The following is a 118,429-nucleotide window of genomic DNA, read 5'->3' on the forward strand; positions in this document are numbered from 1 at the left end:
CTTTGGCATTGACATTGGCCTCAGTTTAGAGTGGTGCAAACAGACAGGTTGTTGACTAATCCAGTGCAGGCACAGACACGCTGATCATAAATAAAGAACTGATCAATGTTCTGCTGTTTGCACAAGCCCAACAGTGTTTACCAAGACACCTTCAAACACAACCCTCCCTGCTCGCATGCACCTGCAGGGGTCCATGACTTGAGACAATGGCGTAATTTAGCTTTTAAAATATACTTGCTTAGCTGTCATTTTAATGTAATCAGAAATACATTTGTAAATGGAGTATTTATTATGCTGTATTTAGAGATTATTAAGCATTTATGTTTTTATTGTAACTACGTCTTATAGTTCATATTAAATTTTTAACAATTCAAATATACTGTAATGAAGTTGAGCTACATTCAAAACTATGAATGTTCACAAATCAGTCTCCACATCAGTCTGCAGAACAAAGGCTATTTGTTTCCAAAATGTCTATATCGCAGTAAAAAAAGCACCAGGATTTTTCTGCACATCTCTCAGAATTTGTTTTTAAAGTCAACACAAAACGTTGCACTTTATTAAAATTGGGAAAACTAACAAGATCTGATCATCTCTAAAGTTTGTGAGGGAAGACTTTATTTTCCTATGGACAAGAGAAACAAAAGTTTTTACCTTATTACCTTGAATACTTATGAAATATACAAAATGACAATAAATTCCTTTTTACTCCTTTATCTTTACAAAGCTTCCTGTCTGTTTCAACTGCGCTTTGATGGCCCAACCACAGCAAATAGTTTATGATAATAGCTCTGAACCAATAAATATAGCTTCCCCCTAGAAATGCACTGTTATTTCAGCAGAACTAATTGGTTTCTTGTAATTATTAGCAATTATCAAGCTCAGCGAGTATCATGATTCCACATCATCTGCAAGTTTCAAAGAGCAATGCCCTTCACATCGTTGGTTCAAACGTAATATACCATAAAACACTGGGCCTTTCCACACATCTTGACCCTCTATTCTTACAGTCCTGCTTTCTGATGTATATAGTGGGGTGGGGGTGAGCGCCATGGAGACAGCCTGGCATCCTGGGACTGGGGTATGCCGCCTGCCACCAGGTCCATTTCACTCTAAGCGTCTGTCAGTCAAAACGGTCGGAGAACTTCCCTTTGAAGCTCTGTGAACTCTCTGGAGTGTTTCTTTGCCCCAGTCTCAGCCTCCGCCACCTATTCCCTGACCCATATAGGCTCCACACCTCTCCTTATTCTCCCCCTGCTGCCCATTCATTCCCCTCGTGACATCCACTTGAAATCCGCTCTCCTCTGTCCCCAAAAACTTATCCCCTCATCCCCCCTTATCTTTGTCTCAAGCTTTGCAATCCAAAAATTGAACTTCGAGAAAAAGGGGCTGAACTGAAAGAGCTTAGTTTTACTTTTGCAAACCAAATAAGGTTTAAAATGGTAAGGCGTCATGAGGGAGTAACTCTCAAGCCTTGAGACAGACACGCAGGGTGATTCCCTACAGTTCGCTTGGTTCTGTCATTACTGACACTCACAGTTCTGACGTATTTTCCTTTTCAAAAAAAAAAAAAAAACTAGAAGAGAAGATATATGAAGCTGCATTTAATACTGGCACATGCTTCTTGATAAAAGCTGATGAAGACACACATTTCATATGGCTCAGGTGGCAGCAACCAAAACTGCAGCAGATGTTGGTGTGTATCAATTAGGATGTTGTTGGTTTTATAAACACGTATCACGAAAATGATAAATTTGACTTATCAGCAGCACTTTTTTTTCCAGTAGATGTATGATCCTCGAGTGTCAGAGGAGCGTGCTAAGTGCTGATGTTTAAGAAAACGGTTTGAAGGTGTATGTATCAAAGACTGCAGTTCTCATGCTGGAGCATTACACTTGCTGATGGCTTGTTTAAGAAGTGATGAAATGCGTATTAGATTTGTTGTGACTCAAACAGCTGTGTTCACACCTCACCCTAGCTTGTTAGTGTCACCAGTGAATTTCAGGCAACTGATCATTGATGTCTTGGTTACTTACAGTAGCAATATTAGGCTCAATTAAATTACTTCACAAAGCAATCAGTCTGATATTCTTTCAGAATAAATATGAAGGACAACTGCTTTGCTTTTCCAGAGAGTAGTCTTTGTTGTTTAAGAGTCATCAAGAGGTTTCTGTATTTTTTACCGGGTTATAATTTATACACAACAAACACAAAGTTTAAATAATACATCAATTGAAAATTAAATATTGATAAAAGCTGTTTATTAAAACCAAGAATTACATTTATATCCAGTAAAACAATATCTATCAACTACAGTTTAATTAAAAAGAAACAAACAAAAATAACACTAAAATAATTAAACCACACAAAAACTGAAGGAAGACTAGGAGATTTTCAAAACTATCTAGCACAAACTTTACACAGAATAGAAGAAATATGATAGATTTGTCCAACTTTGCTTAAATCTAGTTTATGTAATCATTTACATATAGGAGAGCACACTTGATCATTTTGTTGAGAAAGCGTTTTCTGGCCAGCCATCAGAGAGTGATGAAGTATAATTTTCTCTTATTTTTCTTTTGATTTAACCTAGTCAAGTGATTGTGGTTGACCAAATGGTGCAGACTTGGAGGCACTCAGCAGTTACAAGTTACAATTTTAACTCTTGGTTGATCCATTTATTTCAATGGTGTTTCCTTAAAGCATGTTACACCATATTACGCTATTTCAAATGTACACACACAAAAATAAAATTTAAAATAACCACTAATTGTGGATTATTTCAAACTTTGCTGATTTTCCTAAGTAAGAATATTCATAAAAGAAAACGTTAGCATGTATCATACACAAGCAAACAAGGTCATATATGGACTCCTAGTATTTATATAACCTTGGGACATCAGCTGCATGGTTAGGAATTTACTTTTGCTGGTCTACGAGTAATCTGGAAAAAAGGATCCTCACATCCGAGAAGGCCGCCCTCTCATCACCACACTAAAGAAAAAATAATGTGTGTGTACTTACAATGCACGTGTTCATACAAGATCGGTCTTTAAAGTATAATGCATCACTTCTAAAGGAATTAATTAAAAAATGGGAAGACTGATGGCTGAATCCTTGGCCTGTTGAATATGATGTCTGGTTTAAACAGAATTCCGGTTAGGTAAAGATAAAAGAGAAAGACTTAACCTTTTTTATTCTAAGAAAAGCCTTGAGACTTGTTCATTAAGACAGAGCACAGTTGACAGTTATAACCAACCAGCGTAACAACTGCCCCTCTGTTCCTGGAAACCCAATGGTAAATCAAATCTTTAAGGAACATTTGATTTCATTTACAGCAAGCCTTAGCACAACTTTAAAATGTTATTTGTGATGTCATCCAATCAATTTTCAGGGCTAAATGTGGCCATTAGAAAAATGAAAATGATCCCTCAAATGGTTGACTCCATGGTGGTAAGTCATCTGAAACATGCAGGAAGGTATTGTGCACCTGACCCTGGGAGCTGATTCCACTTGATGGCTTTTCTCGAGCTCGTGCCTTTGAGGTGTCGCTCCGCTTTTCAGACACGTGGCTGGTAGGGCCGCTCATGGCCACAAGGCCCGCTACTTTGAATAACGGCAGGTTACGACATAATCATCCTCAGCAAGAAGAAGATTCACTTTGACCTCATCACCTTTCTCTCCTCATTCGCAAGCCCTCAGAGAGAGAGAGAGAGAGTCAGAGGCACAGCAAGAGAGAAAGAAAGAGGATGAGAGGAAAGATAGAGCAAATTACAGTGTGAACCCAGAGGCCAAAATGAGACAGAGGGAGCGATTGAGGGTGAGGGTAGTTAGTCCTTGCCTTTGATGCTTAACTCTCGTCGACAGTGCAAAGACTGAGAATCAGAGAGATGTGCAGCGAAAAGCCTCTCTGTGGGTTGCCACACTACAACCCCCAAGGCTGCACAATCATTCTCACATGTTAATGGGCTGCCATTTGGCTCCTAAATCAACTAGGGGCTGGAGACTGAAGTGAGGCAAGCATAAGATAAATATCAAATTCATTATAGGAAGCCAGTGGAGAAAACATTAAAAAATTACAACTATAAAACTTTCATATAATAAACAGACATTTTCATCAGGCAACATCCGTCCATTGTAGCCACATGAACTGTGAAAGCTCCAATGAAATCACACAAATAGGCACGCATGTGGCATAAAGGGGTACACATGAGGGAGGGCCACTGCAATTGATGAAGAAAAATTCTTCTCATGCACCTCGTCCCAGTTTTAGCCTTCAAATTCTGTCTCATGCTCTATCTCACTCTCTCTTCCTCTCTATTACTCTCTGGTCCACTAACCCAGTTTAAAAGCAAGTGGCCAGACACCTCCTCCTGCAGTTTGTCTGGGACAGTAGACAGGCCTTATACTAGGAATATGCTCTAATGAGTACACTCCAGCTGTATACATGTCATGTTTGTGAATGTACTAGTCATTGATTGAAACATTTGTATCTTTACAAGTAGTATTATAAAAAAGAAAAAACATTTTCCTTGAGAAGTTTACATACTCTCATGATGGACATATAAATAACTAATAATAGGATCTAACTGATAATTTTTAGTTATTGTTCTTAAAAGTGCAACAATTATTGTAATCCTTAAGAGATTTTAAAAACAAGATGTTTTTTGCAAGAGTTTAAATATGGAGTGAATTTCTGTGACCTACACAGGATGTACCGTATACCGGCTCAAATATTATCCAAACACATCCACTAATATTTGGACACTATAAGTGTCCCTAAGCAAGTTGGAGTGAGGCCATATGATTTTTGCATCCATGGACGAGTCTGTTTCATAACCACTCTTCCTATCAGAAATTTATTGGAAATCTGCAACAAATCAAAACTCATACACTTATTTTTTTTTTATCACAAACTTTATATTTTGTATGTTAAAGAGAATAATTTAAACATTTGAATTCCAAGACTAATCATGCCCATAGCGATCACAGAAAAACTCCCAAACATAACTGTAAATTTATTTCCATGTGGTATCATTTAAATATTTTGTTTTAGAAAAATCCCCACATCTAAACTGTTTTTGTGTTAACTGCTCTCTAAATGCTGTCAACTACTAAGTGCTGCTTAACAAACCTAATGAGGTTTGCATCCACGAGACATCCGAGTTGTAAATGATTTGAACATAATTGCTTGACTTGCAAATTGTAAAGAAGTATTAAAATGTGGCTGGTCAAATGAGCCTTTAGCCATTCACAGAGAGTAGCACTTGTTTTTCCCATGAATATATACCAGCTAAGCAGCACTTAGGATTCAATAGACTTTCTAGTTCTCAGCAAGCTAGTCGGCTAACCTGAAGCACAAAAGCTTTATATGCTTTAGTTGCAGAAGTTAAATTCATTATTGCACAATTGTAGGTCACATATTTAGTGATATACAAACACAGTCACCTATGCAAACATGTGGTTAGCCACTGATGAGGAACAATTTTTTAGTTAATTGATTTTTATCCACTTATTAATTTCCTCAGGCTTCCTTATCGCTCCCTCTCTCTGGCCTCATCAGCAGTCTGTCAATAGGCTTGGAGCTGCGCTCAATCTTTTATCGCCTCAGTAACGCCTCAATCAAATCCCAATCAGTCACTCATGCCGCCGATCAGCACCCAGCTCTGGCTGAGCTCTAACACAAACACAGATGCAAATGATGGATGAAGAATGTAAATGCAAAACACATTTTGGCCTCATACACTTTTGCTATTACTGAGCTCCCACAGGCCGATCAATAAGACTAGAGATCATACACTCATTAGTCTTAATTACAGTAAATAGATTAATTATATTTAACAGAGTGAAGAAAAATAATGGGTTAAACGAGAATAAAAGGAATACGTTTATATACTATAAAAAGTTTATTTACATATATATTTTAAAAATACATCCGTATTTTAGTCTAAAACAAAGCTCAAAAGTGTGAAAAATAGCTTATCCATGGCTGGAGGGTGCCTGCCTGCGTAGGTATTTAAGACACTTTTTCTTCATATGACATGATAAGGTATCATGAGTTTGATCATCGTCATGTTTTATTCAAATGCTCCTTTTTAATCTTCTTCAGTGCAACAGGATCCATTTAGTATAATTTAAAAGGTCAATCAATACATTTTTGCTCCACACTGACACATTTAAAATGTCCTACACATGAAACACGTAGATCACTTAATGTCATGTGGTGTCTGGATGCTCATTAACTTGCTACAGCATGAAAAAGTTTTGCTGAACTCCCCACATACCTGTACATTTAAAGTTCATAAAGTACAAGTCAGAGAGGGCATAATGACAATTCAGCTTTTTTTTTTTCGACAATGAATTTTTTTATCTTATATTACAAGGTTTCTACACCTCACACTTTGTGAACAAGTGAAAGAATCAAATATTGTGCCAGTTTAAACATTTTTAAATATACATTTGTATCCTACAACTTTCTAATCATATTTTTATTTTTTAATCTTCATGAATTGTTCCGTTCTCTCCAATTTCATTATGAAAAAAATAAATTTGGCCTGTAGACTTTGGCAGCATTCATCCCTCTCCCTTGCTTGTTCCCTCACACCTACCCTCCCTTCTTTGACTGGTCTTCCCCTCATTCTGAACATGTCCCACAGATCAGCCCCACCCATGTCCAGCTCGCAGCGCTCTCTGGCATCCACCAGCGCTGTTTTGTCATCATTATACCTCCCCTGCTTGCCCTGCTTTCCTTAATATATGTCACCTGCATGGGGTTTGCCACCACCAGCAGTGGATGGGTTAACTTTATTTTGTCCCGGACCTTATGGCACTGTGTGAATATGCAAGCATGCGATTGCACGAGCGTCCCTGCCCCGCTTTGTGTACATGTCCGCACAGGCATGTGTTCCTGTCCGTGTGTGCCTGTTTGTGTGTATATCCATGCAGGACATTGGACTATTCTGTGTGTGTGTGTGAGTATGTAAAGGAGAAATTTGCCTGTCCTTGCCTAAGTGAATGGCTAGGATTAAGCTGACAGCCCACCTTAGTGATGGCGAAATAATTGGTTGTTCAGCTCTGTCCTTGTCAGAGCGCTGACAGTTCTGCAGATGTCCTGTGCAGTTCTCCAAAGGTTAGGCTCAGCTGGGGCCGCCATTCATTAATCATTCCGCTCTGACAGTGCACCGAGCAGCCTGCAGCTGCCACCCCGTCCCCCTCAATTTCTGTCACCGCCTTGCACCACCACAGCCAGTACCCTCCACCACAACAATCCCCCTTCTAGGTCTCGCCTCCCCCAATCACCCCCCCCCCCCCCCCCCCCATGTGAGTGTGAGTGTGTGTTTGTGCTCTTCTTCGGACACACAAACAAGTACACTTAAACATAAATTTGCATGAGAACTCAGTGGATTTACACAAGCAACATCATGCCCTGTACATAAAAGGTTTGAACCGGACAAGGTGTATGGTAAGAATGTAAACAAAAACACAAGCTAACAAGGAAATCTCGCAGCCTGCTACTTTTTTATATGTAACGCTCAAAACCTATACCAGTAGTGACTAACTCTTGGGAGCTCAAAAATATTGTGCTTTGTAAATATAACACTGACATGACCCATCCCACTTATATCAAGGTATAAATCAAAATCTCCAGGTCTCCTAAACAAAGTTACTTTTTTATGAAACAGTTTAGCTCCAGCATTAAATGGATGGGCAACAGATGCCTTATAAATATGAATAAGGCCCATATGTTTTTACCAAATGTGTCAAACTATTCCATTCAAAACCCAAGATGAAAATTACTTTACAATCACAGTCTGTTTAAGGTGGGACTGACAGTCTAATATTACCCCAGCACCAACACCTCTGATCATGTGTGCAGTGCTGCTCTGACCCCTTTCCCTTGTTCACTGGCTAACGAGCCTCCTTCAACCTATTTTGTAACTCATTACAACTGTTCTCTTCCTTTACACTTTCGTAGGAGCATTTCTCTTTCCAGTAGAAAGACAAAAAATGTAAGAAGTTACAGAAAGTAGGATATGCGCAGTTTAACGCTGGGATACAAACTGCTCATTTGGGTTATGTTGGGAACCCATTTACTGGGTTGATTTCATAGAACACATTAAGCAGCCAGAACAGTTTAAATGGTTTTGTTTTTACAATGATTTATCTCTCTTTTCTGTTTTACCCTACAATGAGTGGTTGGTTGGGATAAGCAGAGGATGAATGAGTGTCGGTCTGTGGCAGCGTAAGCATCATCTTATACGTCATCCGCTTTTAGTTAATAGATCAGCAGCAGCAAGTTTTCTGGCTTCATTAATTATGGGCTGGCACCTGCACACTCAACTTTGCATATATTGAAAACAGCATCTTACGACATCAACCCTAACACTTTACAGTATCTACGTAGATGAAATCAGACTCAAATCCTGCACACTTGTTATGAAAGCAACACTGCTAATATTTATTCCACTGTGAAGCTCTTTGTTTATTTTCAGCCTAATTCTTCTAATTCTAAAGATAACAATAAAAGGTTAAATATACATATATAGGCAACAACCTAACATTTTTTGTATTTTATAAAGAAACAATTGGATTCTTGTTTATTTATAACACTGTTTTGAAATATTGCTTTTCTGTGCCGACTTAAAGTAATTAAAACAGTTCACTGATATTATGAGACTAAACTATTTTATTTCATCCTGTGGAATATATTCAAAGAACTATCGCCACAGATTAGTGGGTAGATTGCTTAAGAAAGAGAGAAACTTTTATATTTTGTGGACAATCTCATCTTTCACCAAAACAGTGAAGTTTTCAGTAAATACTGCATTTTAAACATCAGAGTTAATCACTGTAGTCTACTTTTTGTATGAGCCGTATATATTGGTGATATTTCAATTTTAAGATAGCCTTTATGACAAAACTACAAAATCTAATAATAAAATGTTTCAGTTTTGTGATTTTACAAACATAATAAAAGTTTTGTAAAACTGTGTGACTCATGAAACCTGAAAGGTTTAGTTGAGAGATAACCATGCAGTACAATTTGATAAAAAAAAACAACTATACATTTGTCCATTAGTTTAGCAGCCATATGAAGCAGAAGCAGATGCCATATTTAGCATCATTAACGGATAGTGGTTAGACAGTGGTATTCTCAAAGAACTTATGTTTTATTTTTTCTATCCCTCTTTCTTTTTTCTACCAGGCACCAAAATTATAGTGAGTGAGCTAAACAATTTGGAGACGGTGGAGTCAGGCAGCAACTCAAAAACAATTTTTCTTTCTAAGAAAAAAACCTTTTAAAATTCAAAATAAGTCACAAATAGAAAATTAAGAGCCTTCATCTTAAATAGTGTATCTTATATGAACAACATAGATATACTGGGCCAGGTTACCACATGGCTTAGTGGTAGAGCATGTGAATTAAATACGGACCACAGTGCTCTGCATAGTTGTCACTGGTTCAATTCCTGGTCCAGAACCATTTACTGCATACCTTGCCCTTCCTCTTGCCCAGCTGCTGTTGAATAAAGACCACTAGACCCATAAAACTCCCTAAAAAATGTACTTGGTCAAGCAAAGTCATATGCTGGCAGAAAATTGATGGTGCTTTGTGAGACACTTTGACAATAAATCTTGTGGCACTAATATTGCGACGTACACCCAGGTTGTTTTATAGTCTACAATGGCTATATATGTAGAATGAGGATCTCTTTTTATTCTCTCTAAACCATCTTCTCCCCCAAATTTCCCTAGAGTCACACTACTGCAGTGTGACAGTACTACCATTAAAAAAATTGTTTTTCATAATTTTGGCTCACATTTATTTTTGTACTTACAGCAGCTTTATGAAATCAAGTATATGAGCACAGCTATGGACATTAAGTGTAGGACTGAGTAGAAAAGAATTATGCAGAGGTTTTTGTTTTTCTTTTTTTTTTGCGCAGTAGAAGGTCAGATCAATAAATGAAAAAATGGGCACTTGCAGAATATGTTACAGCAGCTTTGCCTTTTTAATACCCACTTAGAAGTTAAAGCAACACTTTAAATGTCATAAAAATACTGTATCGTTAGACTCTTCTATGGCCTTTGAATATACACAAGTGAAAGTCCTTACACTCTAACCTTGAAATGGATGAATAGAAAAAGTTCTATGGGCCACTTATGCATCTTTGAAGATATGGTATACATATATTTTTGAAGTTTATGGGGAGTTAGATAGAAAGATATGGACTGTGAATGCACAAACGTCTGACCCAGGAAGTGCTTCTTATTTTTGAGAACAATGCTTTCTTCCTAAAGAATGTCCCTTGATTGAAATGATTACTGAAGTATCGGTGACCACTCCAACACTTAAAATACAAAGCCTCCTGTAGCTTAAAAGTACTGTATGTCTTCTTTTTACAATTAGCAGAAGAATTTTTATAAACCCATGTCAACTTCCCACCTACACCTGGGTTTTACGCTTTAAAAAAACTGTTTTGATCTCAAAGGGATGAAAAGCTAAGGACAAGACAGATGACATGTGCTTTTATTGAGCTCTTAAGAAATTCCTTCTCTCTTCATCAAAACAGGGTTTTGTATTTAACAAACTCAGCTCTATTTGTAAAGGCTGAAGGAAACAGTTGTGAAGACATAACAGTGCAATGTCACAAAGAAGGTCGCTGAGAGGAGAGTGCATAATTTTCATGGATATCCTCAAAAAATATATATTATATATATATATATATATATATATATATATACATATTATTTTTTCCCCCTTAATATGTGATGATGTTGGTTAAAGTATTGGCCTGCAGGAATAATGATGAATGAAGATTTATTGCATTAATATTCTATACATTATGACTCTGCCAATGGGTAATATTATGGCAATTACACTAATGAACTCTCAGCACACGGTGCCATGTTAACATCACAGCTTGAGGGAAGACATTCTTTAAGTGTTTCTTCTACCTAACCAAGTTTTTAAACAGCACACTTGTTCATATCAATCACTTCACAGCTGATATATATATTTATACACTAAAGAATTGCTACACAGGTGCAAGGACATCTAAAACTAGAAGACATATCACCTCTACCAATAATGGCCATGCAAAAATGATGGATTCTTCCTGAATTCAAAAGGAAATACTGTGCAGAATATCACTGATTTGCCCCTCAGAGGTTACCTATGTATTATAGCTGTATGTAGATGGTACACACCACTCCACCTTCTCCCCTTACTGACTATAGTATTAGAAAAGGAGCACAAAGGGGAGGCACATACAGTAGATGAGGTGCTCCAGTCACATGGTAAAGCCCATGGAGGATCTAATCAGCCTCTATGTAGATGTGTATGCTGAGTGAGTGATTGCCCATGGCTGGAAATTGGTGTAGAGGGTTTCACAGGGGAATTGGAGGGACGGGTTTCTTTCTCAGTCTCTCCTCACACCCCTCCCTCACTCTTTGTCATATAGGCACACAGCAGAAATATACACATTTATTTGAAAACACTACAGGAATACATCCGTGTACATGCACTCACATACACACACAGGTAGCTAGTCTCGTGCACAAATCTCCCTATATGCACATGCACACTGGGCTAGGATGATTAAGGTCCGATGCAGAAGAGACTCTGAGTGTTACTGTACAGTGGTTGCTTGTTTTCCCTGCTGAATACAAGCCACTGGCTCACTACTCTCTAACAGGAAGGAAACCAGCCATAACAAATGCAAAATCAGAGGTAATTACTTGTACTATAAGGCAAAAAATATTTCACAGTAGCAGGAATGACATTCCTTTCCTAGTTTTGGACTGTGCTACAGAGTCATTTTGCAAATGTTTTACATCTCTTCCACATTTCCATGTCTCTGTCATCTACTCCAGCTGTACTGGGGAATCAATCCTACTTCAGTATTGATCAGGTAACATTATAGGTATTGTAGAGATATCAATGTGATGATGAATGATTGATAATGCAACCACTGCAATCGATCAGTGCAATACTGCTGATAAGACTCTTGTTGAGCATCAATTTGCATTCACTACTCAGTTTGCAGGTTCATTGTCTGATATTTACCGAAACACAAATTCCAAATGTAAGATTTATCCTATTTAATGTTGCAAGTGTGTTTTACAGTATATCAACAATAACTAAAGGATTAAGTTTGTTTCTCACTTCATTTATAAAACTAGTGCCTTGAAAAAGTATTCATACACCATGACTTTTTAATGTTTGGTAAAGTTATAGCGACAAACTACAATGTTTTTTAATAGAATTTTATGTCATAGACTGACATCAAGGAAAAAATCTATGGCTTTCAGAATTTTCCAGAAATTTAAATTGGATCTGTATTTTATTGAAAAAGGAAGCTTACATTTCTCTAATATCATGTCTTATCATTTTACGTCTCAGTGAGTTGGGACAGGTGGAGTGTTTAGATTTTTTTCGTACCCTTTTTGGGGCCTGTGTTGCATCTTCAATTTTCCCTGCTGCATATTCTGTCCCTCTAGCCCTCTCCCAACACCACCACCCCCTAACCCACATTTTTGATCAATAGCCAGCCATATGAAACCAGTCTTATAAAGGTGATCTCACCACCAAGGTTACTGTCACCTGGATGCCACATCTGGAGGCTACCACCTTCCAATTAGCACTCCCGAGAGAGCCAGTGAGAAAAAAAAAACAGAGTGGATATGGCAACGGCAAATAGAAGCAACAGTCCAAGGATCTTTCTTTATAGGTTTCAAATCTGCATGGCAATTTTGGAGACTGGATGGAATTCTTGATTACTCCTCCTCCTTTGTATAGGTGCTCCTTCAACCAGCCCCACCCTTCTCCAACCCTCCTCCTGCAGGTTTATGTCTCTTCAGTTAGCTTTTGTCACAGATCATGCAGCCGGCTTATAAACTATGCCTTGATTACTGACTGTGCAGCAATAAGGCTTGATCTGAAGGACAGGGGAGACTTATCCCTGAAGTGTTTTCTTGTGGGCTAGACTGGATTTCGGAGCTCAGAATATGAATGTATTTATTTGTTGATTGGTAGGATTGGAGATGGTTTATCAGCACATTTGAGCAATATCTGCAGTATCTGAGCACAAATAGACGAGAGAGAGAATTGGGCAATTACTGTAAATGAGCTTTGGGAATGCATTGAGACAGCATTCACAATATACCTCGTCTAATACATAATACATAGTCAAAAGTTAGGGTACTCAGAATCATTTTATCTGAATTTGCAGGACATGCACTGTATGAAAGTAGATGGCTGAGAGGATATATTAAAACTCATTAGTTTATTATTATTTACAACTGTTTCATTTTAGACTCTTGGTGATTATAATTAAGAGCCAAATAAACCATCATCCCAAACTATTCTCTGCCCAAAGGCTCCAGAACAATCATTCCCTCTTTCACTCACATCACAACAAATGGCCAAAAGACAACCACATCACACAAATATGATACTTATCCAAAACTGAGCAATAAAAAAACCCCAGATACATTCATTCAACGCCTCAATATTTGCATATAAACACTAAACAAGGCAGTTTTCCTTCAGTTTGTGAGAATATTTGGTTTTCAAGACTCTCCAGCACCACCACAAAATACAGTGTTTAAAGCCTGAGGTACAAATAGGCTACTTCACCTCTAAGGTTAGACTGAAACAAAGATTGGAGTCTTTATAGCAAATTCAGGCTTAAAGGAGTCTGTATTTTACTTAACTGGGAAAAAAAAAGCTTTTTTAAAAAGTACAAATAAATCATGTTGTTTAACCCTCTAATTTTGCGTTGAGAAACAAAGATTCACACTTTATGAACTTGGATAATACACTATGGAATCAGTAGATTGAATTATTGCATCTTTTGACATGTCTTACTTTAAACCAGTGTTGTTTAAAGAGCTTTGATTCAGTTCACTCTTTCAGGAATTCTTACTCTAAATTACTACCTTAATGTGGTACCTGCAAATAAGTAATTTTATACCAGTGTACATAACAACTGCCAATCACATATATTTTGTGTGTAGGTGTTTACTTTAGCTCTGAAGGATTATAGATTAATATATGACCAAACATTATGCATATTGTAATGCATATTATTTCCTCAAAACCATGTATTACAACCTGTTTTAATTTATTTAGTTTCAGATCCCATTTTGAGTCAACTGACAATTATGAAATATAAAAGATTAGGATCCTTAATGAGATGACAATGATTCTACGTGACCTGCTATTATTTATGAGAGTCATAACCACATTTCCATGAGGTAAAATCTAGGGGTGGAATACGGAAAATTACGGTACTTAGAATTATTGGTTATTAACAAGGATATAAGGAGTCAAAAGGTTGGATTTTCCAAACAGATCAAGGTGTTTTAATATCAATGAGTTGCAGCTGAATTTGTCGCTGGTCATTTCGTCTATACAAATAATTATTTATTTATTCTGTTTATCTTGAACCCTTCTTTGGTGGTATGAAATGTTGCCATCTACTTTGGGACATTTTGTACTGACCATGCATTATTTGTACCTGCCAGGTGGGGCACATCTTCTTGACAACTAACGATTTAAAGTCATTTAACATTTTGCAGATATCTTGCAGTAAAAAAATAGATTTTATTAAAATAGTTATTGCAAATAAGTAATAATATGATTGGGGGAAAGATATGTCTCATTTTATCAAAGTGAGATGCCTTAAACTGGGATCAAAATAATAAAAATAAAAAAATGGAAAAGTGTGATGCAATGTTATGAGACAATGACAAAAAATTCAGGTAAGTTACATGTGAGATTTGAGCAATTTCTAACTGTTTTTCTCCATAATTTATTACAATACCTACCTGCTATAATTCATAAACTCCTATTTAATATTTAAACTACATGGGTACAAAAAGGTCTATTAATAGCCATTAGAATGGGAAGGGTATTATAGTAAATGTGTATGCAAGCAATTATGGTACAAACTGAAATATGAAATGGTAAAGAGCTAAAATGACCAGCATCCATTTTGAACAGAGTCAGACAACAGGATCAAGGCCTTGATATGCAGAGAGAAGAAGCAAACAAAGCTCTTCTGCTGCTTCACACCCACCTCCTGTTGACAACTGCTCCCTCCTTTTCTTCCTCAGTGTTTGTGAGTGTCTGTGTCTGCATGTTCCAGTTCCTTTTTCACATCCGTTGCTTGCTCAGTCAACAAGCCCCATGGCTGCCCACGATTGGTTGCTAATTGCTGCTGACATTGTTTGGTCTCTCACTGCTTAGTTTAGGACAAACCCCTCATTCATGTGCTGCGGACAGCTCGTTAGGGCTGACCTCCACCTTCCACATCTCCCACCCTGTCTCTCGGTCTCTCTGTCTCTCTCTCTCCCTCTTTCACTGACCTTAATTAACTGGTAAGGCACTGCTGGGAAATTTGCACACAAAGGCCTGGTATCTAGCCTGTTAGCCTCCCACTACTAAAACTCCCCTCTCCCACCTCCTCCAAATTCACATCTTCAGCCTACTACCTTCTTCCCTTGCCTGAGCAGAGGTCATTGTACAGTCACAGAAAACAAAGATAAAATGATTCAGAATACAAACACATTCACCATTTGTGCAGTTGTTTCCATGCGTGCTGCCAGCCGCTTCTGTTTCTTGCCGTCCCTTATGTAGCCTTTCTTTCTGTTTCTGTTCTGTATTAATAGTGTACCTCATTAGAAAGCTTGTTTGGACGTAGTACACTAGTGATACATTCTTTCAAGTCGTCCCTGCCTGTTTGCTTTCTGTTCCCCATTTAGTTTTATTGCTATTATTCTTTCTCCATCTTGCCTATTCGTCATGCCCTCAGCTCCACAAACTCCCCCCTTTGCCTTTCAGGAAGCTTCAGCTGTTTTTGTGGTCTCCGTGGAGTGCTCCCAAAGAGTAGTTAGTATCATAAGTAGACTTTCAGACATCAGCTGTGTAGAGAAAAAAGTCACTTCCCTCACTTCTTAATGTTGGTACATTATAAGAAGCACCAACAGACAGATATCATTTGTTTTCAAATTGACTATTGCAACTGACCAAAAATAACCAAAATCTGTGGATGTAGAAAATGGCTTATCAGTTAAAGACCAGGATTCTTTGCTAATGTTGGAAATATGACACTGACTAATTGCTCTCATTTATTTCCAAGCTCTCATGAAATAAAAAATGAAATAGTGGAATTGCTTCCTTCATTCCTAAAGAGTTTGGTAGGTTTTGCAAACGACTTTACATTAGGAATGTTACAGTTTTTCCTTTACTGACGCATGTGCAGCAGTGTAGTCCAAGTGATTCTCTGTTTTTGTAATCTGTACACTGGCTTGTAAGGGTGATCAGATTTACTTGCTACTTCATTTACTACACACAATTGACTAGTGGCAGGCAATTTTCAACTCTTACTCTGTTGATTTGTTAGTTCATTCTCTGGGGTATACATTACCACCTAAGCTTTACAGGTAGCACATTTAAAAACAATTAGAATTAGAATTTAAATTTGTTTTTGATGTAAGATAATTATGTAAAGATGAAAATTATACAACACAGTTCTATTTTCAGGCATCTACTCTAGTGAAACAAATAGACAAGTGTCAAAAACTATGGCTGTACTACCTTTTAAGAAGGACATCTACTTTTTTTCTAGGTCACAATATGTGGAGCATTTTCAACAGATGGGATGGAGAGTACTCCCCAGGCAAACAGAAGTTAGGTTTTCCTTTCTGATGCTCTTCAATGTTCACCCTCTTCACTCCATATATAGTGTGAACAGTCAGAGTTTCTGTATACTTCGTGTGAACAATTTAAAAAATCCCAATTCTGGTTAAAATAAACTGGAAATGAAGAAGACAGGTAGCAGAAGTAACAGCTAAAATGGGAAGCAATAGTGAGGAAATTAACATGTATGAACAAAAGAAATGTGGATCCTGTTGTTGCGTCTTCTGAAATCTTACAGCTCAGGGATTCATGCCTGTCTTTTCAACACATTACGGGCCTTTGGGCAGAAAATGACAAAATATTTTGGGTGAAAAAGGTCCCCATGGGAGATGTCTGGTGCACTTCGTAACCATGCAGTTCCAATAGCAGCACAGTCAAAAGAGAGGTAACTTCACAGAACTCGCATGCACACATACTCGGGGAAAAGAAATGGAGTGGTTGGTTGTGGAATACATCAGAACATGTGTATAAGAGACAGTAACATATAAAAACACAGTTAAAGGTGGAGTGTGCAAGTGTAGCGGGGGTCCTTTATAATGGAGAGGCTACACCTGTTTACACTTCTTGCCCCTAGCATTCTTCAGCGGGCCCCTTTAGAGGGCCTTGTTGCCAACAGGCAGCTAACTGATATTAGTCTTTGCCTTTTGCAGGCCTACATTAAGTATTTATTGAAGAACCTGTTTTTATCCTTTTTTCTCTCTTCCTTTACTTCCAAAAAGTTTAGCCATTTTTATTGTCTAAAAAGATGCATGAGGAAATGTAATTGATGTGGTGATGAAAAAAGAAAGACAGCTGCCATCATCTAAAAAAATGATGAATCAGGATTTATAATTGACATGGGGATGGAATAGAAAGAGAAAACGGTTAGAAGAGATATCCTTTGCTTAAATAAGGAGGTAAAATTGACTGGGCGAGTGTCCTTTAGAACTCCACCTTGACCTTGAAGGAGGACCAGGAGGAGGTCCCACTTCTTTTACAGATTGACAACAGAAGGTTAAGTGAGGCTGTCATGGCCGCACATTTCCACACACATTCACACGCACACAAACACAATGTAAGTGTGCACACGCCCTAAACATGCTGCTAAGAGGCTCCTTTTGTGAAACTCTCTGACAATATTATGTTTGGACAAGAAGAACATTAATTTGCCTCCTTTGAAGGAAAGTGCACTTCTCTACCATCTTAAGCCCACTTGAGCGGGAACTGGAGTGGAGTCCCACCATCACAGTGCTTCCCGCCACCCAACCATTCATTGTCTCTGGTCTTTCCCAAAATGAGGTCATCTAAGCCCAAGCTTATTCTAAAAGAAGGAGGGGTTCCATGGTACATACAAGCATTTGGTTTGGCAGATATACTAAGAGCCAGTTCTTGACTGCCCTTTCTTATATTGTTACTGGTGGGAAAATGCTAACAACTAAGTTATAATTAATCCAAGACTGACGTACAATAATAAAAGGCCTATATACAAGGGTTTATGATCAAGTAGCAATCCATGCAATGGTGTAGTTCCTCCCACAAGCTTGATGCCCTGCACATAGGGCATCAAGCGGCCAACGATGCACCAAAACGTTAGGCAAGTGAAAATTCATTAAAATTATAGGAATCATAATATATTAATCATAAAAGTATGAAAAGCATGTTAATAGATTAAACATAAAAATAAAATTTTTGCTTCAGAAAATGATGGATATTGTCCCCAGTTCGCCCCATGCTGATTGATGATGCCTCAGTCTCAGAGCAGGAGCATCTGATGCAGCACACAGACCTGAGTAGATATCTGAAGTTTGACAGGCGTCTGGTGGAGCAAACGTTGTCAGAATTGAGCGCATGCCAGAACACCATTTAGAAAGCGTGTATGAGATTTAAAGGAGCATGTCTGAAATTATTGTATGTTCATAAAGATATGTGAGCTCAGATCAGCTTCACTGTACGATCAAGTTGGTGGCATACATAACGCAACCAAAGGGGGAAAGAAACAGGATGAAGTTTCAATTTTTTTTACAGCTGGATACAACTGCAGCGAAGGATAATTTTAAATGAATCAACACTTAGTTCTTTGAACAAATGAAAAGCATGTAAAGTAATAAAAATACAAAATCAGTAAAGACATTAGAAACTATACCATGTCCAGCAATTCACACACTTCATAGGGTATGGTTTTGTTGAGGAGATAACATAACAAAATGGTAAATGGACTGAACTTATATAGCGCTTTTCCAGTCATTTTTGACCACTCAAAGCGCTTCACACTAGAGTCACATTCACCCAGTCGCACTCACAAACACGCACACATTTATACACCGATACGCAGATCGGTAGGCAATTTGGGGTTAAGTGCCTTGCCCAGAGGCACATCGACATGTGGCAGGAGGAAGCTGGAATCGAACCTACAACCTTCCGATCGCAAGACGACTACTCTACCAAAGAGCCACAGTCGCCCCCAGAGCCACAGTCGCCCCCAGAGCCACAGTCGCCCCCAATGTGACATAAAGCTCAAAAAGTCAATCGTACATAACACCCTGCCTTTAAGTAAAGTTTTACAAAATATTGAAATGTCCTATTTTAACCTCTCTTTAATTAGCATTAGCCTGGCTAATAAGAATTTAATCAATTTGTCTTTTTACAAATGCAAAAACTCTATAATGGTATAAAAGTAAATAATAATAATAACATCAATAACAGGATCTGAGGACAGAAAGAACACTGCAACAAAAGTAAAGAAAATGTAGCACAGGTTTTATTTTTAATGTGTTTTAGGTAGCCTTTAAAGTTAATTGCCAAATTTAAACTGTGACCTGCTGCCGTTTGCCTCCCTTGAACTGACAACTCTTGTTAGACCTTAGAAATACATAAACTCAAACTAAGAAGTACAAGAGCCCTGGTCATAATCACACCACCTTGCACTGCCTTCTCTTTGTCAGTCGCCATGTACCAACATTAAATTTTAAGTGTGAATGTGATTATATGGAGGTATTCATTTTTAATGGGCTTTGCCTCTATGTGTTTTAGCATGCAGGAAGGCCCAGCAAAGGGCTGAGTCAGACCCTTTTTCTGCTGATGGCGCATATATTTCGCATATATACATGAACTGCTTATTCCTCCTTCTCATAGGGCTCCACTAGTCTTCCCGCTCCTCCTTCTTGCCTTCATCTCCATCCCTTTATCATTCCATTGGTAGAAGATGAGCCAAGGGGACTGAGGGTGAGGCAGTGCCCTCTGAGGTCCAACTATCCTATAAGGCTGTGTGAAGATTTCATGTGTTTAAGGCAGAATGTGCCTGCTGTCCTCTGCAAAAAATCAACAAGGAAGAAAGTCCTTACAATTTATGTCTTTCATCCAATTAGGCCAAAACCATTAGTTTAAATGTAGGAAATATCAGGTCATGTGTGAAAATATAGTAGGGGTATACAAATACCATACAACAAACTTGTGAGACATATTTCAAGAAATGATTTACACAATATCCCTGTAGCTCAAAGAATAGACTTTAAAATACTGTTGTTAGTTTATAAATCACTGAACGGCTCAGCACCACAATACATTAAAGATCTGCTGTTGTTGTATGAACCTTCCAGACCTCTCAGGTCTTCCGGTTCTGGTCTGCATCCCCAGAACCAGAACCAAACGAGGAGAAGCAGCTTTCAGCATCTATGCACCACAAATTTGGAACAAACTTCCAGAAAACTGTAAAACAGCTGAAACACTGACTTCTTTTAAATCTCAACTAAAAACCCACCTGTTTAGAATTGTATTTGAAATGTAATCAATTATGGAACTTGACTTAATGCTTTGTTTTGATTATTGATTCTATATTGCATTGTGTTTCTGTGTTTGTAATGATGTAAAGCACTTTGAAATGTCTTGCTGCTGAAATGTGCTATACAAATAAAATTTGATTGATTGATTTGATTGATTGATTGAATATTTTGGGAAAAGTACACATTTTTATTCATAATTAATAGTTAACGATTAATCGATTATCTACTGTGTTTATAATAACAGGAATCAGGTTAAAATATACCAGTCCAGGTTTGACCAGTTCATATATGAAATGACTGATTGAGGAGACACTCACTCTGGTGCAAGCTGTATGTTACATTTAAAATGAATCCAAACTGTGATTTCATTAAATACTTGTAAGTCATGTGTCTAACAACCATTCAGAAGTATTATCGTTCAGTATTGGATGAACTTTACGACAGCACAAGAATCTGAGAAAAATTCAGACCTAGGCATTTATTTCCATAGCTTGATTAACTAAGTGAATTATATAGGCTTATGTTTCAAATAATTAACTATGGTACTTTTCCTCTAATGTAAAAAGGAGGTTAAAATGTTGAATATTACATTAATAAAATGAACATTTTGATCTAAAAATGTGATCTTAATGAAAAGTACACTTCTCTCTACTTAAAGGTTATTATATTTCAAAAGTACCTGACACATATACCCCATTAGAAAACAAAATAAGTTCAAACTGTATGTCGATGCAAATTCTTCTGTTTTTTTTATCTGGAGTCATGTAGACAGAACCACAGTTTAACTAATGTTTACTTCTCCTAAATTATTTTTGCTTTTTGAATCCGAAAATACTTTACCTTAATCTGCCCTTGACCCAATCTATAAAATAAGAGACGATTGTTGATTTGATAAGCAATATTATATCCTTCATATGAAGTAACCAGCCGGACTATAAAAATGGGTTACCTATACTCCTACACAGACTTAATAATGCCTGTAGGAAAAGGTAAAAAAAAAAAAGAAAAAGAAATAAAGAAAAGGTTTCACATGAATCACTGAGAGAGCGATAAGGCCTTGAAATTAAAACAGATATACAGCGAGTCCGGTATGGAAATCAATAACATATTATTAACTGAGGGGCCACCCGAAGAGACAGGTGAGGCTTAAATGCATATATATTCTTAATAACAATATTGAGATATAATATAAATAAAAGGAAAAGGGGGAGTAAATACCATGCTGGCTTTTATTAGCTGCCAGTCTCACTGCCAATATGTGCTGTGACTCTGATGTCCAAAACGGCAACTGTCCAATGCTGGGTGAAATTAGAGAGACTGACAGGCAATAAGAAACAGGCCAAGTTAAAGTGATTCCTGCACTCATGCACCCAGAGCTCTTTAAATATTAGAGCAAGAGCGACGCACAGTCGGAAGGGCGAGGGTTGGGGGTGAGATGGAGCAGAGGCAACTACCGATAAAGTCTTATTAAAGCCATGTTCATATTTTTGTCCCCCTCCCTTTTCACTTCTTCTGTGCCCCCAGATTCTGATAAGCCTTGACAATGACATTGGCATAGCAAGGACATACAAACAGCTCAGTGTCACTCGGATTCTCTTTGTGTGCTGTGTACACAGCATATGCTTGGCTGGCCTGGTTTTACAAGAACAATTCACTGACACTTGGTTAGAGGATAAGTGAGAATAAAACGAACTCCATAAATTATGAGAGTCATAGCTGTATGAGCACATAAAACCAAATGACTGTTGGCAGAAGAAGATTATGATAATTTGTTGTAGAAATAATGTTAAAATAATCTCCTATTCCAGCCATTTAAATAAAAGAGGAAGTGATTTGAAGTCATTTTCTTTATATTTCTTGTTCACATATTTTTCCCACTGATGGTCTTTGTTAGTTTTCTTCCTTTTCCTTCTTGACTTTTAGCAAACAAGGCCACACAGAGCGCAATGGTAAGCCTTTTCTTATTGAAAAGACAAAATCCACTCCACACCCAGATGCAGTTTGACTGCGTCTCTCTCTGTGCCACACAGTTTGTTTTCAAATGAATAGCTGAAGAAACTCTTTGGCCTTTTTGCCCCATACATGTATACCAGTGTCCTGGTAAAACCCCCGCCCCCACCATTACCAGCACCACACACACACATGCTCAGCTACAAATACTATAGTTCCCAGTAGGTCCGTCATTTCTATTCTGTCTTTCACTATCGTGCTCCTTCTGCATTTCTGGCTGGCTCTTTGAACCAAGCATGGGGTCTGGTGGCATTGTATGGCTTGCCTTTTTCCTTCCCAAGTTTTGTCTGTGTGTTCTTCAGGCCCATTGAGGACTCCACGGCCCTTTCCCAGCATACAGCTCCTTTGTAGCCTCCAGAAAGGCCTTCATCTTGGACTCGTTTTCCTCAAGACCCCACAATCACCCCACCACCAGATTCTCTTTTTTTCCCTTCTCCCCCCTTCGGAAAAAAACAGGAAGTGAATGCAGATGTCGGAAGCACCTGAGCTCATTGCTCATTCTCTCTGTCTCTTGTTCTCTAGCCCCACTTTTCTTTTGCTCTTTTTTTCTCCTTCAGACCCCCATGGCTGGAGAACTTGCTGCATCACACATTGAACACATTGACATACTGAACCTCACAGTAGAGGCTGTCCATCACAATAGCAGCATGCTTGTTTGTTGTCTCTCTCTATTGCCTTGCTGTCTAAACCTGTGGTTGTCTTTGATGCTACAGCATGCAGGCAGGTAAACGGTCTGTGTCTCCTGTCTGTGTCTGCAAGCCAAGATGGGTAAATATGGTATTTGCTCTTGTGGATGGAAAAAAATATTATCTGACAATAAGGCACTTTTGTTAGAGTGCCTTATAAAAGTATTCGCAACTCTTCAACTTTTCCAAATTTTGTTGTCAATATATTTTATATATTCTGAAATCCCTAAATAAAATGCAATTAGATGCTTTAAGCATTCTCAAAATGTGTTAACAGAGTCAATATATGTGTCATTTGATACAACTGTTCTGTAAGCCCCTCAGAGGTTTGTTAGAACATTAGAGAACAGCATGATGAAAATAAAGAAACACGACATACAGATCAGGAACAAAGTTGTAGAGAAACAATTTCTCAAGCTCTGAACATCTAACAGAGTATTGTTCAATCTGTCATTAAATGTTAAATGGACTCTACCTGTACAGCCCTTTATCTAGTCCAGAGGACTCCAAGCGCTTTCCACAACAGTCAGTCAATCAACCTATTCAGACACACACTCGCACACAGATGGTGGTAAGTCACATTGTAGCCACAGCTGCCTTGGGGCAGACTGACAGAAGCCAGGCTGCCATTCAATAGATGTCACAGGGTGCTCTGACTACCACCAACAGGCAAGGAGGGTGAAGTGTCTTGCTCAAAGACACAATAATGGAGACAAACTGTTTAATCCAGAAACCCAACCCCAAACCAACCTCCTGAATAACTGTTGCCCCATTTGTTGACAATGTGATATTCTTTCCATTAAGAAATAGAAAAGAATATGAACCATCAGCAAACTTACCAAGATCTAAATGATGCACATATGACAAAGAGGGTTGCTAACAATTGAGGAGATTTAAAGATCCACACCTCAGGTGGAAGACTCCTGTGATATGATAATTATAAGCTGTGCACTCCATAAATTTTGCCTTTATGGCAAATAAGAAAGAAGAATACAAATGTTTCAAAATTAAATGAATAAGTACTGTCTGGAGATGTATGTAGAGTATGGTAGGATATTAAGCAAACAAGCAGAATGCTCACTGGTCAGATGAGACCAAAATTTGACTCTTTGACCAACATGCAAGGTAGTCTGTGTTGTGTAAAGCTAACTGTGTAAAGAATATATGACTGGAGAATCTCTTTGTGTGGATGCTTTTGAAGGAAAACTAGCTCATAAGAAGATAGACAGAGAATGTATATATGCATGCATGATTTTTAAAATATGATTTGCTTTGTTTTGAGTGCATTACAAAATATCTCAATAAGCTATATTAACGTTTATGTTTGTAACTCAACATCATGTGAAAAAGTGTGTCTACTTCACAAAATATGGCATGCTCTTGAATGAGATATGGGACAGTAACCACGGTGCCCCGGGGATCAAAGTTAAAAGAGCAGGCGGCTTGGTGGTGACACATGATGGTTGTCTGGCTGCAGTCACAGTGTGTACTGCCCAGCCAGGGCACGGGAAGAGATGCTGGCACCAGCTAGCAGCAACTGGTAGAGTTGGCACAGAGGACACATAGCATTCTTTCACATAGCATTGTGGCATTCAGATACAGTTTTTTTTCCCCTTTTTTTGGCAAGAGCCCTAGTTGCGCTTCTGTTGTTGTTTCAGGCAGTCCCCAGCTCCCTGAACTGCAAATGAGTCCAACATTTTGGTAGCCTACCGTTCAACAAGGTGTTGCCATGACGTCTAATGGCAGGGAGAATACAGAGGGTCAACAAGACTTTTGTGTTACAGAGCTTTAATTGAAGGGCAAAGTCAACCGAAATTCACTGCTAATTGTCCACCTCCCTCAGTCCCAAAGAGAATGGCAGCATTTAAATTGTGTGCTTGCCCTCAGAGAAAAAAAAAGCAAGATCAGTCAATCAACCCCGATCTGCTGCTGTGGAATACCCAGAAAGACAAACTGCAAATGCAGTGTGGGAAACCTGTCCACACATTCAGTGCTTTTCTAATAATGCAGAAAGGAAAACTTATTTATATGATGCTTGAAATGTGGAACAGAAATGTAGAATGTAGAATAGAATAATTGCATGCTTTAACCTCTTTTCAACTCCAGCATTGTCCCGTGAGGGAATGTTGCTGCTGTAACTGCAAGCAATGTGCCTGCAAAAGGTAGTGATAGTGGGAGTTCTGCAGAATGTCAAGGATGGGTGTGAGGAGGAAGATAGAAGGTAGATGGACAGAAGGGAAGAGAGATTGTGCATACCTGTAAGTGTGTGTCAGAGGTAGAAAGGGAGTGAAAATAAATGAAGAGGAAGAACACGTATGAGTGTTTATGTGTAAGCATATGTGTGTTCACTGCTACAGAGATGGATCACCGGCGCTTGTATCTTCTCCGCGGCCATGCCTAGTAGCACGTCAGCGGCAGCCTCCATTTACATTAGGGAGATTTAAGCTGTCTCAGGCAATGGTGACAAGTCAAGGTGTTTCACTTTAATTACACTGGGCAAGGTCACCCCCTCGCTAGCTCGCCTTCATACAGTAGGAGGAGGGAGGGCAACTGCGAAGAGGTGATGGGGGTATTTACAATCTCTTTTAGCTACCTCTTTAATCCATTGGAAAGCAAAAAAGGAAAAAAGAAAAATATATACATCCTGAAGGTAAAACACAAGAACTCATGTTTGTACACTGTATTTTTTTTATGTTTTTATATATCCCATGCAGAATTCAAGAAAACACAAACACACATTCCCTGACAAACCAGTTTGTTCCAAATAATCCCTAGTGACAAAATAAACGCCACTGAGTATGAGGTTATAGCCTTAATGGGCCATACACCATTGAGGTGACATAGTGTATTACACACCCTTAATGTGACACCTATTGCCTACTGCACTTTCAGGCAGGTCTCCCTTCCTCTTTTTTCCTGAGGCCATGGTGTTTTACAGTGGAAATGACTGACTGGGGTTTCACACAGCGTCTGCCTGGTGGGAATGTATGCTGACTTGAGAGTGTCAAAGAAACTCTGTGCGAGTGTTAAGGAGTCAAAGGGACATATAAAAAGGATGTCATCTTACCTAGCCTTTAGCTAAGTCCTTGTTTGGATATGTCCTCATAACTATTTTTACCTGATACCGATCTAAATCCTTTAGCAAAAATGCAGAGTCCAAGTCCAATACTTAGTGAAAGTTCATAGATACAATCCAATTTATGTAATTGGAATTTTTAATAGCTTTAAAATGCAGTAACATAACACTACATCAACATTAAGAGTAAACCTTTAACGTCGCATCTGGTTGGTAATGAAAAATAGCAACAGAAAAGATTTTTATTTTTATTTTTCCCCAAATAAATGTAATTTAATCCCAAAACAAAGATGTAAAGTATTTCTATTTTTGATGTAAAACTTTGAGTAAAAACAACTGTCATTTTCACAACCAACAGAACAAACTTTTGAAAATAACAGCAGCAACAAAGTAATAAGTAATTATTACTAAGTAATAGTCTATTACTTAGACCATATAGTCTAAGTAATGTGTAATTACTTAGACTTACATATTAAGTTTATGTAAGACTTACATATTAAGTCTAAGTAATTGAACTTAATTACTTAGTTTAATTACTAACTAATTAAGTAATTAAACTAAGTCTATTAGTCTAATTACTTAGACTATTACTTAGTCTATTACTTAGACCATACAGTATAGTGGTGGTTGATTTAAAAAGACTCGAACCATCTTTGTCAATCACAAATTGTTTTCTTGCAAAAGTAACTACAACAATGCACCTTGGCAGGGTTAAAATATGTATAAAATGCAATTCTGGGCATTATGGTATGATTAAAAGATTCTCAGAACAGCAAGTCACAGAAGCAAATAAAAACATTTTTGAGGGGATACCAGTCATTAGCCTAATCAAGTCCCTGAAGCAGAAACGGTTTCATGGACAGTAACATATTATGTTCCGACAATGTGACACCTAAAACTAGGATTGTAATTTGTTTTCCAAGCTGTATCTGCCTCGACGCATACAGCTGCAGTCACCAGTGTGCTCATAACTTACTAATGATGTTAATATTTTTGCCCAAAGCAACTTTGTAAAGTGGGAAGGCAATGCTTTCTTTTGATATGACTCATTGACAATTTCAGTGCAGTTCCTGTTAGTCGTGTTTAGACAAAACCTACAGAAATCTTCTGTCATATAAAATATTTTTAATGCTAGTTTTGAAGGTTGTAAAATTTGCAACTGTCACCCAAGGAGCAAATCAGGTCAGGAACCAACCAACCAGAACCAACACCTGTATGACCGTCATTGTCAAAGGTGAAAAACACTGAGAAACTCAGATTCGGTCAGGTCAGCAAAAAAAATGCCCAAAACAAAATACAAGTTGCAAGCCATGCATATGGATTTTTCGAAAAATAGTCCAAACAAAATGCATCCGCAAAGATAGCTAGGGGAATGAGACCAAAAAAAAAAAAAATCACAGACATAACCTAAGTCAGGAAATCCAAATCCGTTTAGAAATATTTTCATTGAGATCCACTTGTTGGGATTAGATCAGTTCATCCCTATCTGTGTCCTGCTTTTGAAGTTGTTTCAGGTTTTACTAAATACCAAGATCAAATCAGTTCAATAAAAAATCACAGCTAAAGTCATCTCAGGACAACTTTATTGGAAAGAAACCAACAAATAGCCTTAAGGCAACTTCTGGAGAATGTTTAGACTGATGTCATAGATTTTGTGAAATGTGAAAAAAAATGTTTAATGAAATCAGGAAAGTTATAATCTTTATGAAAAATAAAAAATAAAAAAATCTAACTCTGCACCACACTCTTGTATGTTAAGAGTTTAGGTGCAGACGTGTAAATAAAAATGTGAAACTTACAAGGCTAAAGTGCAGCTGAATTATTATTTACATTATTTCATTTTTGCTGTCTGTATGCAATCAGGCAAAATGCTTTAAAGGTAAAGCATTGCATATTGGAGGGTAGTTCTGTCTTAATGCACTTGTACTGAACCTTTTCAAAACAAACAAAAGAACACATTGACGAGTGGATTTTAATATAGAGGGGGAAAAAATAAGCCTAATCTTATTTTAGAAACCCTCTATACGGCCAGACATGCTCTTAAACCTCTAATCATTTGTGTGCCAAGTGTTTGCTGCACAGATTTGATGTCAGGCTGTCAGTTAAAAGCAATCTTACCTTTCTTATCAGCATCACAGCTTTACCCGTGAAAACTGCAGTCATTTATAAAATAAAAAAAAATAGAAAGAGCAAGAGGGTGGGAGTGAATGAGAGAGATGGGAAAAAATAGAGGAAAAGAAAAAAAAAGAAGGAAGTGCCTTCGGGGGAAGTTATTAAAGAAGGTGCAAGCTGGCTGGCTTGGCAGCAGTTCAAAGGGGTGGATCCCCCTTGCCGCCCTGCACCCAAATGGCAGTTGCTGGCACCACTGCTAAACACACAATGCCTTGTGGCAAAACTGTGTCTTTCATTGACAGATGAGTGGGGAAAGGCAAGGAAAAGAGAGAGGGAGGAGGGAAGACAAAATGCTGCCATTCTATTCGTTTTTTTTCCTCTTTTGAAAAAAAAAAACTAACCTGAGAGAGGTGTGATCCCCCTAACCAGTTGTGAATAGCTCCTCTCATACACAGAAGGACACACAAAGGAAATATGTTTTTTGTCAGCAGTGGGAATGAGAACAGGAAGTGATGATGAGTTATGAGTGATTGTCATAAGTAAATTAAAACAATGAAATGCCAAAAGCTATACCATAGACTTTAAATGCATCAAAATGAAAGTGTTAAATGACACTGAAGTGAATTTTTTAATTTACATTTATACACTGAATACATATTAAAAAGCTTCGCACCAATTTGATTTTTCTGCTTCTGCCAGCTTGATACCATTCCTCCCTCAAATGCACAAGGTTAACATATTTTATTGAATACAAGCTGCTGAGCTCCAGTTGAAGCTCCTGTTCGATACTTCCTATTAATAAATGGATTTCAGGGGATTTATTTAATTCACTGAAATGTTGAACAAGCATTAAAGTACACCAGGCAGTTCAGCTAACTGTACATCAGTAACACATGGTTATGATTTCATTATTTTTTGGAACTGACATGATAGTTTTCAAAGAACTGTAGTGATCATCTGCTATGATCACAAAATGCTACAAGTATCACATGGAGGCATTAACAAATATACAAAAACATAAATATGTGTGGCCTGCACACACCATTAGATCAGTTTTAAATTGGATTTATGCATGCATATATTAAACAGAAAATTTGTCTTAGCACTGACCTTGCATAGCTCAAGGAAAGCCATGAAGTGTATCTGAAAATTTTTATTTTTGCAGCATTCATTATACAGTATGTTAATGCTTGATGTCACATTGGATTATTGTGAACTCTGTCAAAACATGTCAATGCATATATTGCAGATATTGTATCCCAACATTTTTCTTGATTAAGTTTTCTTGCAAAAAGTACAAATTGTGGGTGACCAGCCTAGGTATGCTAGTTGTTAGCATATCCAAAGCTAACGCCAACCTATCCAAACTAACAGACAGCAAAGGGAGTAGTGTGACCAGCCAAGGCAAGCTAGTCATCAGCCTCTCCAAAGTGAGTACTCTCCCTTCTCATTTGCTAAGACCAGCCTCTCAATTCCCGGTGCCGGCCTATCAATAATCAGATCAGTAGCTGGCTTCTGAATGGATATAGCCTCTTATAGCAAGGAGGTAGGCATCCCTGGGTGTGCAATAGTCTTAATTGTGGCACTAACACTACATCATACTTATCCACAATCAGACAAAAATTTATATGCAGAGTCAGCTAACAATAAGCTCTAGGAAAGCATTGAAGATTAACTTGTTCTTGATGCCACTAAGGATTAGTTGCAACTTTATCATGTGATATCTTGTCATATATTTTCTTCCTGCAGAAATGTCACCTCTCACCACAGGAGGCCATCTCAGTGGAACCAGTGATGCAAATGCAGTGTCTCTGAATCCAGATCAAATGGGTTGCATGCTCAAGTCATATTAGAAGTAATAAACAACTTTTAGTGTCAAAGATGTTTTAAAATTGACAGCAACCCAAATCAAATGAATGGGTTATATGGCCTGAAAAAGATAAAATTGTTATGTTAATTGTGTTGTGATGCAATAGTGTTTCATTGGTGCATCTTGTAGCAAAGCATCCACAATTTTAATCTCAATTGAAAATGTGCAACTATAAAAAGAGCATGCAGAATATGACTGTAGGATACAATAATTATTTGAGAATATTACTGAGCCTCCCAAGGTAACGTATCGCAAGTGAGATGTTTGTTAATTGTAGTGTTAGATCTTGTGAGTTGTGAATCAACAGAACTCCATTATACAAGCCCTGGTTTGCTTTAGAATTAGCTCTAAAATCTGGAGGGACTGGCATTCCTGCCTACATATGTAAAAAACAAAAAATATGTGATGTAACCATTTCATTCAGAATCATGATTGTTTTTCCTTCTTTTATATTTTTACCTCTACTATGGAGCAGGATTCTGCATCAATTCAAAACATTAAAAGGTTTGAATTAAACCAAATTGATTCAAAGGTGTTACTTTGCATTTGCATACTACCTTCTCAAAAAACTGGAGCCTTCAGCCACAAATGTTTGCCTTCATGTACTCAAAGGCATGTCTGCCTATGCCGCTGAAGGTTTCCTGTTCAAATCATGTCTTGGTACGCAAACAGTAGCGTTGTTGTTGAGTTTCAAGTGATTTCCTGGCCTCACAAAGGTACAATTTATATCATAGTTGAGACTGTGTTAAATATTGTACGATAGATTTTTCTTGATCTCAAATATGTCTATTCAAATACTGTGGGTTGGTGCTACCAAAATTGTTGAGATTAGGTTACTATAATATCCAATACATAGCCATTTGATATTTATTTTCATCATGATGGTGAGGTGGATGAAATATTAATTGTTTTAATATTCTATTATAACTTTTTAGATGGAACAACTTATAAAAAACTCAATAAAATCCTACAGTGATTTATTGTAGTCAACATTTCTGGACAGCAGCTTAGTCCTAATTTGTGAAACTGAACTAGGTCAGATAATGGCACACCAATTGTGACGTGCGTAGAGTGAGAGTGTCTGGGTATTCTCTTTCTGTCTGTGTGAAACAGAGACAGTTGTCAAGCCGTGACCAACTCAGTCACGCTGCTGCTACACTGCAAACAATGACCTGAATATAATGACAGATGACACATAGGGAGTGTAGATGCAGCACAGGACAGAGCTCAAAACCCCATCTGTTACTCTAACATATTGGTGAGAGGTAGGTAGCCTTCTTACAAAAAAAAGAAATACCAAATTGTTTAATACTTTTAGACTTAAGTGTGTTGTACTGATTTTTTTTTTTTTTGGTTTTAGCACTTAGTATGAGTTTGGTTTATCATTATTTGCTATTCTATTCATTGACCATATTTTCTGCGTGTTTTTGCCATGATTACACACTGTTGCCTGTAGACTTTTGTAACTTTGCGTCTTATTGTAAGTGAAATCTGTTTGATGGGAGTGGGGAGGGTGAAAGGCCAAAATCAGACATCCAAAAAAAGCTTAATTACAAATGACACTTATTGTATATATATAAAATAAAACAACACTATTAGCAATCGTGAACTAAACAGATTTTGATTTTGTGATGATCTTGTTTTGAAACTGAAACTATCAAATGCAATTGTATGTTACAATTACTATTTCTTGCTCATCAATATCTGTGCACATGCTTCCTGCTGCATATTATTATTATATTGACGATTTATTGTTTTGTCTCTGCTCTCTTTTCAAAAGATGCAGGCTGTGGGTGTAAAAGGTTACAAAGATGTAAGGACAAAGAATGAAATTAAAGTTGATGCAAGTGAAAATATTATTGCAAACTTACAAAACATACCTGTTTTACATACCTGTTGCTGAGGGTCTCCGTGTGTGCACATATGTTTTTTATTTGTAGTACATACTTTTAAAGGTCTGTCATGAGTGAGCAGTTTTGGCCAAATTGGCTGAGATAAGTAGCTTTTTATAGTGAACACATCTGCTAGAGTTGGCAGCTGAGAGGGAGGGCCATGGTGGCTCTTTTAAATTTATTTTCTACAACACTTTCACAATTAAAGGCCCTTTTTACACATAGCACTCTGCTAATAACATAATGGCGAGTAAAATGTCATTGAGTGGTGTAATGTACCTAAATCCTTCACCCGCATTTTTAATGCTTTCATAATTGGAGTGTACTTTGGAACATAGTGGCACACAGGAAGCAGCATTGGAAAGGCAAAAAAGAAATGACTTGCAAAGATGTCTGCGATGGAAATAATAACTAGCCTTAGTGCTAATGCAGGGCTCTTTGCAAAAGGGGAGGAAAAAAACATGCTGCTAATTGAGTTTGCCTGAAAAAAGACATTTAAAACTCATCATTTCATTTTACAGTCCTTTCTGTGGCATATTGTGTTCAGAAAGAGGAAGAAGAACACTAGTGGTGTTTCACATCCATTTGGAGGTTAATGGTCAAGTTTCAGGCTTTTAAATGTGATAAAAACTACACTGAAAGCATTTACTTTAATTAATTGCAAAGTGTGGATTTTTTTCCCAGTACATGTGAACTTTTGCCATTTAAAACTTTTCTACAGAAATCACTGCACTTATGCATGATAAATAACAATTTTAGTACTGTTTTGCTTGTAGTAAGGGTAATATGAACATTCTCTCAAAACACCGTGCAGGACTTTTTTCATTTTTATTTTGAATAACAGTTAAACTAAACTACTACATGCTAAAAGTTTTGCATCTGAAATCCTTTTTTCTCACTTTCTTTTCTCTTTGCTCTTTCCTAAAAAAAAGTATGGAATGGACTGCCTCTGATTTGTGACTTCATCCTGACACTATACATTATTTTCTATCACAATGACCCCTGGCCCTGTCTAAACACAGGCCTTAATGACTCATGGTTTCTGGGCACACTCCTTGGTTATAGGGATCCTAAGGCAGTAGACAGGGCAAGGAGAGGACACTAGACCACAGGATTGAATGGACTCCACACAGACATTAGCACCGTTGCTTCTGGGTTCCATTGCATCAACGTCAGATGGTAAAAACATGTCCTCCATCTTACAAACCACACCCTAAGGGGTGACAAAAGCACCTGCGGACCCCTTATCTATCAAAAGATAATGACCTAAGTGAAATCAGTCTTTCTCTGAAAGCACTCAGCTGTTGTGCTGCAGCAAGATGTGGCAAGTGGTACAAATTAGCCAAGACCTCGTTACTCCAAGATAAGCCATTGTCCTCGAGCACTGCTACATCCTTTGTTCTGCTACCAGCTTTTTTCCACAAAAAAAAAAAAAAAACTGCAGGTCTACAGCAAAAATGCATCTTCAGTAAAATGAAATGCCGAAAAGGGAGCTTGAGGTGAGGGAGCATGGAAATCATTTACAGAAGCATGATAAAATGTATGTCTGTCTGTTCCTTGAAGCAACAAACAACTTAACAGGTGCCTGAAGTAAAGGAGTTGTCCGACAATAGTAAAAGCTTTCTTGATCGTTTAACCTGTACATCCCATCAATCAGCAGGGGGATGAAGACATGCATGCATGTCTTTAGAGAAATGACACAGTGAAACACAAAATATATCACACAAATGGTTAATAGCTTGGAGAAAACGGGGATGTTAGAAAATAAATGGATAAGCCAGATTAGATGTACTAAAACATACTGTGAACAGAGAAGTGCTTAAAGAACATATGTTATAATTATTAGTTGCACTTGGTTTCCATGTTTTCTCTAATGATATTCATTTACATGTACAGAAATAAAAATGGACGGAAGAGCAGAGAATACAGCTAAAGGTTGCTAAAGAGAGAGACCTCACATATGTAATACTAAACCTGGGCATCCATGCATAACTCAGTAGCCAACCACTAGCAATATCTTCATCGAGGAATGCTAACTCATAAGATGAATTTCCTTCTTATCCATTAAGAAGGAAAAAGTCAGAAGAAATGTCAGAGCAGGAGCTTGGAGACCTAACAAACTGGATCCCTATTTAAGAAATGAAAAGCTCTTTGAAGTCTGGCTTTTTTATTACAGTGAAAATCGACTACATGCAAATATTTTACTTGTACGGGGTTTAAATGCACAACAGTTATATATATATATATATATATATATATATATAAGTATTCTAAGAACATCTGTCATGATATTCTAAACTCTATAAATCTATCTTACTACTGAAATGTGACTTTATTTGATTGTTATACTTAGTAGTTTCAAGAAAAGTAAGATACTTCTTTACAATCCATTCATATGTGGTTGTGTTGCTGGAACAAAACTATCACAGTAATTTATTTGATTTATTTGTGCAGTCTGCTGTCATCAGAAGTTGCTTTGTGCTGACAGAGCACAGAAACAAATATTTAAAAATATAAATGTATTCTTTGTTGAAAAACATTCACAGCAATCTCAGTTGTTTGTTTGCTTTTTCTCAATTTACAACTATAGATAGTTTCACTATGCGGTTCCACGCAACACATTAACATCCCTGCATAGTTGTGCCTTTTCATTTAAGAAGGGTATGGATCCAAAGGCACTTCTTGTTTAAGTGTGTTATTTTTATCTGGTTTAAAAATAATTAGAAATGTGAACTGTGATTAACTTGTGCTCCAGATTTTTAGATTTTCTTTCACATATATTTTCTCATTAAGTCATAATTTTATGCATGTGAATCATTTAAAACCAACCTCTGCAATAAAACTAGTAAAGCATAATAAACCATTGACAGCACTACATTGTGTTGTAATGTTCTGCTTTACATCTAAATCGTGGGTGATCTATATTTACTCAAAGTAGCACAAGGACCCTGGGGTTAATTGCAATTGATGGGAGGGGAGTGAGGGGGAAATGGGTGGATCACAAAGGTTGTGACAGGTGAAACTGATGGCCTAGAGAATTGCCCAGAAACTCACCAGCTGGAGGTGGACCAAGTGCCAACTGCCCATCTAGAGTGTCAGCTTGCTCCAACATGCCAGTTGAGATCTGCGAGGGCTCAGCTCATGACCAGTGTAATGCCACTGGGTATTAAATGTCAAATCACAGAAATGCATTCACTCATGAATAAGGCAAGGCATAAATCTGTTAAATCCATTAAATCTACTCGAAAGGAACTAAAAGTTGCTTACAACTAAGGAAGAAATTACAAAAGGTTTCCTTCCTCTGTTTAAAAAAGCAGGTAAGCTGTTTTTTCACAATTTTAAAAAATATATTTTTTTTGAAATTGAGTTAAGACTTTCATGGAGAATCCAGAGGGGTTTTTTGATATGGGTTGCATTTACTCAATGCAAAAAGGATTACGCAAAATGTCCACTGTGAGCCTGTAACTACTTTGTACCAAGGTATGAAGAATACCATCTCTCAACAAAGAACATATAACATATAACCCTCGAAGAAGATGACCTACAGCAGCAGAAGACCACGCTCAGTTGCAGTACAATCAGCTAAGAGCAAGAAAATCATGATTAACACAGTCACAGATAAGTAAATATTCCCTGGTGTAATTAGTTTTGATTTCAGCTGAACATTCATATGGTAAGGTCAGAATTTCTCATAAAAAGCATAAAAACATTGGTCCATCCTGCCTCTTGTAAACAGTGGTGGTGGTATTTTCTTAGTGAACAATACCAACCAAGTATTGTTCACCTACTTGACCCTACCTGAGTATTGAGGTACCATACCTCATTATGCTTACCAAATCCATTCTTTTATGATCACAGTGTACATGCCTTTTGAAAGCTACTCCAGAAGGATAGCTTTCCTGTTTGATCTTTGTGCCATCTCACAAGGATTAATATATTTCCACAGTTTTTTTTTGTTTTTTGTTTTAACATGACAATATTCTCACTTTGTTCCAGCAGATTCCAGCCAGTCAAACTACATGAACATCATGCCAACGTATTACAAAATCTCAAGAATATTTTTGTTGAACTTGTGACATGAAGCATTAAGGCAGCTTTGAAGGGATAAGGAGTGTGAAGTCAAATCAGAAAGAAGAAAAATAAAAAAATAAAAAAAAGTCGTGCGTTCCCACACGGACCTAAAAGCGGGACGGACAAGGAAAAAAAAAAGAGAAGACGGAAGTTAAAGCCGTCAAACAAAGAGGACAGGAGTTTGGGACCTTTTGAATCACAGATCCTAGTCAACCTGTGTACAACTGGATGATCTTTTAGATGAGCAGAGAGGCAGCCGGTAAGACATAAACTGTGTTGTTATGAGATCGGACCGCAAAGTTGTCTACAATCCAGTTTGGCCGATCGGATCATTAGTGACAGCTGAACTGAGGTGGTGGATTGCAGCGGCGACGCTTGCCGTTCATTGACTGATGGACTTTTATGATTGAATTGATTATTGCATTGATGAAATGGATTTGGGTAACAAGTTCAATTGTTAATTCATTTATCATCAACTTCAAAGAATAATTTAAAGCTAAATTTATGATAAATATTTATTATTAATGTTGAGAAGCAGATGTTTGTATGCTAAGAAATGTATGTGTATGAAATGTAAATATTAACTTGAAATGCACTTTAAAGTTAAGTTAAAGTTAACATAAGTTTAGTTACTTGTGTATTTAATTTTGATTATTTTGTATATTTAATTTGTGATGGGTTGCTTGGTATTATTTATATAATTTGCAACTAAGTGAAATTAATTTATACAGATTAGTAATTATTATTTTTTGGATTTGTTTAAAGGTTTTTACCTGCATCCTCTGGATCAATGGTGAACATGTCCATACACTGAAATAAATGGAAGTAAAAGCAAGGAAAACTGTTTGGTCCTTCGAGTAAAATCCCTGTCATTAAGAATCTGCATGGGGTCATCCATCCCTTTTCAAGTGGGGAAATTGTACAGTTTAAAAAAGAACTTGACAAGGAGGTTCAACCTAGCATCAGCAATTTGGACCTGATAAAGTGGATGGTGGATGTAGCTACTAGTAATACCATGATTGCTTGTTCAGAGAGCAGGCTTGTTATCTGAAGACAAGCTTCTCGCCTTGTTATGTAACTGCAGCAGCTAAGCTGTTAAAAGTATTAAGAATCAAGTACCAATTATAATCCGTTACTGGATTTCACTTATTTCCAAAAGTAATAAAACATCCAGGCTAAAACCATATGGTTAATTCTAATTAGATGGTGGAAATGTCAGCCTCAGTACTAGTCAGTTTTATACACTGGTTAAGGACCTGTAGAGACACTTTGCACAGACTGACACTGACATACACTGGCAGAGTTTCCAAGTGAACCTCAGCTACATGTGGAAAAGGCAGACAGATCAAGAATGTCGTGATGAGATGGAGGGGAGCAGTGGAAAAACACGCCGAAAAAGAGAAGGGTAAATTCATAGACTTGTCAGTCATGGCAATGAACGCTGACAAGCTAACTCCGTGGATAATGTTTCTGTCACAGAGCCCTCTAATCACAGTGTTCTTAGTCAAAACCAATCCTCTCACATCAGAACACTTGCAAAGTGCATCAATATTTACAACAAACAGCTAAAAAAGACATACAAAGAGGCTGTCGAGACAAGCAGACCCACTCACGTCCCTGCCATTGTCACCCGCTGTTAGAGGAAAATCGAGAGGAACAGACAAAAACAGAGGAGAGTTGAGAGTTGTCTCTAAAAGGAAGGAAAGGAAAAGAACACAGGAAAAAGATGGCAGTCTTAAACACACCCGAGCAGGTAGTGCCTGTCAGAACACATTGCCATCCTCTAATTGGGTCATTTTTGATACCCACTTGCAGTCCGTGCCAGCGTATTGATGGGGAGGTGTCGAGATGCCAAGAGCCTGCTAGGCCTCACTGGCACAGAATCAAAGCAGGCACAAACGCTGCCCGCAGACAATTTGGCAAGCCAGAGCACATGCAGGGGTGAGAACATCCAAACATGGCCCCATAGCTCCCGCCTGTACCACCGGGGCGTAATTGGTACATGGGCATTCCAGAGCGTTTTCAAAGGAGGGAACTTAATCCACATGTGTACTATGAAATTGGCCATTTTGTACCCAGCTTCCCCCTGCTCTCTCCTCCTCTTACATTCCCCCAGTTTGAAACCCTGTAACTGATTTTGCTCTGTGAACGTTTCATATCGCTCCCATCCTTTCCGTCAACACATCAATTGCATGTCTGTCTTCCTCCATGAAAATTGCCCCGGGTTTGACCACAGCAGCTTGGGCTGTGAGGGCGGACAAGGATGCCTAATCTGCACTCTTGACAAGATTTCAATCGTCTAAGTTTGTTTGTGACTGCAGTCAGGCAGGCATGTGTGTGTGCTGGTATGTTCCTCTCCAATGTAAATATGCAGATCTGGAGAGCCTTACACAAATTTGATTTGTTCATATTGAGCTCGCATATAAAGCTCTGGAGTCAGGTTTAAGGGTGTGGGATGTGGACTGATGCTTACAGATGTGGATGAGCCAAACCAAGAACATCCCACTCCTCTTCTTAGACACACAATTTTGACATCTGAATACTCAAACAGTTACATCGTTTCGCGTGTAGTGTGAATTCCTATATTGAAGAACAGTGTGTCATCCTCACTGCCTTTGTGTGGCGGAGTGTGCCTCCGAGCCAGCCTGGCACTGACTGGCACATGGAGTAAACTGACTCCAGCTGCTTTCTGACCAAGGGGAACTTGTTTAATTAAGCACGCTCCGGTTCCAATGAAAAGGTTGGTCTCGCCCCCAGCTGTTGACCAGTCTGCGGCACCCCGGGGCCCTGATGGCAGCGGGCGTATCGGCCGTGGTCCGGTCCGATCCGTGTTTCCCAGACAAAGATGGACTCCGCCTGTCATGCCAGGATGTATCACGCCTGAGTCCTCCCTCATAAATTAAACATGAGATCTGGAGGAGTTCTTTTAAAAAAGGAAAAAAGACCCAGAGGATGTTTCTCTGCTTAAATTCACCCACGCTGTTTTTCTTTCCTTCTTCTTTTTTTTATGACTCGGACTCAGACAAGGAAAAAAGGAGGAATGGGTAGAAGGTATAAACAGGTGCAGAGGTGAATTAGAAAACAGTGCCCTTCATGACTTTCTCAAGAGTGTTTGTGAATACTTGTGTGTGGGTAATCCATGGTGGCCTGAAAAAGCATTTCAAAGAGCTTTCTGATCTGATGTTTGGCCCTTTCCATGTGCTTATGGGGACATACTCATATGTAAGAAATAGACTTGGCTTTAAAGCATTACTCATCATCATCTGTTTTAAGCTTATAATTTAGCTGCAAGTGAAATAGATTTACCTTGAAAGCAGGTGTTTTGTTTTGCTAATCACAGATGATTCTGTGCTACATAGTCACTGCAATATGATAACCCCTTTTTTCAAAAAACAAAGAAGAAATTACATGAATATTTCTTTTTTTATATAAATTTGAACATTTGCTCTTTGCTTGTGCTGTCCATGTCAGGTACTCTGGCTCCCTCCCACTGTCTAAAACGTCATACAAGTTGTTTTTTTATTTATTTAAAAAAAAAAAATTCTCTAAATATCGTTTTCATTTCAACCATGCTGTATCTCATTCTTTAAAAAGCATTTTGTGAATATATCAATTTGTTTGGTAACAAAACTGACTGTCACCATGTTGCTACTCATTTCTGGTGTATGTGGAAAGACACACACCAGACTTTCAGAGATACTCTGGAAACTGCATCAAATCTAGCCCATACTCCTAAAAATCTGTGGCTCCTCCAACTTAGCGTTGATCACGGAATTTGACTCAAATACACTTATGCTTATACTATGAGAATTACCCTTTCCTATTTCAGTGATTGTACATGTAAAAAAAACAATAGTATATTTGCTTTATGGGCAACTGATCAATCTTTATTTGACTTTATCAGCAATTGTGTCACCACTCTGAGACAATGTCATCCTGGGTGAGTAGCCATATTGCCCATATCAGAAAGTGCTACTTGCCCCTGTCAATGTTCAGACTTCTATCCAAGTCTGAATTTGTGCCAACATAAAAAAAATGTTCACAGAAACTTTCCAGTCAGTCTGACTTAGTTAGAAACTTTGCAAAGAAGAACGCAAAATTCTTGTGTACATCAGCTGGAATTGCACCAAAAGACTGTTCTACAAACCTTTGGCTCCATGCATCTTTCCAAAGGATATCTTTCTGCTGAAACAAAGGGTATATGTTTATCCTGGATTAAGCCAGATATCCATTTCCCCATCATCATCAGTGGCAAAAGAGTGGAAAACATGCATAGTTGACATCTCTTGAGTCGACATCAGATATGATGTAACCTGACAAAATGACAACAGTCAAGAAGTCACTTTAGAGGCTCCTCTACTTGGGATGCTTGAAGCGGGTGCATCTAAATGGCAAATGGCCTGTAGTTGCAATGTTTCTAGTCTAGATGACTCAAAAGTGCTATTACTGCATTTACTCATTTCCATTAACTGGTGGTAGTAAGCAACTAACATCGTAGTTGCAGTTGCCCTGGAGTAGTTTTGACAGAAGCGAGGCTGCTATGCACCAGCACCACTGGACCCCCTGACCATCACCAGCAGGCCATTCAAGGTGGCTGATGTGTCTTGCCCATGGACACCACTGAGACAGACAGAGTGGGGGTTTGATTTGGCAACCCACTTATTACAGGACTAACTCCTATTGCCATGGTCACAAAAAGCTGCTGGTAAGCTTCTATAAGTGAGCCACTGAGTCAGTGCTCACATACAGTATTGCAGGATAATACTTTGTCTGTACTGTAGAGAATAGAAAGAGTCTTCATTGTATTGTCTGGACAGCTGAGAGGATCATCAGTAATCAGCTCCCAACAATGGAAGACATTCACCTCCGTTTTACCAGGAGGGCCGTAGGTATCATTAGGGACAGCACATTGGACACACACTTTTCACACTCCTGGCCCTTGGAAGGTGTAAAGGACATTATATGCCTGAGCGTCCATGCTCAGGAAGCTTTTCTATCACAGAACTGTGTTTCCTCTTTACTCCACCATCCCTCACAATATTAACTTCTTACATACATGAACGACTTAGTTGTTTAAACTTATTTTTTTTGTTTATGTATTTATTCTCTGGCATCTGTAGTTACTCTGCATTCCAAGATACTCTGCAATGACAAAGTATCTTATCTTAACTAATGTATCAACACACAATAGATGTATTCCAATGATCAAATGACACAAAGGTGTATCTTTAAGCTTAAAAAAGCAAGATGTACTCTGCTATTGTTCATTATGTACTTTTACGGACGTAAAAATATGTGCATTGTGTTTGCGTACTTGTACCAGACAGGCAAAAGTCATGCAAACATCTTAATTGTTAATTATTATAATTGCCACTATGTTCTACTTAGTGTTAAATCTTTGCATTGATGATTACACTGTTCAAAGGTTTCCACCCTCTTCACCACCTTGCCTACATCACTTCAGTTTTATAGGAGAAAGTGATTTCTAAAGTGACAAACTGAAGAGTAATGTCACAACCTAGCCTCACCACAAGTCTTTCTACATCTAATAAGGGCTGCTGTGCCACTGTGACAGCATCTAGATGACAGGTCGTACTATCACCAAGAGCAATTGTCACCTTTACAAGTTGTCAAGCAGCTTGTGTCCTTGATGCAGTGATTATACATAGTGGGTGGGTTTTTATGTTACCACCTGCACCCTTCAACAAATCACATGTGAACATATGAAAGAATCAAAGCGCATCAACACCCACGAATGAATAAATGTTCTGAATCTGATTTCTATATATTAACTTTTTTATACATTCTCTAAGCTCCAACAAGACCACTTTTAATGAGTATTCCTTCAGAGTTGAACTGGTTTCTTCAGCTCATCTCTATCGCCCTCTTCATACCGCCCCTAACCCTCATCCCTGATCCTCCTGTTGTCCGTGGCAGGGTCCACGGGAGCCCCATTTGCCATGACATATGGTGAACAAGGCAGGCTCTGCGAGCGAGTGGCCCTGTCTGGAGCTGTGACTTAGTGTCATCGCTCAGTGCCTCTGGCAGCGCAGGGACAGAGGGATGAAGGGTCTGGGGAAAGAAAAAGAAGGGAGGAACAGGGATAGAGAAAGGGTGGGTGTTGGGGCACTGGGGGGAATTCAAGCTGGAGTTTTTGCCCTGGAGACACACTGGCAGTCCTAAGATTAGAGGGGTAATCAATCTCAGCGTGGAGCTGGCCAATCCCACCGCCCCACGGCCTGGCAACCTGGCCTCTGCAGGTGGGGGCAGGGCAGCGGGGAGCAAAGAAACCCTGACAAGGGGGACAGAGGGACAAGAATAAGAGAGATGAGGAGAAAGACTATGCTTTATTAAGAGTCATTTGTCCTTTAACAAGCCTTGGTGCTGGACAGGTGATGAAGCATAGCACCACAAACACATATGATTACTGTCATCGTTGTTTACTGGCTTAGCTGCCTCCATCACCTCACTAGAGAAAACTTGGTTTGGGTTCCTCTACCACATCATTGCCTGGAAGTGTGCAGGACTACTCTTGGTCACACAGTAATTAGGGATTTAATGACACCAAATTCAGTGTCTGAATCAGTCCAATTTGTCTTTATAAAAAGTTACATTGTCAAAAGTGCAACAATTATCCACCATGCTACTTCTACAGCTTAAAGTCCTTTTAAGTCAAAGTGCCTGAAAGACCTGAGTTTTTTTTTTTTTTTTGTCCTTTACGGTACAGCAGAAATTATTGCAGCACTGACCAATGCACAATGGGCATATTTAGTTGACAACAAATAGTAACTATACTATTACTAAATTATCCAATGTCCGCATTAGGTCATTAAACTAATACAGCCATTATGTTTAAAAAGTACTCCACAGATAATGTTGAACAGAATAACACTGCAATGACTTGCCATTAAATTTAACCAAAATGTGCTACCTTAGAATTTTTTTCAATAGGTTATCTGTTGTGAATAAAGGTTTGCAGGTCTTCAGAGCATAACTTTACCAAATGAATCATGGAGGGTTTAGTTTCATAATAACCTAAACCTTTATTTGGCATCAAAATATTTTCTAAAGAAGAAACAAGTTTGGATTAATGATAGGCATTCTATTGCTGTCAGGGGTGGAAAAACTAAGTTTTATGTTGTTTTGTTTCCACGTTGCCTATCCGTAGGAGACTCCAATACCTTATTAAATTGTTGCTGCAGGCATCTTAAAATTTCTAACTAGTATAAAAATATTAAAGAACAAAAAGTCTGTTAGCTTTTAATTCCAATTAAATATACCAGAATTTAAAGATAAACAATAAATAACTGAATTAACTTTAGACGTTGACTAGGTAGTAGATGCATATAACAATGCACAATTCTGACAGAGAAAATGACAAGCATAGCTGTTATTGTAGATTTAAGATTAGTCATAAGAAAAAGATTGGGAATATCTGACATAACATATATTTATTTGATAGCTCAGTTAATCGAGAATTTATTTGAGAGAGCATTCCAAAAATATGTAGTAGCTGCATAAATTACTGATTACCAAATACAATACCCCACTATACTCACTATCTGCAGAAAATTGGCATCCTCAAAATGTGCTTCAAATGTATAACTGAAGGAAGAAATGCAATGTTATGCAACAAGTAGGCTGCTAAATGTGTATTAAAGAGGTGAAAATGAAAGAACGTGATAAATAAATCCTCATGAGACCTACTTTAGATAAATGAAATAATTAAACTTAACTCCCCTGTGGTTTTACAGTTTTATTTCAGTTTAAAGAATATAATTATACATCCTTTTCTTTTGTTAAGCTTCCTATTTACTATTTGTTTTCTATTTTTCCAGATGTTTAATAAGTGCTGAGCTTTTCCCTTTGGGCAACAAGGTACTTCACATTAAGGTGTGACGTGCAATGAGAGGTTATTTGCAACATGTATCAGAAAGTATGAAGAATTACTGATCTTCTTTATCCAATGTACGCATTTATATACAACTGAGATGTAGCACTGAGGTAGGGAAGACTGTTTTAATTGGGCTGAGCGATCTGAGCAGAGTCCCATCTGTGGTGAGGTAGGGACTTAATTATAAGCAAACATGGCTTCCTATTGATACTCCACAAAACCTCAGTGAGGAAGAGGGTTTAGAATAATCTCGATGCCCTGCGGGTCATCGCACACTGTAAACAACATGGATTTATCCAAAAACACAACAGACAAGAAGAACATAACAAGTTGTATGAAATCAATACAAGCCAAAGCAAGAATCAAAGGTAAATCAGGATAAACTGGACTTTTTGTTGTTTGTTCAAATTTGGTGAAGCTAGATAAGAACGTCCAGAGAGGATGGCGAGAACAGGCTAATACCTAAACGAAGAGGTTGGAAACCTACATCCAAACACGGCCAATTCAGCTCCTTATGACCTCACACAGTGGACAAAGGGAAAGATTTGAGAAATACTTTATGGTACATCTCATGAGCCTGTAAAACCATTTTAAAGCAGAAACAAAAATAAGTACTAAGCCAATGGATTGGGGGAGAAAATTTGATGTGTTAGTGTGTTGTTCGCCTCCAGTTGTGGTCCACAACATCTAAGGCTAGCAGCTTGGCTCATCTGTGATCCATGCTCCCAGGCATCTGCATTAATTGAGCTTGTAATTGAATAGTTGTCTTCATTAGTTCCAGTCCCCTGCTTGCGAGTCTCACTTACGGATTACAGGAAAAGCATTTGTGGTAACATCCTCCAAGTAAGGTTTTATGAGACCATTCTAGCTCTTCTGTCTTTGATTTAGTGATGCTACCAAACTGATAAAAAAAAAATACAGTCAATTACTTTTGAACAAAGACATATAGTATGTTGTTTCAGCAATGTACTTGATCCCTTGAAAAAGTCTTTCCAGACCTTGAACTTTTTAAAATTCTTCCTATTATAACCACACACTTGACGACAGCTCCGTCTCAATCAGACCACATGTAAAGTGTTTATAGTCTTGTCAGTAATTCTCTATTATGTTTTAGGCTGAACTTTGACTTGGATTTTCTAACACATTAAGATGCTTTGAGATAAACCATTCCATAGAAGCTGTAGCTTTATGTTTAGTGCCACTGTCCTGTTGGAAGGCAAAACTTCACTAAGTTTGAGTCTTTTTTTTTAAGGTTTTATTGATTCTAGTGGTCTTTATTTAATAGTTAAATAAAGACTATTTAACAGTGAATTGACTGGAAAAGGGGTAACGAGAAAAGGGGGAAGACATGCGGCAAAGGTCACCAGGCTGGGAATCGAACCTGTGATAGCTTCATCGAGAACTAAGGTCTCCATATGTGGGTTGTGCTTAACCTCTATGCCACCACAGCACAAAGTTTGAGTCATTTTTAGCCAGAGCACCATATTCCACATGCTCTGTGGTTCCTTGACGAAACTGTCAGGATGAGTTAAGAGCCATGTTTTGGTAACTTTGAACGGGTGCTATTTTATGGTGGGGGATGAAAGCTGTTGTATGTGACTTTAATAAACAATATGTGTGTTAAGACTGTCACCATGTCTTGATAGTGTAATGTGACAGATATTCTATGAAAAAAAATCAACCAAATGCAGAAATACACAGCTTGGTCAGAAACAAACAATCAGAGCCAGGAGGAGAGTCTTAGTGCTGTCAATAATGCTCATGTATAGATATCACACCCTCCCCCTTGCTCTCAGCTAGTTTCCCACACTTGAGCATACCAAAAATATTCAAGCTAGTTATTTACTAATAAACCTCTGAGATCACATACATTTAGATGGTATTTAATTACTCATTAGGTTACTTCTGAGAATCATTGATTTTACTGTAATTTTGTTTAGAAGTGTTTAGAAAGTATGCATGGCATACTTTTACATTTGGGCTTTCAAAAAATGTTATTTTCCTTCTACTTCACAAATATGCTCTACTTCATGTTGATCTGTCACATAAATTGAATTGTGCAAAAATAAAATACATTGAGAATTGATAAGAGAAAATAAACAAATAAATAAATAAATAATAAAAAATAAGTAAAAATCAAGGGATGTGAACATTTTTTTCAAAACACAGACCTTCCAAGACACAGGCCTGCATAATGAAGCAACTTGTGCAAAGGAAACAATCAATTGAAGAAATGATGGCGCTGACAAAAAGCCATTACCAGCACAAAAGCTCTAAATGCCAACAAAACATTAATCCAGACATAAGACAAAATGGTATTAAGGTATACCAGACTTATAGAAAAACCATGCACTGTTTGACCGAAAGGGAAAAATAAATAAACAGCATGCACAGAGACATGCCCGACATCTGTACAATGGTGTGCTTGAAGTTATGCAGCATGGCTGAAAAGATAAAGGGAAATTAAAGGAAAGGTCTCTGACCCTCTCTGATCCAAGCTCTAAATGCTTTGCAATTTCTCACAGAAGAAGGAAATCCTCCTTCACAAATAAAGGACTCTGTCTGACCTCCTCCAAGAGCACAGCAAGTTTAAAGAGGTTGGCAAAAAAAACACTCAAAAAAGGAGAAATGGTAATTTGACTTTCCAGCAGACATTCGTAACCCCTTTATGGTGCATTTTAATAAATCTTTAGTAATTTGCATGTCTTCAGCTCAGCCAATTATTACGGCATGCGTCCGATTGACGCAACATCAAAAAAAAAGTCAACTACTGTCAAATCTAGAAAACAAAATGGAAACAAAAAACAAAGTAAGCAACACAAGTAGAACCGCTCTCTAAGAGAGATTTTAGGACATTTTATCCCTTCCTTCAAAGTATAAATTGATAATAATTATCTTTAAGTGCTCTTGGATTTGTAACAAAATCAAAAGCTCCCTTAAAAATATGAATTACTTAAAAGTGTGCCAAAGGTTATCTTCAGATATCAAGTAGTTTGTGTTGGTCTTGGAGAATCAAGGCACACTTTGAAAACTGTCCACAGTCTGCCATAGACAAATAACACGTCTTCCTTGGTGCAGCACCACCTTTCTCGTTTCACCAAAAACGGATTTATCAATTTCCTGGTCCCTAACAGTTTCACAAACTGAAAGTGACTGTGGCACCATGTAACAAACAATGCCTGAAAGCTTCAAAATTGATGTTATATGAATATTCAACATGAGAGCACCAGAAACTGATTTTCTCATTTTCACCTTCCAGCCTTTCCACCATTACAGCTTTTTCTCTAACTGCATAATTAATGTGTGAAAAGTAAAGTGTGAATTTGTTTGTGTTGTAATATAAAGAATGGTGGAAAAGTATAAAAAGAATACAATGCAATGTTTTTGTACTCTTGAGAAAAGTTGTTCACATGTGGTAAATAAAGTTAGACAAGTTTTAATTTTTTTAAGCAGTAACAATTTATTAGAAAAATGTGAAGCAATTCGAGAATCCATATTTAAATGTTTTATTCCACTCTGTATATCCAAATTACATCTCGGCTGTATGACTGCTGTACATGCAAGTCATGCAATAGAGTTTCACTATAAGAAGTCATTTTATCCTTTTACTTTTTTTAAACTTTGAATTTCAGACCATCCTATACTGCTTTTAAAGACAATACTGATAGCAAAACTGTTGAACATGAAATACACCTCTGGCTGTTTACCGACAGAATATTTAGAAGCCTTCTTTATTTTAGATTTGGAATCTGGAACTCTCCAGGTGTCGATCATGTCTGGCCTTGGTTGAATTTTCACAGCAGGTAACAACAGATAGAATATACAAATTAATGTATATCTATATTCTTATTCCAACAGAATTTCTACTTCTCATATTACAGAAATAAATCAAAACTTACATCCTGAATGTTTGGTAAAGCCCTGTTAGCTTAAAGCCAAACATTGTCTTTATCTCCTGTTTGTCAGGCTAAGCATGGATATTGGAGTATAGGCTCAGCAACAGACAGCCCCCACACACAGACATACACACTGTGTCCACCCACCAACATTACCTCCTCAGCTTGTTAATGGGGACAGCTAACACACAAATGCCCTTGCGGAAGAGAAAAATCTCCAACCCTTTGCTCAGAGTTGTTCCTCTGACATCAATCGTTGATCCGGCAATTTTTTCCACCTTTAAGGGGTTATTCGGCCCAGACACTGATGTGCTTTTAAAATGCATGTGTGCCATTTGCCTCCAAGTACACAATTGGGGGATACACACATAGGAGTGGAGAGAATGACTTGTGGTGGTAAAAGGTTTTGCAAGGTGCCGAGATACCCTTAGGTATAGATTTACTGGCCTGGAATCATGTGTCAAGATTTGATGTATTCAGAAGTTTTGCAGAAATTAATCTAGACAAAAAAGCAATTGTGATGCTATCAAATATGTGAGTTTGTGTGTTGATGTGGAAGGAGTTAGTATTCTGAGGGCAAGTCAGGGGGCCGGCAGGTAAGTAGGAGACAGAGGAGAGTAATCAGGCTGTCCGTAGCCCAGCGGCACAGAAACATGCACAGACACACACACACACACACAGACCTCGAGTCGTTCATTTTCCTAATGATCCACAGAGCAGCACGAAGCAGGCAGAGCGGCTTTGTTGACTGGGAGACCTCCGCCTTAACCCTCACTGAGAGCAGCATTACTAATGATACTGTCAGTCTCTCTCTGATGGGCACGTTGGACAAAATAAAAATCTTCACAAGCTTCAACACATATCTCTACTTTGACAATTAATTTATAGGTATCTATTTGAAATACACTTGTTTCATTGGCAAGGATATTTGAAATCAAAAATAAATTTGCACCATATTATCAATTTGCCTTCCTAAAACTGTTAAGAGATTTACAAAGAATAGAAAACAGCTCATATAGAATATCCTCTATGACTGCCATCAGATCTACTGAAAGTTCTGTAAATATCTTATGGAGTAGGAATTTAAAAAATAAATAAATAAAACCACTCACCCACCCAACGTTTAGGCAAATATCAGGACGGCCGTGGAGGCAAGGTGGCCCTGGGTGGCCATTAGGATGCAGTGTGCAGCGTTTCCATGCAGACACCATCTCCACATGGAAAGGTCACCTCCCTCCCTTCGCGGGTAAATACACAGACATATACAAATGTGGTTGCGTGCTAAAATGGCTCACCTTAAAAAGGCATTAGACTCTCTTTCCACTGAACTTTACATCTCCCCCTAACATTATCTTAACCAATGGCATTTCCACCTCCCCTTAAGTAGTGCACTGTTTCTAAACTACTATGTATCTGTAAAAATCTAGAATGTATTTTTCTTTAAAAAGGATCAAGCTCAATAACGGCTGATTTTATGATCGAACCACCTTGTGTCAAAATAGTTAGTGATGTGAATGAAAAATATGAATGGCATGTGTTTCTTATTCTACAAATTAATAGTATCAGAACCTTTACACTGTAGTTAGAAAATTTTTCTTTTTTGTGACAAATGGTCTATGTACTATTTTAAACCTAAGAACACACAGCAAGCTAACCTGTCCGTTGTTGTCATCATGAAGCTGCAGAGCAACGGGGAGTGACGCTGATTGACCAGCAGTTCATTCTGTTCGACTTGAGATGTGACTCAATCCTGCTCAGTGCACTTTTCTCCCCTTTTGAGTCTTTTGCGCTTTAGGTGCACTGTAAGGCCCTTAGCACCCAACCTGCCAACTAGGCCCTGCAAGCCTCTCTGCTGTCATATTACATCTAACCAAGAGACTAACCCATGCTGTCAGCACCCTGCGTCTACTACCAGCACACCTGAGCAGGGCCCCACCTTCCACTGCAGCCCCCAGCATTGCCAGGCCACCAGTTAACTCAGTCTGCTGTGCAGAGGTGGAAAGGGAGTCGGGTACTTCTGCAGGAATTCTTGCCTTAAAAAACGAGGAGAGAAGGGGAAAAAGAAAGGATTTACTTCTCTTTCTCTTCCACACTCCAGTGCCAGTAAAAAGTTTTGTTTACTCATCATAGGCATGAATGCAGTAATTTTGGGTCTTTAATCGTGTGTTTGTTCATTATTTTAGCAATATAAGTTTATTTCAAAAACTACAACAGACTGCAGAGGTTTGTGTTGAATTTGGATTTCATTTATTTCATTTATTTGGATACAGGAGCGGGCCAAGATTCCGACATTTCACTGACCTCAACCAAATTTAAAATATTTAAATTATGCTTAAAAGTCAGTCTAGTACCAGAAAATCATCCATCTTTTATACTCTATGCCCTTGAAGGGATTCAGAGGCACCAGTAAAGTAACCAATTAAAACAAACCAAATATCTGATAAATAAAATGAGATTGAATAAAGTCAGAATGTTTTTGATTGCTATGTAAAAAGTGTGTGATTTTGCTGTAAATTGTTCAGGGACACTGAATCATATATTAGACAGGATGTTTACATTTACTTGAATATTGCTAAATTATGGAAAATCCGTAATAAATGCCAACTTCTGCAATTTGATTCTTGTATTTTAAAATTATGAGTTGTTTTTTTATATCATTCCACACTAAAAAAATAAACATATATATAATTAAAGAATAAAAATTAATATGATATATTCATACCTATGATGCTTCTACATAAACTTTTCATCAGTAATATATGTCTCTCCCAATTTATTTTGCTTTTCTTGTATTTTGTATATATTCTTGTATGTACAAATGTGTAGTACAAATTCTAATTTTAAACAGTTTTCACTGTTTAGATTAACATACATTTTATCCTTCCTTTTGGCCAAAGTTGGTGTGTTTTTTTTGTCATCATCTTAGCCATTTTTCACTTTTAAGAAAGTTGCCGTCACCTTCAAAATCCCCTTTCAGTTTGTTTTTATCTTTTTACCCATTCTCTGTCCCTCCTTTTGTCTATTTTTGCCAATTTTCCATTTTTCCCCCTTTTGTTGTCTCTACTCTACTAACTCTCCTCGTCCCAAGGGATGGCCTTTTACCTCTGGCACCAGATCCCACAGGATGGATAGGAAAGAGGTCTTCCACCACTATGTTAGCTGCTCTGCAGTTAGCTTCATGAGCAATCCCGAGTCTTGTTCTTTTGGCACTTTCTCCCAAAGGAAATTCCCACCAGAGACAATGGGCAGCTTATCAGGGTAAACAACAGCCTCCTCTATGCCATCCTGCCACAAAGGCACCGTAGCAGAAAATAAAAGCAACAATGCACAAAGCAGAGTCAGAAGCATCCCATTCTGCGCTTTTAGACATTTAGAATCAATAGCAACACAATCACACTCACAATATGTAATTGTGGCTCCAGCTGCCTCTTTGATTTAGTCAAACAATTGCTTTAGTTTCTGGGAAAAATCAATAAGAACTAATTTTCAGTATCACCAAAAGAAAGAAAAAAGAAGTCTCATCAAGAAAATGCTATGAATTATGCCACCATTCGAACCCAAGTGCAGTGAAAAACGTGAGCCTGTCTGATGTCGTGATTATGTCAAATCGCTTAAGAGAGGAGGCTGATGTAAAAGGATGGTTTGGTCCTGAAATTCATATCCACTTACTGCCAGAGCAGGTCCGTATACCTCTCAAGTAATGGCTGTTTACAAGATAAAAGAAGAGGAAAAATAGCCACTTTTCCCTGCTCAGACATGAAATCCTCTTATGAAATTAGGTTGATAAAAGGGCCTTGTGACGTCGGCCATTTTTCCCCATGTCAAGAAAACCTTGCGTGTGAGCATTATTAATGGCATCCTTGTGGCATGTCATTTTTCTCCATCTCCAATGCATTTCTAACAACAGAAGAGGATCAGTGAGCTGGCTGCTCGCTTTGTCAGAGCAAACGGCAGATTCACCAAGCAGCGCTATCAACTTTCCTAAAGCAGGTACTGTACAACAGCTAGCCACAGAATCCCGTTTTCCTTGCTCACAGGAGCCAGGGGTTAATTTTTTGTTGGTTACCGGTAGCCCTCAGAGGGGGGAGGGTAGAAAAATGAATCTGGGCTGAAACAAATAGCAGCGTCGGGAGATACGTGTGGCCTTCAGTTAAACAGAGCCATAAATCAGGAGAGTGACACAAGCCAGAGAGGGAGGGAGAGAGGGAGAGGGAACCAAAAGTGAGACAACAACTGCATATCATTAGCCATGTTTATCCCCAACAACCAATATGCTTAGCCTCTGAATGATTTTCAGATTTCCTTAGTACTTTATATTTTAGCATTTCTCAATCGCGTAACATATTAGTTTATGTTTTACTCTCTTTAGATCTAATACAAATTTGGTATCTCCCCACTGATACTTATACACTGATACTCATTCTCTTTTAGGTGGGAGGTGCATCTCAACAAGTTAATTAAAAAGTTATTTTATTTTAATATTTCAATTCAAAGTAAAATTCATGTTATAGATGTTCCATTTCAAACACATATTTATTAAAAAAAATTATTTTTGTGCCACAATAATGAAAACCCAAACTTACAAACTACATACAATTTAAAAAATTATCATTTCCCTAATTAGGGAAAATTTATATTATGTTAATAATGTGCCCTACATAACCATAAGTGAAGCTGCAGTTATCCCCGTTTGTGTACATTTTCAACCAAAACTTTTTCTTCCACTTAACTTTACATTAATTTCCAAAATTAGCTGTAAGCTATAATTATCAAAGTGAAAATATAATGCATTAATGTAATGCATTAATACAAATTGATGTATTACATAGATTAATTTGTATTATAATTCATCTATGTAATAAAAGTTTTTTTAATTAAATTAGTGCAATAAATTAGCTTTAAAATACATTTTAGCAGTGTAAAACTATTTCCAGCACAATGAGTGACTAAGAATCCCAAATATGGTATACAAAAAAAGAAAAAATAAACAGAATCCACAAATCGAGTAACAGTTTTACAGCTTACAAAAAGCTGTAAAACTGTCCTCAGTATATGGAAGTGCACTGCTGATGATGTCTGGTAAACAATCTTTATTCATTGTGGAATAATCCAGTCCAGGTTTGACTATTACATTTGTTGCCATTTTTACCATATTTCTTTCTTTCTAAGTTGGTTCTAATCCCAAAAGAAAATGTTGACTTTTTGTTTTAATGTTTAAGGTTTCATAATCCCAAACTATGTCGTCGTAAAAATGTGTTTTATCTACAGATGACCAAATACTTACTATATTCATACACCAATTGGAAGCTGCAGTACATGTTAACTTCAGCTTTGTGCTCAAATGAAGTTTTACAGAGCTTGCAAAATGTTTATCTGTCATTCTATTCTTTTTTTCCAGCTTGAGTGATTTTGTAATCAGCTAGTACAACAATAGACTTTTGGTTAACTATCTCAACAAAGAAGAACAAACCTCAAGAACTACTTCATTTCTTACTCCAATATAAGAATCTCTAACATAGATACAACAAAGTGTCAAGTTCAAAGCTCTCACCTTTATATTGAATAATAGCTCACTTGACCGTAAATTCTGTAATTTGATATTTTAAATTTATGTGTCTGCAATATTTGTTAGCTTGGCCATTTTCCGTCCATCTACACACACACACAACAATTAACAAGATTCTGCAGAGCCTTAAAACTGAAGGGGGTGAACATGCATGTGGATTATTGTGAGCATCTTCCCGCAATGATGCTTTTAATGAAGTCCTGTGAGTTTCAACCTGCATGTGAGAAAGGCCCACACCGTGTAGCGCCCCAGTGCACTCGGCAACAAGGCGTGCCAAATTGCAAATGCAATCCGAGTCCATCTGTGAGCCCAGGTAGGGGCAGAATCTAGGAGATAACTTATGCACGGCAGTGCGTGTTCCAGCAGCAACCCGCCCTGTGTCCCTCATTTTGTCCTGACTTGTGAGGGATTACCGCAGTGTGGGCTTGTGCTGAGCTGCCAAATAGGAAGGGATAAGAGGAGGAGAGGAAGCTATACCAGGCTAAGCGTTTTTGTGTTTTACATACAGGTCAAGTCTTCAGGAAACCTGTAGCAGTTTGATTGGATCTTGGTGAGGGAAGCATTCATGTCGGTCATAAATTGCTATTAAAATCAGAAAATATAAGGTAAATAATAGGTTTATAGGAGAAACATTGCCAATCTTTTTTAAGATGGGAAAAAAAAAATCAAATGGGATAGTTACAGGTATTTCAATGTATGCCTAATAGTGCATTTTCAACAACAGCCCAACAGTGGAAAAAGGAGATTTAGCATCTTTGTGTGATACAGCAAGGCATGCAATTGCCTGCTGGGTTTCCACCGTTTAAGCACAAAGTATGTGCAAATTATTTCATTCACCTGTCACCAAAGAACAGCGGATGCCTGGCACTTTCGTAGAAAATTAAATTAAGTGCTCAGAAAATGTTAGAGGAAAACTTGGAGGATATAGAATGGATTTATGCCTTTAAATCTGATGGAGCTTGATACTAATGCGGTATAAATCCTTGCCTTTCATTACAGTATTATATGAAATGCATTGGAATGGAGCGATGGATCCTATTTGACATTCCGTTACCGGAGCAGTTGTGCACAGCTTCACACTTAAGCCCTTTAAAGCTAATACATAAATGTAGCAACACATATAGCAGCAGCGCTGAACAGCAAGGGGTTTTTTTTCGAGTTTTTTTCTTCTGACCAAATCAGCAAACATATGAAATAGAAAATATTTTTATAAAGGGTTTAATTACTCAGACACCTAACGATATTTTGTCTCTAAACAAAACAGCGCTCCTACTTGGCTCAGATATTATTCTTACAATAAACATTTATTTTTTGATGCTCTTCTTTTTAAACTACATATTAATGTTGCACATAGTAGTTAGAAAGAGCTAATTAAAGGCTAATGCCATGCATAAAGGTCTTATATGTGAAATCAAGATTAAAGAATGGATGCCACAATATATCTTTTTTTGAAAAATCAAGACAGGATTGATGATACTCTGATGAAATCAAACCATTAATATTTGACATATTTTATGAATTTAGTTAAATCACAAAACCTCAAAGATTAAATATTGTTGACAAGATGAGCACAGAAAACATTTTTAATTCATCATTTGTCATTGCTCTTGTAGAACTTGTAAAAATGGATTTTCCCAGAAAATAAAGTAAAATTAGAAATATTTTTGAACACATTTTTTTTTCATAGATATATATATATGTTTACAGGGTTTATTTGGATTAATAATATGAATGTAACCAAATAAGTATGTACATGCAAAGGAAAAAAACCCACAAATGAGTACTGTATATAAATTAGAGAATCTGCAGTATTTCAAAACATGGGGAAAAAAGCTAAAAATGGTACTGAATATGAGAAATCATCTGAAATTAGTATTTTAAAACAATCCTTGTTGTTTTCAGGCCAATTTAATGTGAAATGGTTTAGGAATTTAAAATAATAATGGAATAACGGAAACAAAAAGATCTTACAAAACCTTTGCAACCTAATTGTTTTAAAAAATACTGGTAACAATGGTAGTAGATGTATTTCTAAAAGTCTGATTGTTCAAGTGAGTCCTGCTGGGCTCAAAAAAAACAACATTATTTCCCCTTAAAGCAGCCAAAACCAGGTGCCCACCGCAAGAATTTTGACAGAGGAAACAGAATCTTAATAGTTTTCCTGGAGTCAAAGAACTTCAGAAAGACCTGAAATTAGTGACTCTTATGTTCTCTTATAAAGACAAATAATGTACTAATAACTAATTGTCCTCAGTATATGGAAGTGCACTGCTGATGAGGCAGCATAGTTAAGCTTGTTTACATTTTGAAACAGAACATTGGAACACACCAATGAAGTGCTAGGAAAGTATAATCTCAGATGAGGCCAACATTTAGCTTGTTGAACGTATTGCACTCACCAAGTTTGGAGAAGAAAAGGCAACTCCACATTGCCCCAAAAGCTTAGAGGCACTAACATTATGGTGTGCTGGCTTTTCATAATATTGTAAGATTTTATATAATTGAAAGGAAGGATGAATGAAGCAATGATCCCAAACCCAAGTTCAGTGATCTACAAATTGGTGTCAGTGAAAGAAAACCAAGCTACTTGAAATGCCCAGTCAATAATTTAAATTGAATCCAGTAGAACATCTGTGGACACAACTGAAGATCTGTATGCTCAGAACATGCCAAAAGAACCTTCAACTTTTGAAGACAGTGTGGAAGAACCAGTAAAAATCCCACCGGAGTTTTGTTTGCAACTTTTTTTTCCCCCAAAAAAAGGTTTTTAAGTTGTCAACAAAATCTTTGGAATAAAAATTTAATACATTCAACTAATTATACTTGGTATGCATTCCACTTTAATGCACAAAACTTACTAGCTACTAAAATTTAAAATGCAAAAATAAAAAAAAACACTGTAGATACTACAACTAGCAAAACAAATAAGTTTCTTACATTAAAAAGACGAGAAACTATTTTGCACATCTCATGTATCCAATGAAACTGGCTGATATCATTAGGCCATGCTGGTCTGCCTTTCTTCTGCAGGTGGTGGGCACAAGATGGGGTCCGTTTTGTCCCAAGTTGTTTGGTGTGTGTGTGTGCGTGTGTGGAGGGATGGAAGCAGGAGGCGCAGATGCATTGTGCCCTATGGCGTGGCTGTGGCGGCAGCACGTATGGGCTCATTGTGCTGCGATTATGTAGGATGAGCACGCCGCCTGCTAATCCGCCTGTGGGAGGGTGCATGCCTGTGAATTATTGCACTTTGGGAGAGGAAAAAAAATAAAACAAGGAAAAAGAGAGAGAGAGAGAGAAAACTGAAAGAGAGGAAAAGAGAGGCACGGAAAAATGAAGAAGAAGAAGAGGAGGAGGAGCGAGAGACAGAAAGAGAGAGAGAGAGAAGCCCCCTTGGCTGTGATTATGAAATGGTCTGTCACAGATTAAGGCTACAGGGATGCAGGCAGAGATGAGCCAGAGCCTCCCACAGACACACTGGCTAGTCAGGATGCATCACTGAGCCTACCTGAGGTTATACACGCCTCGCATCCATCGATGGATGCATGGGGCACTCACACATTCAGTGGGGGAGATGGTGGAGGGAAAAGGAAATAAGAGGGAGGGAGAGATTGAGAACGAGAGGAGAAAGCGTGAAAACAAACATGCTCCAAATAAGCTTGCAATTGAGAGAGAAGAGAGAAAAAAGAAAAAGACTACAAGAGAACTGGGCCCAAGGAAAAACACAAGAAAATAAAAGAAAAGAGGGAGCTTGGCAAGGATGGCAGCCACAAAAGACAGTGACTAAAATAAGACCTGTGTGGTTATTGTCTATTTGCGGGAGAGCTTTGCTGATAAAAAGCCCACACTGTTAATCTTTCTCCTGTTCAAGAAAACTGCATATTCTTTATAAATTTTTCCTAATGTCTTCAGGGAAACTAATACTCCATGTTCTCAAAAAGATGCGTCTTCTGCTCATCTGTTTAATTATGCGCTGCATGTTTATCCTAAGTATCTATAATTTTCACACCTGAGAGCTTTGGCAATGTGGAGTCTTCTAAGACTGGTCAGAAATAGTCAGCCCTTCACTTACTGATTGACAGCTACAGCCTGCACAGTTCTGTTCAATCACACGGTCCACTGTCAGGTTGATTTTTTCCCCCGCTGCTTCAAGTGAGAAAGAAAATGAATGGCTAAAGTTTGTTATAGCAAAAACATCTGTGTTTGATTGGTAGACTGCCTGTCTTTCTCAGGTCAGACCAAGCCAATCAGCTTAATTAGACCAATGGTATTTCCAGGTTTTGTCTCTACAATACTAAGATTTGTAGGCGAGGATTTAAGTTTTAGCAGTTGGCTCAAACAATTATTTGGCCTTGCAGGTTTGTGACATCGTAAATTGGAGAGTAGATATACATTTAAAAGGAACTGGCAAGAGTTTGAAAGTGTAGTTAGGTGTCCCCTTTTCATTAATAAATATAACTGATTGAGTAAGGGAATGCAATATTTTATGTCTGCTTTCTCTTCTTGATATAGCCAAATATCAGCCAGCCATATGATTTTATAGTTAAAGTACTTTGTAACTTGTATTGTACATTAGACTTCAAAAAACTCAGAAAATATTCCTTATTTCTACAATTACTGGGCTAAACATTAATAGATTTTAACTCTATTTCTAAGCAGTGGCTTTTAATTGTTTTTGAAATTAAACTCCTTCACCTTATTTGTGGATGCCCTTCTAGAAATAAACCGAATGTCTTTATGTTACCAATATTTGAAGCAATTATTAGATTTTTCCTTTTTGAGCTTCTTAAATATTTTTTTATATAATAAATACATAAAAGATGTGTTCATTCTAAAAAGAAATACTTAAAAGGATTCCGTATTTAAAATTAAAAAATAAGACAATACTGCAGCCAACCTGCTGGATATATATACTACTTCTTACCCATCAGACCACATTAAATGAGCAGGGATAACCCTTTTTAAGTGCTGAGTTATTACAACATCTTAGCTTGACATGACTGTGACAACTCAAGCTGATGCTAGATAATTGCTCTCATGCTCGCCATTTAATGAACATAATTACAATGTTTCTTCTGTGTTCACAATGTGATTAATTGTTATAACATTTTCTTTGTTGTGTTGCGACAAATTACTCTCTCATACCACCACTGCCATTTTCACATCAGGCAATCATAAAGCATGCAAGCAGGCACTCATAAAGACAGCTTAAAGCCACTCGAGAGACACATTGGGATTACTGGAAGGCGGAGGAAGTTAAGGACTTGCCAGTCAGTCAATTACGATCACCAGGGAAAGATTACTGAAGCCAACATTTCAAATGGATGGAAGTGGAGTGGGATCTCATGAGTGTTGAAAAGTTGTTTTCTTTAAGTGCACTTGGAGACAATGCCAAAGTGAGAGTCCAAATAACTGCAGATGTTTCATAAATCCTGGTAGTGCGCATCCTGCATCCTGTTTTTTGGGGCAATTAGCTTGGCTATATTTCACAGACAACCTAATTGAGACGCTGTCACCCACTTAAGCGAGGCTTGTCTTAAGAGCATTTGCTTAATAAGCCATGGCCTAATGCAATAAGGTGCCTATTCCCAATCAGCCATGACAAAGTCTAATTTATGCCAGGCCAAATGAGCAAGAGGAGAGAGTCACGGGACTGAGTAATGACTGTCACCACCAGAAAGGATGATTAAAAAAAAGAATGAGTCTGAGGCAAGGAAACCTGTCCTACCTAAAAACAGTTATTATTCCAGTGTAAGAATAATAAGAAGCAAGTTCAGTTTGGCCTCCTGTTGAGAGGGGTTCCTTTTCTGGCTTTGCACCCACATGCACATATAATCATGTATTTTAACGCACAAGCACAGTTTCATGTTCACACACAGTGTACAGTACACACAACCCGCAGCGCTTCTGCGTGATTGATTCAGCAGAGCATCAGATCGCTCACTGTGACAAATAGCTGGCTGACAGCCGAACACAAAAAAAGCCCACACCCTAACACCTAACCTGTGAGGAGGACTGGGGGCCAAGGGAGGGGGCTGACCTAGCAGCAGGCCGCCACAGCTGTCTCCATCAGACCACCTCTTCGCTCTCACCTCTTTCTGCCTCTGTCTGAATCAGTTATTCTTCCGGACTTCGTCCCCTCTGACTCATTTTAAGGTTGTCTTTCTTACTTTCTAGCTTTTTTTTCTCACCCCCCTCTGCTCTTTTCTTCTTCTGCGTCCTCATCAGTATCACTGTACGGTATTCCGTCCCTCCCACCTTCTCTCTTTTCCTTTGCGAGGAGTGATAGATTCCCCCTCAGTTCATTTATCCTGGAAGCGGAGGAGACGGCAGTGTGATGTGATCCATCTCGCCGGCGATGGAGGGAGCGCGGTGTCCCTGATCACAGGCCCTATCAATCTCACTCATAGGGGCCGGATCAGCGCTGCTGGCAAGACAGCAGACACATACAGGCCGTTTGAATGGCGAGGACTTCCTACTGTACCTTGTGCACTCACGCTCAGCTGGGATATAACTGCAGCTTAGGCAAAAGATGGTGCCATTTTTGAGCTCCAGAGAGAGAAACACTTAAGTTTTACCCACCCAGGGACATTTATATGACTGTAATAAAAAGTGAAAAAAAGCTAAATGCATTAGAATAATTTGCTGGAAAAGCAGAAACAGTGCTGTGAAAGTAACTTGTACTTCAAAATCTTTCCTGTGTTTTGTTTTGTAGTTGCTGTCAAGATGTTTAAGTTGCAGTTTCTACTACAACTAAAGATTTACAGTTTACTTCAGATGCTCTGAAGAAAAAAAATTGACTGGTGATCACATTTCGCTGATTTCATGCTTGACCTACTCTGATACTAGATCAACAAGTGAAAAGCTAAAAATCAAAGCAAAATGTCCCAGTCAGCAAAGATGTCACAACTACAGCATTCGGTGTGGAAGCTGTTATAATAGTTTAAGTGACTGGTTGAAAACATCCAGAAAAAAACAACAATATAAGAAGATTCTAGTAGAAAGCCATTCCTTACAAAGACATGCTGCTAAATTTGGAGCCAGGAACCAGATTTATCTTTTTATACACGAAAACGAGTAGAAACTAGCAAACATCTAAAGACGATGACCATCTGGCCATCAATGTACTTGGTGAAAAATTTGTAATAAAAAAAGTGTTTGATAAACAAGTCTAATCAAATATTTTTCTTATATAAAAGTGGTAGTGAGAATTTTATAAAAAGCTGAATAAAAATGGCTTGAACTGGGCCTCCTATCACCTGCATTTATATCTAGTAATACTAACTGCACTAATTGTGGTGGTAAAAGATGCTAAAGATGATGTAAAATGTCAACTTTGTAATACTTTTGTCTTTGATTCGAAACATTATTGAAATTCTGTTTCTCTGCAGATTTCTGTAACACTGACTGCTCTCCTACAAATGTCTAGTCCTTATATAAATTAGTACTGTTTGATTACAACGCTAAGCTACTTAAAGCTAATTTATTCTTAAAATATTTCACAATCAACACATGACATGAAACTAAAGCTTTTCTTTCTCCCTAATATTTCATTTTTCACAGTTGTTAATTATGTTGAAATATGTGATCTTTCAAATTTTAGGGTGCAAGAAAACTGTGAGCTATAGTTTCTCTTGTGAAGAAATTAAATACAATGTGCTGTTATCAATGTCTACTTCTCATAACCTGGAGAATTTTACTGTATTTACTTGAAAATATATAATTAAATCAAATGTGATTTGATATTCATAAAGTTTAAACAGTTCCTGCTTTAATTCTTGTATAACCACTGGATTTGTCTGAGCTGTGAACAATATTGACAACAACACGGTTGCCCTCTGAGTAGCAACAATTCAACACATCAGGCCACAATTTCCAATATATTTGCCATATGCTGTATCAAAACACATCAAACTCTCTTTGACACTCAAATACACAAAAATCACCCTCGCCCCATGACATAAACCACCCTTTACACACTCTGACACCCCTCAAAAAACACTTCCCTACTGACGTGTAACACTCTCATGCACTCATCCACAGACACTTCATAACCTGACATGCATCACCCTGACACGGACACGCATGCACACATGCACACGCATCAAAATCAGTGGGCTGTAAAGTGCTGTCCCTATCCACCCCAGACGGTGTCGACCAATCAAATTAGGCCTGATCAAAACATGCCATTCAAAGCCAGGGCTTGAGGGCTAGGAAAGGGGGCGGGGGTGGTCGGCGTTCAGGGGAGCGCAGCCGATGTGCTGACCTTGGGAGCAATTAGCATGACCAGAAAGAGTGAGAGACAGCGACTTTGAAAGAGAGAGAGAAAGAAAGGCGGTGTGGGAGGGTGTGCAGAATATGGAAAAAGGTGATGCAAAAGCAACCCCCTCTTCACTAGACCTGCAAATAGGGGATGGAGTCCTCTGAGGATCCACACAAGACACTGATCTCACAAACCCCCCTTCACCTCCTCCATGGTTTCTACCCTCTTCCTCTTGCACAGTTCTCCAATGTATGCCTTCATATTTATTTCTGCCTTTAATATTCTTTACTTCATTCCATTTATATAAACAACATACAATTTTAAAGTGACAACAAATGTCTACTTGTCATCTTGACCTCAATGCATTAGAAAAATGCATTGACCATTACATCTGCAGTTTACAAACCTGCAAAAAAGTCTTGAATTATCCCCCGTTTTTCTTACAGTGAGCCAGGCTTCTTTGTAATCTCTTAAGTTGGTTTTATGGAATATTGTTTCTGGCTTTCCAAAGGATTATCATAGTTTTTCATTAGACTACTTGTTTGGTTTTCAGTCTAATACCTGAAATATTTAAAATTTTAATGTGGCTTTTTTTTCCAGAGTAATACTTTGTTTTTGTTAGTTAATCTCAATTTTATCCTTTATTTTCACTGGCATGACTTTCAGATACGGTGACTCTGCTGCGAAGAGTTTTTAGACTTGCAGTAACTACATAATTTGTTTTCTCCACTTCTCCACTATCATCTTTAAAACAGTGTATGCTGTCATCAGGGACAAAACCTTAACAGAAAATGAGCTAACGTCGAAAGAAAACATTGAAATATCCTGACAAATCTTGGATAAATATTTATCAAGACCACCCAAAAAAATATAAGATTCAAAAACACAAGTAAACATTGCTTTAAAACTATTGGTCTTTACAGTAAATGTTTATTGCGTTTTACATTTCAATAAAAATATTTGCCATTGAATCAATATCCTAATTTGTACTACACACAACACTAAGCACAGATCTCATTTCTAGCAAAAACACTTCTGTCTTCATTCAAAGGCACAGCATTTGCTAGCATTTGCCAAGAGTGTTTACACAACTATGTATTCCTCCAGCGTAGCAACTGCACTCCTGACACTCCACCCGATTCCCTCCAGCGCTCTCCCGTCTACCTGGGAATCTAATTTCAATTGACTGCTAGACAGAAGAGGCTTGAGGTTAGAACCATACAGTAAAAGGCCTGGGCAGGGCTGCCTAAGAGGGGTGCACGGGTTCAAATTGTTTTCTATAAGTCACCTCTACGGGGGATTTGTGTTTATCCCTGGCCATTGATTTGTTGCCGGGGTCCAAGACTTGGGAGAGAAGGGGAAGTAAGGTGGACAAAACATAGGAATCAGAGAATGGGTTTTAATCCTGCTTCTCCTTGGGTTCCAAGAGCAAAACTTGAAATCTACATTTCAAAACAGTCAAAATAATTACCATTTGTGAGCCTTAAATCTATTTACATGCTTAATTTCTGTATTTCTGTCTGCGAGTGCAACTTTGACTATCAATTGCAAAAGGAATTCAAAGGACTGCCATACAATTTTAATTTAAGACATTAGGTTGAGACCTTTGAATGGCTGTTTTCATTGGAAACATACACAAATTATATACCTGTCTATCTACCTTTGGTAGGAGGCTCTTAAAGAGACAGAAGCCAATTTCAAGGCATAATATACAGTTGTTAAACAATGTCAAATTTCATTTAAGTTGTTTTTTTATTTATCCAGCATTTCCTAATAACTGAAGGTAACAGTTAAATCATTGTGCTATAAAATGGCACTACGTGTCTGGAAAATACACCACTTCCATCTAAAACCAGAATGCAATCTGATCTATTTTTTTCCCATCCATACTGTAAGTGTATTCCTACTGCTACCAAAATGAATGGCTAGTACAAATCTAGTGCTGTTATCTATAACATTTATTAATTGTTATTTGACTTTTCAAAATTCTGTAAAATTATGAACAATTTTGCATTAATTTTAAAATAAACGTGCAGAATGTTCAGAATAATATCAAAGAAAATGTTTACTGTTTTGAAACAAACTTTTCAAAACCTTCTGTACCTCAATATTGGTATTCAGCATGTACCTTCTTTCAACAAGACATCTAGCCACTTTATGACCAAACAGCCACATTAAGTTTTCTAAAAACAGCATTGCATAGAACTGTATTCATTGTACATTTTGTTTTCAGTATCAGGTAAAGGCCAAATGGCTTTCCACCCAGGGTGACATGATCTAGAGCGGTGGTCCCCAACCCCCGGGCCACGGACCGGTACCAGTCTGTGGACCAATTGGTACCGGACCACGCAAGAAAAAATTTAATACTTCCGTTTTATGTGTTGAGTCTGGAGGATCGTTTATTTTTAAAATCCTTTAACCGGATTCTGTCGGTTATGTCTTGTGCGCCAACATTGAGCCCACAAGCAGCAGAATGAGTTAGAAACAGCAGTAACAGCATCGGTATCGGTCGTCTCGACGCGCACCCCACATATGCAAAGTCTCGACTGGTCCGAGGTATAAAAAAGGTTGGGGACCACTGATCTAGAGTACCACAAGAAGTTGTGCGACTTATCTTTCCATGTACATTGATTTCTTTGGTATGTTTCTATAGCATATATTGTAAACTGGAAAGGCATACTGTGCTGCATGCAGTATTAACACTGTTAGCATATACTGCTGTACAATGTGAGAAACTTGAACCATTTAAGTTGGTGCCAGATTTGAAGGTCATAATTCAGTGCCAAAGAGCCAATTTTGTACTTTTAAAGGAGCACTTACTGCATTCGATGATCTCGAGTTCAAAATCGTACAAATTTAGAGCAATCAGATTTTTTCTTTACACTATGGGCTGATGTCCTTCATGTTTAAAATGTCTCTCTACTTGAACACGGCTGAAGCAATTAGCTCCTCAGGGTGACAACGTTTTTTAAGGAGCTTATCCCTCATTTCCATTGAGAGGTATGGCGTGGATCAGTGCTGTATTTTGTCTGTTTCCTTTGTACAAGTAACCCATACAACTGACATGTACCACACCATTCCTGGGCCGCCTTTAGTCCACAGGATAATGATACAGTTAGGACGGACCTACTGGGATCATACAACACAGTCCATCTATTGGGGGGAGAAAAACATCACTGTTTGTGATGAGCATACGAGTGCATCACATCTGTCGTCAGATTACTGTGACACCAGGTGAGGCATTTATTTGGGTTTAATCCTACCTGGCCAGTGAAAGTCTGATTTTTGGTGGTAACACTCTCCTAAATACTTTGGCCTATCAAATAGCATACCAAACCGCACAGACCCATGCAGAATCACTCAGTGGTGACAAACCGTTAATGAGCCACTCATTTGTTTCAGTTCAGATGAACTGGATAAACATGTAAAAGAAGCAGCAGACTGACGCTCAAAGGCAAAATTTTGCCCCCCCATCTATAAATTTCATCCATCCATCCATCCATTAATAAATATGTCTTGCCATCATTTTCATCTTATCTTTCTGTGTCATCTTTCAGTTTCTCCCGAGGTCTAAACCATTACGGCTGCTTCATTATGACATCATGTTTTCCATGTATTACGGTAAAAACCCTGGAATCCATCCCACCCTAGATTATTGTTTTCATCTTTTCTTTTTGTCTATTCTAGTTTTGTCTTCCTGCCACAATAGGATGAACCTGAATGGGGGAATGGAAAAGAAGAGGGGGGAAATTTCCGTTTCTCTCCATTGTTCTGCCAAGCTCTTGTCTTTCTCCTCCTCTTGTTCTCATCTCGTAATGCTGCTTATTGAAGCTCGCCCCATCGTTCTGATGTTTCAGTTTCACTTATTGGCTTAATTACAGCAGAGCGTCCTTAATGCAAATGATGAGAGACAAATGAAAAACAAATACAATCAAGACACTGTCTTATTAACCAGGTTGTCTGATCTAAATAAACACAGCCAAGCCAGGCTGGATGTTTGTTGTGTGCAGTGCAATGTGCTGATGGAGAAACTGTGACGAAAATGCAAACACAAGTCTACATATGCACACAGAGCAACACTGATTTGTGATGGGGTGATGGTAAAGAGGTGTGGAGCATTATCAGGTCAGTCAACAAGGCAAAGAGTAGAGGATGGAATCTGAAAATGAAAATAGCTCACTGGTCTTACAGTAAAACTACACATGGGGAAATGAATCCTTCAGATCCAATTAAAAGCCCTGACATTATGTTTGCAATTAGTTTAAGTGTTTGTTCTCACATTAAAAATATAATCAAAAATTAATTATACCAGCAGAAGCTTTGAACTTAAAAAGCATTAAAAAGGAGTCAGCCATATGCTTGTTGACTATCCTTTGCATGTTTCTACTGGTATTTTGATGATTTATCTTTTGATGATGATCATAGATAATTTTGGATTTTTAATCTATAAATCTGTACCTCATCAGTTATTTACAATTTTCCCTCCTTTATGTGGTGTTAGTTTTGTCAGTATTATCAGGATTTTACCTCTTTAATAATTACATCTAATTTCCAATTCTGCATCGATCATCAGTCTTTGAAATCTTTACTTTTTACATTTTCTATCCTTTTAATCTGTTTTTTGCCCCTTTAATTTGCCTGATGTAAATCACTTTCTGTTGCCTGAAAAGTTTTTTGTAAATAAAGATTAACTGAAAGAAATAGCTTGGATCCAAGGAAATATGTTAAAAGTGGAAAAAACAAAAAATTAAGCAAAGTAGTATTTAAAGTAGAAATAAGTAAATAAATCCTATTTGCAAAATATTTTTATCTCAGATGTTTTCTAAAACATTTTTTTAGTTTTTGAGTTCATACATCAAAAGACATTTTTTTAAAAAACTTTCTTTGCCAAAATCAACACTCCTGTCATGACTGTTTTTAAAAATCAACCTCAACTACTGGGAAGTTACAGTGGATCTATGGATGTATTTTGGTGCATGCTTGATCAGTCATGCATGTTGCAGATATCAACTAGTGTGTATTCATTTGTGTTTGTTTAGTGTAGAGAGCAACCCTCAGCCTGACAGTCATCTGGAGAGGCCTGCTTGCTGCAGCCATAAACAAGTCAGGTCCAAATTAGCTGCTTAGAAAACCCGTGGCCTTGAGTGCTGCTGTCCTACCCCCCAGCTACATTATTGAGCAATGCTAATGATCCAGGCTCTACTAATTTACTCTCTCTTCAACACACTTTCGTTGGCTCTTGGTTTAGATTTAGCCAGTCTGAAGTTGTGGGAGCTGTACCATTTTAGACTTTATCCCTTTAACCCCCCTTAAAGAAAAAAAAAAATAGCTCCCGAAAAACACACACCCACTGGGAGTGGGACTCTTCACTCTGACTCTTGCTGACTCTCTCTCAAGGTTTTGGTAAGCATTTCTGCTCCTCCAGGTTTTAATAAGCAGTGGAGCAGAGGGCTTGCCGGCATGTGTGTGTGTGTTGGCAGAGTGTGTACATGCATGGTTGTTTCTACATGTGCAAGTTTGAGCTGGTAACGAGACACACAGCCCCATCTACCAGTAGCGCTACCAGTGCCGCACCACTGTTTACTCTAGCAAATCCTGAACGAGGCCGCACTGCTCCAGAGAGAGCTTTGCTCCTGTTAATTGGTCATTAAAAGTAGTGGTTTGTGGGCCTCACTAAATCTTTAAACAGGCCATGAAATAATAAGAGGAGAGGTTTGTCACCGGTGTTAGCTCCCCAGAGCGAGCAGAGTAGCAGAGGGGAAGAAGAAAGGAGAACAGGACTCGGCTTTTGATCATTATCTGTGGAATTAGCATGACTGATAATAATTGCTCTGTTCATTTCAGACCTTGTAAATACATTGTGGATATGGGGCGGCACGTCGGCAGATGAAAGGAGGTTGGCATTGATGTGTGAGGGCGTAGAAAGAGGTGGGCTGGAGGGGAAGACTGTGGCAGTAATTATGATTAGTGAGAAAAATACAAAGTCTTGTTAGACACAGGTTGAGCCAGCAGTGGCTCAGTGTTCATTGCAGTGAACTTTGAGTGCTGCACATTACTGATATGAAATATGCCAGATTTAGCCATGCGAGCTCATTTATGTCTCAGGTTGACAGGTTGATCATTTAAAATAGAAACTATACACACAAAAAAAACATACACTAACTACAAAAACAACATAACACAAACCAGGGACTTTAATTTTAATCTTAATATACTGTGATATTATTTGAAAATATTACAGTAGTAAAGCTTTTTAAATATTCATCAAATCAGGCATTTTGTCTAGACTTATCACTGCTGAAGGAAGTTTCAGTATTCACAGACAAGCCAAATCTACCAAAAAGCTACTTAACACAAAAGATGGGAACTGGATCACAGTTCCACAATATTTTCTGATTTGCTTTTTTTTTTTTTTTTTTACAGAATGGCATGAGGAACAGGTACAAAGGAAAGAGCACAGCACAGCACACATCTGATTCTTACTTGACAGCAAAGCTGAGGCCTCCACAGTTGGACCTTCTCTGCCTGGTTGATACCTGAAATGACACACAGGCACATTGAGTTATCACTGCGTAGTAGACCGAGTCAAAAGTAGTGATTTTCTAGAATCAACTGAGGCTGAACGATTTCAGGAGAATGTACGGTAAAGTTGGTGAATGTTCCAATGATGATATGATTTGTAATATAAAAAGAATACAGGCCTAGCACAAATGTCATTCTTATATGGGTTTAATACAATCAGAAATTCAAAACAATGATTAGCATGGCCTTTATATAATTACCACATATGTATTAAAATCCAATCAGTTAGTTACAAATTTATTATGAAGAATAAAGCAACCCAATCCAACCTGACAAACTACATGTCCTAGTAAAACTACTACAGCAAAACCAAAAATAGTTTTTCCCCCTACCAACAGCCATAAAAACATATTATATGTATATAATACGTATTCCATTTAGATTAATCTTTTAATGATTATTGTGGTCATTAGCTTCAAATGATCCATCTCAAAATTTTCAGACATTCTCAACGTCTGAAAACGTTTCTAGTTCCATGTAGTCTTATCAGTCTAGAACTTTCTGAGCTAAACTTTACTTAAGTCTGTGAATCTAATTCATCATTTCCAGCTACTAAAACACTGAAAAACTGCAAATAATATGCAAACTTTTTAACAACACATCTTTGGGAAAAGAAAAAAGTAAAAAATAACCAGCACCCATTTGGTATCCTTGATGTTTTCAGTGTCCTAGTAGAACGTTTACGATGAGTGGCATCTCCGTGAAGAAGAGTGTTAGGAATGTTTTTAGATTTTAATGACTATATTAAATTTTTAATCACTTAATGATGTATTTTATTTTAATTTAAATTGTCAAATATTTATTTAATAACTTTAAGCAATAATAATTTATTCAGTTGTGGCCTTTTTGCTACATGACAAGGATATCTGCTGAGAAGAAAAAATCTGCCTAGTGACTACAGACTACAGAATATATGATTGGTTCATCATTTTCCTAATCCAAAATCAGCAGGAGTGGAAGTCAGATGGAAAACTCTGAATCAAGTTCATTTTATCCTTTTTAATATTGAAATGCTTTTTCTGATCATCTTATTTTGAATAATTTATGACATAATATGTTTGTTTGCTGTTGTTTATATTTAATTATTCATTTAATTTATTTCTTGGACCCTGAGGGGCTTCTCTGATGGCCTTGAGAACTGCCTCCAGATGAGTGTCTAGAGGGTTAAATGAAGTACATGACTTATCTTCTTCATTTGAAAAGAATGGTTGGTGACTTGAAGGGGCGATCTGACTTATCTGAGTAATAAAAAAGGAAATGTCTATGAGGTGGTTAAAAAGTGACTCACAGTTAGTCTGTATTGTATCTGAAAAGATTCAGTACCATAGAATTAGGAAAACTGCAAAATCACAAAATCGAAAGCAGCAAAATGCCTTGCCACTCACCCATTTGAACCTGGTGACTCGTGAAATATAACGGATTATGGTCCCGAATGGACATTAAAGGGGACCTATCATGCATCCTTTTAAACAAGTCAGGACAGGTGTAGGCTGTTCATTACAAAAACATGTTCATTACAAAATCACTCTCAGATAATGAGATTTCACCTGCTTAGTTCTGTCTATTTTGAGCTCCTTTTAGAATGAGCTGTTTTATGCAAATATAACTATTTAACCTATAAGAACATCTCAGAATTGATATATGCACATAGGGTTTTTATTTATTTAGTTTTTGTGCTGATGTTTCATGTGCTACTTGGATATATGTAATTTCCCTCCGGATAAATAAAGTGTCCCTTTATTTATCTATTTATGATCTACCTATGTAAAACCTGGTCACACCCAAACCTCAATGTGTATACACATGAAAATGGTTGCAAACTGATGTGCAAATGGACAACCATACATCTTCGACCTCGATTCAGACCCAGAAGCAGAAGATGGAGTCTTCTGCACAACCATCAAAGATGCAGAAGTAAGTTTCTAAATGATAAATAAGCAACAAAACACAGTGGTACAACCGGCTGACCAAACATCCTCATTTGTGGGCGGAGCTCCACTTAGGATAGCGAGGTAAGGAGCACTGCCCATTTACCGTGACAGACGTTTTTGAATCAGCTGGTATTCCAGCCACCAAAAAACATCAACTTATTGCCAGAAAAAGCCTGAATGTTTTTTTTTTTTTTTTTAGTCCGTGGACTGTTTCTAGAAACTGTAGAACAAAAAAATGGAAAGGGAATTATGCAAAACAGGTCCACTTTAAATTATAAGTGACCTTCTCTGAACAGGCACTATTTATTGTAGTGAAACTGGTATGTTATATACATTTATTACACAAAGAGGTAGAGGTGGAGTGTTCTCTGTATCTACCCCTGCAAGCTGTGGCTTAAAGTAAAGGAAAATCCAAAGTTCATAGACTCTCACCTAAACTCTTAAATAGGTTATCCATCATTTTCTCAAGGCTGCAGTTATCCATGTTAGTTTTGCATATTTTGTTCACAATTTTTCCTAGCATGTAACTTCCCACAAAGATACTTGAATAAACTAATCTGTGAAAAGCCAGCTTCTTTATCTATGACCTTTTGTGGCTCATCCTCTTTGTGGAGGGTGTCGAGTAAGCACTCTTTCCCATGTGTAAGTCATGGTACAATGAAATAAAAATTTGGCTTATTTATTTTTTAATTTAATAAAACCTGAATTTGGGGGTTTGGTAAGTCATAATCATCAATAATTCCAGAGAAACTGAGGAAAGTATCACTCTGTTTGTATAAATCTATATATCTAAGTTTAACTTTTCAGTGTTAAGTTCCTGAAATAATTGCTAATTCATTAAGATGCACTTGTAACCTCTTTCTTTAACTTGCACAATATTAAAATAACTTACAACCGTAGGATCCAGACAACAGGTGTCAAAGAACAGTTAAACACAGGACCTCACACAGACACACAATACACTGTGTATCATAACCTCGTAAGCCCTCTGAGAGTAATGATTCTGTTATACTTGCATGACTTCTCATATATTGATTTGTACCAGGAGGAGGCCCCTCCCAGGAGGGCCCCCGATTCCTCGGATCCCAGTCTCCCGCTCCTATTGTGTCTGAGTGTGCATGTGAGAAAAATATCAGCAGTCTACGTATGTGTGGGCAGACACTGTGTGAGTGGATGAAAATAAAAACCCCAGAAAGACCAAAAAGAAAAAGGGAAGGAATCTGAAGCCTCAAATTTAAACTTGCACACAAGCATGAGTTCTCACAGGCACATGCATCATGTGACCACGCACACCCTCATTGTTGGGGTATCAGTTTGAGCCGTCAATAATGGCGCAGTGGACTGTGAAGGGACAGGCATGACCCAGACTGCCCACGCTGCGAAGTGAATACATGCGTGTGGTGCCATACAACCACGCAAGTCCACCAAAAGACTCACACACAAGATTAAGAAAGCCTGATCGCTGACCTGCATGACCTTTCCCTCCTTCTGTCTGTGCGTGTGTGCCACATACCCCCTCTGCTGCTCCTGCTCCCCTCACTGGTCCACCCAGACCTCCCATTGTTTCCTCCTTCTCCTCCATTGTCTCAACTCAGAATAGAGGGATGAGCAGGCAGTAAAAGAAGGATGCGGATGCAGATAACCGGTTCTTCAAACAAGCTGTAAAAAAAAGAAAGAAATTAGTTTGCTGATGTGTTTTTTCTTTGCGAACACTTGCTAGAAGTTAGACTTTAAAATCCATTTGAAAGCCAAATTTCAATGCCCTTTTTTATTTTTTAATTGGAAACAACTTCGTACTTTAATTGGAATTAGCATAATTCTTTGCCTTTTTATTTAATGCACATAGACCTTGAGTGATTCTCGTTTTTTAAGCCATTCCCCTCTAACAAGTTCTGCATTTTTATCTGTGGAGAAAATTATGAAGAAGCAGGCAGCCTTCATCCATTTTCTCCCAAATCATAAAAATCTTCTTTCTTCTGTTTTCATAGCAGCAACTACAAAACCATGTTCTCTTCATGTCATCCATCATGTTTAGCTTCTCTTTTACTGCAATGTGCTGACAATACATCTCACTTACAAAGAAACAAGCCTTAAATTTGTCTTGTTCCTACTCTAACTTATATTTCTTAAGTGATATGAACACATGCAGGTAAAACATGCTTCTAACACAGAAGAAACATTTGACTTGTGAAGTAATATTTTGAAAATGGGCCTGTAAGTACACATGACAGCTAACTAGGTTTTGGCTGCCATCTTCAGGTTGTAGTGAGTATTATTCTGTGAGTCCATACATGTGATTTAAAAACCCCAAAGCTAAACATGCCGATTGTTCTTTCATGAAAATTAGACATCCCCACCCCTAATCTCTTTTAATTTTATTCAAGGATTTGTAGGAGCCATAACCCTAAGACTTACATTACACATAATCATTAAGTGTGGCACGTGTTTACATAAATCCACATCATCAGCTTGAATGTTGTTTTTTTTTTTTTTTTACAGATTTGCACACATGTTAATCGTTTCCCTCGAAAGCGTAAATGCCGAATGACTTGCCATGATAAAGCTCTGTTAAATGATGAAAGCAGAAAAATAACTGGTTTTACGGAAATAATCAGTCTGTTTTCAGGTGCAGCTCAGGCAAATGTAGCCAAGTTTACTGTTAGTATGATACCGAATGTGTTTTTTGTTGTTTTCTTTTTTAATGTGCAAATCTATCTCGAGGATTACATATAGAGAGAAAAGAAGTCTACTCCAAATCATGCTCTGAACCCTCGGGGAGTTGTGGTATTAAATAAGACCTACATTTGGAGCATTAGTGGAATTCAATATGTGCAATGTAATTATTCTGCTCAATAAGCCACTGGAGGAGGATATTCCATTTACTACAAGCTCTAAAGCAGGTACATTCAGGTGATGTTACATGTTCATGCAATATCAGCCAACTTGCTTTGAGTATAAAATGAGAAAAAAAATAAATGCATGCTTGTTAGTAAAAAAAACAAACATGTTTAAGCATATAGGTAATGTATTTTTGAGTTGTTGGTAAAAAAGAAAAAGGGATTGATTTGAGGGACTGCAAAATGATAGATTAGAGATTGAGCAATTTTTTTATTCCATCGCAGAGTCAATGTGAAATTTTTCAGAAATTCACTTTACTCAATCACCTGAGCCCTGTAGTAACATGGAAAAAATTCAAAGTTATTCCTAGAAATATTGATTTCCAGAGTCTTCCTAAGTTAAAATATTCTTATTTAGTTGTTGAAAAATTAAGGGAGAAAGAAAACAGTGCACTTTTGACCATCAGTCAATTTCTGCAAAGAAATGATTAAAATGATTTTATGTTTCATTTGTAATTGGGGAACTGTCCTCACTAGTTTATATGTATTTTCTTAAGCACGAGCCAAGAACGAGTAAAATTAGAAATACTGAATATTCTGAAGGCATCTCTTAATTATTTTTAATTCTGCATGTCAGTTAAAAGAATAGAATGCTGTAATCTCTCAGGTAATTTCATAGCAGTTTTTAAGATTTGACAAAATCTTAAAAGTTGAATATTTCATCATTTCCATTTATTTAAATGTAAAGATTTGCTCAACATCTTTGCTTTTAATCATTGGACAAAATAAATTTCCGATTTATTCGTATTATTTTTACACACACATCGGGCTTTACTTGGGCAATACGACTTGATGTTTTTCTTTGGGGTCTTAGCTCCCGATTTTAGGCTTTCAAAAAGTGCTGCACATAGAAGTAATAGTTTTGAATCCAAAAAAGATTAAGGAAATTTTAAGGTCATCCCGTAGTTATGCATCAAATCATTCTTGTCCTTGATCTGAAATGTTTATCAAACGCAAACTGTTCATCAAATTCAAACAATACATACACAGTATGTGAATCTGCATGTTGTTTGGTTAACACATTTATCCCCTAAAAAACTGTGAATGTTTTTTAGTTTTATATCATTACATAAATTGAAATAAAAACTTTGATTTTTAGTATTTAAACAGTCCATTACTGATCAGCGCTGATCAAAGGTTAATTGGCCGATTTCAACTTTTCATTGTTTAACTGATGGATCGCTGAATCCATATAAGTGGACTAATTAGCATGAGACACTGCTTTTGGTACCACCCTCTGTGTTGGTGCTAATCCAGTAATATTTAGATCTGAAAATGAAGCCAGAACAACATATGTCAAAGGATCAAAGCACAAACTCAGAGCTGTAGCCTAAATGCAGCATCATCAACCAAAAAACAGGAGTTTGAAAAGAGTGAGAGCAAGAGGGAGGGCTCATAGTGGGGTGGGGGGGTTGTGTGTGTTTCATGCTGTCCCAGTTGCCTAAAGTGATTCTCTCAATAATGTATTAGAGCTCTTGTTTATTATTTACTGTTTACACTGCTCAAGTCATGCTGCTTTTGTGGAGCGACACTCTCACCCACGCCGTCTGCGCAGAGCAGAGCAGGCGAAACAACAAGCAACAGCGCAGACAGACAAGCTGGTGCTGCCAAAGCAGGGCAGGCAGCCAACCAAACCGGGCAGCCGCCCGCTCTGCACCACGCTCACTTGATGCAGAGGCACTGGACTGAGAAATAAAGGACATCTCGGTTCACAGGAGCTGTTGTACATGCAACCTGAGGTTGTCAAAAAGAAAAACACGCACACATGCAGAAGGTTTAGAGCAGAAGGTACAGTGAGAGGGTTATGATAAGAAAACGTATGCAACTATCTAACTAGCACATCCCTGAATCCCGAGTGAAATAAAACAGTTCCACAATAAGAGCAACATTGGAGCTGCAGCAATTCATGGTATAGTCTAAATCTTAAAATTAATTTTAATCTTCAACCTTTTTAGAGATTTATGAATCAATGAAACAGGGATCAGAATTTACATTTCAAATTTTTTGTGACTGGCTTTGATCAGTAAAACACAAATCTGAATCAAGTTAAAATTTCAATGGCTTTGCCCATTTTTTGATGTTTCATTTAATGAATGAAAACTGGAAACTCCCAAGGACATTCAGTCTACAGTGCATCAACCAAAGGCATGGAAGTTGATGCACTGATGGGTTTTGTTTAATGTAAAGTTGATAGAGAAAGCAAAACAATTTTTGAAAAAATACAACTTTTAAAGCTTTTTTTACAGTTGTCTCATAACTTTTCTTATTTCGTATTATATACAAAATTCTACGTTTCTTGGCTTGTGTTGTTTGAGAAGCTGTATATTTTATTTGATTTGATTTTTAGTATTTGTAGGAAAACAAAGCTGTTGAGAAAATGTTTGTTTACCATCGGATTAGATTAAGAACTTTTGCTGATGTTAAGTGCATAAAATGAGATTATTCTTTGACTAGCCTTGTAGACACAAATTCGACTTGAAATACAACAGTATTATTAATTAACAGTAGTATTCCTTCTTTTTTTCATTTTTCTACTTCTTGTATGAGGGAGGAACCATACCAATATGAGTCTGCTAATTACAATTAAAGAAGTCTATCTCTGGTCAGACGATAATTATGTTGTCTAGTGCAGACATTAAAGTCAATCAGATCCCAGGCCGATTTCTCAGGAAAAAAAGGAGGTAGACATTTGTGCACACAACAAACACTCTCAGTACCCCCAAAACAAAAACAACCACACGCACTCTCTCACACACATACAGGCACCATTTTCAAAGTCATGAAACGAGGGGACTTCAAATGCAGCTATTTGTTTGGGGCCTGTTGTCGTGGGAATAGGCAGCGCGACTGTGCTGGTTCATTAGAATTCCTTTCAAGTTGTGGAGTGCGGCCTCCCTGTGTTCCTCTCCCCATATTCCCTGACCCTGACGCATCTCCGTGGGGCTGAGGTAGGGCGGGGCGCCTGGAGAGGAGGAGGAGGCAGGGCTTGGAAGTAAAGCACAGTACATTACGCTGTAAATACACACAAATAAAACACACTTCTGGATCCAAGAATACAGTGGGATTAGAAAGTAGACTGGTTCTCTACCAGGAACACACAGGGAAAAGTACTTGAAATAGATGTAAAGGCAGATAAACCCACTAAACTGCTGCTGCAGCACACATCCTTCAGCGCATTTAGGACTTATAAACAAACGCTACACCAACAAGACTACTCCTCCCAAAAAGTGTCACCTCACTGCATCACCCTCTCAGGGATTCAGAGGGAGGTTCACCTCAGCAGGCGGATCTCGACACTTGGTCACAGGAGAACCTGCGACGTTATGTTTTTGCCACCAGAGATGGTTGCAGGAAAACTATTTGTATGATGCACCTAGATCTTTCTGGCACACTAATAATTAGAACTGTCATCTCCTGCAAGAGCGTCTTAATGTGGAATGTTGAAATCTCCGATATTACACTTTACATTTTAAAGCATCTCTTTCGGATGATGCAAAAAGAAAAAAAAAGAGTGATATTAAAAATATAAGATTACCAGAAGGTCTATTAGGATTAGTACTTTATTATAAAAACAATTTTGAAAGAGCAAAATAAAGTAAAACTGATTCAATGAAATCTAGCAAATGTAAAATCAGAATCTGTTAAAAGTTTTTTCCAAAATAAGAGACAAAACAAAATTACAAATCACTTGATTTTTTCACTTAACCTATCCTGAGAAATGATCATCTGATCGAAAATTATTATTTTTTTAACCAGTGAATGTACCACACTTAAGCCGTAGTAGGATACAATAACTATACAAAACCCTTTCCTCTGGAAGTTGTCGTTGAAAGAAGACGACTTGGGTAGAGGAAATACAAAAGGTGTTGCAGGCTTTTAGAAAAGAAGTTAGAGTTTGTTTGTAGGTTGTTTCTTCAAGATGCTACTTTGAAGAAGAGAGTCTTCTTCAATACCAGGAATATCAGAAAATACCAGGAAGAAAAATTGCTGTGCTTTATCATGTTGAGCTTTTATTCGTCTATCATGGAAAATGTTGTATCTTGAAATATAATGTTAAATGCTTACTAAGACAATGCAGTCTTGGTTATGGTTATCAACCATGGTTATGGTTATGGTAACAAAATTAATCAGATCAGTAGTAATCTGATGGAAATCCTGCAATTGAAGGAAAAGGTTTATTAACTTTAAAGGGAAATAAATTCGCTTAAGCTTGCAGGTAACTAAATGAAGCAAACTAATTTGATAATAATATAAAATGTTCAAGATAGCTTAAAATGCCAACTCTGTAATCATTCAGTTTTGTTTGAAGGCATTAGTGAACTCTGCTTTGACTGCAGAGCTCTGTAATATCCAATGTATGAATACGCTTGTCATAAATTATTCATTATCTACATTCTGCAAATCTTTTTCAATAGTTTTTATTTATATTGTAAATATATTTTAGCTGTAATTGTAGATTTTCAGGGTTGTGGGCACCTGTTTAACTTTAGGCTGCTTTTCAAGAATAACTGTTTAATGTTATTAATAAAAGATTTTATCACCTAGACTGTTCCATTCTCATTAAGACAGTAGAAGAAACATTTTTGTTATTTGTGGTTATTAAATAGAAATCATGAGCAGTCAGAGCTTTACAAAATCCATGAGACAAAATACTCAAAGAAACTTTGATCAGGTCAACTCAAACAAATATCTAAGCTTGTCATCAAAACCATGCATGATAATGGCTAAGTGACAAGATTATTTTTTTTAATACAAAAACATTTACTTTAAAATTTGAAATTTTTTAAAGATTCATGACTTCATTCAAAAGGAAGACTTAATTCAATTTTGGCACCAGTATTCAATACATTTAAAATAATTTTAAATACTTTGTATACTTGTGTAAAATATATAAAAAAATAATGTTCTCTGAAAAGTCACCTGCACTGTCCAGTTTGGGCAAAGTAAAAATTATGTAAACTGTGGCCTTTTTTTTCCTTCATCTCAGATGGACTGAGGTCACTTTGGCAGTCTGGGCTCCCGGACAAGACCCCAGCGGGTGCCAGACTGCAGGGAGAGGGACGCAGAGCTGCTGCCCGTCACAGCCCACTGGTCGCCTGACGGGCCCCAAGGCCTGCCAGACTGACACTGGCCCTGGCCAGGCAGGAGGCAGAGTGGGCAAGGGAGGGGGGCCAAGGAAGAGGTGCATGGAGGTGGAGGTTGGCATAGCGGACAGTCTGAATCCAATGCATTTATCCATTTCATGTGGTCTCATAGCGGTGAAGGGATTGTGTTCATTACTGGTGTATGTGACTAAAAAGAACAGGAGTTACTCAGCACATGATAGACGGTAATACATAAAATAATCAGCAATACTATTTTTGTACCTTTTGTAGCTGAGTTGAAAAAACTGCCCGATAAAAGAAGACATGGGCTATCTGGGGAAAAATGAAAGAATGTGAAGAAAAAAAAGGATAAAAGAGAGAAAAACTAGTTGTGTGTCCCAGCATGTGTCTGAGGCTCTCATAGAAGAGGGAGGAGGGCAACACTCACAGAGTCACTCAGGCGTGTCCAGAGCATGAGCCAAGTAGCTCTACCATGTTCAAGTGTACACACATAAAAACACACTTCCAGCACTGTACTGGAAGTGCCCACCTGTACTGTCTCTACAGCACCTGACACACACACACACCCCTACAGATGCACACAACACACAAACTTTTTACCCTGTAAATTTGACATTCAGGCTGATTGAATATTTGCTTGAACTTTTTCGACAGTACATCTCTTAGAGTGTTTTTCTTAGAGATCTTTTCGGTATAACACAACCCTCACTAGGTTTAAAAACACACCAGCTTTGTGTGTTTACACCTGTCTCTAAAAGTGTCCCATCTTTGCAGGGCATGTTGCTTTTAATGTAGAAAAACTCAAGAACATCACAAAGCAGCAGATTCAACATGCAACGTGTGTGCATGCACGAGAGCAGCATAGTGCCGTTATGAAATGACAGCCTCAGTAAATTTCACTATATTTACTCAGTAATTTAAAATACCTTTGAGAAAGGTGTGCAGGTCTGCAACTCCTTGGCATCACAGAAATAAATAAATAATTTCTTGACGTGCTAATCTCATAATTCCCATCCTAAATTCCATCTTAAAATATATAATAAAACTTTAATTTAAACCATAAAAATATTTATCTTAGAATCCAGCAGATAACTTTTAGGTCTTTGATCAGCTTCATTCTTATAGGAAAAGAGCAAGTAGTCTGTTCTATGTGTTGCTTACAATAAGAGGTTTGTCCTATTTATATTTTACTTGATTTATTAGTTTCATGGCTTGCTTTATCAATCCTTACTTTAGTTGATCAACAGCATGAGTCAGACATTGGTCCATTAATATTAGAAGTTAGATTTTTTTCCAATCACTAAGTAAGCTGTCAGATTTGCCATGTTTATGCTAACAAAATATCAAAAATGTAAAGAAATTTGTTCTTAATCTGTATGTGGATAGTTTTGTGAATTTAAAACTGTGTAATTCTTGCTTTTGATAAGAAGTAACGTCACATCTACTATCCTGCTGCTATCATAATATAGTATATTAATTTGTGTTATAATATCAGTTGTGTCCTTCTGCAGTTTTATTGGTGCTCCTTAAACCCCAAACTATGACTGTCCATGCGTTTTTGTTCTGTTTTTTGCAAACAGCCACATTTATTTTTCCTCTGAATGGGAGAAAAGAAACACACTTTCAATAAGCTGATGAACTGTGCACAGCAACAAGTGAGAAAAGGGTAGCCACACTCATTGCTTGTTCCACACTTTCTCCAGCACATCATTAAAAGAACAAACAACGGTTTTAAAACAACTTTTAAAAACTTTGTTGTACCTTAATAACTATTTCAAGCCCGTGCCTTAAAGAGAGTAGATTGCATCTCGTCAAAGTACGATCCATGCTCCACAACAGTGTGAGGTGTAACTTTGCAATTAAATAGTAAATGAATCAATGTTTCTATATGTTTGTGTGTGAACGTGTGTGTTGGCGGGCCTCAGGGGCCCATTCTAATGAGCTATCTGTGTGCATTTCTAACAAGAGCTCGGTACAGCGCCCACGGCACTGTCATCCTGGGCCGCAGCTGACCTTGCTCTGCTGCTGAGGCTGTGTCGTTCACTATATTTATGGCGCCAACACCACCTTGCTGTGTGCTTATGTGTGAAAATGTACGTTCACCAATGTGTGTATTCAGTAAGGGGTGGGAGTGCAGGAAGCAAATACTGTGTATATCAGCATAATGAATCAAGTGGCAGGGAGAGAGCGAGGAAAATACGGAGGGAGGGTGGAATCGAGCAGTGGATGGAAAAAGCCATTTCCCCTCCACTGTTTCTCTCCTCGCGGCAACCAACCCCTGTGGTGTCTATTCCCTCTATTCGCCTTTTCCCCTTTTGCCACCCCTATTCTATTCTTCCATTGTCCTTTTTTCTTAGCCTGATTTGATCAGATTGCTACAGGATTAACACAGACCATCAAAACATTGTGACCCCTCTATCTGCACCCTGAATGTATAGCATCAACCCTCCTGGTGAGAAAGGGAGATTGAAATAGTGAAACAAAAAAAATAAATAAATAAATAAAAAATATATATATATAAGCTGCAAGCATGCACTAGATCATTTTAATCGACCTTGCATGTATTCATGCAGCACAGTGAGTTTGGCACCAACCAAGCAAACCGAATCACCAATGGAATAATAATAATGCAAGTGCATGGAATCATCTGGAGCGCCTGTGCACGCTCACACATTTGGATACATACATGGCCTCAGTATGCAAAGCTCCCCTGTGCTGGGTTAAGGGAGTGGGGCATGCTGCTGTGAATACTCATCTGAGGCGTGCAGAGGGAGCTGTGTGTATCCCCCCATAACCTCGGGGCGAGAGGTAGGGGAGGGCACTCAATTTGCACGGGACACACATACACACATTGGAAAAACTCATTGGATACACAAACAGAGAAGTCAGACACATACAAGTCCATGCACCACCACTCACACACACAACAGCCCATACTTGCGCACACATTTGGAAAAGCAGGCGATAAGCAAAAGGAGCACTAGGGGGAAGGAGAGAGGAGAGATGCGGGGTGGGGGTGGGTGCCGTGACCAAAAGTAAAGTTTTAATTCGGTCCTCGGGGACACTGCTTACTCATCCAACTCCCCCAAGGACCGACTTCCTCTGAAATCTATTCAAATCACATCTCTCCACCGCCTTTTATTGCATTTCTCATATCCCCCCATCACAAAGTGACAAATCACCACACACTTCATAGAACCAACATCACTTTCTCTCCATTTTGGAGGACAGATTTGGGGGGATTTTTACTTTTAAACTGATTAGAGAAACTCCCTTCCCACTGGAATTTCCATTTATTTCCATGAGCATTACTGTACACAAGATAGTCCACAGATACCTTTAGCAGGGCTGAAACATCCAGCCGAAACACACCTGGAGTTATTTTTGAGTAGGAGGGATTATTTATCGAACAAATTTCCTCTCGAATACAGTACACAGACACGCAGATGTCCGGAAAAATGTGGTATTTTAAGTCTCTCAAATACTGTCGAAGTAGCTTGTGCACTTTCAGGCTCCCTCCGAATGCGCGTCAAACATTAATTTCATTGCACACTACTTCTCAAACATGCACACACACAGTCTCTGCTACTCAAGCCGCACACTTCCTGCCACTGTTCTCCCCTCCATTCTCAATAAAGCAGGTGATGGGAGCATCGAGGTCTAATTAGTTTATGCAGACGTATGAAGCTGGTGGGACAGGCAGCATTGTTATTATTTCTCTGCCAGCCCACTGCATACACACACAAGCTCGCACAACAAGTGACACTTAAACAACGTTGCTTGCCGCATCCCCGACCACGCTCATCGAAGATGGCTGGGGGGGAGGTGGGAGAGCCTGGATGAGAAAACGGGGTGTCAGAATGAGGAGAGCCGGCATGTGAGTGTGAGAAGAGAGGGAGAGGAGCGCCACTTGATATATTCGTAATGTTCCTTAATATTTTCATTTTGATGTAATTTGTGGCCTCGGTTTTTTAAATATCCGCTCTGTAATAATGTTTAATTTCAAGGGTCAGTCTGCCAAGGAGTATATTAAAGCTGATAAAACTCATTTTCCACAGGCCCAATATCGCGCCCAGATCAGGTTAGGAGGCCAGCCTCCCTGAATATTTCATCTTTTATCATGCCGATAATGGGAAGATGACAGAGGCACATTATTACAATGAGAGAATTGCTCATTTTCCTGATGGGGAGGGCTGCCTGGCTGCCTTGGTTGCCTGCCTGCTTCCCTGTGACTGCCTGCGTGTTGAAGACTGGGGCTGGGGCTGCCGAAAGCCAAGGGCTCCACAGAGTGTTTGTTGCAATAAAAGCAATTCTTCCCCGGGAGAGGAGAGGTGACGAGGGGAGAGGAGGTGCAGGGAGGGAACAGAGGTGGAGAGAACGAGGGGAAGGTAAGGAAGTAGAGGAGAGAGAGAGAAAAAAGCAACTTTTTTCAACCACCTCACTTATTTGATTGCGATGAATAATAAATGTGTGGGGCTTGAAGTTTTACTCGAGGTGCGGGACAGGAGGGCTTTTCAGTGAAGCAATAGCAGAATGTGTGTGGATGTATGTGCTGGTGGCAGTGATGTGCCAGGGAAATGGGTTTAGGTGATAATCACAGATTCAAACTGGGTTCCGCAATTCGAATTAACCCATTTAATTGAGCCATTAGTAACGAACAGAGCTTAGTCTGCGGGGTGAGACAGAGATCTGGACTGTGAGGGGTGAGGAAGTGGGGGGGTGCAACGTTGGGGATGGAAGTCGCTCCACACGCAAAATGACTCGCCGGACCGTCTCTGGCGCCAGAGTGCCTTAATAAATGGACCCAATCAAGGCTGTTCTGGGGACCACCTGTGTCCCATACAGGTCAGAACCATTAGACCCACATTAGAGGACCATGATAGACGGGAGCGCCTCTCCAGCCACCCCAGTAATGAGGATAATAAGAATACCATAATGGCATATTTATGGGGCTGGCATGGAAAGAGGAGTCTAGCGTTTCAGGTTATTTAGAAAGTCAGAGAACAAACGAAGAGAACTCAGATTCATACACAGGTGAAAGAGGAGAGGGTATGGCTTCAGTAAATGTATCATATCAAAGTCAGCAATTTCAATTAACATGATTAAAGGACTTCAACCTTCACGTTCGAAGCTTCTATAAAAAAATCATAAAACAACCATACCAGGAGTGATCAGAATAAAATTACTCACAAGAGACCTAGTTATGATACATTTCCATTTCCACTGGCTGCGCTGCGTGGGAGATCTGTTACACACCAGGTGGGCTTATCTTGGCATTTAATATGTTAATCTGTAATCTTCCTCTTTATTCCACTATTTCACTACAGGGACCACATTGAAAAAAAATTCTTCTGCCTCTCTATTCTTGTAGCTGTGTCAGCTTCATTGATATAATGATGACTAGTGAGGAAGATTTAAATTCTGAAATGTCAAATCATTTAAACATCATGAATAACTTTTTCCAGTTTTTGGCCTTAGGAAGAAGATGCAAGAAATGGTAATGGAAATAAAGCTTAACGTCAGTTAAGGTGTTTTCCATGCATTTTTTGTTTTTGTCAACTTTCTTCTTGTCTTTTATTTTCAGTCTGTTTGCAAAGATCTAAACTTCCATGTGTTTTCACAGCTAATGTATAACAGCAGGAAATACCCAAAAGTTAAAACTCAAGAATATAACCATCAGCTTGAACAGTGCCTTGCAAATTATCCACACATCTATAAAACACTATTCAGTCTAAAACAAAAACATTTGAAACTGTATGGCACAAAAGCAAAACTCTAGCTGAGCAAGGAGGTCATTTTTATGAATGAGAAGTCCAGCTTAAAGTTTGCAACAAGTCATGTAGAGGAGACAACAAACATACAAGGACAAGGTGCCCTGGTAAGCTGAAACTAAAATTAAATATTTTTGCAAAATTTGCAGACACTGCCTTCAGCACATCATATCAATAAACAGATGATCCAGCAAAGATCCAGCAATATTCTTTTAGTTATATTTTTCTTATCGTTAGGTTGGAAACTACATACTATTTGTAAATCATTTTCCACAAATATCAACATTACATATAAGAAAATGTCATGTAAAATGTATTCTCTTTTTGCATGTTTTTCTTTATTTTTTAAAAGTAAAATTAGAAATAAAATGGTGACTGGTAAAAAATTACAACAAATTATCTACAGTAAATATTTATCAAATATAAGTTGCATTTTTTTCAAAAAGTCATGTAACATTTATGGGTCTAGTTTTATTTAGCCGGACTGAGGGCAGACTATACATTTTTGGATTGTAATGTTGCAGCGCCCTAACCAAACTTTTCATGTCTTGATATACGTATATATTTTAAAGTTCTTAATTTTGTACTACTCTCCTGTGGTCTACAACACAAAATCCCAATGAAATACATTGAACTGTTTGTTAATAATGTCAATAAATGTGGAAAAAGTTCAATGGGTGTTAATACCTTAGTAGTCTCAGTTAAATGTATGTCTCAACAACAACACATTCAACCATCTTGTTTCATGTTTATTTTGTTATCTTTGTGTGCATTTGTTTAACTCACTAAATTTTTAATGAGGTGTGTGAAACTGACTGCTTCTTCTTTCTTTAATCAACTTGGCTGATTGTAGAAAAGGTTAAATTAGCTGATTATGTATCAGGTAGAACTGAAAGTCTAAAGATTTATCTGGATGATGATGCTATGACAAATTAGGGTTTACTACAAAAGCAAAAAGAGACAAGCAAAGGGTTGTAGTGACAGTTCTTCAACTTAAAAGCTCGGAACTGATTACAGACCAGTACATTAGAGAAAAGTCTTAAAGAAAGAAACAAGTATTCCCTGTTGAACCCATCCAACTTTGTCTGCCCCTCAAAAAAGGTGCCAGACACTGTAGGTGCATCCCCATGGAGGGGAAGAGGAAGTGATGAGTACCCCAAAGGGCAACAGAGGTCACCAATGACCAGTGCGACTGCCAAAAACTCCAGGGAAGGATAGGATGGAGTCGATGTGTCTGGACCCCTACTCAAGTCAAAAAAATAAAAAAATCTGTCACCAATTCGGAAGGAGTGAGGGTGAGGTGTTGGGCTGGGTCGAAGTGGGGGTTAAGTGGAGTGGGTGATGGTGGGTACCAGACTGGGGCACCTCGGGGGACTTTTGGGGAGGAAGAGCCATGCTCCATGTCTCCTGCTACAAACCGTTGTTCCCTCATTTGATTGTGAAGCCATGAATAATGCATAGCGGATGGGACTGGAGGAGGAGGGAGGATGGAGGGATGTAAAGTGTGTGTGTGTGTGTGTGTGTGTGTGTGTGTGTGTGTGTGTGTGTGTGTGTGTGTGTGTGAGGGAGGGGCGGGGGGCTCAACCTTAAAGGGGCCCTGCCACAGTGGGAGTCATTACCGATGAGCAACCACACTGATGAGCCACGGAGTGCGAAAAGGATAGGAGAGAGACCGCAAAGAAACAGATGAGGGATGAATGGAGGAGAAAAACAAACAAGATATTAAAAAAAAGAAATCAGGCTTCCAAAATATTTCAAGCGCTCATTGACTCTGTTTTCAACACTCTAGATGTTGTTGTTTTCATCTTTTCATAATTTAGCACTGGAAAACATTTTTCATATCTTTTTCCCGTTTGTATTTTTATGTTTTTGTAGTTCTTTGCAAGAGTTTTTATCAGTACACAGACATGTGAGCAATAGGACTATTTATAATATTACAACTACAAAGACTGGTGGTTTAGCATTGAGTACATAGTTTTTGTTGTGTTAATACACAATGACAATAAAGGATTCTTAATTGTGGAAAACTGCAAAATGGACATTTGTGGTTGCTTTCAACAATGTTCTGTATTTCCTTTTGTTATGCTTCCAAAAAGGCCAGATTTGTGGAGAGCATGACAAGCGAGAGACAAGAGAAACCAGCTTCTGCATAATTTAATTAATATGCAAATAAAATTAAATGAAAACCTACACAAAAAATAAATTTTCCTAAAATATCTGAAAAAACATCAAGGCTGGACATAGATCTTTAAAAAACAAAAAACTGTCATTTTCTCTAGCTCTCCAAAGTTACCATGGGACTCAGTGCTTTCATTGCCGACTCAGTTCAGATAGATTGCTCCGTCTTAGTAGGTTTGCCATACTCTTTCCATTCCAAAAGTTGTGGAGAATAGACCTTTCCATAACATGATCCCTGACCTCTCAGGCATGTCCATTGGCTTCCGTGATACATTTTGTTCATCAATGTTCTCTAAGAAACCTCAGAGTCGTTCAGAGAACAGCTGTATTTATGCTTTGATTAAATTACACTAAAGTATCAATTCAATCCAGTACAAATATTCATACAAAGTCACTTTGTATGAATAGTGACTTACTGAAAGTCAGCTGCATACAATCAAATTACATCCAGGTTATAAAAAAAAGACAATCCTCTTTTATTGTCTAAGTTGGTAAAAAGCTTTTTATTTTTTTGTCTGAAGAAATTCTGCTGACTTGCAGTGATCCTACCTCCTGAATAAGCAGGTGGAGTTGAGAGGCAAACTTTCTTTTAAAAGGAAGAAACCTCCAGCAGAACCATGTTTGGTGTGACTGGCTATCTGACAACTGGGATTTTGAGAAGAATGAATGCACAAAAAACACAAGAGCACTGATCCAGGAGTACTTTTGATTTAAAAAAAGAAAGAGTTACTGGCAGTATCCTTTGGTGGCTTTGAATTAAAAAGAAATCCAACTAAATAAGCTCAAAGCCAGTAGCAAAATATGTGCAGTGAAAAACATATGTATATTACAAAATAATTCTTTTTAAATTAATTTATTCATTAAATCTACATGTTTTACCAGCTAATATAAATTCCCATCACTTTGGACATCAGCAAAAAGTGTTTTAAAAAATGAAAGAAAATCAGCTAAAAAAAGAAACTCAAACTTTTCAAATCCATAGAAACACAATTTCTCTCCATATATGCTGGAGTTGGTGGAACAGGAGGTGGGTGTGAGGGAAATGAGCAGAGCCATCCTGCAGTATTGCTGCTTCTAGCAATGTGTGTGTGTGTGTGTCTGTGCAGGTGTCTGTGATGTCTTGTGTGTGTGTGTGTGTGTGTGTGTGTGTGTGTGTGTGTGTGTGTGTGTGTGTGTGTGTGTGTGTGTGTGTGTGTGTTGTTCCAGCAACAGCAGCAGCAGCTAAGGCGCTTCAGCAGCACTAGGTGTTATCACTCATTTTGATTCTGTATTACAGCATGACGGATGGGCCCCCGCGGGCCGGCGAGCGTCGCTGCACGCTTATTACCGGGGCTCTTAAGTGGGAGTTGATTTAGCTTAAATAGGTTGTTTCATAAGGAGAAGACACCGGCGCTGTCATCACTGCTCTGCTTCTCACTACAGCAAACCACCACTCTAATTGAATAATGCCTTCTCTACATACCTATTAGGGTACTTAGGTACAGACTGTGCCCCAATAATTGCTTATACAACCTGGCTAATTTGGCCTTCACCCCCTGTGTGCACACACATGCATGAGCATGTGCATGTGCACACACAACCGTCTCTTCCCAGTGAGCAATATGCATGTCTGCACTGTAATCCACAGTATGTTTGTATTCTGCTGGTTGGCATCTTGCAGTATTCACTGGTTGAAAATGTTTATGGCTCTGATGAGGTAGAAAAAAAAGCCAAACACTTGTATCATAAATCAGCTCTTGCATATCTAATTTGATATTCCTTTAACCTGAATAAAATGAAATCTCTGTATTCTGAATGCTATAAAAGTGCAAATAAACCTACACCATAAAGGATACGGGTTTTATTAGCATATCACAGGAAAAATGTTTCAGAATGCATGTTCCAATAAAGGTGTTTACGCATGGAGATGTTTACAATGGGAGGAGGCATGGATAAAGGCATTTTCGATTTTACAAAATGTTGATCCATTTCCGTGTCTCTGTTGGCTGTCAGAGATTATTGCTGATGCAACAGTGCAATGGCATGTGAATTATGCGCCACTGTGGAGTGGAACCAGTGCCAATGCTCTGCAAGCGAACAAGGCACCATGGAATCCTGCCAGCTACAACCTACTCCTGGGAAAGCTGAAGTTGGCTGTCACTCATTAACCCTAAAATGGAAATGTACCCCATTCTCACTGGGTTCATGTTTAATTCTTCTATACTCTTGGATAATAATGCATAAGCAAACCAACAAACACCAACAAAAAGGGGTAACGGGAGTGATAATGATTTCTTAAAAAGGTTTAGAAATAAAAAATCAGTTTTATCAGTAACCTGGAGATCTTAAATAATCCTGGACAGCTGCAGAGCAGCAGGATGGAAATGTTGCCTACTCATTTCCCTTGGGTTACAAATGATCCAGTTGGAGTATAATTTGAGTTGCTGAACAAAAATTCTAAAATATATGTGGAGGAGAAATCTAATACTAATTTTTTATAATGTTTTATAAATGTTGTATAATGTTATACAATTTAATAAACCTCAGTGGGTGCAGAAACAGGCCAAAAATTGTGTTCTTTATGTTTAAAATTAATATTTTTAGGTGTAAAGAGTCAGACTGGCATTCAGATTTCTCCAAAACTCTTTTAGTGTAATAAAAATTACTGTCAAACAGTTTGCATTTTCTGGAGGCTTCTCAGTGTTCGAGGTGATACAGAAGATAAAAATGGTCATGATGGATGCATGGTTTTTAAAAAGGTTGAGCATCATTTGCAGATCTTTTGTTTTAAACTGGCTGTAGAATTACTTAAATGCCCTGTAAGGCATTTAAGAAACAATACATCCCTGGTAAAGGATGCATTGTTAAATCAGTTAAAGTTCAGTATGTGATACCTTTGTAAAGAATGGCAAATGCCTACCAGAAAACTGCAACAGGTACCGTATGGCACAGCAGTAATTCGTAGTGATCATACTCTCAGACCTGTGTCCTATTTATGATCACCGCATTCTGTCTCAATCAGCCTGGACAATATAGTTACAGCTTAATATGAGTCGTACGTGTTTTTATTTTGTCTTGCATGCAACTGTTAAATATGTTTTTTAGTATTTAGGTTTCTATTTCATTTAAATTTTTGTTACACATGTAAGGCTTGTAATGTTTGCAGAGAAAAACTGGCATTTAATTTCTCTTGCAAAGAAGGGCTGGGAACAGTCTTTAGATTTGCCTCCCAACTTTTATATTGCACTCTACTTTTATACAAGTACAGTGCTGCTCTGTGCACCGGCTGGATGGATACAGACATTTAGATGGATGCTCTGTGGTCAGATATGTAGGCTGAGCAAGACAGCAGACAAGGTGCAGCAACATCCACACCATCAGTGTAAAGGATGAGATCACTTAGACTGTTAAAAAATAGATGCAGTCATTGATAAATTCTATGATATGCCATGTTAATGATGAATTCCATTTTATTTATCAAATTGCACCTTTCTGCACTTGTTTTTTGCATCACAAAAAACATGGAGATTCACTCACTTCAGCATGCCAAGTGCTTTAGGAGGCTCACATAGGACCTTGGCTTACTTGCTGATTACTTCAGTTAATAATTTTCTGACCACATGGGAGTGGGAGACTGTTTGTAGGGTGATGAAATTTCAGCCTGATGTCAGATGAGAACTATACAAAAAGGACAAAATGACAGTTCCAGTAATAACACTGCAAAAGTAACTTGATAATTTGCTGTAAACAGATTATAAAAAGCTTAATATTTTAAAGTGTGCTTTATTTCTAGTTGTTTAAGATCATTCTTAGATATGCCAAAATGTGGCAAGATAAACAATTCTAGTGCATTTGTAATATAACATTACTGTGTTTTCTCTTGTTTATAATCCTCAAGAGAAAACACAAAAGAAGAATAAAGGTTGCAGATTTAATAATCAATAATGCAGTCATGAGGAGACATTGAACTGATGGTCTTAACTATTGCTGCTTGAATTTTATAATAAGCTCACCTTTTGATGAGGAAAAAAAACTGACAATAAGGTCTAGTGTCAACAATCACAGGCTTGCAATACACTGTTGCAATTATTGATTAGATGTCCAAATGTACAATTGTTTTATTTATGTTCTTCCACAACAGTCACACATACTGTATGTACTTCTTTACACTGAATACCTCACCTTCTGACAAACACACAATAAAGCAGAAGGGAAAATGAACACAGCATGCACACATTCTCAAAAACATGCAGGCATTTTGACTAAATTTGTTCAGAGGGTAAACACATGCCCATATTTGCACAGAAGCCTGTGGGTTCTTTGGTGTGCCACCTCACTCTCCTCCCTTTGCTGCGCTTGCTGTGCCCTCTGGTTGGCGGTGATTGATGATGGCCATGGTGAGGCAGATCATTTGGGTGGCCCCGTCTACACAGGACGTAAATCAAATCAGCTTTGCTAATGATTCTCAGACGCTTGTCTGGCAGATGTGGCCAGAACCTTTTCGCGTCTTGCAAAGTAGGACAAAAAAAAACATCAATAAGCCCCAGAATGATTCCATTTAACCATCATTTCCAAGGATCGAAGCTCAACTCTTTAAAGATTTCCAATTGAAACAGAGATACTTCTGTCATTATATGTAAACCATGCATATAGCACATGCATCGGTATGAAACCCCATGCATTCTTGCATAAAATATGCAACAAGAATGTAACAAGGAACATGACTGCCACATCATGTTCACACAAAAGAAATATTTTGTGTATACCTGTGTATACTAAGATACACCAAAGTATCTTGGAATTGGATACACTAAAATATCTCAACCAAGGTGATCATGTCAAAAATGGCAGTGGAAATTCAAACAGGTAATACCGGTGATCACTCTGTCTGTGGGTCCTGTCCTGTTGCTGGCTGTAATGTGATGGATAACCCTGGCACTTTAGAGAACCTAGGCCCTCAGGCCTCTGGGGGTGACCCATTACAACTTTTCATTAAAACGTCTGTTTGATGCAGCATCTTGATTTGTCCATAATTTATGATGCCATTACAAGCTAATTAGAGCCTTGATCTCTCAGCCCTGCAAAATATGCAGTTTAGAGAGGGCATAAACTGCTGGCATTTGCTCCACAAGTATTGGGGAAGGCTACTCTTAACTATTCTTCACCAGATCTACCAACACCACAATTTGAACTTATGCATCAACTGGTGCAAGTGCAGCCTGAAGCCTTTTTTGTAGCCTGAAAGTATCAGCAGATTCAATCATTTTTGTCTAGCAAATAAAGACTCAAGCTGCTTAGAATTACATATTTATATCTGTTTGACCTTACTACCTCTGGTCATTGCTTATGTAGTAAACCAAGGTTATAAAAATCTATTTTTTTGTTTTTCAGTGGTTATGTTTTCTTAAGGTCATTTTTTGGATCTGCCTCATATCTGACTCTGAGATCAAAATTTCACAAAAATTACCACCAGACACATTTTGGGAGATCAATAAATAGTGCCTTGCAACTATTCACACTCCTTGAATTATTTTTTTTTTTTAATTTTGTGACATAACCACAGATTTAATGTATTTTATTAGATTTTTTGTAATATGCCAACAAAATTTATTTATTTTTTAACAAATACATCTCTGCAATGATGCATCGAGCATCACATTGTAAGCGTTAACATGCTTCTCATTAGTAGGGGCAGGGACTCTGGTCCTGCAACTTTTAGATGAATCCCTGAAACAAACGGCTTAACTGTCTTCACTACCTGTGACAGAGTAGCACATTCTGTAAACTCTGTATAAATTAGGGATATATTTAGCTCTAAACAGAATTGCATTTACTGTTATTTGACCCTAAGATGTATTGTAAACCAAAAATTGTGCATAATCTCCATACAAAACCCCTTTTTTTAGATCAGACTCACAGAGAGTACCTGTCCTCAGCCACTTGTCTATTAGACTGAAGGGGGTTAAGTGGGGAGGGGATTGAGGGGTACTCATCAAAACCAGAGCACCCATGCATGAAAGTCAATCCACTGCTTGTGTGTGTTTTATTTATTCATTAGTGACAACTGGCTTGAAAAGCAAGAATGAAAAAAGACAAGCAACTTCTATTCAAATAAGCATTGCATCCCTGGAGCAGAGAGTGAAAGAAAGGAGAGAAAAAGTGTGTGCGTCAGGAAGAAAACAGCTCATCGAGGAAGGAGAGATGAAGGAAGGGTGGGATGGCTTCTTTTAATTTGGGGAACCCCTCGAGGGAAATTGAGCCTGTGAACACGCAATTAAGACAGTCATCAGTGAACCGCGCGTGAGGAACTGGAGCGATGACCGTAAAAGAAAATATGATACGAAAGAGAGGGAGGAAATTACACGAGGTGTTATTATCTGAAGTCGCACCAAAGCCATCCCCATTGATAATTGCTCCAATACAGTTTCAGATGAGCTTTATTTTAGAAATGATAAATGTAACTAACACTCAGGTAATCTATTACAATTACGGACAGTTTGGAAGGAGGGGAGGGGTGAGACTATAATCATTGGCCAATTATCATCTTATTATAAATGTTAAGTGGCCTCATATTAGTGTCAGCGCCCCTCATTTGATGGGAGAAAATAATTGTTAACCTCTGTAATAGCAATACGCAAAGTATTTAACACACCCCAGGGGGTCCTCTCAAGCCTCATAAACAAACTATGCTGAAAAAGCCTGAATGGATATTTACAGGCTTCCTTTATATTTTTTACTGTTTGAGAATAGTGTTTCGATTTAGGTCTGCCTTTGAGTTGGAATACGTTTAATGTTTAAAGTAGTGTTACTAACATACAAAACATGTACTAATTTTATCCATCTATACTATACAATCAGATAGTGGGCTCGACAATTGGGGACACAAAATAAAGTTTTTAGATACAAATATTTTCCCATATTTAAATTTCTTTCTCCATACCAACTGAGACCTGGAAACTTTTTAGTTGCATCCCTTTGTGAATGAATCAAAGTAAGAACAACAGGAGGTTTGGCCTCCATCTAATACAGTATGGGATAGAGTCAATAAAGAATATCAGGGAGGCTATTTTTTTTAAGTGAAAATGCAATTAAACAAAATCTAATTAACCAAAGTGCTGTTGCAATACCAATACATTTGATTCATGTTAAATAGAGTTAACGTAATTGGTCAGCTTTCAAATGACAGCCTCAGAAAAAGTTATTTCCTTTTTGAACAAAGATGGAAATGGGAAATCCAGTGATAGTATACCCAGCGCTGCACTTCCTCTCTCCAGTTCACAGGAAGCGACAAGAGATTCAGGAAAGTGTATTTTTCAATAACTTTTTCTTTGGAGTCAGGTGAAACCAAATCCATTTAGCTTGTAGATAACAGTCAATTTTATATGAATGACTCTCCTAAGTCAACCTGGGGTATATGAATTTAGGAAATCACTATTTGCAAATAACTTTCAATTTATTTCCGTCTTAAATCAAGTTTTTCAGGAAAATCTCTTTGTGGTATATTGCATCTAGCTGAGTGGACGTTATTGTGGTGGCTCTCAGGTGGGCTTTTATATAGTGAGGCTGGACCCTGGGGTCCTGTGTCGCCTCTGGCTTATATTGAGAAAGACACCAGAGTGACGATCTTTCCCAATAGCCTGACTCTCTCATTCAGCGAATCCTCTAAGTGAGTTACCTGTCTAGGAGGGTGGCTTAGATAGAATGAAACACTCGCTTGTCACTTTTATTAACCCTCTTAGACCCCCACAGCACCCCTACATCCCCCATAACCTCATACAACAGTTTGAACCCCGTCTTCCAACTCAACAGAATTCATGTGTTTCTTTTCCTTTGTCTCCTACATTAGCCCGCAATTCTCTCTATCGCACCCCCTGAAGCAAAAAATCATCCCCATTTTGCATAATGCTCCATTTAAACAGATAGCAGTGACATGAACAGAGTGAGATGGAGCGAATAGGGACCTGATGAAGCTTTGTCCTCCCTCTCCCCCTCTCAAACACACTGCAACTCCCTCTCCCTTCTTAGCTTGATTTGACCCCTGGTGGCTGTTATCATCCAAAAGGTCACAGTTGGTGCCTTGTCAGATGAGCAGGGCAAACCCCTTCCAAACGCTGTACCCCACTAGACTGTTCCTGTGAAGCCACATACTCACTGCACCCCTCCTCATCAACACAAAGCTTCCAACCCATCTAGAAAGCGTTACCCTCTTTAGCCACTCACTTGTGAAAGTCAAACATGATTCCTGGAAACTGAAAATGTGACAAAGGACAGAAAGACAATAATGGGATCAATGAGACACAAATTTATAATTTAGGGCATTTTAAGAGTTACTGCTGCAGTATTTTGAAGGGGCAGTATTATGCATTTTCCAGGCACATAGTGTCATTTTACAGCACAATCAAGAAACTAAGTTACTTTCCGTTGTTATATAAATGCTGTATATATCAAACATTACAATATAAATTTGACTTTGTAATTTAACACCTTGAAATTGGGCCTCTGTCTCTTTAAGAAGCACCTTCTCTTTCCGAAACTCTGCCTACATCATCACAACAATCCTTCTCATTATGCCGTTTACAACTATTTTTATAGGAGCATTGGAGTGAGAAGTAGTTGGTATAATAAGCTCAATAGAAGCACAGGTCCAATAGATGTTTGCTAATTGCTGCCACTAGCCTGGGGGAATTGAGTGGGGAAGGCATGAGGGAGGTAATTCTGTAAGGCAGAAGCTCAACTGGAGACTGCAACTCAGAAGAGGAACTTTGTGGAAATAGGCCTTTGGCACCCAAGAATGACTGCCACAGGAGATTCACATAAAACTCAAGAGTCAATTGTGGCCCCTACTCTGCCCTTTAGCATAAAACAGTTGTAAAAGGGGATACCTTTATTAGTATAAATTGCTAAGACGTTTCAGCAACGTTTCCCCTTATTGCCTTCATAGTCTAATGCCAAGGACCTTAAGCTATGGTTCAAGTAAAACTGGTGGTATTCGGGTTTTATTACTTTAGTGGTGCTCAGTAGTACTTCAGTGCTTCCATAGAAGCATAGTAACATTGAGCTTACAAGTAATAACTGCCACAGAGATTAGGGGTTTAGTACACATTCATCTGTCCTTTGTCAGGGATTTCTATAAAAAGTAGTGCAGAGGAAAAAATCTCAAAGACTAACAGTACAAACGGAAGTGGAAGTCATTATATCAGTAACAGGCCCTGATGGCTGCTTATGCTATGCTTCATTTTACTTTAAAGTCAGATCTTGTATCTGAGAGGGACATCAAAACGGCCTGAACTGTCGCCCTGCTTCCCTTTTGGGCTGTATTTGCAATTGTCATGATGGTCAACAAAAATCCAGAGCTCTGTTAATAGATGATTCAAAATGTACTGTATTCATATGTTGCCTCAAACATGCAAAGTTTTCTAGTGTTCCATCTTCATCAGGTCTTAAAAAGCTGTACATATTTTAAAAATCTTCAAAAACTCAGTAGTTAACAGGCAATGTATGTATGTATCAGATTTTGAAAAAAAAAAGAACAAAATTTCACAAAGACACTCAGAAAATAATGACAGAAAGTAGCATTGTCGACAACTCTATCCATCTTTCCTTCTGTGGCACAGTCTTAAATATTTCAACTGAAGGGTGGGCAGAGACTAAACAGAACCTCATGAATTCAAATGCGAGATGCCTGGAATGCCAATAGTTTCATTCCTTCCTGCTGCTACCAATTTATATTTTCCATATGAGTCCTTAAATGGCAAATAGAAGGCAGTTTGTGCCCTTTTATGGCTCCTCGTTTCCACCCCTGGGGACAGAAATGGTCAAAAGTCAAGGAAATTCCGATTCCCCTGCACAGCAAACCAAGGGCAGCTAAACACAAACCAAACAGCTCCCATAATGCTTTAGAGTTGGCAAACTTGGACTCCCTCCCTCAGAGATCTGCAAGTATTCTAAATGGTAATTATTGCGCACAAACACACATGCATACACAGCACCTGGACCGCTCAAATGAAATGCAAAAGACAAAGAGGGGAGAGGGAGGGGCTCTTGGAAAGTCAGAAAAGAAAATGAGGTGTAGTGTGAAAAAAATGGAGCGAATGAAGCAAACCAGGAAAAAGGACAGTGCAGGAAAAAAGTGGAGGTATGTAAATGTGAAGTCAGAGAGTTCAGATGGAGAGAAGAGGTATAATGTGCTGAGCTGACCTAGGGGCCATGGGGCCAAGTGTCCAGGGGCCATTTGGGGACGATGGCCAGATCTCTGTGGTTATCATTATTTTGAGGGGGAGGTCTTTTCTATCCTTCCTTTGATCCTTCCCCCTCTTCTAACTGAGACTCTTTTCCTCTCGCAGGGCAAAGGTGAGGTGGCCTGGGGAGCCAAGGAAGGTGAAGGGTAACGTGGGGCAAGCTCTGGGTCGGTGGCTGTCGTTAGCGATGCAACTTGACCTGCTCACCCATAACTTGAAGTTTTACTGCTCAGGTCTCTTTTCCTCTTTTTTTGTCATACACCATCTTGCTCTCTCACTGCTGCCAGTCCATGCTGAATTTTAATGGCCCTAGAATGCATTGAGAGAACTTGCTGGAAGAAGTTTGCCAAAAGTGTTGAAATAACATGTTTGGAAAATTTTATCTTTAATCAGCTTAAATGTGATCTTAAGTCTAGATTTACAAACGTTTGCAGTGAGAGAATATAAAAAACAGTATTTGCAAAGACTGTGTTACATTAATAAGTTTAAGATTAAAACACTTTACACGGGTAAAAACTATACAGTGCTTTGCAGAAGAAAAACAAAGAAAACATAAAAATGCAAGCTAGAAACCCAATAGGTACAAGAGGTAAAAACATCTTACAGTGTCTAAAAAGAACCCAGTCATCACCTAAAACACAGCGAAAAAGTTACAAAATTAATGTAAAGTGTCATCTCTTTCTTTAATTCATTTAACGCCTTGCAGCCACATTGTGAATAGACTGGAAATAGTCATTATCCCTCTTATTTAAGTACACAAAGACAACAATCCAGACCTGAAAACATTGAAGCAAGAATGATCTTCTATAGCAAATTGAACAGGAGCAGAAACAGAGAATAAATCCTATGTTATAGTACATCTGGTTCATATATTCAACTCATTCTACTGATTCCAGATGTTGAAAAAAGACCAAAAACTGAAGAAACTGGTTCAAGTGGGAGATTAGATAGTGGAATGACCCTTGGACCTTAAATCTATGAGATCAAAAACACACTTTCCCATCCAAAACATGTGGCACCTTCCTTAGATTAGAAATTGTCCCAATTTACAAAACCTTTACTCCGCAAAAGGTGTTCTTTTCACAGACATGAAGCCGATGGCACAAAGAGCCCCCAGCCCTTTCATTGTCAAGCTTTCTTTTCTCTTCTTTGCCGCCAACAACACCACCCTCTTTATCAGTGCAATTACACCACAAACAGACTCATCATTGGCCCAACTGTCCTCTCCTATCACCTTTATTTCCACAAGCAACCTAATTAGTCCTAAAGAGAGAAAAGCCAATAAGCAGAGGAGAGTGGAGAGGCAGCAAGAGAAAGGACCAGCTATCATGTCTGTCTGTGTGGCTTTGTAAGTGTTTGTATGTGTACGGGTATATATTGCTCTTCTGTTTTTTTTGTTGTTGTTGTCCTCATGCTTTCTATATTCTTTTTTCCACAGGAAGAAAGCCTTCAAAGGAGCGATTGTGCAGAGCAGCTGAAGTGGTCTGTTGGTAAGCGGACGGCGGTGCGACACAACAACCATGGCTGGCACTAATCAGGCCCCTGGCTAATGTAAACAATGTCATTTTTGCCCTTAATGAGCCAATTTTGCGCAGATATGAGAAGGCTAACAATTGGGGCATCGCCTTTGATGTGATTCATCTGAAGGTTTGTTTGTGATCGCTTGGCACTTTTTGTTGGAAGCCCTGCGCCCAGCTGCTTTCATCTACCCCTGAAAAGGGAGAGGGACGACTCACTTGGGTGCATATGTGAGGGAGGTGTGGAGGGGGGTAAAAATAATAATTTTCTTTTCGCTAGCCTTTTTTTAAAGACATGAACCCTCCCCCTTTTTATTATAAACTAGCACTAATCAACTGACCAGCCCCCTCCTTCTTGTCCTCATCTCCTCTAGCTCCACACACGTTTGTGAACACGAATAGCATCATCTATGAGGGATAAAAAAAAAATTGAACATGGTCCATGCTAGTTGTCTATGGTGATCAAATAGCGAACTCATTAAAAGGCGCCCCGGTGTGCGAGCAGTGGACACTGACAGGGTCTTCATTAACATGATGCTGACAAAAGGTGAGGCAGACCAAAGAGGCAGCCGGCAGGCCAGGTGTGTGTGCCGCGGCGCTTTTCAAGACCTCACTAGCCAGAGGCAGGCGTGCACACTCCATCAAATAGTATACTGACCAAGAATAAATGGGCTATGGTAAGAGAAAAGAAGAACAGAAACACAGCTAAATAAATAGTCTACAGAGTGCATTAAAGCCTGTCACCATCCAAGTAGCAAAGAGTTTGATTCAGATTATTCTTGTAAATAAATGAAACAACATTTTGCTACTTTATGTTACATGTCCACACACAAATTAATCTCACCAGTTATCAAAATCAAATCAGCCTCATGGGTTATTAATCAAACAACTGAAACTATAGATTAATTCTGGACTTTTCAAGGGAGTTTAAAACTGCACTTAGAGATTTCATCTATTATTCACTGAAGGAATAAACATAAAAACAGTTTACTGAAACTATTGTCAAAACATTTGTTTTTTTTAAAACCAAACATACATGGATTTCTGTATTTAGAAAGTTTATCAGACAGATGTAACAATCTGATCTGTTCTAAGAAATTGTGTTGGGTTTTTCTTAGTTCTAAGCAGAAAATCGTAATTAACAAAAGTAGAGGCTTGAAAACATCTGTGTGGACTTAATCTACATAATGTGTTTCAGTTGGTGAAAACATTTCCTCAAATAGATAAAGCTTAATAATATTCAAATTTATTATGTTGCACCTGTATGTGTTAAAACCGTTGCTCTTATGCAGTGGATTTTTTTAATATTGTTGTTTTTAAAAAAAAAAATCATTTTTTTTATTCCTGTGGATATGTGGCTGCTGTTTGATTTTTTTGTCTGGCTTCAAAACACATCTAAACACAGAAGACAGCACTGCTTCTATTGGTCAAAGTAAGTTACTTCAAAACAGGACTCCAGATCTTTTTTGCTCCAGGTTTGGATATCTGAAGATCCTTCACTTAGGATTTCGAACAAGGTTTTAATGTTAAGAAATCTTCACTTAAAGTTACAAAACAGTTATGGATAACAAAAACACATCAATCAGAGGTTGTCCAATGAAATACAAATTAGTATTCCATACAATGTGAAACAAACTTTTATCACAACTCCAAATATCGGCCTGGTCCTGGTGAGTCGGCTCGCTCTAGTTTCTTGCATGATGGAAAGTTTTGTTCAGAAACTTCATTCTCAGAAACAAATGTGATACAGATTCATGTGAGAACAGTAATCAAAGAGCTAATTTTCAGGTAATGTGACAGTTATATGTTGTCAAACAGGCAATGAGCTAAAGTGTTTTTATTTTGTCTGAACTAATGGTTGATTTTGTCCAAAAAAAAAGTCAGTCAAAATCAGCAAAAAAGCAAAGAATCTTTTGCAAAGATAGGTCAAAGATCAAAGGATGATTCACACTTCATGTACCATTTGTAAAGAAGATGTAATCTCTTGCTAAGGTTTCAATATTATGATAATAAAGTGAACTCTTTAAAGTTCACAAAAAGGCCAAAATACTACACAAATAACAAAAAATAAAGCAGGACAGAGAAAAGATATTGATGTAATGAAGTTAGTCAAAGGAGGTGACCACAGGCAATACTTCGCCCCATGTCCATGCCCATTGAAATCAATCACTGGAGCTGAAGTGAAGTCAGCTCCAGGCCAGTCAGCCAGGCAGGCCCCCATTACAGCTACCTATACACACACACACACCCCCCCACACATGCCTACACCTTTGTCAACCTCTCTGGCCATGAGTCAGGGGCCCTCTGGGGCCAACACACACATAAGCACACACTGCACCTGCTGGGCCCTGCAGTTACCAGCTGTCAACTCCACGTGTTCAGCGCCGTCTGTCTCGTGTGTGTGCGTGTATGTGTGTGTGAGAAGAGCAAAGAGGTGCAGCAAAGTTACAAATCAATGCTGGGCACAGAAAAAGAAAATCATGTGGGCCCTTCAAGGACATGCACTTTCTGTCAACATATGCTAAAAGTAAATTAGCAAGGTATCAATGTTTGTTTTCAGTTAGAAAGTATAAAGTTAAAATTAAAACTATAGTTTTAATTGAAAACATAGCACAGTAGAGCAGATTAGAGAGAACAATATACAGTGCTCAATGTTCTAGATGGGAGGAAGTATCTGGAGAACATCAACACATGCACAGGGAGGACATGTAAATTACACTAAAAAAGGTTTCAGCCAGGATTTATATTCATAACATTTCTACTGCAAGACAACAGTGTCAGCAACCGAACATACCAAGTTAAAACGATAGACAGATTTCCTCTGCCTGATTTGATTTCTAAATGTGGCTAATTTCAGCATGAACCAATTATACAACATGTAATACATGCTATTGTTAAAACTAATTACATTTCAACATGTTGACAGCACTAATTTAAAACAATTACTTTTACTCAACAGCTTCATCACCTAACTATCACTAAAAACACAAATGAAAAAAGAATACAATTAAAAACAGTAAACAAACATGTTGGGACCTGCTTTATTTAATGTGAAGCTTTGCTCATTTACTTTCTTAATCTCTTCTGCTGATCAGTTATAAAAAGTAAATTGAAATCTTGGTGACCACAAGTAGCAGCAGGTGCCACCATTAGCCAGCAAAATGGATAGATTTGGTATAAAAATGAGAGACATTATAGAGTTTATCTTCAGGGCATGACCTTAATCCTAAAACCCTTACCCACCTCTGTAAGGGACGTTGACATGGGAAGGCAGGTTCACCAACAATGAAAAACATGTCTATTTTGGAAGGAGCAGGGCAAAAAAAAAAATCAATAATGTGTTGTGATGTGAAACTGATTCCCACTGGGTTTAGCTGTGTTCTGAGCAAGCCTGTTCTCTGTGTGGCCCTGAGGTAAATAGTGTACTTTGTTGCAGTGTGCAGCAGTAAGCCTTGGAGACGTGTGCAGTGATTAAGCCGCACTGGAGCACATTAGCTCCGACCATGTCAGAGCAGGCTAAAGCAGGGTTGGCATGGAAGGGAAAAGGATGAAGAGAGGGGCGCACCAGAGGGAAGTGGATAAAGAAAAGGTCAGAAGAGAATAAATGAAAGAAAAATACAAGGGAAAATGAGTAAAAGACATGTCATAGAAGGGTTCCCCACTACAGACACAGTTTCACATGAAGAGGTAGGTAAGGAGCTTAGGAAGCTTAATACCCTGGACTGTTTCACTTGTGACAGTGAAGAGAAAGGCTGCAGGGACGGTTAGCGGGAGGGACAGTCTAGAAAAGAAGGATGAAGAGGAAAATAGACACGGGACAGGGCTGGAGAGAGTGACAAATTCCCTGCTGATGACTATTTACAGGCAATTCCCCTGCACGGCATAAAGCCAGGGCCTCAGCCCCCTTTTCTCATTTTCTCCTCTTTATTTTTCCCTTCCCTTCCTTCTCTGGTAAATTTGTCACTTTTGCATAATGGTGCTATGTGCTGTTAGCGTGGAGCAATGCATGGTGCCGGTGGAGGTGGAACTGGCAAGATGAGCAGACTAAATGTGTGATGGGGAAAGTGGGGATGGTAATGGAAGACAAGACGTAAGGAGCTGATAGCAGCAATTCCTTTGCTCAATCTCTGACCATCTCCCTAAACTCCCAACCCCCCTCTCTTGTTTTGTCCCTCTTTGGCCCCTGTCACCCACCTCTCGCCTCTATCCTACCGTAACACCCCTCCTTTTTCACTCTTTGCTTTCTCTCCTCTGCCCTACCCCACCCCTCCACCTCCCCCTTGTCTCTCCAGGAGGCAGTTGTCAATCAAGTGCGTCTCCCACAATCCCTCTGGAGCTCATTGTGCCCGCGGTCGCTGGCGGAGGCAGGCGTTGCGAGGCGGCGGAGAGCCGCAGATGGAGGGAGCGCTGTCAATCATTGTCACTAATTATTAATTTCTGTCACTCAGGCCCCTGTGGCAGCCAGAAAGTGAGGTCCTCTCACACTATCCAGCCCTCCCTCCTTTTCTTCTCCTTACTCCTCATTTCACTCATTCACCGAGCTGGTCTGTCCCTCCCAAACTCCATCCCTCTCCACTGCCTCCCAGGTCCCTCGTTAAAGTCTCTGTTGCTCCTTCGCCTTTGCCTCTTTCATTCGGGTCAAGTGATGCCTCCGTTCCTCCCTCTTCTTGCTCTCTCTTGTTGCAGTTTGTCTCTCCCTCTCTCAACAGTCCCCTGGTGAGCTGATTTGGTATGCCACCCTCGCCACAAAAAGTTCAACCTTTCATTATGTGGTACACGTGCACTCAGAACTGCCCTCTACCCTCTTCTCCTCTCCCATCACCAGGTCACTCCCCTTGACTCTCTGCTCCCTTTTAATTGTATTCTGCCCTCCACCTCGCTTACTATCATTTTTCTCTATCTGACCCTCCTCTCTACATTACAGTAGATTCAGCTGCTCCTCTACGTAACCGTTTCTCTTTTAGGCTTTTGCTGGGGTTCTGATTTGATTCGGTGAACTTAGGTATTTTTGATCGCAGCTAATTTCACCTGTAACATTCCTGTGAAGTGGCTTAATGAGGTAGGCCTGACCCCATGTAGAGGCAACGCAGACTGTTACAGGGCCAGTTTTGATCCAGTTCCCATATTTAATTATCAGACGTCCTTGGCCGGGAGGAATTAACCAGTTCACTATCATACATTCACAAGGAGTAAAAACACAAATTTCAGTGTGATGTATAGACGCATTACCAGCAAGAATGATTAGTCACATGCACAAATAAACACATGCACTTAATGTATCCTGTTTTATCCAACAGGAAAACTTTAAAAAACACATTCACTCTTTGGTTTTGGTTCAACATTTACACCCACTAAAGTTTGGGCAAACCAAGTTTACAAACAAGACATGGTGTATACACTCACTACATGTATTTAACTGGTTGTTCATACAAATAGCAAATCAACCAATAACAGGGAAGCAATTTGCATCCAGACAGGAAGTTCAATGCAAGGATCAGAATGAGATAAGAAGGAGACACTTTGTTGAATCTACAACACAAAGAATTAATTTCTGAAGGAAAGATTTAAAATGAAAAAACTTTCATCCTGAAATCACTTACATGTTATCCAATGGGTTCATGAGAACAGTTGAGGGCTTCTTTGTTTTTTACAACTTCTCCTTATTGGTTGCTAGTAGAAGAGTCCAACCCAGTACTAGAAAGGGAGACATGATAAAGTGACCAGGGAGTATAGATTAGCACAAGCAAAAAATATACAGGACAACAAAAAATTTACAAAGTAACTCTGATTTTATTTAACAAATAGGTTCTTTTAAAAAATATAAATACTTTTACTTTAAGTCCATATGCCAAAGTCGCAGATACAACATTTTAAGAAAATTAGATTTTAGTTATGCTTTTATCAACAAAAGATTACAAACTAATCTAGATTATTTCATACTTTCCAACAGGAATTTCAACAAAGCTCTTCCAGTTAGCACATGAATTGCAGTACTTCCATCTTCATCTAATATTAGAAACATTTGAGATAACCCTTTTTTGTAAAGACTTTGGAGAGTTCCCTTCTTCCTTTGCATCTACTAGATGCAATTGTCATGAGAGACCTGTGTTATTTGTTCAGGACAGGGAATAGATCACATTGAAAACGAAGCTTCAACTTTTCTAACTCAATACACTTAAACCAGATTTATTTGTATTTTAACAAAGTTTTAGTTATGAGTTATTGATTTGGGAATCTTAAACATGTGAAGCAGGAGCAGAATGCTTCCTGCTCCGTGGAGGAAGACTCTTAGTTTACACTTCTCATGTGCTCATGAATTAACAGGAGAACATATTGAGTTTTTGAGATAAAGAAAACTAGCAAGAGTTTGTTCTTATGTGGCGTAAGGTATACCTACCCTTTACTTTATATGAGTAAAACTAATCTGCTCATGATAAAAATCCATAAGCTTGACTGTGTAACTAACCAATTATCAGACCATTAGATTTTCCTCCAACTTACAAAAACATTTGTTTGGCTAGTTGTTAAAATTGTCCATTCAGTCCAAAAATATTGACACCATGTTTTCTGTTCTGCTAAAAAAATACTAACCACTTCTGTTAGGTTTTTAATAATATCTTAAGCAATATTTAAACAAGGTTTAAAACCTGTTAAACAGGGTTTTTAAAGTTTTATTGAAGAATGTCTTATTTTTACTCGCTCTGAAAACCAAGAATTTCAAGTATTTATTAATATAATCCTTCTTTAAAGGATTGTATTTAATCTTTTAAATATAAAGGATTATATTTAAATCCTTTATATTTAAAGGATTCAAATATTTATTTTTCTGGTTGAAAATAAATAATATTTACAAACAGAAGGTCTTTAAGTGTTGCTTTGGTTTGATTAGGAATAATAATCTGTTATATTTTATAAGTGTCAGCAATCCTGAATAGTTACCAGAACCAAAATCAGTCATAAATGGGGTTTAAAACAACTTTAGAGAAAATATTTACAATCATATCAAAATATATGCGAGATGTTATCTTCAAAATTCATGTAAAATACTTTGACCACTGAATAGCAGTGGTCTAAGAACATATGTATGAAATGGGACAGGGACAGGAAATCAGTTAAATATGAAAAGTGGGAAAAACTTGGGAAAGAGGCAAATAAGATAAGATAAGATTTATTTATTTGTCATTGTCATCAACAGATTACAACGAGATTGAAATTTGCTCGACTCGAGTTAAGATGCAGGTTATGTGTATATACATAATATACAATATACATATACATACATACATAAAAAAGATAAAGAAATAAATAGTACAAAATAATAAATAAATAGACATCAGAAGATGGTTGCAGCCCCTGGAGGTGTCGCAACAGAATTTACATTTTTAACAAAGTGGTGTCAAGTCAAATTTACCTAGACCCACCATCACCAGCAGCCTGTAATAAAGATTCAAATTTAGATCTACAGGAAACTAATATTACATACTTTAACAAACATTTAGCTACTTCTGTGCAAACAAACTTCAGAAACCGCATGTTTACATGATTAGAAAGATATCCTAGAAATCCAGTGTATATTTTCAGCCTGATTCTCCTCCAGGAATACATTTTGGAATACACCCTTGTTGCTATTGAGGTTATAAGAAAGAGGCCAGCCAGACATCGCCGATCCTTTGCTTTCCTCCCACCACTCCATCTATACCTTTCTATCAATCTGTTCATTAACCCTCCCACTTTTCTGCCCCCTCAGAACCCTACAACACCCCCAGAAGACTTCTACCACAAACCTTTTGTCTCCATGTACACACCACTTACTCCTAGTATTTAATGTTCACTATATTCTTTCAACTCTAGTTTGCTATTTTCATTTTATTTCCTATGAATCTGACTTTTCTTTTCCTCTTCACTCCCATCATTTGTTTTTCATTCTTTGTGTTCTTCCATTTCTCATCTCTTTATGCCAGTCACTCTCTCTCTATCAGGTTGTCTTTAAACTCATCCCTCTCTCTCTGTCATCACCTCATCTCTCTTTTCCTCTGCGAGAGTGCAGGTGTGTGTGTGCGTGGGTGAGTGTGTGTGTTTCTTTACGGGAATGTCAGCATTCAGCACCTCAGCGGAGACAGGGTTTATTGGAGTAATGCATTTATCACTGCTGCAAGCCAGGGCCTCACCTCCTTCTTTGAGCCAGTGAGTAATGAAAATAGGATCACATCTGACAACACTGCAACACACACACACATGCACCCACACACCCACCCACACACACGCCAACCCACACAAATGCAATCCTGCACTCTCAAGCCAACAAACTGCATATTTGTGCCTAAAAAACTGCTTTCATTTAAACACGTCCTGATAAACACTTATGCAACACAAACCTTTAAACCTATGAAGTGATGCTTGTCTGCGCAAACACAAGTGCTTTGATAAATTCTGTATCATTTAAACAAAAACTTGCTATCAGTTCATAATTTACAAATTGTTTGGGAAATATAATTAATTTAATCTAAGCAGCAAATTAACAGTGTTTGCTTAATTACACAGAAATGAGTGGAACAATCATGGAATATATAAATATGTTGTGAAATCCCCTCGAGTTACGCTGTCTTCTGTGTTTGAAAACTGACTTTATAATTCCTCTGTAGTGGGCAGATTAAAAAAAATTGCAGTTTAGCAATTTAAATGGCTTAGATCATAATTTTCTTAACTTCTCCTTTTTAGTTAAGTTCAGGCTTGCAGTTCATGCTAGTTGTATTATTTCCCCAAGATCAAATTAAAAGAAAAAGGAAAATGTTAAAGTAAAAGTCCATCTCCAAAGCATGACTTTAAAAAGTATCCTGCTGTGAACTTTCTATAACTCGGAAAACTTCCTATAACCAACAGTGGCAAATGTGTCAAAACTGGAAACACGACACAAACATACTGCCAGCACTCAGATGTGATTTCTGCTCCAGTCAAACCAACTCTGATGGTTATCAATATATGTACATCAGCATGTTTCTTCCAACAATTTAAATCAATAGTTCACTTTTTTCACTGATACATGGTTCTGTCAATCAAAGCTTGACATTAAAAGAAAAGTTGACAGCTTGACCTACCTTCTAATTAACTGGCTAATAATTATCTCCCTACTGGTGACATTAAGAACATTGAAGAGTTAGTTAATCCTTAGATATAGGTAAGAAAAATTTGGTGAGATATTGACACCATAGCAAAGAAAACATACTCTTTCTTGAAGCAGCTGAACACTGAAATCCATGCTTTTGATCATAATACACACACAACTCAAACTGGAAACTCATGGAAAGTGTCACAAACTTCAAAAAATCTTACAGTGTTGTATCTGCAAAAACAGTATTCTGAAAATAGAGGAAGTTGATTATGGGTAATTAACATTGTTTTAATGCTATCAACAATTGTCACTAGATATTTTATACTGGCAGAGGAAACATCAAAAGCAAAACCTTCTGTAAAATGTTCTTACTTTACAAACTTTATGCTCACAAACAATACATAGATCTGCTTTGGCTAGTTGCCCTAGTCATGACACCAATATTGCCATAATATTGGTCTCAAAACTGTGTAGCATATATATAGAATATATGTATTGTCAGCAGATGGTTACATCTATGATAAAAGTTTGGGCTATCAGAAGAAAAGAGGTGCTGGAAAGGTAAATGACACACAAACACAATTCAGATTTTATGTTGGTACCATATATTAGGTGATCTGAATAAAAACAAATAAATACTATCAAGTAACCCAAATTTTTACAATCTAAAGACAAGTTTGATTAATTTATGATAAAGTGCTCTTAGAATTTTCAGCTGGTTTGGTATATCCAAATCCAAAAGGAATAGAACCGCTCCCATCCCCCCCAAAAGAAAACTTTCGTAGAGGTACTCGTCTGAAAGACAGCGAACATCATGCACCCATGTACCATGTTTATTCACAATTGTGAAACGATTACAGCCCAAGAATTGAATGTCCATATAAAAAGAACAATCCCGGGAAATAACTATGGTCCATAAAGATGAGGTGAGTATGTATGAGTGAAAGTGGAGAGTCAAAAAGAAAAAAGAAAAACCGGCCCCAGCAGCATCCTACCAGACATGCAGGGCACAACACTAAAGTCTGGTGAAAGTTTCTTTCACTCCAGGTTTAGTAGCTCACCATCATTTGACCCAACTGGGTGCACCTGGCCTAAATTTGATAAACAGAACTCATACTTTAGTTATTATGTTCATAATCTACTAAGTTTGTTTCATGTACTGTACACATCCAAAATATTTATTGTCTATATTTAAATAAAGTCAGACAAATTTAGTCTAAGGTACATGAGTAAATATGCATGCATTTCAAATCATTTACAAACATTCAATACATTTTACATTAATTAACTGAATAGAATATTACACATGCCAAGTTTGCATCTGAATTCAATAGAAGGCTATTGAATTCAAAAAACAACAAAGCAAGTTAATGAAGACACAATAATAGTACATACTAAACTAATGCTAATAGCATCAGGGTAGCAGAGTATCATACGTCACATTACCATTAGCTACCAGCAACATGCTAGCAGAATAAACAGACTCACCAATTTCATGCTACATTCCAGCTTTCCACGACGCCAGACTCCAAAAACAGCCGTAGTCGCCATTCCAAACGTACAGTCTCATGCGCTTAAGTTCAATGTGCATTTATTATAAAACATTAGCCAAATCACCATTTGTTTGAGATACACCAACACAGATACTTCAGCAAATTCTCCCACTTGGACTCCTGATCATCAAAACGTCACAGCAGCTTGTAAACATCATAGCATAACTTCTTCGCTAACACGTGACTGACGGTGTGTTCAAGTAACCGGGATATTGGGATAAAACCGTTTTCAACCTGGATTACAAATGCTTCAAACAAACTGTATTTGTGTTTGAGGAGAATTTCTTCTTTACCTGTTACTTATTGGGGTTTGACATTGGTTTCTTCATTATCTTTAGATAGGGTGACCATATCTTACTTTGGGAAAACCCGGACAACCTGCGGGGGGGGGGGGCTCAGGGATTACGTGACACGCAGCGCCGTGCGCAGTGCCCTAAGCTATGTAATGTGTTTTGAGGCAGTTGACCAAAATCCCGGACGATTTGTAAATTCCCCCGGACATCGTTTTAGGTCTGAAAAGTAGGATATGTCCGGGAAAAAGACGACGTCTGGTCACCCTACTTTAGAATACTTACTCAAGTTTTTTTTTTTTTTTTTTTTTTTCTGTGTGTCTGTCACTGGTGAATGGGAATGAACCCATTCAGTATTCCTGATTAAAATGTTGTCTTTAGTAAGCAGACACTGTGGATTCAGGTTACATAATTATATGATATTCATTTCCTACTTTTCAGGGAGAATTTTTTTTCTTTGTTTAAAATATAGAGCAAATAAATTATTTTAAATGATCATTTATTATCTATGTTCAATTTTTGTATGTTGAATATAATGTAAAATATGATGATATTCCCCCCTAACAATCAACCATTGTGTGATGTAAGTCTGAGATGGTGATTGTTTTTTTTCAACTGAATGATACAATCACAAGACAAAAGTTTAATATGGGGTAAGTTTTATTATTTCTGAGAAACTCTCTGATATTACGTAACTTTACAAGAGTAGTTATTAATATGCTAACATCTATATCCTCCAATTTAATAGAAATGTGAGCAAAACATGTCCAACTGTTTCAGCTAAGGTTTCATCTGGAGAAAAAACTCAGGTAAGGATCAAGTGTTAATGGCCAGGGGTGCCTGTCTAATCTCATTTGTTCTGGCAGTGTCTGGGAGATGGGGGAGGTTTTCACCAGTTTAAAACGATACCATCACTACAGGTATTCCAGCAAGGCTCAGATTGGCCTTGACAGGACCAAACATCGCCCCAGTAAATGACTTTAACTTCTCCTACTGCATCAAAGTTAAGGAGGACTAGGACAAATCAGTGACGATGTAAAGTTTGATCTTAGAAAACAAACTTATATGCAGTGTAACACTGCAGTGAAAAGTGTTGTTAATGCACAAAGTAGTGCAAAGGACTGCTGACTAATGTACTGAAATGGTTGGAAATACTCTGTGGTCTTTCAGATGGGAGAGGTATTTGTTATTCATATGGCCCTCGAGGTGCATCCTCAAGACCTGAAAGTGTGTATCTTACATTTGCACGCATGCATGTCTGCGTGCTTGCTTTTACACATGTGAGTGTGTGTGCTGCTGCAGCTGCAGTGCTGAGGATGCCATTAATGCTCTCTGCTGATCGCTCTGCCACATTTAAATAACAATAGTGCAGTCAGAGAAAGCGTTGATGTGTATCCAGCCCTCACGCAGAAGCTGCAGGCACAGTCCTGTGCTGTGTGCCATCTACAAGTTTAAATAAAATTGCTTAAACAATTTGAGTGTAAGAAACAATAAAAACAACAACAAAAAAACATAAGTAGAGCAAAAGCGTAGCATAAGAAGATGGCATAAGAAAAGAAAGATCGCAGCTGCTGAATACAGATTATAGGGTCACTTATTGTACAGTGGAATTTGAGCGACCTCCACTCTTATCAGCATCCATAAGTCAAATAGAGTGTATTTATTCAAAATTTTAAAAGAATGCCTGTTATAGCCATTTCAAAATCTTACTCTTAAAATTATAGTAAAAAAATTTAACCATCATTTATTTATTGTTAAAGAAATTGCTTTGCTTTGGGGTTTTTTCTAAATCAGAGTTAGCATTAAATCAGATTTAGTCTCCCACAACATTTTCCAATGTTGATGCTTACAGAGAGAAACCACTCTGTTTAGCCTTGTGAGATCTCAAGATATAAAGGGCATTATAAATAAAATTTAATAGTACTATTATTGTTGCTCAATATATCAATAAAGTATTTTGAATTTGAATTATTCCTTATAGGAGAGGCTTCTCACATATTCACTCTTCTCTTCAGTGTTTGTTTTGTTTTCAGTGTGATTTAGGTCCATGTTATTTTTGCCCCATTTAGAATTAGTAATCTGCTGAGTCAATAGTAATTAACAGATTTTTTCCCCTTTTTTTCACATACTCTATCATACTTACTGGAATTATTATCTTAAAAAATGCTTTGCATTTTGACATTATATGATGTCATGTTCTTCAACAGTGTTTCTAGACCCATGAAAAAGAAACAGGCCCACAGCATCATAGATTGAAATCATATCGCAACACAAAGACAGGTGATTTAAGAGTTTTTTTTTAGTGATTTGCTCCTGCAAATCAAAAGTGATTTGCTTTTGCAATTAGAATTGTTTAAAATATTCTTTTTTTATTGCTCTTATTCTTGTTTTCTGAGACACTGGCAAAATTAGGGGGTTTTATTATCTGTAAGTCATAATTATTCAAATTACAAGGAACAATTGTATGAAATGTTTCATTCTATGTGTAATGAATCTATATGATTGATGAGTTTCACTTTCTGAAATTAGTTTTAAAAAATTACTTTTTCTTAAGTTTCGGAGTTCTGTTGTTATAATGCAGTGCAGTAAAAATGTATGATAGACATCAACACTCTAGAGATATATGATTCAACCTGATTTATACCACTTGACTGTTGATGGAAGCTTATATGAAGTGAATTTAGCACTGGTTTTGTACATATATAACTGAAAGTATTACTTGAAAATACCATAAAGGGATGTCCATAGCTCACCTTTTGTACCCTGGAAAAGGGCTTTAAAATTACCTCACATACATATTATATGCCTCTATACAATAAACATAGTCTGTCTGACCTTTAACCAAACTACATTTCTTTTCTGGCCCACAAGCATTGTGGGAATGTAGCTGACTTATTGTTTATGGTTGATGTGGTCCAGAGGGTGCATGTGATAATGTGATAATGTGAAGTGATAGTGTATTCAAGAAATATTAACTTGTGTACAAGTCTTCATAAAATACACAGCTGACAACTTCAATATGTGTTTCTGTGTTGGTAAAAATGATTCCTGTCCCAGAATGTTATCTTACAAGTAGTTTATCAACATTGAATTGTAGATTTTATTCTGGTTCAGTACCGGTTCTACCTGACTGAAAGGTCTTATAAACAGGAGACAAGAGTCTTTTTTCTTTTTTTTTTTTAAATAACTGGCAGATTTCTGTTAATGTTGATTACTATGAGTGAAGGCCAATGAAAACCCGTAATTTAATAACTTGTACAATTTGAATGAGTTTTTATTACTCAAAGTCTTGAGTTTCTCTCAAGACTTTTGAGAGAAACATGTTGGCTTAATGAAAGTATGTCTTTGTGCTGTTGGCAAATTCATTCCAGGTCCTGCTAGTGTGGGGTTCAGATGTTGCAGGCAGATAAAGGCAGAAACTGCCACTGTAATCTGCTGAGTATAGCCAGATCCGGGAGTCACTGTCTGTGTCATTTAGATCCATTTAAATGCCGGACATCAGTAGCTTTACTTTGTGTTGAACAAGTCTTCACTTCACCATTAGGATTAAAGCAGTGCTGGTCATAGTAAGCTGAAGTATTTTGCTGCTGCACACACTCACAGAGAAAAGCCTCTATGTAGGGCTGTGTGTGTGCATTAGTGCAGGCGTGTACGTGTGAGTGTGTGTGTTGGGGAGTAACTTCTTCCAACAGCTTCTCGGTTCTCATTACTCAGCCACTGTAACATGCTGTGCTTTCTACCTCACCGTATTGGCTGCTGTTTCCAGAGGAAAAGGAAAGGACGAGCCTCACCTCTGCTCTGAATGCATTAGCACACATCACATTTTCAATCTGGACCTCAGCACTGGTTCTCAGCAAGTCTACTGAATAGTAACTGAGATGGTAGGCAGGGAGGCTTGTGTGTGAGAGAGCAGGAGGGCTTAAAACAATACCCATACTCCTGTCCGGTGCTGATAAGTTTTGTCACAAAAAACTTTCAGGGCAGACAGCAGGGTCATTAGCATGACTCCCAGATTGAGAGGTGAGGGGGAAAGAATAAGGGAAAACGAAGGAGGAAGGTGGGAAAAGTCGAAAAGTACCTCCAAGTTGGCAAAGTTTTTTAGGAGAACAAGTAAGCACCCAAGCAAGCCTGTGTGTGCATACTGCTACATCCAAAAACAAACATAATCTCTGACCTGTCTGTCTCTCTCTTTCTGACACTTCTACACATGACGGTTGGCATTTGTATGTTCCAGGCTACTTGATTATCTTCCATCTACACAAATTCCTGGATGCTCATAATGATATGACGACTTTTATGGCTGGGATCCATGTTTGTTGCTGTTCACCAAAACAGTTACACATCATCTGAAAAGTATAGCAAATACACACACAAAAAATAAACCCTTCAAAATGGCAGATTCAATCAGAAAACATTTCAAATAAAATCCAGACCAAAGACAACAGGATTGTGGATTCAATAAACAAGCTTCTATAGACTTTATGTTTTTGATACAATTTGCAAGGAGTGATGAAAACATTGAAATTGCGACATGTATCCGATGACATGTAGAGTCATGTCATCAGAAATAATTATCACAATATTCAACAATCACACGTTTTTCTAATATTGTGCAGTCCTAATGTAAATATTTTCAATAGATTTTTTCTGATTTACTTTGAATTTTTGCCAAGTAAGCTGCACAAGAAGTCATATATATTTTTAAGTATATTTTACATTAAAATACAATTTGTTTTTTCAAATGCAAAAATGACCAAAGCAACTTTCTTTTTTATCTCATTTCTTGGGGTTACACCTGAGAAAAAGGGATTTTTTTTTACCTTCATCTAAAATGTAAAGTGTTTTTATCTAAATAAGATGTTGGAAAAACTAAAGAAAATCCACCAAAAATGTTTCAAATATTTTTCCTAAGAAATAAATCTGAAATTTTAATGCAATGAATACCTTAAATTGTGATTTATATGTATTCCATTTATGCATTTTTATTTAAATTTATGCTTGTCTGCACAGCTTTAAAAGTACAACATTGTGTTGCAAAATAAAAAATAAAAAAAATACATTTTATTTATTGGTTTATTGCTTTTTCCTGAATACTATATTTTTTTTCTAACAAGAATTCATCCAAGTCTAGATTTCTTTACTGAGATTTGTAGTATTGGCTTATAAAAACCAGATCAAATTTCTACTAATTACTCTGCAATATCTGGCATCACTGACAGAAAGCTTTTAAATAAATGTATGTTTATTGCATTAGAACAAATTTCACATTTGACATATTAGTAGAATGCAACTTTGAACTTGAATATATTTCTTTAGCTGAAGGGAGAGAGGATCCCACATTCCCATGTTTAACTAGCTAGAAATCAGTTGCCTTCTGTTTTCATGAAAGTCTAAATGTGAGGAGAAACTGAGGTCAGTTTCTTTGCCACTCTATAAAATAGAAAAACACAAGATAACATGTCCTTCCAGTGAGGCAGTTGTGTTTGTTTTCAGCTTCTCACACAAATTAACAAAGCAAGTATTTTAAGTGAACTCAGAGTAAAGAGAATAGAAAAGCTATTAAAAAAAAGCTAATCTCTAACCTTTACTTTTACTGAACTTCTGCACAGAGAGACATCTCTGGGTTAACACATCTCTATAGTTACTGCCTATTTAAAGTCTTTTGTGGACTTTTTGTCTTAGAGGGGTCAATAATTATGGGGGTTGCTGCTTAGGCACAAAAGAGAGAAAAAACAATGCTCTATGTTCAGGCAGTGTGTGGACCTATTTAAAGCAGGTTAGCAACCTGTTTCACAAAAAAATTAATTAATTATAAAATGAGGAGTTCAAGATGAAAACCTCAAAGCTCAAATCGTCACTGCAACGTCACAACTGTCTGCTTTCTCCTCTAACACTAATGAGGAAGTGTGAGAGGGAGTGTGTACCCTGATTAGTCTGGCAGCATCAGTGTCAGACACTCAGCGGGAAGTCTACGACTCTACGTGTGTGTGTGTGCGCGTGTGCGTGTGTTTGTGTGTGCGCTGCATTGGAGCATTTATATGACTGCCAGTCAGCTCTCCTTGTCTGTTTTTAATACTATCCCTCTCTTACTCGCTTTCTTCATCTTTTCTCTTGTTTTCCAAGCTCCAGGAACTCTGATTCTTGCATTCGCTCAGTTTGGCAAATGACTGCAGGGCCTGACAATCCACTGTCAGCACGCGCCGCCACAGTCAATAACGCTGTCCCATGTCACCGCACTACACTGGCTAAAGCTCATATTTCTTATCCCTCCCAAAAACTGCTGCTTAACAGCCTCTTTTCCTCGCCTCTGCCAAGCAAGCTGAAAGCCTTGCCATATCCATCCACCCTCCACCCCCCATCATTCCCAGTCCTCGCTCAGAAAACCCCACCCTGACACATTTTTGGTTGTCCAAATGACCAGAACATCCTTGGTTCAAGTGAATGCTGCATAATTTGAGTCCAAGTGAAATTTGGAACCAAATGTGATACCCCTGAATTCTGAGCAAGTGATGGGTGACTGATCCAGCTGTCTTGCTGTAACAAGATGAGGTCATGTTGGCTATACTCAGATACAGGCGTTGTAAGTATGCATACACACATACACACGTGCCCACGTGCATGCATGAAAGAGGTGCAGCAGAGCTCAGAGTGTTACAGAGAAACCGCAGTCTCCACGATAATCCACTTCTCCTCTATCCTGATCCATTAACCTCACAGTGTACCCGTACACTCACACACACACGCACACCGGGATCAGAGCTTGGGTTGTCCAGCCCCATTGTATCTGCATGAAGCTGAGATAATGGCATCTGTCGCTGCTCCTTTTGTCAAAGCTGTCCCCTGCCCCTACTCGCTGCTGGTCCCCATTAGCTGGCTGCTGGCCCGCTGGCCTCTCTGCTCCACGCTCTGCTGCCTGACCAGAAAATACAGGAGACGCCTGTCCCTTCCTCTAACTCCCACTGTCATTGTCTCTTTTTTTTTTCTTCTCGCCTAGTCATGCAACTCCTCTTGTTGCTGCAGATCAGTGTTTCACAAAATAGTTCAGTAAACAGGAGAGCTGTAAGAAAGGCAGATTTCTGTCTGATAATAAACCTCCATTTGGTTTTCCGTTGCCTAAAAGAAAAGATTGAAAAGTGAAACTTATATATTTTTATATTACCACTCACAAAGTGATCGTAGTTTACAGCTAATAAAAACCCCAAATTTGAATATAACAGTCAGACATTAATAAAATACTTTAATACTTAAATACTACATAATCGTGGGGGAAAAGCACGATTTGACAGTTGTCCAGGAGACAATGACCGACACTTTCAGAGAGCAAGTAAGCTCCAAAATATCAGTTTAAATGAAACTGGCTGTACATAAACTTCTGTGGGCAATAATTTTAGCAGAAAGCTAAGTGGAGGGAAAAAGTGTGGAAGTTAGATCCAGCCCAAGACAAAGCAAACTAAGCCGATGCTTAGTAGCTTCAAACCATCGAATGGTTGAAACTTAACAGAGAGCAGAGATTTGAAAATGTTACATTTGTTTTTTAAGAATGAAAATGCTATTGAATTTAATGTGATTGTTTCAAGATGCATAGGTTCAAATATTTTAAGTTGCTTAAAATTGTGATTTGAGATTTGTAAGAATTTGAACGTTTAATTTTGTAAAATATGAATCTTGTTTAATTGTTGTGCTAAATCTATTGTTTTGGTTTTTTTCTTTGTGCTTTGTTCACAAATGCATCTCAGCAAATGAAGACCAATCTATGATTTCTTTTAAGACCATTCATTTAAACAAACTCCCCCACTTTCCTCTCTACCCCATTCCAGATTCAACCAAATCTGTATTGAAACACATTGGGGAGGCGTTCTTTACGGGAAAAAGAGCCCAAAATCAAAATTTTGCTTAAGGCTCCACACAACCTTGGGCTAGCCCTGGTGGCAGTAATGGGTGAACAAGCAACACCTCACAGCCTTGAGAGGATTGCGAAGTAAATCCTCTTAATGAGTCTGGAGGATTCACAAGGTATAGATGGTGGATGAATTGTGCTCTTCCAGAGTCACCACACATAAACATATCCAAGCGTTCCTTGCATTACTTCTTCCATAACTAGAAATAGGGTTGTATATGTCCTCAGCAGAAAACCGGCAGGGTTGCTGCTATGTGATCCAAAGTGATACTCCTTTCAGATGAAACTAAGTTTTGCATTTCAGCAATAGCAAAACTGAACTCTAGGACCCAATTTCCTAGAGTCTGAAGGAAGAGTGACGAAGCATAGAAACCAAGATGTCTGAGATCCATTGTTGTCTATTGTTGTTGGTTCACTGTGTTTCATCCATTTCAAAGTCAGAACACACATCTACCCGTACTGTAAATTTTATAGCTCTGCATACTTCTCTCTGCTGACAAGCTTTATGGAGATCCTGATTTCATTTCCAAGCATGACCCGTTCATTGTTCATACTGCCAAAAGTGTCAGCACTTGGTTTATTTGCCATAGTTTCAGTGTGCTTGACTGGCCTGAGGAGCCATATGGACTATTATCAAGATGAAGATGGAAAACATCAGAGACGACAATGCAACTGAAGTGAAGGCAACTATTAAAGAAATTTGGGCTTCCAAGTATTGAGTGAAGGTGCGTCACAGTAAATGGAGAAACTTAAATGGATGTTTCTGCATTAAAGATTGTTTTATTTGCATTAAAAACAATACAAATAAAAAAATTGGGCAATAAGTTGCCCAATTTTCCAGGCAACTTATTTTTGGAAATTTAAAAGCTGCAAGCAATAATTACCATAATGACCAAATAAAAAATGTAAACATGAAACTCTAAGTGGAATGAATCTTTATATTAATTGAGTTAGATTTTTTTTTTAATTTAATTACTGTATCTAATTAGCTCTTAAATTATATTCTAATGTAATTAAGTGCATTAGATTACTTGACAGCAAATGACACTGCTGTCCAAAAAAGACAAAAAAGCTGCACAATCCTACAAGTGAAGCAACAATTCTGCCTCTAAAAAAAATATTCAATCATATTAGTTGCTTATTCTTCCACTGATTGCTTTTTTAATCAGCTTATTCAATCAGCTCTACATGATATCAAATGAGAGTTGAAGTGGAAAACAAAAAGGTGCTCAGTCTGATTAAAAGCCTTTTCAAGACTAAAATAAAAAAGTACAGGTGGATACTGTCCTTTAAACTCACCTGGTAAATTTGTTTTTTCTGATTTTGGAATGTTTTCAAATCTCTATCGTTTTGTGCCGCAAGCGATATTTTTGAGACACTTCTGCAAGAGGCAAGTTCTTTTATTACAACAGCAGCACTACCATCAAAATGTGCCAAACTTGTCAGAGACATGCTGTCTGTTGTACAGACAGCGAAACACCTCAGCACCATTAATCTCAGCTCCAACTCACCTCGTATTTGCTGCATAATCTGCACTCACCGGAGCCACACCGGCTCAGAATATAACAAATGTAGCCCGTGTT

At 38.0% G+C, this 118,429-nt stretch overlaps 2 long non-coding RNA genes across 3 annotated transcripts; one reads left to right on the forward strand and one right to left on the reverse strand.

The window, feature by feature from the left end:
• The first annotated feature begins 36,230 nt into the window (after window positions 1-36,230).
• On the forward strand, window positions 36,231-37,018 carry LOC114139715 (uncharacterized). The gene is made up of 2 exons (XR_003594491.1): window positions 36,231-36,442; window positions 36,949-37,018. It is a non-coding gene; the product is annotated as an uncharacterized LOC114139715 (long non-coding RNA).
• Window positions 37,019-49,089: 12,071 nt separating this feature from the next.
• On the reverse strand, window positions 49,090-109,046 carry LOC114140580 (uncharacterized). Of its 2 annotated transcripts, XR_003594609.1 has the most exons (5): window positions 108,595-109,046; window positions 103,598-103,691; window positions 71,826-71,971; window positions 68,283-68,335; window positions 49,090-49,211 (listed from the first exon to the last, which is right to left on the reverse strand). It is a non-coding gene; the product is annotated as an uncharacterized LOC114140580 (long non-coding RNA). The 2 variants fall into 2 exon arrangements; XR_003594608.1 differs by lacking the exon at window positions 49,090-49,211 and having other exon boundaries at window positions 68,034-68,335; window positions 108,595-108,969.
• Between the last annotated feature and the right edge of the window lie 9,383 nt (window positions 109,047-118,429).

The sequence above is a fragment of the Xiphophorus couchianus genome, chromosome 3 (assembly GCF_001444195.1).
Source record: "Xiphophorus couchianus chromosome 3, X_couchianus-1.0, whole genome shotgun sequence".
Taxonomy (NCBI): domain Eukaryota; kingdom Metazoa; phylum Chordata; class Actinopteri; order Cyprinodontiformes; family Poeciliidae; genus Xiphophorus; species Xiphophorus couchianus.